Source organism: Thermobia domestica, chromosome 14, assembly GCF_964235325.1.
Source record: "Thermobia domestica chromosome 14, izTheDome1.hap1.1, whole genome shotgun sequence".
Taxonomy (NCBI): Eukaryota; Metazoa; Arthropoda; class Insecta; order Zygentoma; family Lepismatidae; genus Thermobia; species Thermobia domestica.
The window spans coordinates 144,249,226-144,362,366 of record NC_137467.1 but is presented as its reverse complement, the minus strand read 5'-3'; the positions used below and the strand labels follow the sequence as shown (position 1 = coordinate 144,362,366).

Below are 113,141 nucleotides of genomic sequence, written 5' to 3'. Positions count from 1 at the left end.
TAAGAAGTACCAGGCGAATTCGTTAGCAACTTACATTCCTAGAAAAACATAGACGTGCGACAATAATTTTGGACATGAGTGTACATCAGAACTGTAACAGTGCCAGATGGTCAACTTGACGAATAGAAATGTCTGTAGCTTGAGCATGAATCTGCTGGAAGTGAAATTACTTCACATATTGATAGTTACTGAGCTCTTTTTATGGGACTTAAGAAGGCGGATGGTTCACTAAAATTTCCTCTAGTTAGAAAAGTATTAAAAGCTGCACTCTGCCTGTCCCATGGTAATGCAGATATTGAAAGATTTTCAGTATCAAAAAATTCTCTGACAGAGGAAAAAACTCAGATGTCTTGTAGAACCTTAAACAGTATTTTGATTGTGAAAGATGCCTTAAAGTTTTATGACAACAATCCTCATCTCGTTCCAATTTCTAAAAAGATTTACCTTGGGTCCAAGTGCTCATAAGCATTACCAACAGTTTCTGGAGAACAGCGACTAGCCCAGGAAAGAAGTGCCACACTTGGAGAAGTTGAGAAAAGCAGAATAACAAAAACTGGAAAATGCAAGAGGTGCTAAGAAGAACGTAGAAGAAATTAAAAGCCAGCTTAGTGAAAGGAAGAGGAAATAGTGAGACCAAAGAATCTGCGAATTCTCTGCTTGGTGAAGCCACAAGTAGACTTCGGAAGGCTCTAAAAGAAGACCTGAAGGAGGCACAAATCGCTCAAGGGATATTTTAAGGTGTCATGTCATGGAAAGAAGAGGAATGCAAAGAGCACAAGGACATTCAAACTCTTCAGAATAATGTTGAAAAGAAGAGAAATGCTCTAATTACATCGTTTTTTAATGCACAGTCAAAGAAGAACTGAAATTTATCCAAATGCAAACTTTTTTTTTTAATCATTATTTTGTAATGCTCCTGAGATGTCAAATCATAACGATGTTATTGTATCTGAACAAAAAAAAAAAAAAAAAAAAAAAAAAAAAATCTCCATCCAGAACCAGAAATAAAAGCATTGTTCTGTTGGAAGTCTTTACAGCTGGGTTGTCCCTCAGCTTTCTTTATATATGTTCGAAAATTAAAAAATGTCTTGAATCATTTGTGAAGATTGGAAAATAGATAAATATATTTTTTTATTTCTCGTCTTAACCGGCATCTTGGAGGAAGTAAATTACTATTAAAAAAAAAAAAAAAGTTACATTTTCTAACTTACGACTAAAAGTTGATTTGTGAAGTTCCTTATCAGAGGCGAGTTGGTCTACAAAGTCTCCTTTTGTGCTTCATTTGGTCTACAAAGTAGCTATTTTCAATGCCATTAGACGCTCCGATGCCTGCAGGACCATGTGAAGGATATTACAGTATTCCCAGTTTCGTAATTAGTATACAAAGGTTGGGTTCTTCGAAAGGGCTAGTGAGTTATTTAATAAAACCTCAAGGGGCTTATGCAGAGTCGTTTTGACGAATGATTAGCGTCATACTAAAGGCCTAGCTACTGCAGGAGACATGTTAGTCGAACCCTTTAGTATGGCACTAATCACGCGTCACAATGACTCTGCATAACGCCTTTGGCTAGCTGGGGGCTCTGCCCCTAGTCCCTCGCGTTTTCTCCGCCTATGGCTTCACATCTCTTAGGTATCAGCCTTTGCATCAAGAGTGAATTTTCTGCATTTGCTCTTGAATTACATTTCCTGAATTTGGCACGGCTGGGGGCTTTGCCCCCTGACCCCTCACGTTTACTCGGCCTCGCACCTCTTAAATCCACAATTTACCAAATTTCAAGTTTTTTTTTCTTCCTATTTCAACTCCCCAAAAACGCCCACTAAATAACTTGGGAATTTCTTCATCCCCCTTTAGACCCTTAAAAACTAAAAATACTCACTTTTGGCAATTTTCCTGTAGGTTAGTCCTGGAAGGCTACAATCATGCAAAATTTCATCATTCTAATCCTGCCGAAAGTGCCTAAACATTTTGGGATGTACAGATGGTGATCAGAAAAATGGAAACACCTGAACGAAATTGCAACTACGAAATACGAACCTCGAAGAACGATACCACCACACCACTGTTAACTAATCTTCGGATTCGAATGGAAATGCTGTCTATGGATTTGATTTCGAAGAAAGGAAATAGAAAAAGTTTACGATTTACTGCTTCGTTGCATCCCACGCTCATTGTTGGACAAGCTTAATGTTTCATCATTCTGTATTTTTGAACTTCAGAAAGTTGAATTTACCACAGCAGCAAATTCAACAATCAGGCTCAGAGAAACAATGCAACGTTTTTCTTCTTCTTCTTTGCCAGAGATCTAGAACAAGCAGAGAGAGAGAAACACGTGCTGTTATAAAAATCCTTTCATCGGAATGTTCCTTGCATTAGGTCTGTGGCATCTCTGATGTACACGAAAAAAATCTTGCAAATACGGCTACTGGATGTTGGTTATTACAGGGGTCGTAAATGTGCATCCGGTACCCACTGTACGGAAAGAATATACAGGAAGATGAATATATTTATCTAGATTTTCATCGCTGAAGAATGTTTACTTATTTCCCACTTCAGTGACCTAGGAGCTTCTGAGTTTCACCAATCATCATTCCTGCTAGGTTTTATATATATATATATATATATATATATATATATATATATATATATATATATATATATATATATATATATATATATATAGATACGTAGTTTGCCCTACGTAGTTTGAACTTTTCAGGCAGCTTTGGCTGCTACAAATTCTTAACATTTTCACATAAGAAAAACTTATGTATTTTTTGTATTTTAAATTTCCATCACAAAAGCGATCTCAAACCTTCGAAAACTTTTACTTTCCTCACCAGAGCGATTATATACTTAAAAACAAAGACCATCCATTTTCTACCGTTTTTCCCCATCGTTGAGGCTACGAAATTATTTCTAAGTTTGAAATATATATATATATATATATATATATATATATATAAAATTGTTGACAAAAATTACTGCTGTATTTTATAAAATTAACTTATTAGTATAGAAAAGAATTATAAATAACCTGTTATATTTCCATATTTAATAAGTTATCTAATTATAAGCTTCCGTAATTAACTACCATTCAAACTGCAGTATTACTACTCCTTTTAAGCCAACAAAATTATTTACTTACAAGTAAACCTTACGTTTGGGTGAATCGAGTTGCTGACTGAGACACATATGAGAAAGTAGTACTAAATGTGGTCAGTATTTCAGTGAAGTTTTAGGTGCGAAGCTCCAGGGGTTTAGGAGATACAGCTACCAGAACATCACATGGAAGTACAGAATAGTCTTCATACAGTTTGAGGTAAAAGCTCTGTAAGATCTCTTGTAACGACAAAAGGTGAATAACAAATATATGGGTACATATTAGGACTAGGGGGAAGTCATATAGTAAGGGTATACTTGACGGCAGCCATCTTGAAATCCGCCATTTTGAATTAAGGTTAAGTTTTTAAAATAGGAATAGGGTCATGTGATACATGATTTAAGGCTCAAATTTAATCAGAAGAACAATGGTGGCATTAATTTTGATTTACGCGCAATTGGTAAAAAGTTACAGGGAAATTAAATGTTGTTGCAGCATATGTACCAGTATTAGTCCTTATTATTAAGGTGTCAATGTTATGCGTTTTGTTTAAAACTTTTGTCTGATTCAAAATGGCGGATTTGAACATGGCCGCCATCAAGGCAACTCTTACCATAGACCTAATATATATCCACCTACTTTTTATTTAATTATTATCATTAACACAAAATTTACAAGGTGGGGTAAAGAACTAATACATATGCTGCAACAATATTTAATTTCCCTGTAACTTTGTACTAATTGCGTGTAAATCAAAATTAATGTCACCATTGATCTTCTGATTAAATTTGCGCCTTAAATCATGTATCACATTACCCTATTCCTATTTTAAAAACTTAACCTTAATTCAAAATGGCGGATTTCAAGATGGCCGCCGTCAGGAATACCCTTACTATATGACTTCCCCCTAGTCCTAATATGTACCCATATATTTGTTATTCGCCTTTTGTCGTTACAAGAGGTCTTACAGAGCTTTTACCTCCAACTGTATGAAGACTATTCTGTACTTCCATGTGATGTTCTGGTAGCTGTATCTCCTAAACCCCTGGAGCTTCGCACCTAAAACTTAACTGAAATACTGACCACATTTAGTACTACTTTCTCATATGTGTCTCAGTCAGCAACTCGATTCACCCAAACGTAAGGTTTACTTGTTAGTATCATAAAATATGGATGATATAAACTTAGGAAAAAAAAAAAAAGAAAACAAGGAAATTATTATAATGAACAAATTATTGTAACAAAGCTGGTTAGTCTAGTAGGATTATAATATCACAGTTGGTAAGTGGCTAAAATAGGGGGCGGAAAATCCAAATGAACTCCTAGAAAGCTGTCACTTTTACCTTCATCGTTCCACGGATGGTGCTCAACTAATAACTGATATCAATTACAAACCTCAGTTTAGCCAGGAATGTATCGAGACATTAGAGCGGTTAAATACGTCATTCAGAAGGGTCAGTGAAAGTCGACTATGTTTATCGTGAGCAACTTTCTGTAGTTCACTAAATTGCAAAATACATTTTGCCTTAGTCAGTATCTGCCGGCAACGGACTACCATGTATTCAACTATTTAAAAAAATTATAGAAAAAGAGAAAGCAGCTGCTCTAAACTCCTTTGCAGAGTTCATTAGTTAAGATTGTCGAATTTTCTTTTCCGTTGATTTGCACATTCACAGATGTAATAAAAGTGAGAAAGACGGTAGGATGCACGAAAATGTGGACAACTTACGAACCGTCGTCAACATCACAGCTTCAAACACTGCTATTATATAAGATATTAATTTATACATAAGTATAATTTGGAAAACTGACTAGTAAGAAGTTCTGACACAGATTCAAATGTGCTGTCAATGCATCAATCCTCCAGGTTCTGTTTAACATCCCATGATTACGTACCGAGGTTAAGGGAGATAATTAAACGAGGTATGAAGTAATTCCAAATTTGGAGCGAAGAGTCTACTTTTATTGATTATTCATATAATTTTTAGTGTATCAATTGTTTTCATGAACGAACACACTAGCAGATAGTTGAATTTAGCATATCAACGAAAAGCACAATGGCTTTGAAAAACTGCGTTTGCGGAACAAAACGAAAAGGCCTTTGCCCTCTTTCTAATGCTGAGAATTCTATTTTTCATTGTTTACACTGAGAATTCGCGCTCCAAATGTTTTTCCAATGTTAAGTCTATGGGCATCCCATTTTTCGGTGATTATTCCTCAATAGTATGTAATCCCTTACGACACTTAGCGTGCGCTCTTGAATAACCATGTCAAATTTGGTTAAGAACGGTGCAGGCATCTCGGAGGAGTATCCGGACAAACGAGTATAGAGGAGCTTGCTCGAATAAGTGATAATGGCGGAATGAATGATGTGGGTAGAAACGGGAAACGCCATAGGAAATACAAGATATATGTCCTATAAAACAGCTTGGCGGGAGCCGGGAGTGAACCAGGAATCCCACACGTCAGAGGTGAGCACAGCTTTGTTTCACGATGCAGGATCAGAAAATGTACACTCACCCCTTGTTTTAACAAACTAAAAGAGAGCAATAGCAGTACAATGTTGCCAACTGTTCATAAGCTGTGATACTTAAAGTATACAATTACATTACGAAAGAAAGAAGAAAATACAGTCTTCCATCTATAATAAAGTACACTCATCTGATAATGTAAAATACCTGGTACATTGTAAATATATACTATATTATAGTAAATTCAGCATTTTTAATTTTAGATCAAGATTTTCAAACTGAATCAGCTCTCCAGATTTATCCATTGCTTCCGAATCCATCAAATCGAGCTCCGTAGAACCGAGGAATGGGTGTACGTATTATTAAAAGTGTGAACCTGAATAAGAATTATCATTCCTTGGACTATACGAAACGATCAAGTTGTTTATGATTATACGAGGGTGATTCAGAAAGTAATGCCTCCAAGCTCACTACTTGGCCAATAGTACTGCAAACATTCTGAACTGTTTATCATTAATGCACTGATGTTTAAGCTATACAATGTTAGTTCTTTCACCTTCTTATTCCAAAGTAATGGAGCAATTCATGGCATCCAATGGTGACGTCTGGTTGAAAGAGCGGGTTGTCATTGAATTTCTGACAGCGGATTGTTGTGCGGCCAGGAACATTCATCGCCGGCGACGAGTCGTGGATACACCATTACGACCTGGAAGCGAAGCGTCAATCGATGGAGTACCACCACACGTCCCCTCCTCCACGAAAAAAAAAAAAAAAAAAATCCAAAGTTGTCCCATCTACTGGCAAAGTTTTGTTGACATTCTGCCTCATCCTGCCTTTAGTCCGGATCTTGTGCCTTGGAACTTTGGCTCTTCCTCAAACTTAAGGACCACTTTAAGGGCCAACGCTACAGTTCTGACACAGAGGTGAAAGCAGCAGTTTGGCAATGGTGTCGCCAGCACCAACCACATTTCTTCGCCGATGGCATGAAAAACCTTGTTTCACGTTGACGTAAGTGTGTTACCTGTAAAGGGGACTATGTTGAAAAATAATGCCACCATTTGTAGCTGACATTTCAAGCTTTCCACTGATACCTGTATCGGTGCTATGTGTCAAACACAAGTAAAGCTATCACCTTGGAGGCACTTCTTTTTGGATTATCCCCGTAAATAGAATTCCTTCTTGGTAGCACATAGGTTTTTAAATCGTACAATAAAACTTCCAAGTATTTTGCCTTATACATTTATATTAAATAAAAAAAGAATATGTTACATATATACATAACTTGCCATTCAAAAATAACATCATGAACAGCTCGTAAATAACAGCATAGGAAAAGAAAAAAAAAACCATACTGTCGGGAATATGCTAATTATTGAAATTACATAATAATAATTTTCAATAACAAATATTATAAACATTATTAATCAATTTCTTTTCTCTGTCTACTAAAACTTTTTTTTTTTTTTTAAATTTATAATAAGTAAATATTATTAGCAACAGTTAGGAAATACAATGGTCTATAGGTTCCTTTTTATATTAAAAAAATGAAGCTTCGATGTCTGGTTGTATTATAACAACATATGTTGTGAAACGAGTGTGCAAAACCTTTTAACAAACTCATCATGTACATGTTACCAGAAAATAATTCGTTCATTATGTACACTTAATTCAGGGTTCCCACAGACTTGTAAACTGCTTTTCCTGACAAACGTTTGTTTAATTTTTCCACTTTTTCGCAACCCCATTAGTTTAGTGAAGATATACCTAACTAAAGATAGGAAACTGACTTCCTATAAAACAGATCGACCTAAAAAACATGCCTGACCATATATATATATATATATATATATATATATAATTATACATGAACATACTATCAACTGTTGAGTAGTTTCAGGTCTTAACTTCAAAGACTGTCATTGGATCCTAATAAAATTTATATGGAAACTGCCAGAAGGGTTATTATCTATGTCAAAGTTATGCGTGAGCATGCACACGATGAAGTCGGTTAATTACGATATTAAAAACTATAAACCTTGATGAGTTTCATGACACCTAGCTCCGACGACTACCATCTGATCCTAATTAAATTTATATGAAATCATCGCGAGAACATACTTTTTAAAACAAAAAGTAAATCAACAAAACAGGTCCACGTATGTCGAAATTATACGTAATCATATACACACTTGTAGTATGAACACTGTCAGCCATTGAAAAGTTTCATGGTCTAGCTCTGAAGACTGTGGTTAGATCCCTTTGAAATTTATGTGGAACAACCGGAAAAGAGTCTTTCAAACAAGCAAACAAAAAAATAAATACATAAAATAAAATCGATGCTCTTGTGTCGAATACTTATGCTTGAAAATATGCACAAAACAAACAAACAAAACACGCACACAACGTTTGGGAGGTGATTCCTGACACCAAGATAAGACAAAAAGTGTAGACCAACTTGGGTGCACCAATGCTTCCTTTCGGAGTTATAGGCTGCCGAAAATATGAACTTTAAAGGTCTATAGCTCCAACACTATGAGAATTACCGTAGTCGGTTCAAGACTTCACTTAGGAATTAATATGTCCCCTATCCAAAAACACATGTTTCAGAATCTTACGGTACTCACGAAGCAATTTTTATAAAGGGGGTTTAGCTACGGGCACATAGTTTGGAATACTCTCCAACTACCTCTATAAAAATTGTTGCAGAAGTACCACAGGATTCTGAAACTTGGATATTTGGAAAGGGCACATATTAGCACTGAAAAGCTTTTCAACGATTTCTCGTGATTTTCTCTTATTTTCCAAGTCTGTGGGAACCCTGTAATCTATATATGAGGTAATTATGCAAAATCCAACATTACGGAGGAAAAATTAATAATAATTACTAGTATAATTAAATAAATTGGTAGTTCACTTACTGTGGAAGTGTTATACTGTCTGACACACACACAAAAAAAATTTCGCCAACATTACCTACAGTTGTCAAAAAAAGGTTTTATCTCTAGTATCCCATACAGCTAGCCAACAAAGTGTACAACAGCTCTGCTATATATATATATATATATATATATATATATATATATAAAGCTGTACCAAATTGAGTCAGACGGCGTAAAAGAAATATATATTTGAAGGACAACGAGTTCACAGTTGGAAACTGATTATTTACCTTTTTTTCAAAAGCGCTTTACTAGAACCCGCAAGTAGTATGTTTTGATACCTAAACTTGCAAGACAACTCGTACATAGAAAGGTTAACGTACTTGGAAAACCTGGGTTCGATTCAAGATGGAATACATAATAATTCAGGTCTCTTGTTGAAATGAAGCTTCCTGTCTCACAATATTCACGTCTTCATAGCATGTGATGAGGAGAGACTAAACTCCAAATGAACTAAGCTGCAAAAGATGCCTCCTATGGATAAGGCTACAGAGATTCTTCCAGATGAGTGAATTTCCATCTTTTCAGGCATGGATTGTAAATGATATCTTTTATAATCTTTAAAGTTGGATTATTTTCTTGTATTACAGACGGTTTTACTAACTCTTGTTATTCTATTCCATTACATTTTACAATATTGTATGGCTAAAAATATAAGTAATATATTTTTATGATTTATTATAGCCGATATTTTCTTAGCATTTCGGAAACAACATTTATTAATGGTTATGTCACGACTAATCTAACCTTTTTTTTTTTTTTTTTTTTTTTATAAAATTTGAATCAGAAATAAAAGCAAGGACAGGATGGCAAAGGAAGCAGAGTTTACATGTTGCTAATCAAAGACAAACATTAAAAAAAAAAGAAAAAATGTGGAATTAAGAGTCTGCAAGGTAGAAAAGGAGAGCAACATCTGGAAGGCGAGAGGAAAGTGTTGAGAATGATTAAAACAAAAGAAAACGTTATAAAATACAATCTCGAACACTATTCGTGTATCAACAGGGAAAGACAAATCAACACTTATAAGATTTTTACCCGGAATGAATTATTACAACCCAGGCAAAATACCTAAATTTTTAGTTAAATTATCTTTGGAGTTTAAAAGGTAACCAATAATATGAAAGGAACCATCGCATGTACATGATGAGAACTCTGAACACTTAATATCCAATCAAAAACTATATCTGTAAACAACGACAATGGGCATATAAATCATTTATTTCAAACGGATGAATCAAAATTAGATTTACATTACAGCTTTCACTGAAGGGGAACTTAAAAAAAAGCAGTTTAATATTTCGATCTGGTTCATATAACATCATTGGGAACCACCAGACAAAGCTAATACATGGACAAATTTCCAAATAAGGGAAGAAAAGTTTCAGAGGCATTGAATTCTAGTAACAATGTACTTCTAGAGCCCTTCTACTGTTCGTTGTACCGTTAATGACTTTTTAAGCAGAGAAATGGGTTTCTTATAATGCGTACAACTAAATGGAATAAAAGCACACGCACATGAAACACACCTCTCCTGGGTTGAGGATTCTGTTAGTTAATGTGTGTAGTTTTAATGGATTAAATAGTGCGTTTTGGAAGAAATATTTATTTCTTTAAAAAAAATTCTACTTTGATCATTTTTTAATACAAGAAAACTGCGTAAAACATGACAGCAAGTTCTGAGTTTATTGATAGCAACGATAAGGTAAGAAGTCCGTCACAGATAATCCTGATGGTTATCTCTGTTCCACATACGACTCTGACTTGTTGGTTTTAGACCACTATTTTGAAATATTGCTATATTATCTTTGGTCAACTTCTTCCATGATATATATTGTTCTTCATAACCTTATTCTAACAAACAAAAAATTCCTATGTTTTAGCCACTTTCCGCTCTCTCACGATAAACCTCACATGGGGTTGAATAACCAACAATTAAAGGATATTTGGAACAGTGAGTAGAAACTAAATTATGTGATACAATTAAATAAGTAAAATACCATCAGAGATACTTTACAGAAGGTTGAAAAAAAAAAAAAAAAAAAAAAAAAAACTTAATCTTACTCAAACTATGCATTCCAAAATAATATATATCTTTCTTAAGAAAATGTAGGACTTTCGAAACAAATGAACGTTGTTTGGAGTTAGAGTTGGATTGGAGTTGAGAGTTTAGCGCCCCTTTCACCATCCAGGCTATATGAGACATTACCATCTTAACGTGGGATCCAAACCACATGAGACCCCATCGGGAATCGAACCGGGATGTCGAGCGCAGACGACGTGCACGCTAACCATATAGCCATGACAAACAAATTGAAGTTGAACGTTTCGCAGTGAAAATAACAGCACAGTGTGTAAGTAAGTACTACCAAATGGCTACTTAGTCCAATTTGCGTCTTTTTGGAATGTTACTATTTACCACTCAAGAGGTGAATTTTTCAGCGGAATTTTATGATTTCAGAATGATAAAATGTTACAAGGAAAGATTTTTTTTTTTTTTAATTTAAAGAGATAACCAATTTCTTATTGAAAGGAATTTGCAGGACAGTTTTAACCATAAATAGTGAACAGACCATACTTTACATCCCTTTGTTTCATTAACAAGTCTTATTAGTATGTTAACTCGATTTTTTTTTTTTTTTTTTAAATGCTGGCAACTTCGGGAATCTAATAATAATAATTGAATATCAAACTATTTACAAATACCTGATTACTTGCTATCTCTTCTTCAGTGTTCGAGTGAGTCATTAATGAAATTAAATTTTAAAAAAGCTGGTGAGTGAAATTTTGTGGCACAGTGTATAAGTACCAACTTCAAGAATGGAACAAGTAGCGTAGTGGTTAAATGAATGAAATCCTGGCTCTATTCTGTGTCCTGTCGTGCATTTTTCACTCTTTGAATATCACAGAATTCGCAATTATAATGGAATTAGTGTTAGAAGAAAAAAACATATTTTCTCCATTTAATACATAAAAACTACTACAAAATTCTGGGACTGCATGTCTACACTTAACGTCGTCTAGTATTCCCCAATGATGTCCTATGAAACACGACGAAATGGCAAGTATTTCGTAAATTCTTCTCGTTTTAATAACTACGAAATTATTCGGATTTTTATTTATCTACATAACTGGGATACAAGCCAAGACAACGAATTTTTCGCTAAGCATTATGATGCAGTCTGAATTTTGTCTCTCAAATACTGCTCTCTATTACACCCAATTCTACAAAAGAGCATTTAAAAAATGACTTTCAATTTTATACACTTGTTACATACAACACCAACACACGCACACGTATCACACAACTCTTGACTAAACAATATACCGTATATCTATGTACAGAATATGAAGTATTTAACAACATACCAAAAACTCAATCAATATACATACGACTCGTTTCTCTTAATTATTCCACAGCGCGGCAGTACAAATACCTATCCCTGAAGAAAGAAAGAAAAATCACATGACCAAGGATTATGCATAAAACTCTCCATTCAGAACATAAAATTCAGAACCACCTGCAAAGTGGGATTTGTTTTTAAATTGGTACCCTTCAGTTTTAAGTAGGAAAATATGCATTTTTTCTTTATTGCACAAATCGAGATTTCTTATTTATATATAAATGTTTCAAGTCGTTAGTGTGGTCAGTATTCGTTAACAGTTCATAGAGACATGTTTGTTTTTACTTTGTTTCAATGTGGTTTGAAATTAGTTACCGCTGTCATGAAGCTTCTTGAGTAGCATCAGTCTGTACTTCTTTATCCTCGGTGTCTGCACTGAGAAGTGATTTTCTCAAGGAACCATTGTTGCATGCTATTTCTAATAACTCCCGCAGTCCCTGTAATGGATATAAATAAATAATAAACACTGCGGAAACGAAACACAGTTACTTTAATAATATAAAAAACATTTATTTGCATTTTCAACACTCTTTTCCATCTTCCTTGAAGGCACATATTTGTGAATAATCTTTCACCTAAATACCGTATTTACGCGAATATACTGCGCACCTTTTCTACCCAGACATACAGTAGTATCCAAAATTTTGGTGATCTCTAGAATTAATGGTCCATTATATTCGAGTGCATCTTGGGTCCGTAGTTCACCGGTAATTTTACTCAAATTTATAGTTTCTTACACCAAAATGCATTGTTGCAATTCTAGACTTCGTAAAATTTATTGCTACTTTATTATTGTATAGAACATTTAGAATAGGCAGCCACGTAATGTATGGCAAACAGACAAGATCATTTTATGATGTTAATTTTAAGAGTAAAATTGTACGTAACTGTTCTCTTCAAATGGTTATTTTATGTAACAATGAGTATGTCATATAACAATAAACCAGGGCGCTAAATTTCAAAGTCAGACGCACTCGCCAATCAGAAAATGATAATCGCCAGTATCTCTTACATACAAATTATTAGAGATCCCTCCCCGCAACGACCTTTGGTTTGACACAGAAAAAGATTACACCAGAGCATAAAATTTCAAAACCAGACAATTAGATTCAGGATAATCAATTTTGAAACGGACAATTCATATACATGTTTAAAAAAAAATCTTACTTTCAGACTTCACTTCATTTTCCATGTCCGTTGTGAAGACTCCACATTCCGTGTTTTCTCTCACTTAATGATAATTACACAGCCACACACACAAAATAAATAAATTAAATAAAAGTTCTGTGAACCACACCTCAGGATATGGATTCGATGTACTTTGTTACACAGAATCCAAATTTCGAAACCCTATCACGATTGACCGTGTCAGTTTTTTGTTTTATGGGCGAAAAACTTATTTCCTCTCTATTCAAAATCACTCAAATTTTCGTCCATAAAACAAAACTGACACGGTCAATCGCCGTGGGGTTCCGAATTTTGGATTCACCGTAACAAAATATATCAAATCCGGTTGCACAGAACTTTTTTTTTTTTTTTTTTTAAGGCTGTCTTACGTGTATCCTCCCTATCCAAAATCGCTAAAATTTTTCGTCCATAAAAAAAATTGACACGAGCGATCATCCTGGAGTTTTGAAATTCGGATTTTGTATAACAAAATACATGGAATCCATGCCCTGGAATCCGGTGCACAGAACCTTTATTTATTTGTGTTTGTGGCTGTGTTATTTTCGTGCGAAACAGTAACTGCACAGCCCTGTAAGTTGTCATTTCAGAACTTGAAAATAACCCTCGTTACGAAAACATTCAGTTCACATGGCAACACGATGGTGAACCGTCTCTGGTGTTGCTCTGATAAATTTCTCAGATCAACACTACGATGAATGGATTGGTCGTCGTGATTCGGCAGATTGATCACCCCGTTCATGTAACTTCCCATCATACGACTTCTCCACGTGGGGTATAGTCAAAGATGAAGTGCCTTCCACGCAAACGGATTTGAATCATTTGAAACAGCTAATCGATTGTCAAGGATGAGGTGTTTTCCGGGCAATCGGATTTGGATCACTTAAAACAGCTAATCGAACAATCAATCATTTAAGAGATTGAACACCAATCCTCAGTTGTATCATGATGCATCAGACTCGCGCTAATCCGGCCATTTCTTGCAAAGAAGGGTGCTGGATTAGCGAAAGTGACGGATTACTGAAAGTGTCTGAAATTGAATTTAACACATATAGTACACAAATATAAGTACTATATTTTATTAAATATAAGGTTCACAGAAAAAATAGAGAAACTTAATGTTTAAGATTGTATGTAGATTACTCGCTATGAAACCTGTCCCAAATGTTCAGTTGAAGCTATGAAGATGCTTGACGGCGGCATGCATTATCACGCAACCGCTTTCCAAGCAACAATAAACCGAAGCCACAATAATACTTTATATATTTTTCCGCTGCTACGGTATAAACAAATACAACCGTTGATAGATTGTTCTAACGCTATGCGGCAAATGCCAGATGTGGGACCAGATTACTGGGAGCTGGATTAGCAAGAGTCTTGTATATTTGTAAATCAGTGCTGAGGAGATGCACCTTGTGCATTGACCATGGTGGAAGACAATTTAAACAGTATTTGGAAGTACAATAAAGATAGTCAAGTCACCTAGATTTTTTCTTCATATATTGGGGAAAGCAGCTTTGTGCCGTTCCCCAATGATATATATATATAATGATAAATGTGCTTTCTAGGAGGACGAGAGGAATAGTGCATGGAGTTAGTGTCAGAAACCACCAAAATATTTCACTTCCGGCTACCAGTCTGCAATTTTACACAGTTCTTATATGTATGCCAAAGGAAAAGAATCCGCCGGGAGACACTTGATCTGACGTTCGGAACTCATGTGATGACGTCATCAAAATGGCGGACAGCTTGATTCAAAAAATAAGTCATATCTCCGTTATTTATGGACCGATTTTCTTCAAACTTGGCTCATTTTAAAGGAAATTAAATTTGCAATAAAACATGTTACCAAAATCATCATCATCATCATAGGTATTCTGCCTTTATTGACAGGTCACTTGCCGCAGCTGAGAAGCTTCCATGCTCCACGGTCCTCCGCTAACCTTTTCGTCTTCGCGTATGATCTTTCTGTTTTAATATCATCCATTAATTGTAGTCTCTTTCGCCCCCTCCCTCTCTTTCCCGCCACCATACCCTCTAGGACGTCCCTCATAAAACAATCTCTTCTTAGGCAATGTCCCAACCAGTTTCTCTTCCTCTTCCTAATAATATCTAAAAGTGTTCTTTTCTCACCCACCATTTCTAACACTCTCGCATTCGTTTTCCGCTCGACCCAACTAATTCTTTCCATTCTTCTCCACACCCACATTTCGAAGGCTTCCAGTCGATTTTCGTCACCTTTACGTAATGTCCACGTTTCCGCCCCATACAGTACAACACTCCACACGAAGCATTTTATGAGTCTTTTTCTCAACTCTTTGTTCAAGGTCCCACAAAACAGACTTTTCTTTCTTTTAAAGGCTTCTTTCGCCATTCCTATCCTTGCTTTTATTTCACGTTCGCATTTCATGTCATTACTAAGAACACTACCCAGGTATCGAAAACTATTCACTTGTTCTATTTTCTCCCCTCCTACTTTTATATTTGACACAGACCCCTTCGTTCCAATCACCATGGCTTTTGTCTTTCTAACATTTATTTTCATCCCATATTCTTCAAAGCCCTTTCTCATTTTTTCTAACATTTTATTGATTTTCTTTTCAGATTCTGCAACAAGCGCCATATCGTCTGCAAATCTTATACATCTAATCATTCTACCTCCTACCGAAATGCCATCATCATCATGTAGGCTCTTTTTCACTATTTCTTCTAGATAGACATTAAATAGTGTTGGCGAGAGGCAGCATTCCAATTGCACTCTCTTCCGTCAGTTCTTCCCCTATCCTAACACTTACTGGTTGGTTCATGTATAAGTTTCTTTGTTACCAAAATATTTCCTCTAAAATTAACTGTTTCGGAGTTATTTAAGAATTTAATAAATTAATGAGTATTAATTTATTAAATTCTTAAATAACTCCGAAACAGTTAATTTTAAACTAAACACTTAGGTAACGTGTTATATTGTTAATTTCATTACCTTTAAAATGAGCTATTAATGAAGAAAATAGGTTCATAAATAACTGAGATATCACATATAACGTGTTAATTACATTATTAAAATGGCGGTCACAACTTCTAACAGATAGCGACAAATTCAGCCAAAATACTTCACTTCCATATCCCAGTTCCAAATTTTGCATACTGTTTATATACATAATATTTGGTCTAGGAATTAATTCGTGCGGTTTTTAATAAAAATTGAAGCTTTATTTCAAAAACAAAGTAAATGAATACGTTAACAAAAATATTGTCCATCGCTAGCCACTACTTTCTCCCATCTTTCAGGCAATTTACGGATTCCGTGTCGAAAGAATTCCTCATGTTTTGACGCAATCTAATCAAAGATCCATTTTTCGATATTTTCTGAAGAAGTGAACCGCTGTCCAATCAAATCGTTATTCATGTAATCGATCAAGTAGTAGTCAGACGGAGCAGTGTCTGGTGAATATCGCGGGTGGAGTAACACTTTCCATCCGACATTTTCCAAATAGGTTTTGACCGGTTTTGCGACATGTGGTCGAGCGTTATCATCTTGATAAATAAGTTTATTATGCCTGTTATTCCATTCTGGTCGTTTTTAGGCCAGAGCTTGCTTCAAACGCATTAATTGTTGTCGATAGCGGTGTCCATTAATAGTTTCACCAAGTTTCAGAAGTTCATAGTACACCACACGTTTCAAATCCCACCATATATACAGCATAACCTTTGCACAATGAATATCTCGTTTCGGTTGTGAAGGACCTGGTTCACCTTGCTTCACCCAGGCCTTTTTTCGTTTAGGATTCTCGTAATGAATCCACTTCTCATCACCAGTTAAAATTCGATGCAAAAATCCCTTCCTTTTCTGTCTTTGAAGCAGCAATTCGCAAACGGTTTTTCTTCTTTCAACGTCTTTCTTTTCAATTCATGTGAAACCCAATAAGACATCTTTTGAATCATTCCTATGGCTTTGAGACGTTTGGAAACTGTTGTTTGCTCAACTCCAAATGCTTCTGCAAGTTCGTCCTGCGTTTGACACAAATCCTGATCAAGCAATGCTCTCAATTCTTCATCTTCAAATTCTTTTGGCTGTCCAAATTGCTTTTGGTCTTCCAAGCTGAAATCACCACCTTTAAACCGTGCAAACCACTTCTGACACGTTCGCTCAGCTAGAGCATGGTCACCAAACACTTCCACTAAAATATGATGACTTGCGGTAGCACTTTTCTTCATGTTAAAGCAATGAAGAATAACTCCCCGCAAAAACACTTTATCAGGCACAAAATGCGCCATTTTCAGTTGAAGAAAAAATGTTGTTGTTTCCGCTTCAAGCAACTGACATATACTAAACAAGATGCTCAATGACTGTAGTTTTCAACGCATGTTTGGATCAACGAAACTATGGGACAATAAGCTAGTTACGCCATCTTTTGTAAAACCGCACGAATTAATTCCTAGACCAAATAAATAATTTTAAATTACCTGGAAGACACTTAATTTAACATGCTGAACTCCTATGTTGACGTCATCAAAATGGTCACCGGGATTAAAAACATAGATTTGCTTAAATACACTTAACTCCGTTACCAATCATTTTGTTGAGTCTTAAATACACTTAACTCCGTTACCAATCATTTTGTTGAGTCTTCCAATTGTTCCATTTGAAAGAGCATGAAATACGCTACAAAAATGTTATTCGATTTAGTTTATAGGTAAATGGTTTATGAACTATATATAGCGATGACAACTTGGAAGTGGATGAAAAGAAGATCCGTACATTTTCTTCTAGTAGATGGCAGAAGTTTCTACTTGAAGAAAACGCAAAAACATTTCTTTTGTTTTTGCTAGTGGTGACTTCTGTTACTTACCAAATTTTTAGAAAAGAAACAAATATTCTATCACACAATGTACTGGAAGACCACCATGGTTCTAGAATATCTCCTTTTAGATTAGGTCCGCAACATTCGACAGGGCAGTTTGATAGATTTTATTTCTACTCTGGGAAAAATTTGTCCATGGATGTTTCTTCTCGATCATACTATCTATGGGCGATGGCTGCCAGTGCTTTCGTACAACTTAAAGCAACTGCCAGAGATGCATCCAACAATTTTCCGTGAGTTTCAAAGCGGAAATATATCTGGCTGCAAAACTAAAAGAAAATTTTCCAGGATAGCACATGACCAGTTACATGAGCAGAACAACAAACTAATTAAAAATTCTTCAATTAACCTATCCCGTCTAAGTCAAGGGGAGGGGCTATTGCAATGGATGGTTGCAGGACCCGAAGTTGTCCGCGTGATTGGAGAGTTCGAAAAGGATCGGAACCTGAAATCTAACATCACTTCCGAGGAGCATCATGAAAATACTCCAATTTTTCATAAGAAATTTGAAAACAATGTTTCTGCCCTTGTTGAAGTGTTTGAATCATACGGCAACCCATTCGAAGATGACGAGTTAACTACAGTCAACAGCAGTAGAATCGTTCTCCCAGAAGAAAATGCGATGAGCGTCATGTCGGCAAATGATACAGGGAAAAGCCAATTTGATACTTTTGTCGAAGATCGGTTGATCCTTAGGAAAGTTTCCATCCATGAAGACATCAAAAGAAACAACCTTCCCTTGAGGATTGCTAAGAAAGTTACAGTTAAGTCTAAAGACAAGCAGAAAATAGTAGACCTGAGAAAAGACAATACTCTTTTTTCCAAGTTGTACCTTGCTAGTCGATCAAGGGAAATTGACGTCAAAAAGTTCTTTACCCATGAAAATAGCTCATGTCCACCTTCCATATCCGACCGCAGTAAGCTCGGAAAACCAATAAAAAAAATCCGACGTGGTGTCCTGTATCGTCGAGTCAAGTGGAGTTCGGGTGACCACTGCTCATGAGCCCGAAGTTTCTTCATAATCGATGCAGCAGCCTTGATCTAAATGCAGCCGGACATTTCAAGAGTACTGTAACCAGATTGTTAAACCATACATTCTAATGAGAATAAGATCTGTGGAAAGTGTTGACCTAGTTTTTGACCCCTACCTAGAAGGAAGCCTAGAAAATGCCGTAAGACAGTCGAGAGGGTTTGGGCTCAGAATAAATGTAAAATCTAATGTTGTCATCCCCAAATCTTTCAGTAAGTTCCTTGCTCACAGTAAAAACAAGGAAGAACACTTTGAATTTTTAGCTGAAAACCTGGTCAAAATGGATCTCCCCGCCGGGAAAAAAGTCATTTGCACCTACAGAGTCACGGTAATCGGATCGCAAATGGAGGCGACATTTGAAACCGATGCCGATGCCTGTCTTCCGAATTCCATGAAGAAGCCGATGCCTGTCTCCTACTTCATGTATGGCATGCCATGGAATACTCGGGTTGTTCTTAGGTCATGGTGAAAACTGTTGATAGTGACGTGGTAGTAATTGCTATATATGCCTTTTCTAGACTCAATACACTGAAAGAATTTTGGATTGAATATGGCAGTGGAAAGCACCTCCAATACCTTCCGATCCACGAGTTGCACAACAAAGTTCCACGAGGAGTTCCAGATCTTTTGCCTTTCTTCCATGCATTTACGGTGGCTGACACTGTGTCAAGTTTAGCAAGTATTGGTAAAACCACCGCATGGAAAACATGGATGACTTTCCGAGATGTAGACAAAGCTTTTTTGGCATATTCTCAAGTTCCGGACAACATCTCTGAAGATGACGACACGCTTTTACTCATTCAACGCTTTGTAGTTCTTATGTACCATTCATCAAGTTCTGCAGAGACCGTCAATGAGGCCAGGCGGATTCTCTTTACCCAGCAAAACAGACCCATTGAAAATATACCACCAATCAGCAACGCTCTGTTGCAACACTTGAAGAGGGCCATTCTACAATGTTCTTTGTGGACAAACTGTCTTCAACGGAACAGCCAACGCTTGGATCCTTGTGAGTGGGGATGGAAGAAGACCGCAGATGGCTACGAGCCCCTCTAGTCGACAAGCCCAAACTTCACCATGGAAAATCTAAATAACTTGATAGCATGCAAGTGCAAACAGATTTGCACGCGCTGTCGATGTGTAAAAATACACGAACTTTGCACTTTACTTTGTAGTTGTGAGGGGTCAATGCAGAAATTAAGTTTAATCTTACAAACTTGTCACTTTGTTTAAAGTTTACATTGTTTTCAATAGTTGTGGCTTCCGCGTTAATAATCCATATGGACTGTACATGTTTTCATTGTGAGAAACTGTTGTAAATATCTGTTACCGTTCGTAAAAAAGAAAAGTTTTTTTTTTTTTCATTTTTGCCAATCAGTAAAAAGAGGGCATTGGATCCACTAAAAGATGTAAATAACTATTTTTATTTTCATATTCACTCTTTTGTGGTATATTTTCTAATTAAAGATGAATCACTCTTTAAAAAATTATACAAGCATGCAACATTGCAATGGATGTAATGTGTTGAGTTAACGCCTCTTATAACAGAAATGTCATTGCAAAATATATTAAGCCTACAGCAACCATTTTAAAACATTGCTTTTTATCCCCTTCCACGTTGTCAGGGGGTAAAAATAAAATTTTTGTAGCTTATTTCATGCTCTTTCAAATGGAACAATTGGAAGACTCAATAAAATGATTGGTAACGAAGTTAAGTGTATTTAAGCAAACCTATGTTTTTAATCCCGGTGGCCATTTTGATGACGTCAACATAGGAGTTCAGCATGTTAAATTAAGTGTCTTCCAGGTAATTTAAAATTATTTATTATGTATATAAACAGTGTGCAAAATTTGGAACTGGGATATGGAAGTGAAGTATTTTGGCTGAATTTGTCGCTATCTGTTAGAAGTTGTGACCGCCATTTTAATAATGTAATTAACACGTTATATGTGATATCTCAGTTATTTATGAACCGATTTTCTTCATTAATAGCTCATTTTAAAGGTAATGAAATTAGCAATATAACACGTTACCTAAGTGTTTAGTCTAAAACTAAGGGTTTCGGAGTTATTATGTATTTTTCTTCAATAAATACTCATTATTTTATTAAATTCTTAAATAACTCCGAAACAGTTAATTTTAGAGGAAATATTTTGGTAACATGTTTTATTGCAAATTTAATTTCCTTTAAAATGAGCCAAGTTTGAAGAAAATCGGTCCATAAATAACGGAGATATGACTTATTTTTTGAATCAAGCTGTCCGCCATTTTGATGACGTCATCACATGAGTTCCGAACGTCAGATCAAGTGTCTCCCGGCGGATTCTTTTCCTTTGGCATACATATAAGAACTGTGTAAAATTGCAGACTGGTAGCCGGAAGTGAAATATTTTTACGCTAACTCCACTCACTAGAAGGAGATCCGTAGAATATTCTAATAAAAGTGATTCCTATTTGAAAAAACTTAAGGGTAGGGTAAATCAGGAAAAAACAACTTTTTTCATTCTTATCCAGTTAGACCTAGAGAACATAAGGTAACGGGTTGCTGTCAAGTTCTACTGTAGCGCAGAGTTATGAACATAACCACAAATACAAATTTACAAAAGAAATTCCCCAAGTAATTTTTAAGACATTACTTACCTTGTTTTCTGTCGTAAGTCTTGACAGAAGCTCCTCCTCTTTATGAATTGTCTTTTCATCTAACTGAATTGCCTTATTCATCACGGCTGCCATTTCACAGATTTTATCTGACTGCTCACGGATCAACTGTAAAACAATTCCTCTACTAAAAAAGGTTGTTATAATAAATGTTAACATCACAGATAATACAAAATATTCTTGAAGTTGTAATTTTTATTGTACTCACTCGTAATATATAAGTAAGGTACGCTGTAAAATTATAAGAACGATGCAAATATGTGTCATATCTTTACTAAACATTTAGAGCGCGACGAATACATGATATGCAGAGATGCACAGATGAGATGTGTGTATATATCACAGGTGTTTGACATATTTAGAAAGAAAATTACGGTGCAAAGAAGATATCATAAAAAGCAACACGTACTGTTGCAAAATAAGAACGCCTTAATAACCAATGACTGACCCATAGTGTAGCTTCATTTGAAACATCCGAATAAACATTCCATCCATCAGCATTTGCAATTGATTTCCGGGTGTTTAACCCCATGCAGCAAGGATCTTTCTTCAAATCACGAAACTGATGTACTGAATGCAGCTGCCGTACACCAAATGACCTAAAATATTCCTACAGTTTTTCCAACGGATTTATATCCAGGGTATTTTTCAGACCAGTCCAGAACATGTACATCTTTCTCCCGGAACAAGTTTTTAGTGGCTCCAACAGTGTGGATAATGCTGCGTGTCGCATGACTTCAGGATAATTAGACAACCTAACGATTATACTGTACAAGATTCACTGATTGCATCACTAATGCCAATACAACATCATTTTGGGAACTTTTTGACTGCCCGTCATATACATATTGGCCCAGACCATGCTTCACTTCTTATGTCGTGGCGTATGCTGTGGCTGTTATTTAAGCTTCCTATATCGGAGTCGATTGCGGCATCTAACACTTAACAGCGGTGATTTATGCAAACAAATAAAAGAACGCATGATAACGGTACAAGAGGTGTTTCACTAGCACTTAGGTTCCAAACAATTTCGCTTTCCTATCGCGGAATTAATTTACTATTAGTACCATACAGTCTCAGAATTTTTTTTTAGAACAGGTGCTCCGTCTAAGTCGACTTATTAATTCATTAGTACCAAGTCTTCTCCTTTATAATGCTAATATCCGTTCCTTTTTGCCCTCAGACATTTTTCAGAGAACCAATTATGCTCGTTGTTTGCACCAATGCAAAATACTTCCTTCACACAACACGTTACTTCAGCTCTATGTCTTGCCTTGTCTGGTACCCTCTGGATTCAATAGCAACAACTCACTTATGTTTCACATTCGGTTGGACACCGCCCGTTCTATCATTCTGCAATGATTTTGTTACATGGTTTCCTCATTTTCGAGTGTCACTAGCATCAAAAGAACTATATTCTATGGCCATATATCTCTGTTAACAATTTATATTATTTTCATTTCCGGGTCTTTATTCCTTTGTACAGTATGGCGAAAATTTTTAGCGTTCATACCATTTTGTAACACACTTGTTATGTATCATTTACCTTACTAGTACATTCTACTATTATATTATCTAAAATGTCATCGTCGAATGGTCCTATTGAACAAACTAAGGTATTTATTTTAAATATTTATAGACATCTAAATTTATCACTAGATTCAATATGGGGAATTCTCTAATATTACAAAACATAGGCAGATACGGGAATTGGCAACACTGATATCATCGAGAACTTTAATTTTAAAGACTGAAAATAGCGTTTTCGTGTTCACATATTTATCATTTTACTCATTAAACCAGCTCTTAAATTCCACAGATTAAAAACGAAACCTAGAAATCTTACGACTCTTCAGTCTAAGAATATTAAAGTATGCGATCACAAAAAGCATATCGAATTTTCTTGTAAGAAACAATCAGTCCAGACGAAAATCTTAGAGCCATTAAAGATAGAAATATTGGATAACAGAAGAATCATACGCAGTGAAAAGGCATATATATATATTTTATATTCATATATTACCAAATATTCTTGTTTGCGGAAACTTCTGTAACAAATAAACTTCCCCCGCAAGTATTCCCTTATGGGTCTCCTGTGTAAGATGATTTTTGAGATCGGTCTACAGATTTCCTATTATTTTGCTGTTCCATTTTAGAGTTAATTCTGATATTGAATGATGTAGTATATAAGGTAAGAAATGAAGAATGGAAGAATAAAGTTGCTGGTAACTAATACACGTACCTTCTTAAACAAATAGCAGATCCTAATAGCTAGTAGTATATATTCAACAAAAGCAATCCTCCATATTTACACCATATTTATTTGCAACTGTAATGTAAGCCATCAGTAAACTGCAATTCTCAACTCTAAATTACAAATACAACAGTAACAATGTAAAAGTATTAACAATTATATATATATATATATATATATATATATATATATATATATATATATATATAAAATAATAACTTTATTTAGACATAAATCCACCTCATAAAGGGGATGAAAATCTTATTCGAGTATGTTAAGCGTAGGTATTTGGTCATTTTTCTTCTTCTTGCATACTTTATTGGAGCAATAAAAGTAAGGCAAGAGGTAGGTTTAAGATTATTGCAGAGTTAGTATGGTAAAGGCATCTCTAGTGTCGGTTCTCAACCCATATTTCAACATAAGGAAATGACCGATCGAATAAGTATTCTCCCAACATACCTGATACCCTTCTGATGGAATATGCAACGGAAGACTATTTCAAAGGAAGAGGATGACGTCAAAATCGATCGTCTGAGAAAGGACGCCATCCGAATACAGAAACGAACATAGAAAAGTGGAAATGAGGTCAGTCGGCCTTAGTATCTATCATCGAACGGTTGACAGTAACCAACTATTGGAATTTTCGCTATCGCAAACTTAGCTTTGGCTTGAAGAAGTGATTTGTATCTTCAATATGGATTTGGTAGATGCAAACGCTTGTGAGCATTGAAGTTCAATGGATTGCATTATCACAGTAATAAACAGAACTTTCCGTGTCTTCCGAACAACGATCACAAGATCACCTGTGTAGAAGAAATCCACCAAAAATTACTGACAGCAATCTTCTGGCGTTTTGATGACTGTGAGTTAGCCCTACGGTTATAGAGATACAAATGGTGATCAGAAAAATGGATACACCTGAACGAAATTGCAACTTACCAGATTAATATGGTGTCGGGCCACCTTTCGCCTTCAGAACAGCCTTGATGCGACGTGGGATGGAGGCATAGAGGTCGTGAATGGTAGCAAGTGGAATTTTACACCATTCCTCGTGCAGGGTATCGGCCAGTTCTGTGAGAGAGGATGGAGGTGGAAATCGTCGCCGGAGTCGTGTTTCCAAGACGGACCACAGATGTTCAATTATGTTAAGATCTGGGGATTGGGCGGGCCAAGGGAGGTGTTGAACTTCATCCCGATGTTCCTCAAACCACGCCGCAACAACGCCAGCTGTGTGAATGGGTGCATTATCATCCTGGAAGATGGCGTCATTGTCCGGGAACAACATCCGGACCATAGGATGCAAGTGGTCTCCTAAAATTGCGACATAATCGTTGGCAGTGATTCGTCCGCTAAGTGTGACCACAGGACCCAATGAAAACCATGATATGGCGGCCCACAGCATCACCGAGCTGCCGCAATGTTTCACAGTTGGGCGGAGACACTGCAGATCATAAGCTTCTTTGGGCGTTCTCCACACATAAACACGGCCCGTGGTTGGGAATAGGGTGAAGGATGACTCATCCGACCATATCACACGTTTCCCATGGTCGCGGCACCATTTGCAGCGTGCGAAAGCGTTCTGGTCCCTGATGAGCGGTTTGGCCCTTGCAACACGACCCCGTAAGTTCATGTCATGTAATTCGCGGCGGACTGTGATTGTCGAAACAGGGTGGGGGAAGTGCTGATTGAGTTCCTCCATCACTTGCTCCGCAGTGGCACGACGGTACTGCGTGACAATGCGCTTTAATACCCGATGTGATCTGTCACTCATGATTTTCTTCCGCCCACTGTTCCGCTTCCCCGATGTGGTTTTCTCGTGTGTTTAGGCCGTCATCACCTTCGACACTGTCCCACGCGACACACCTAACACAGTAGCCACTGCCGTCACACTCACTCCACATAACCGCGCACCAACAATTTGCCCTCTTTGAAAATCTGAGAGGTCTCCCATTTTACACTACCTCCGTCTGCTGCAGCCACTGGACACTGCTGTTCCACTGCGCCTGACGTAGTATGGAGACCGACCTAACACACCACCACCAGCGGTCCGGCGCTGCGGGCGCCACGACACCACTGCCAACCCATACATCTGACGTGTTGCCAACTATAGGTGTTTCCATTTTTCTGATCACCATCTGTAGTTTGCAGTGATGATGTACAGCTTCAAAAGACAAGTGAGTATTGCCTAGTATAATCTAGCGGTCGTATGGAAGGGAAAACAAATAGTGATTTGATCAATGTGCGTCCATACTTGCCTTTCTTATAATATTTATAGACTGCTAAGAAGTCCCTCATATTTGGTTTCGCTAGTTATGTTTGAAAACTGTTGCACTATGTATATAGGGTAAACCTTCTAATACTACTTTCGCGCATGTTTGCCTTGCATAATATTTTTTTTTTTTTTTTTTAATGTATCTTAAGTTTATTTTATGCTCCCATCTCTACATTAATATTTCTGAAACCTCTCGCAATTTGAAAATAAATGCCTCATGATTATAATAGTTTTGACAATTTAAGAAGAAAATTGTGAATGGTATACTTTGCCAATATTGGACTATTGCAAGTATAACACAATATATTTACTTAATTCAGTGCAATTCATTTTATTATATATATTACTAAATATCAAAACATGTCTTACCGTAAAACATAACCCACTGTTTACTGACTGAAGTTATAGGGTATACATCACATTAGTACAGTAGTTCTAACTTACCTTTGTACCTAATGTACTTAATCATCATCTTTCAAAAATTCAATACCCTTAGAGATGATTTAGAATGCTGATTTTCAAATAGCAGGATTGTTTTGGCCTGCAACTAATCTGAATATTTACTTATTTATTTATACATATTTCTGGGCATTACTGGCATCTACAGCCTTAAGCTTGCCACGTATTAAGGATGATGTCCCTCGGCGAGCACACTATCCGAGGAAGGAAAAATGGAATGAGGAAGGAAGGAAATGACTATGGACCTATATGTTACATGCCATCCCGACATTTACCTAGCGAAAATGAGGAAAACAGGAAAAAAAAAAAAAAAACTCACTCAGGTTGACTGGTACGAAAAGTCTGTTACATATTTTCGACCGAATGTCCCACCGAGAATTGACCCCGGGAGCGCTTGCACCAAAGGCGAAAATGTTAGCCTGAATATTTACTAACCGAAGTATATCACTTATAAAACATGTTCTTGAGTGTACTATGTATTATTTGAAATATTCCTCGCCGTTTATCTCATCTACAAAAATTAATCAATTTCGATTCTTCTTCACAAAGACCATTTAGGTTATTTTGGAAAGTTGACGCACCTCTCAAACATATTATTAAAAACTCTAAAACAAGCTGTCTAAAAGAATGTATCACACATTCCTTTAATATACATATTACGACGTGACTTACCTGTGAGTAAGGATTATTTACAATGTGAGTATAATCGACTTTATTGGTCCGGATTAGTTGTGACACTTGCTGTCGGTATTTCGACATGATTAGTTCGAGAGCATTTTGATGTTCCTCCAAAGCCGATCGAAGTTCTCGGTTCTCCTGTTGCAATTCTCGTAGATGTCGGTTCTCTTGTTGGATACCAGCCACCAGAACAGTGTGCGGCCTCTGCCGGGCAGTTTCATTTAGCTCATTCACTTCTTCTTGGTACTAAAACAAACCATTATTAAATCATCATTAACACTTATTACAATATATAAGATATTAATGCAGGCGAACGTACATCAATCAAACTTGGGAGTGGGTGACAGCACATACCACGAACAAGATTTGAACTTAAGATCAAAAATCTTCAGCATTTTGGCTAAAATCAGATAAAAAGTACAAAGAAATTTCACATAAATTATACTACAATATTATCATTAACTAGTAGAAATACCCATTCTCCGCACGGGAAGTTAGTAAAAAGTATTTGGAAGGGTAGCTTTGAACCCCCTTCTTTCCTTAAAGTAAGCATTTTAATGAAATTAATATGATAACCCGGCTCAAGCCAAATGCTATGTTCGAAATTCATTTAAAACGGTGCAGCCATTTTCCTGTAATGATAGAAACAACCTCGATTTGAACGTGGAAAAAAAAAAAAAAGAAAAGAAAGAAACAGCAATTCCCCCTTACAAGCAGAATTTTCGAAAACATTGGGACATGTAACCGCTAAGAGGATGCGGTAACACGTAGTTGAGAACTCATCTCTGGTAAGTAAGGTCGTCTGCTCGACGCCAGCTCGCGCAAAGTGAGATTGTGGTGGACAAACACCGAGTGCGTGGGTTTTTTCGGAATTCTTCAGTTTCCTCTCATTTTCTTCGTTCCACCGCTTCGCTCATTATCATCACCGTCGATTAGCCTTCGAGCATAATCGTGGGACATTAAGCTTTAAAAAAAAGGCCAGTCTTTACTGAGGAGCACTGCATTTAATCTGTAATGCCCTTTCTTCCGCCGTTCTGGTACGGCGCAGGCAATCCTACAATAAGTATTACGGTTAACATTAAAGCACCAGACTTCCGAGTGCTGATTCGTTGCCAACGTAGGACAGGCTAACAAGGAAGGAAACAGGACATAAACATATCAGGAATAAATACACAATACATTTCATAAAATGACAATGGAATTAAATACAACTGTAGAATGTTGACCTGATTTAATCACCATTACAGCACATAGCCCACAAACAGTTGTCTTCTCATCACCTCGGTATAGTCAAGACGTTATGCCAATACAATTATATGTAAACATTCATATATCTCCAGTTATCCCCATTAACACCTAGGTTACTTAATAGCATTCCTGTTCTAGGTCTGACTCATCCCAATGCACATAATTAATATTTATTCATTGTACATCATCAATTAATTCTTCAAATTGTAGCATTTTCATCATATATACTGTATATATCAATAAACATTTGTATTATATTTATACTAACAGCAGAAGGATGATCACTTAATTACAGGAAGCAAACGATTCATTTGATATGGCAAAAACATACACATGTAATAAACGATTAAACAAGTATGAATGTGTATAGGCATCTGTTGTCAACTTTGTGATGAACTTAATAATATGTATATACCTTATTCTTCCTGATGCAAAAGGCGTTATTTATAAACAGGAGAGAGAAGATAATCCAGTTACGGAATCCTCATGGATTCCAGACTGTTAGATCTAGTACAGCATATTTATGTGTTCTTTCCTTCTGAACGACATCATTATATACACACTTATTTTTTATTTCAATCACTAATAATATATAAAACAGCAGAAAATATCAATTTAACAGAGGAAAAAGAAGATGACTGGCTATAATTTCTCGGCCATTAACGCCAATAAACCGATGGCGCAGATTAATTATAATCTAACATTAACTTATACAACATAATAAACAAAATAATAGCATAAATGCAATACTAACAATAACTAATACATTTTTGGTAATGGTAAAGATAAACAATAAGGGTGTATTAAAAGAAAATTAATCCTATTCTGTAATGGAGACAAAACGGGTCCATTACAGTTTGCCCCGTCTTCAAATAAAAATATATACATACAGTATATATTTTTTTATGTTTGTCTAGTGCAAGGCACTTAAATAACCGTCCACACTCAAATCACAACAAATAACAAAACACAATAAACGATAATGGGAACAAGGAACGTGTGAGCAAAATGTACATGGATTAGGCTTCATTCATTTCTCTTAACTTTCTTTCGAAATTTCCAATTCATTTCTTCTTTTCCTTTCTTCAGTTGCCGTTGGTCAATCTTCCGTTTCATCTTAAACCATACTCTCACAGTTACTGCCCTTGTTTTCTTTCGTTTCTTCTTTCTATGACGGTTCTTCGTTTCCGCTTTTCCAAGCTTCCGTTTCCATGCTTTAGGTTTCCTTTTGTATTTCCAAGTCAAGATATCTCTATTCAAGTTTCTCCTCAGTTTACGGATCCGTTTTCGAACTTCATATACTTTTCTTCTCTTCTTTCGATGCACTACTAGTTCCATTCTTGGCTTCTTCAGATACATCCATCCATCCTTTATTCGTTCAAGTCCACAAAATTTCATTTTCTTCTTCTTTCGGTGTTCTACTAGTTCCATTCTTTTTCTCCTTTCATTTGCTTTCTTATATACTTGTTGTACTTCTTTTGGTGATGTTGTTACAAGTATTTCATTTGCTTCTTTGCTGTCCAATTCAAGAACTTTAGGAGCTTCATATATTTTTTTCAAAATAACTTTGCTATCATCTGGTAATTTTTGAGGTAGCAATGTACTGCGTTTCCGAGTATCGTCTTGTTGATTAAACGCAGCACTATTACCAACGCTTTCATATTCATTCGCAATAGGGAGTACACCTTCCGACAACAGCATCACTCTATCTTTTGGCACTGCTTCATATGATCCTATTCGTACTTTGTGACACTGTAATAAAGTAAACTGACCTGGCGCCGATCCATCTCTAATCATTCTTTCCATATCCAATTCTCTTTCACTTCCTTTTACTTGCTGTCGCTCATATGTACAACTAGATTCATCACAGCTATCCATAATAATTTGCTCCTTTTCATTGATGTACACAGTCGCTGAGTGTTCCTTATCTAAAGAAGAATTACATTTCATTTCTGATTCACTGTTTTCATCTCTACTTGAGTTCTCTTGCTCTGAAGAAAGTGTTAAACAAACTGGTTCCTCAAGAGTTTTAATTTGAGTAGGTTTGTCTGGTTCTGAAGGGTTATTTTTTGTATTAGCCAACGCAGTTATCTCTTCACTTTCACTGGTATTTTCGTCCGTCCTATTAGGCATTTTATAACATTTATCTGATGATATTTCATCTTTCAAATTGACAACACTACCACAATTACTTTCAGAAATTATTTTCACTTTTTTAGGAAGATTTCTTTTACATTTCTGACAATGATTCAAATATGCTGAAGTATAACCACAAAAACAGCAAACAGCTAGTTTCCCAGGTATTACCTTAGGTTCTTCTTGAGAAACCTCCATTTGTACAATGTGCGAGGTGTCTGCAGCATTCTTCACCTCTTCTATATTTTCAGAATATTGTTTGCTCCTTACTTGATTCTTTGGAATAGTTTCACACAACTTCTTATTTTCATCATGAGTTTGATCCTTCGAATCACAAACCTCACTAGCATTTTTATTTGACTGTTCCATTAGAATTCCTAACATCCTCTTAATAGTTTCAAAAGTTGCATTAATGTCATCTAGGTTCATGTGCTTTTCTTCCTGTGGTACCTCTTTCAAAACTAATTGCGGAACACTTTCTTTTTCGCAATGAGCATTTATGTTTTCTTTCTTACAACGATCACATATCCAAACAACTTCTTTCAAAATCAATTGTTCCAACATTTCGTATGTCATGTTTATACACCTGCAGTGGTAACTACAATCACACTTAGCACATATTAGAGATGCCACTATTTTTCGTCCTTCCTTATCTGATACTTTTCTGTTTATGCAGCAGGCATATTGCCAGTCCTTGCCTAAGTCTTTCTTATCACTATTTGCTTCCATTATTTTCATATTGTCGAAAATCCAGTGATTCATCCGCATCTGGTCATCTTCTCATGTATGTAGCCTCTCATGTTTCTCTTCTTGTTACCTACTCACCACGTCGTGCTTCAGTAATACCAGACTTTACTGTGTCCTGGATAAACGGTCGCCAATTTTGTAATGCCCTTTCTTCCGCCGTTCTGGTACGGCGCAGGCAATCCTACAATAAGTATTACGGTTAACATTAAAGCACCAGACTTCCGAGTGCTGATTCGTTGCCAACGTAGGACAGGCTAACAAGGAAGGAAACAGGACATAAACATATCAGGAATAAATACACAATACATTTCATAAAATGACAATGGAATTAAATACAACTGTAGAATGTTGACCTGATTTAATCACCATTACAGCACATAGCCCACAAACAGTTGTCTTCTCATCACCTCGGTATAGTCAAGACGTTATGCCAATACAATTATATGTAAACATTCATATATCTCCAGTTATCCCCATTAACACCTAGGTTACTTAATAGCATTCCTGTTCTAGGTCTGACTCATCCCAATGCACATAATTAATATTTATTCATTGTACATCATCAATTAATTCTTCAAATTGTAGCATTTTCATCATATATACTGTATATATCAATAAACATTTGTATTATATTTATACTAACAGCAGAAGGATGATCACTTAATTACAGGAAGCAAACGATTCATTTGATATGGCAAAAACATACACATGTAATAAACGATTAAACAAGTATGAATGTGTATAGGCATCTGTTGTCAACTTTGTGATGAACTTAATAATATGTATATACCTTATTCTTCCTGATGCAAAAGGCGTTATTTATAAACAGGAGAGAGAAGATAATCCAGTTACGGAATCCTCATGGATTCCAGACTGTTAGATCTAGTACAGCATATTTATGTGTTCTTTCCTTCTGAACGACATCATTATATACACACTTATTTTTTATTTCAATCACTAATAATATATAAAACAGCAGAAAATATCAATTTAACAGAAGAAAAAGAAGATGACTGGCTATAATTTCTCGGCCATTAACGCCAATAAACCGATGGCGCAGATTAATTATAATCTAACATTAACTTATACAACATAATAAACAAAATAATAGCATAAATGCAATACTAACAATAACTAATACATTTTTGGTAATGGTAAAGATAAACAATAAGGGTGTATTAAAAGAAAATTAATCCTATTCTGTAATGGAGACAAAACGGGTCCATTACAAATCTTTTTTAACTTCAGGGGCCCCTGAGACATACTATTTTTGGCATGAATATTGAGCTTCGCTTTTCCTTTCGACACATATTTTAATCAAAGTGACATAAAACCCCAGTTCGAATTAGGTACTAACCATTTTCAAAAATTCATTTCAAATGGTTCAGTCGCTTTCCCGTGATGATACGACAGACAACGTCGATTTCATTTGTATATCACTAATAGACATAGATAATACTGTAATGGAATTAAGATAAATCTACAATAATAATAATAATAAATAAACTGCGCAGCTCGATCTTGACGTAGTAACACGTACTGAAACATTCGTCCGTTTATGTACAGCCAAGAGGATATAGGAGATAAATATAGCGAAATGTAATTTTACATTTGTGATTTTTTTTTTATTGTGCCTGTCATTATATAAATATGCCTATTTATTAAAATAGTTACATCAAATAGATTTATGTTAGGTATAATTTACCATAGCTGAATTTGGCGCGCAATTTTCCCATGGTGACAATATTTATAATATGTTTATTTTTCACATTACTTTTCTTTATTTGACGTTCGAATTGGTGTCCGTTCCTTGGAAAACCCATTAATTCAAAAAATCATTACAGTTTAAGTGTAAAGGCAGTTAAGAAGTATTAAGTCGGGAGGTATTACAGAATGACGAAAATTACATGCACGACTTCGTAAAATGAATGAAATCGTATTTGTTGTGTAAATTTTTCTTTTTTCCTTTTTCCCCAAGAGAAAGTAAATAAATAAATAGATAGCGAATTTTCACGGAGTATTTAGTAGAATTTCCCTGCCTTGACATCTTACGATGTCCACACTTACAACTTGAAAGTGTATTCGATGACGAAGAGAATCAAATATTAAATATTCTTGATGCAGAAATTACAGACGGAGTTACGGCTGGTTTAACTGATTCTTTGTACTATTCTTTAATTGGAAAGCCGAAAGGTAATGTCAACCAAAAACGCACCCATTAAAATAAAAAACACCTTCGGGTTGATACCTTTATCTCTGTATTTTTTAAAATTCTATTGGGGAACAATGGTTAGTTTTGATCTAATTAACATATACTGATGCAGTAAACACTATGCGCCCAATGATAAATAAAAATGCAACGTTGCCATTTACCGGGGGGTGGATAAATTTTGTAAGAGTATAGTGAATGGGGGCTGGTCATCGACACATTAGCGTAAAAGGCAGTAACTTCATTCACTTATTTTATGAGTCTCGGTAAATGGCAATGCTGCATTTTCATTTAACATTGGGCACATAAAGAGTGTACAGCCCAAACGGGTCGTCCGATTGAAAAAAAAATCTTCACTTTAGATTGAAAACATATTTGGAGACGGGTTTCCTCTTTTACATTTTGTTGTAACTCTGATAATAACAGAGTTACCCTATGTCAGGGGACTCTGAGACACCCTATACATATATATACACACCTTATATTTTATACTTCAACCACGTCTCAAAACACCTTATGTCATAGATATCATGGAGAAGTGTGTTGTATGTCAATAATAAAGGATAATGAAGGGCTCACCCTTAGATTTGGTTCTTTTTGAATTAATGTCCCTTTTCAGCACTGAGGCTATATAAAACGATAACCTACAGCTTAACGTGGAATCTAGAACACATGAGCTTCCATCTGGAATCGAACTCTGGTCTTCCACACCGAAAGTCCGTACGCTAACCATATAGCGACAAGGGAGATTAGGCCATCTTTAGATACTTTTGAACTATTTTCATTTCTTATCATATAACCCTATATAAACGTGTAAAGTAACGAGAAAACATTATTGGGTATCGTAAAATTAAGTATGTAAATCTCTGTGTACAAATAAAAAGGAAATTAAATTAAAAATAAATGCTAATTCAACTTTGTCAATAAAATATTGAAGTCAGAAGCCAACTGCCCTGTTTGAGAAATTACATTATTTTATTTTGTGTATTATAATAAATCTTTATTATTCGCTGGTGCCGTAGGTTAATCACATTAATACTCTCTTAAATTAGGAAACAAGACATATGCAAGTGTCTTCATATTCAGGGCATTATTTAACTATAAAACACGCCATGGTATGAGAACATTGCCCAAACGGAGAAATAAAGCTCTCTTTCTGTAAAATTCAAAGGAAATAAAAAATTGTGACAGAAGAAGAGAGGTAAAATAAGCAGTTTATGAAACGGAAACGAAATACTAATGGATGGAATTGTGAGAGACCAGGGAACAGTCGAAATAAGTGTGTAGTGTGAACATCATCGAGTTTTCAAATTCATCATCGTTTGGTTAAGAATAGTGATGAATACTGATTTCCTGTTGACTAAGTTACAATCCGTTAAAGCTTGATAAAGTCTGAGTCATATTTCATTGGCGCTTTCTATATCAATGTTGTTATATTCCCATATATTCGAACATGTGTTTTCTGAATTTCACAAAAGAACTGCATATCTTACGTATATTACATTAAACTAAGTATTGAATTTTCAACGATTTACAGCATATGTGATCTATCGTATTTACAACATCGAGATAATTAACCAAATTTGAGCTACGCGCTGACCACACACATGTAGCATTAATATTTTATCAGCCAATTAATTTATTTTATTTCTTTTATTAGTTTGTCAGGTAGCATTATGAAAAACAAAAAGAGAGTAGATTTATTCAGTCATTAACTTTATATTTAATGAAAAATATGCAGCTATCTTACCTGTTTCATGGCATCTATTTGCTTAAATACAGACTGAGCCTGTGACAAAAGAGCATCTGCAGCTGTATCATGCTCCTTGAGACGACTTGCTAAACGTTTAGCATCGGATATTATTTGTTGAATCGTAAGCGACATCTGGAACATAAGAACAATGTTCACTTAATAGCAAAGAGAATGATAAATATGAAATAAATACATAAAAGCTACTTCTCTACAATAAATTTGGGACTTTGAAAAAGAAAGAAAGAGTGATATCATCACGCAATAATCGTCCGGAAGTGTTTAGAGTAGAGTTTTGGAGTCGCTGCCGAACGCCTACTATCTCTGAAGCATTAAACAAAACAGGACTCTTTTACGTGTGAAACGCAAGTGTTGAAGATGATGAAAACATTCCGATTCTGAAGCACATACCCCTTGCAGAACGTTCTGGGGACTGCAAAACAGACTATCTCACAGCCTCAATATTCTAAGGTGTACCAGCAAGTTTAGATCGGTCAGGTGATTTTTTTTTTTAAACGTTGAACCCGCTTTTCGGAAACTCTCGACCCACAGCAAGATTAGTTTTCCGATCAGGAATATTTTAATTACGTGAAATGGACAAGTTAAGCACGACGTCAGCTCAACCAATCAAAAAGTGGAAGGCTTTATTGAGTATTATTTACAATAATTGTATTGTAAATTGTTGTGACATTTCAATAATTACAAATTGATTTCAATAATATTTTACATTTTTTAATAAATAAATTGTTACCTGTAATACTTCTTGTTCTATTAGCCTTTAAAATGTGAGGCATTTTATTGGATCACCTATATTATTATTAGAGATGAAAGGGATTCGGAAAAAACAATGGAAATTTTTAGTCGTTCTTGAACACTTCGATTTTAACTCTTTCCCTGCGAAAGTCGACTCCGTCGATCTGAGAATGTTTGACTTTTGCTGTGATAGTCTATTTCAGTCGCTCATTGTATACGGAACATGTGGTAGTGATAATGCGTTGCATTGTCCTGCCAACTGGCGGCGATTTCTTGGAATTCTGCAGTTAAGCGTGAAATAACTACGAAAGCTTTCCGTTATTCTATTATGGTGTGTTTGCAGGTTTGAGGCTAACTAAATACAGCTGGAAACAATGCCGAACAACAATAAGACGATCAGTGACAGTCAGATAGCTGCATTTTTGCTAGATTCAAATGTCACGAGATGAGGGACCACCCGTATTTCACAGAAATTTAAAAATTTCATTTTTTGGTTGCTTAATTGACCCTTTTCCTGAATATATATACAAAAAAAGCAATTAATTAGTATATTCTAAAGACAAAGCACAAAAACTTTAAGAATCAAAGAAAATCCGTCACTCGATACGACAGAAAAAAGGCGAATCAGTGGAGGGAGAGGGTTATAGTTCCAACGAATTGTTTGTAGATCTTTAACGAGTAATTTCCAACGGTTACCAACAACTCCTCTAAAAATGCTCCAACTAGATTTCATGGAATACTATTATCGTTGCCAATTTATACATTAACCAGACCTTCGGTTAGTAATGGTTTAGGAACTTAAAGACTTATTTTATGTAGAAGACTACACGAAACAAATACGTATATATATATAATGTAGCATTCGTTGAGTCTGTCAAAAATCGAGAGAGAAAACACAATAACGAAGTTCCGTATTTCAAACGCATTGACAGTGTAACAGTAGAGTAGTTCTGCGAACAATGAAATTTTAACTACCGTTAATTAATATCATATCCAAAACTATCATTAATAGTTTTAATTTGGTAAACTGACCTTAATAGAGTCTAATAGAATGCCTGAGGTTCACAATAATGTTTTCCAACGAAAAATGAAAAGGAAGCGAAATTTTACACTAAAACAAAAATAACTCTGGATTTGTTCCTTGGGTTACACTTTTTTCTTGCTCATCAGCTTGAATTCAGGCAACTAACTGAAACATAAGTTTAACAAAACGTATACCTTTGAAACACTTGATAAACAGCAACTAAATTGATACTTGAAATTCGATGGGCTACGTAACTTACACTTGCTGGCAATGGAAGAAATGCCATTTTAGGCAACCCCTAAAACACATATGTTTAACAAAATATATAACTATCACGCACTTGCTAAACTGTAACTAAATTGGTACCTGAAATATGATGGGCTACTTAATTTATACTTGCTGGCAATGGAAGAAATGCAAATTTTAAACCAATCTGCACAGCCAGCCCTGGACTGAAAATATGACCCACAAGTACTAAACATCATAAAGGTACTTTCTTAATTGTAGAATGCACTACAGGAAAACCAATGATTGTACTTGAATGAGGGTTCTAGAAACAAGTCAAACAAGCTAAAATTTCAGTTCACTCAAAATAATGATTATAAAAGAAACAAAGTAATACTTACTTCTGTATATACTATTCACAATGTTCTTGATCCCTGTTCCTATTATACCACTTCTGAAAAGAAAAATAATCAGAATTAGCCAAGTGCTGAAATTTTAATATTCCGAATAAACACAAATGATATATAGAATGCTATTTTACAATGTAGAAGTTATTCCAGTTATAGTCTAATTCTAATTAAGTAAACCGCCGAGAAGCGGGAAATTGAGGAGTTCCCGCTCGGCGATCATGTTTTTTTCTGTTGCTTGAGCATTATTGTTATTCATTCTTTATTACAATTACGTGTAGCTAATTTAAATAATTATAAAATATCGTTTTGAGTCAAAATACAATTTGTGAAACACACAGGAATTCTTATATTTCTTTATATGTACTCATAGCACATTTGCACCTTTTATTACATCTTGGTTCTTCTGTGCTCACCATTTTATTAGGATCACGCAAGTATCTCTAACAGTATCGTAACGTTAGCATCCGTTCGTTACTCCACACATAACTCGAACAAAAGTGTATTTGTGAATTGAGATTACTGCAACAGATAGCTAGAGCGATTATCTCGTCCACGTTTGCTGAGAGTTAATCCGTTAACTGCGGCTATGCATATCACATTTTCTACTATTGAAACAAAAATGTATAACTGGAGACTGCTACTAGTTACACAACGCGCCGTTAGATGGAAGAAAGCATCCTCAGCGGACTAGAGGACACTGGAACTTTGAGTGGTCCTCTTTACTGCCTTTAGCAGAGTTTCTTGCCATCTAAAACTAATAAGGAGACGGAGAGGGTGTTCTCTAACAATACGTCATTTATACAAAACCATGCCCATCATTATCACAGATATTCTACCATTATTGGCAAGTTACTTCCGCAAGGGGCAATCCAAATGAAATTGACCAATGATGATTGCTGACAAAATTTAGTTTTTTTTTCTTTTGATTAATATTTTTTTTATATCTGATGGTGAAAATACACGATTTTCGAAAATTCGCAAAATTTAAAAATTTCCAGAAAATCAAGTATAAGGTTCTCAGATCTGAAACTTGTTTGGAACGTTGTTTATTATCTAGTCTCTATGTAGACAAAGAAATGAAGCTGAGTTTCATTTATTTCGTTTCAAAATGTATATTCCAAAATGGCCATTTCTAGATTTCCAACCTCAATGTTCAGAGCTTCTTTTTTCCACGTTCTAAAGTACGTCTCAATGTGCATAGAACACGCAATGTTGTCCGTTCCATTATCTTTCATACGGTTTTCGTTTGGATTCATTATCTTTGAAACCTAAAAAGTTACAGCGTTTAACGGAACCCTCTGAAAAGTGCAAAATACGCTCAGGCGCCTATACAACATGGCCGCTACAAACAAACCTGCGCGGCTAAAATATAAATGAATACCCGTTTTCAACTCCCTAAATGTGGTACAATCTCAGATAAAAAAAAAAAAAAAAATTAAAAAAATAAATAAATTTTGTCAGCAACCTTTGACCTGGAAATTGGTCGATTTCATTTGAATTGACCCGCAATTGAGAAGCTTCCTTGCCCCAACGTCTTCGTCTTCATTCATAAATTGTAGCCTTAATCCTCCCCTCCCACTCTTTCCTGCCACAATACCCTCTAGCACATCCTTCATGATACAGTTCCTTCTTACCCAATGCCCCAGCCACTTTCCCTTCCTCTCCTCAACAATATCTAAAACTGTTCTTTTCACCCCCACCATTTCTCACCACCTTCTCATTCGATTTCCGCTTAACCTAATTCTCACCATTCTTCTTCACACCCACATTTCGAAAGCTTACAATCATTTATCATTCTTGCGTAATGTCCATGTTTCTGCCCCATATAGTTCATTACTCCACACGAAGTATTTCATTAGCTCCAAAATAAAACAAATATTATTTTCAATACTAAAAAGACTTATTTATTACACATACACATTCTTTCGTTGTAAGGTTCAAAGCACACATTAGCATGTGGCTATGGATAGGAGTAAACTACTCTTGTAGGCATGAAAAACAATGCTTCCTCTCTGACGGATCTTAAATAGCAAAAAGGTCTTCAAAACTGGACAGTTATTCAGAAAATAATTATTTGCAACCATATCGCCATGTTATCTAGCATACACTTTTTCAAATTTGTTTGATTTCCAAACTATCCAATGTGTAAGTGTACTTAATAACTTCAGTAAGCTTTTCGAGTTTGAGATGCCTATATCCTCCCGCCCGTCCATCTGTCGACAGATTTTATAGCAAATCTGTAAGAGATATCGAGAAGCGATTCTTTTGCAATCGATTCTGCGTCCCACGAACAAGTTTCATTTCCCTCGTTAACAATTTATTCAAACTGAAAGTGAAAGGAATTTAACGTTTCCAGTTTCAACATTGATTGTTATACAACAAAAACTTAAGGCCTACGTTTATCTGAAGGGGTCCAGCTCTTTTCTCTAAAAAATGTTACTATTTTGGTAATTTCTGTTCACATTCGGTTAGTTTAGGGTAGAGTTGGTTAGTTTAGGCTAGTTTAGGTTACGTTAGGTTAGTTTAGTTTATGTTATATTGGTGTAGGAGTCCCGCATAATTTTTAAAAAATGATAGAATTTCGCTTATTTCTACTAATATTACGTTAGTTTAGGTTAGTTCAGGTTAGCTTACGTTAGTTTATGTTAGGTTAGGTTTGATTTGGTTACGTTATGTTACATCTAATTACTTGCATCACTCATTTCTCTTGTAAATTTTGTGTTTTTTACGTGCTTCTGGACCCCTTGTACTAAACATACTCCAAACTTAAATAGCAATACGCAGTTTGGAATCGAATCAGCGTCTCAAAACAATATACCATCACCACCCGTAATATTCCATCAAAAACCCGGTGGAAGTGGTTCAAATTTATTAGTACTTTTATTTCCAGAATTGATTTCCACAGAGCGAAAACTTTAAGGCACATAGAGAGACGCGGCTTTTTGAAATTGATTCAGCCTCCCAAGAATATATTCTATGACTTCCATTATATCAATACAAGAAAAATGGTAACGGAAAGTGTCAAGGTATTTTTTGTAATTGACAACATACTATTACCTACAACACACTATCAAAATCGGAAGTAGTCCAAACTTACTAGAACTTTCGGTGTTAATACTGATTTCTTTAGACCAAAAAAGGTAAGAGATATAGAGAAGAGTTTTCTAGCAATAGATTCAACGCCACAAGAATAGGTTCCATTTCCTCCGTTAACCATCTATTCAAACCGGAAGAGATAGAATTCAATTATTTCGGTTTTCAACGTTGATCGTCACAGAACAAAAGTGGTAGTAGAAAGGACAAACAGTGCTTGAAATCGACTCACCATCTCGCGACAACGAAATACCACCAACCGCAAAGCTCTTTAATATGCCATAAAAACTACACAAACCACTAGAACCAAGAACCAACCAACCTAGTCAGAGTGGAGTGAAGCTGGTGGATCTGAGCGATAGTGCGACCAAAAGAAGGCGCTACAGTGACGGTGGGTATGAGTAGAAGTGATGATAGTGGGAACATAACTGTGTTCCTCATGTTACTACCGGTACATGTCTTACCTGTCGGACAGATGTATCGTTACATGTCATAGTTGACATACTACATAACATAAAAAAGAAAAGCTATTCATCATGGTTTCCTTGACTATTACGTAGTTGAAAGTATACAGTTTCGATCATGGCTTTTAATATTGTTAGGGATATCACTTTAATATTCTGATACATTTTGATTACTTAATTATATATTCTTTTGAAATAATGTTTTATATTTTTTTCTATAAATTTTTCAAATTTATGGTCCAATACAATAGGATTGCATCCAGATATATTCAACAGGAAGCATTGACTCAAGCTACTTACATCTTTTACACAAGTAAACATGAAAAATGAAACGTAAAAGGGATCTAGTTCGTTAATTGGTGTTCTCAAGCGGATTGTTATGAAAGTAGTTTAGTGACGTTGGAGTGTTACATTGTTATTTTAAAATTGTTAGAGTCAAATATTTATAATAATAGTAATGCTACTGTTATTTAATCTTTGATGAAGGGTTAGGGGGCCTTGTCCCCTTTCAATATCTAAACTCCTTACTATATAAGGCTATTAAGACTTGTCTTAAAATCGACTCAGCATCAATGTTTATATCTACCGTTTGTGTTTCACTTGCTCCTCGCATTTCGTGGGAATGTTTTGTTGTTCAGCGAATATACACTTCGCGAGAGTAATTTTTTACTAGTTTGCATTTTGTAAACATGTTCGTGTTGAAAGAAATTAAATATAAAAGTTAGTCTTGTGTTTATCCATTGTTTTGTATTATTTCCGTCACTGTGCAGAGAATATATTAAACCGAAATGAATACGTACCATACTTCGAAATGGTGTGCTCTGACTTGGTTGTGTGTTTTGTTAGCACACTTCTGTGATGATTCACGGTTTTCAGCATTGTGATCGGCTAGTGGTATATTGCTGTTGTACGATGTATATGAAATGTTGCCCATGAGGTTATTGTAAGAGCTACTCAGTCATGGGATACACTTAGTACGTAGCTTTTCTATTAGTGGCTGTAGGAAGGAGGAAGCCGTAATATTGTTATTAGCTATTTTTCGACGTATGTGTTGCTTCATTCGCAATGTGATTGAGTTGCAACTGGTTCTCTGAATTTTGAAATTAGAGTATTTTAATTGATTTTTTGGAAAGAGCTCGATGAAAATTAAAATAAGGATTCTGTCATTGCCGTATTACTTAATTTTGCCCTGAACTACTTGGAAATAATTCGTGTTTTTATTACGGTATTTCGTTCTTCTCTGCTTTTAATTCTAGAAATTTCGTTTAGAAACATAATTAAATTATCATTGTTTCATTACTCAGATAAACGTTTCAAAATTTTATTTATTTTAGCGGGATACAAAGTAACGAACTTTATCATCCCCCCCAAAAAATCCTTGTCTATTATAATGATCAAACTACACTAGAGTACAACAGTAATCTCCCCCCCCAAAAAAAAATCCTTGTCTATTATAATGATCAAACTATACTAGAGTACAACAGTAAAGTTAAATTGTACTTATAATCAGGAACATAAAAACAGTAGGGGTACAGCATCCCAAACTTGCCTGTTAGTCAAAGCTTAACACTAGTACTTCTTAGATATTTACCAAAGTCCCTTCACATCCTACGAACGTTTATCATGTTTCCTTTAAAGGCAACAATTTTCCAGACCTTGACAGCATACACTTGTTTCCTGTACATCATAGGCTATTTACCAACATATTTATCATGTCAAATTGGGAACATACCAGAGAACTAGTTAACTTAATATTTATCAGTGAATGAAAATAAATGAAAATTCATTGAACTTACGGCTCTCACAAATTCCTTGGCCTCCATTTACGGCATTCCATCTGCTATGTCTGGAATGTCAATTTAACAACACGTCTTTCCAGATATAATGACTGCTTTCTGAACAGAACAAATTATGATTGTTTTTGAGATGGTCACGAAGCTTCGAACTCACCTATTTCTTTAACGTTTCGTTTCTAATATGAATACAGTTTCTGTTTTAATCACTTTTAAGATCACATTACCTCATTCCACTACTTTCTCCGACATACTTCCTCATAGTCCTTAAGTTTAAGGTGTAAAAACTCATCCATATATTTTTAAACTAAAAAGATGCAAAGAAATGAATGACACTATATACTGTAAAAGTGTATATGAATAATACTGCTTAATTTACTCTCACGTAGCGTAATTATTGTTTATGCATTATATTGAAACATAACCAACAATGATAATAAAGGTAATAACAAAGAAACTTTAAAAAATCCAACTGCTACACTCCTAGCAGTTTACATCAACGCAACGCAAAATGTGAGATTTAGTTTATTGGTAATCAGCATAGTAGTTTAAAAAACTTTTTGCATTTTTTAAAACCTTGCGTTACTCTACGCAGAACTTTGCGAAGATTGGTACGGAATGTGGCCGCACGTAGGTAGGACAGATAGCCCCACACTAACACCATCAACCTCCTCTCAAGCTTTCATCTTTCTTGGTCTGTATACTGTACCCAGTTTCAAAAAGAATATACATATTTCGAATGCATATATTTATTAAACTTTAAGACATATGAATATGAAATTTTATACACATATCTACGAACCTCTCAAGTTCAAATTACAGTTCAAAATTCAAATTACAGATGTTCAATATGTCGTCCATCAGCGACACGAACAATATCACATCGATACTCAAATTCCTTCCATACTCGGGTAAGCATGTCCTGCGTCACTGATGTTATGGTAGTACGGATCCGGTTCTTCAATTCTTCCAAGTTCTGTGGGAGTGGTGGTACATAAACGTTGTCTTTAACGAAACCCCACAGGAAGAAGTCATAGGGTTCAAATCCAGTGACAGTTTAGGCCAGTTGAGACATGCTAAGTCGCCAGCTCCTTGATGACCAATCCAACGGTTCGGTAGAGTTTCATTCAGATATTCAAGCATTTGGCGACTCCAGTAAGGGGATGCTCCGTCTTGTTGAAAAATGAAGTTGACTTCGTGCAGCATCGGAAACAATCAGTTTTGTAACATAGCGAGATACTGCTGACTGTTAACCGTGTTTCCATTAAAGAACAATGAGCCATAAATAGGTGTTTGGAATATCGCACAAAACACGTTGGGCCTTATTCAGAGTCGCTTTGACGAATGATTAGTGCCATACTAAAGAGTTCGAGTAACATATATTTCCTGGAGTAGTCATGCCTTTAGTATGACGCTGGTCATACCTCAAAACGACTCTGCATAAGGCGGATTGGGTCTTATGTAGAGTCATTCTGAAGCGTGATTAGCGCCATACTAAAGGGTCAGACTAACATATGTTTCCTGCGGTAGTGAGGCCTTTAGTATGATGTTAATCATTCTTCAAAACGACTCTGCATAAGGCGGATTGACTTTGAGCGAATCTCGTACATGTTCAATGACTGCATGTGGGTTGTGTAGGCCCCAAATTCGAACATTTTGCTTGTTTACCGGAACGCTAACATGGAAAATCGCTTCATGACTGAACACGATGCGTTGTGCAAAAGTGTTTTCATTGTCAATTGCATTCAGAATCTCGTTACAAAATGCCACACATTTGCGTTTGTCATCAGGACACAGAGCTTGTAACAGCTGTAACTTGTACGGCTTCATAACTAACCGACGTCTCAAAACAAATTGTTGTTGTCGGCACTTGTATCTCCTGACTGTCACGACGAGTTGATTTTGAAGGACTACGTTGGAAAGCAGTTTGAATTCGTGCAACATTTTCTTCAGAAACACGAGTGCGGCCAGGACTCTTTCCTTTACATACACATCCTGTATCTACAAACTGTCGATACCGTCTGCGAATGTTCCACTCATTTGGAGGATCAATTTGGTACCTCAACCTTAAACGTCTTTGCACTGCAATCACGGAATTGCGCTTCGCAAACTCGAGAATACAAAATGATTTCTGCTGCGGAATAGCCATTTTAAACATATGACGATAACCAAGCAAAACAGAAGACAACTGATATCTAGCGGCTATTAATATAAACTAGACAAGGTATTCGTTTCTGCAATAGCCGAGCCGAGGCTCAGAGATTGATAGTTTGGACAAAAAATTCTTCGTAATACGTATATTCTTTTTGAAACAATATATAAATGTAATCAGTTGTCGAAATGAGACGGTATGTGGTGGTATACCATGCCGCCTCTGGTTTTAAAGTGATCAAGAGATACCGTCACTGGAGAGTAGATGCTAAATATCTTTAATAAATCCATTTTATACACAGTAATTGACAATTAGCTTTGCACGTAAAAAGATTTTATTTGTTATGTAGAAATGATTTCTATGTTGACAACACAGACATTTTTCTTGTCTTTTTCCTATATATCTTCAAAGAAGTTCATCTAGTTTATATTTTCATGTCTCATACTGAAGTGTTCCTTTATTATGTATGTGTGTGTCTTCTTGTCTTAATGTATATAAATATCGTGTTTTGAGCATGGGCGGATTGAGGGGTTTCTGCTGTGGGAGGTGGATCTTCCGGGGATTTGGAATATTCCTCAGTTGAGTGGGGGGTCCGGGAGTTTTCCTGTAGGAAATTGTTAAGATAAAAACTCGGTTTTGAGCATTTTCGTTTCTAAATTCTCTCTAATACAACACAAGGGGAAATATTTTTTCAGAAAGTTTCGGCTGGAAATCAAAGTCTCTCCATGTCTTCCTTCTCCATATCTACAGAGAAGCTCTTCAATGATTTTAAGTCATTATGTAAATAGAAATGCAATCTTTTAGGCAACATACCCTCACTGTATTTCAACATTTAGATAACTGGTATGTCGAGTCAAAATCGTAATAAAACAATCGTCTCTCTTCTTTTTTCCACTTCAAACACTGAATGTAAGATAAACTTAAGTTAGCCCTCTCCAAATTCGTCTTACTTCTTTTCAACTATAGACCTGGACTCAGTATGTGAACCTGAATTATTGAAACTATATGCATTACTTACAGTAGACAATGCATGTAAAGTTCGGCGACATTTAAATCATCGATCAAAGCCTCATATTATTTTTATTGGTACGTACACATACGTGTACTGTTATGTTTTTTTTTTAAATATAAATCAGGGGTGCAAATACCCAGTAGCCCGGGACGAGTGGTTCATCAGTGCGGGCGAGTTTTTAAATAGTAAAGACTATAGAAGTCACGATTAGGATGGGCTAGTAGTTTTTGGTTGCGCTAGTTACAATTTTTGTTGCTTACTTGCATCCTTGATATAAATATTCGATTGCTGTACACTTTTTTAATGAGCACATACTCTCTGTGAATAGTGCTGTTGTATTAGATTTTCAAGTGATATGCTAGTCCTATTATTGTGTATTTTTAGAGCGACGGGCACGTAGGCCCTCTGTGAAACACTGGGCCTCATGCAGAGTCGTTTTGAAGCGCGATTAGTGCCACACTAAAGAGTTCGACTAACATAAGTCTACAACAGTAGTCAGGTTTTTTAGTATGATGCTAATCATACGTCGAAACGACTCTGCATAAGGCGGACTATGTTTACACGTTCCATTAATCCCCAATGGGAAATTCATCATAAAGTAAATTTGCATCCAATAATTTAACTCCTCCCTAAGGAATGCTTGATAAAATTGTAAGAATGAAATCTCGATGAAAGAATTGAATAGTGGCGGCTTGTACTGTCATTAACAAAGCGTGCTATAATATATATATAATTACTTACCCACTAAAATCGGAAGTTGATATCCTTCTATTCTCTATCACCCTGGAATTGAAATCTAGCATGTTGTTGATCTAACTTTTTTCTATCGAGAGCATGGCAAGGGCAGTTAACTTTATTGACCTATGGATATTCCTCACGAATATCTTAATTATCTTTAGAGATGAAAAGTATCTCTCAGGCTCTGCTGTGGACATTGGTATGGTCACTATTATTTGCAAAAGGGTTGTTACTTCGCTAAAATTGTCCTGTAAGTTGTTTTTAAAGATAAGCTGGCAGAACCAAAAGCTCAGCGTGAGGTCCTGCTTTAACATTGAGTTGCTTTCAATCGCAATGTCCAGAATGTGTTCCGGAAATTTTTTCGAAAAATCACAAAAATTTGCAGAATACAGAAGTTTGGCGAGATCCAAATGGCTTGTTTTCTCAAATCGATTTCGCGCCTCCGCAAAAACGCGATCACATACTTATTTGGCATCTGGTGCTCTGCAAGATTCAATTGGCCTTATGCAGAGTCGTTTTGACGTATGATTAGCGTCATACTAAAGGCCTGACTACTGCAGGAAACCTATTCTAATCGAACTCTTTAGTATGACACTAAACATTCATCAGAACGACTCTGCATAAGGCCCAATACGTCCACATTTGTTTTCACCAACTGTTGGAAGAACTATATCACTTGTCATAATAGTGTCTGTGTCATTTCGAATTTTCTCAATGACTCCAATGAAATATTTAACTGCTACTTGTATTTTGATGGTAGGCTTGCACTGAATTTGATTATAGAAAATATTCACATGCGGCAATATTTTGTGAAATAATTCTAACCAAAACATGGAATTCTCTGTCTTTCAGAATACGACGGAGAACTCAAGATTCTTGTATTGTGATTTTTGATACGGACTTGTCTAGTTCTGAAAAGCACACTTTCAAAACATTTACATTTTCATAGATGAAACTGACTACTCGTGACTTGAAATTCCATGAAGTATCTGAACCATTTGGAATACGTCGTAGAGTAAAAACAGATACACGCTTGGGGAGCGGGAGGAAAAATGTGGAAAATCCAGAAAGACTACAGAAAAAACCCTGTCGATTGATTTTGAGATGCAGTTCTTTCCATTATCAAATTTAGTTGGTTAACATTGGACGTACTCGTAATGTACCAAAGGAAAGTGCCCTTTAATTTTATATTGTACGCCATTAATTGATCCCCTTATTACCCATTAAATGTCTGTGCTATAATTTTGTTACGATCTGAATCTGTGTCAAAAACGTTCAATTCATTTAATATACAATTCGACAATTCTGTGGCTCCCTGACCTTTAGGATTAAAAAAACAAAAAAAAAACAGAACCGAGCGCCGTCAGCAAACAGAAAATTAGTGCGAAAAAAGAGGAATAGTTGGCGCTTGCGCAGAATGTCTTCAGGACTAGCTCGGGAGAGTAATGCTCCCGGAAGTAGAAACGAGAAACATAGTTCTTATTGGTTGGCGTTATCCACTTCTTGCCACGTTGCCTTAAAATAGCAGAAATCAAATACTTGCTACTGTCGGCCTTCGTGGCCGCGTTGGCTAGCGCTATATGCTAGTAATAAGAGTCTATTTTGGCGCGAGTTCAAACCCGGCCCGAGGAAAGTTTTGTTACATTTTTTTTTACATTTTTATAACACATTAAATTAACAATGTGAAAGTAATACTTAAAAATGTGATTTATTTACTTTTTTGCAAATAAGTAGTTGTAGTACTTATGCCCTTGTACTCCATGATATAGGGCTCGTTTTGTTCCCCTTGTACTTCATGATATAAATTTTGTGACCAACTTAAAACAACTGGCTAGGATAGCGCGTAAAACAGCTGGCTAGAGTAGCGCGCGGAAAAACGTACTTCCGGGAGTATTTCTCTCCCGAGTAGGTTGTAATGTCTTCGGGCTCAACCCAGCTCAGCAAGGACTAGCTCAGGAGAGTAATGCTCCCGGAAGTAGGAACGAAAAACACAGTTCTGATTGCATATTTTCGAAATACACTCAGCCCTAGCCAGAAGGCATTAGGTTTGGCAACATCGCACGGAAACAAATGCTCAATTGCATTCTAACCAGTTCCTACTACTATTATTATTTTTATTACTACTACTACTACTACTACTACTTTTACTATGGATCTGTATAAGTACAAGGGCAAACTTATTTTAAGGAAAGAAGTTTAATGAAAATTTTAAAAAATAATCGTTACATCACTTTTTCAATATTATTTTAATCTTATTTTAACGAAAGAAGTATTATAAAAAAAAATTTAAAGTAGTAAAAAAAAACTTTCCTAAAGCAGGAAAAACCCACGCCAACAACGATTTTCCTTACTATTACCTGACCAGGATAGCTGTGCGGTTTTGGGAGGGTGGCGCTGCTGTTGTGTTTACATCAGTTTCTTGGCAAGCGCGGTGGGACAGGGGAGCGGAGAGTTTCACTTTGCAGTGTATCCAACGGTTTTTTAAAGTTACAGTTTAGATGTTATGCATAGTCTAATCTCTTTACGCTTAATAAAAAACGCCGTAACTTATCTATGTATTGTAGTGAACCATTCCTGAAGTAATGCAGATGTATTGTGAATAGTGATATATGAATGGAAATTACCAATTTAAGAACAACATAGCACAGTTGACAATTCAGTGAGCTTCTACCGTGTATTAAGCAGAATGTATAAAAATTGATTACGTTTTATTCGATTTCATTATAAAACAGTAGAAGCCTGTAAAACGCAGGAATGACAATGTCCAGTGGCGTATTTAGGGGCCTTCCGGGCTTAAGCCCCCCCCGAAATCTTACTTACTATAGTAAAGTATACCAAATATCTTGCAGAATATTCACATTTTCAGGCATAGCCCCCCCGAAAGTTAGCAAAGCCCTCCCCGAAATAAAATCGTAAATACGCCACTGACAATGTCAGTGACTAAATTTTAATTTTGGGTTGATAGCTTAGAGTTTTGCGCAATATCTTGTAACTGTAAGTTTAAATCAAGTTAAGGTTAAGGCTCATGATGCTGCTGTTTAAGTGTATGTTTATCGATTGACAAATAAATTATTTTTTCGAGTTTTAGCCAGGGAGGAATCTCGAAACGTTTCCTCTCGAGAACTGAAAGTCCTTTCCACTGGTCTATTGGCCAGCGCATGTGCTTTTATTCTATGTGGTTCTGGGTTTGATTCCCATTGAGAGAACAAAACTTAATTTTACAATCTTTCACTTTCATTAATCATCTGGCTCCTCTAGCATAATCAACATAATCATGGGACGTTAAAATAAAGAAATTTCATTTTTTTGTTCGAGAAATGTGAACCCTTTGGGGGAAAAGGAGATGAAGAAATTTTTCCTTCATTTTTTAAAGATTTATGGGATTGGATAGCTTGCCTTTAGGGATTGATTTGTACAATTTGGTTCAGTTCACCCTTCTTTTAGGATCATTATAGAAATCCAACCCTTTGGTAGAGTTCGAATAAAAAGTATTGATAAAACATCAGCGTATGGGTAGTGTAAGAGTAAGTATCATTGCTTCAGCACACAATAAATTTTATTTATGAGAAAAGAAATTACATCTGGACTAACTGTGAATTTCTCTCAGGTTTTAGCTATCAGGTCACAAAGAATTAAATCTACTAACTCTTTTCACACAATATAATTTTGAAACTTGGGAGCCTAGTGTTATATTTGTGTCTGTAGTATATAATAATGCTGATACGTTATTCTGTTGAACATCTTAAAGGTATTTGTCGATTGACTTCAGAGGACTGAGTTTAGCCCGTAAACACAAGTTGCCTATAGTTCAAACATATCAGATGTACGGTCTTGTTTAATAAAACCTGCTCCTCCCTGTCCTCTATCTGAAAAGTCCTATATTGTTATTCACATATGAAATTCAAAGGCAAAGTCAGTCGTCTTTATTCAGTTGTATTTTTATTTCAAGTGTAAGTATTAAAATGCGCTACGCATGGTTGCAAGAGGTTGGGTGGCTTTTTTAAAATACTGAACTGACATATCTAACATTGGCACTCATCTTCTTTATAAATTGATGTAAGAAACGGCCGATTGATTTCCAGCCAATTACTTCATCACCGGTATCTTTGAGCAATGAGATAACAATGGAAGACAAACTTCGTTCTTTTCAAACTTGATGCTTTGAAAAACTTATGAAAGTGGTTTTGTTATTCAAATACATATTCGCTCTAATCAATTTCAGAAGTAACATTAATCTTAGAATAACGTAATGGCTGTAAGAGTTACCCTGAAAATGTATTTTGTATATTTTCTTTTTTACGTAATTCAGAGATTTTGTCTGAATTTTACTGGAGTTATAAGGAACCTTCAATTATCAGGCACCCCATTTTAATCTCTCCCCCTCCGCCGTCAATGCAACACTTCTAACCGTCTCCCCAGGGGTCCTGGGTCCACCCCTGATTGAGATGGTACATAAAAATAACTTTGTCTAATCTCTGTCACTATTTAGCATGGTTTAGTAATTTTAAAAAAATATATTTCTGCCACATTTTGAAAACTTCATTTGAAAGTTTTCAAAATGTGGCAGAAATATATTTTTTTTAAATTACTAAACCATGCTAAATAATGACAGAGATAAGACAAAATTATCTTTATGTACCATCTCAATTAGGGGGTGGACCCAGGATCCCTGGGGAGACGGTTAGGAGTGTGGCGGTGAAAGATTATCAGTTCTCTCTCTCACCAAACTTTTGAAGTACATCCGAATATGATGTCAAGGCAAAAGAATTTTCTTACTCAAGACCCCGATCGCTCCGCCTCTGACTTGAGCATATGCGTGAAGTGGTTTATTACGAACAAGACAGAAAGTACTGTGATAAATTGGTTACAGAACTGTGATAGATTGATTACAGAACTGAGATAGATTGATTACAAGTAGTCCGGTTAGAAACACTGCTGTTTGCATTTTAGTTCCAAAACCGGCCGCCCGCACTCGTTCGCTGGTTGTGTTATAGTATGTTGCGCTAACCCACTCGACTACCAGGACCGACACCAGCTGGCGTTTACTTTCTGGTATATGTAGGTCATGACTCGTGATCGCGATATAAACGTCATTCATTTTTCCTACATTGTTGCCAAGCGTAACCCCGTTCACAATGCCTTCTGGCTAGAGTTCAGTGTATTTCGAAAATATGCGTTCTGATTGGTTGGAGTTATCTATGTCTTGCTTTCAAATAGCAGAATTCAGACGATTGTTGTTGTCCATCCTCGTGGCCGAGTGTGCTAGCGCTATATGCTAGTAACGAAAATCTCCTTTGGCGTGAGTTCAAACCCGGCCCGAGGAAAGTTTTTGTTTTTACATTTTTATAACACTTTTTAAATTAAAATAATATGAAAATAATACTCAAAAATGTGATTTACCTACTTTTGTGCAGATAAGTAGTAGTAGTAGTAGGAACGGGTTAGAAGCCCCGCAGGGCTCGTTTTGTTGCCCTTGTACTCCATGATATAAGGCTCGTTTTGTTCCCCTTGTACTAAATGATACAGATTTTGTGCAACTTAAAACAACTGACTAGGATAGCGCGTAAAACAGCTGGCTAGAGTAGCGCGCGGAAAACGTACTTCCGGGAGTATTACTCTCCCGAGCGGGTCGTGCTCAGCACGGTGGAAGCCATTCTGGGCGAAAAAAAAGGAAAGTCGACAATGCATATTGAGATCTTTGCTCCATGCTAGGGATATATTTTTGGGTAGGCTTGTATACTTCAAGCGGGCTCCATTCAGTACAGCCCGCTCGGTTCGTTAGTACAACTTTCACACTGCGGAAGGCGCTAATAATCGCGCTCCACGCTCGAAAAACAAGATCGTCATAGGAAAGTTCTGTATTTTGTTAATTGAGGAACAGTTTAAACAAATGAATGGATGAATGTTTTTTGAACTAAAATTAATCTAACACAAATACACAAATATAGGAAGCGTGCTGTAGCGCGGTAGCCCTACGTCAGAAACCGCTACTGGAATTGAATATATAATGAATGTAAGTATCTTTACCTAAGCTGGAAAAAGGGTGTCATTTGGGGAAAGTAGGGAGCAATTTCCTCCTCGACTTTAATAAAAAAAAAAACACATTCTTTTTAATAAATTATATACTAGTATACTCTCTTATGAAAGCGGACGTTCACTGTTAATCACTTGAACTTCATTTTAAGCAGGGGGCAAATAATTCACGTTGATTTTTATGATATACAAGCCTTTAAAAATGTATATTATATACAGGGTGGCCTACAAGTAGATATACGTCCCATACTGATCAGCTTACTGTATTGCACATCATTTATTGTTATCAAACAGGTACACCTAGTTCCTTTATTATTTGTTCTTAATGTCTTCTTACTTATACATTAAGCTCAGAACATCTGAAGCAAATAAACCCATACACTAGAACGTTGTGCTTGATCAATGAAGATATGTATACTTACTTTTGGACCATCCTATCCTAATTAAAACGTTAAACCAGGGATGCAAATAAGCAACGAAATTTTACTCACCCAAGGGCAGGCCGGTAGGAAGCCCACAAATTTAGGAGGGGCCCAACACAATCATATTATACTTCATCACCATATTATAGTTCATTTGCAAGCCTACTGTGAAACCTTTAGGGGGGAGCCAAAGTTTAGGGCGGCCGGGACCCCTAGCCCCCCGAGGATACGGGCCTGCCAAGGAATAAGCTACTAGCCCACATCATTTACTTACCTTCGGTATGATGTTACATACTCGCCCGCACCGATGAACCACTCGCCCCGGGCGAGTGTTTATTTGCATCCCTGGGTTAAACTTTTGTGTCAGTCGACAATCCTGCCGCCACTTGTCAAAATTTGAAATGACACTACTAACTGGAACTATACAATTTCTTTAACATATTTTGATAACAATTAAGAAGTGTTTAGAAAATAATTATTCTACTGCGTGGGCCCTTCGCTTTTGTTTTTAAATGGCTTCCAAAGTAATTTATCTATTGGAGGAAGACAAACAAGCAAAGAAAGAATCCGAAAGAGACATATGAGATAAAGAACTATGAAAAACAATGTATGATAGTGGGTTCATATCGTGCATTTATTACCCTGCTCATACTGGCATTATGCATATCATAAACTAGCATAAACGAGTCTGTGGTTCATGCATGACGTAAAATAACAGACCCTTTGTCTACTTGTTGGCATTAGAAGGGAATAAAGTCCACTAGCGAAGTCAATACAGGAAGAAGGGCAACGTATTATAAAGCGTCGAGTGACCTCAAGGCGGAAGTAGAATCTAGAGAAAGTCAGCAGGTGACAAACTTAAAAACGGATGTGAGTCATCTTCTCACCTGACATGTGATTGTGAATTTGCAGAATTACTTCTGCTTCAGATCAGGGGTTGATAGAAGAGTTTATTGAGGAAGAGTTTGTACTTGATTTCGTGTTGAGATCTTGGAGGCAGCTAGTAAACACAGTATTAAGGTAAAGTAATTTATAATATATGAATACAGTGTGTTGACATTATAGTATTAGTGTAGAATCGTAAATAAATTGCTGCAATCCGTAGTTTGACAATTATCTCAAGTATAGTATGACCTAAACAGCAAACAGTGAGGGTGGTTTTCCATTGTTTGTTTAATTTTATCAAATAGTTTCATTCCGTTTTTAAATTTCCCTTTGCGTTAAGTACTCGATATCAGTGTTTATCTAACACTATTATATCTGTAATGGAAAGTTATATTTCGTTCAATGTTTGTTCCTCAATGTCAAGCTGGTCCCTAGACATCAAGTGAGAGAATTCAGTTTCTGTGCTTCTAGTGTGATTGTTAAATAATGGAATCTACCTTTTGTCTGAATAATAAATTTCATTAAATCGTCGATGTCAGGTTAGATAGACAATATTTTTTCCTTCCTTTAGTTTAACCACAGAAATAACAAGATAATAAGTCTTGTATTTTCTCGGAGGTTTGACGTTTATTGTTTAATTTAGTGGATCATTGTCTTCGGATATTTAAAAAAACTAAGGTTATAGTTAAGGAGCCGTACTTCCCATTTAGGGAAGGACGAGAAACGCCATACTTTCAGGAATTATTCATTGACTATCTAGGATGTTAAAAAGTAGGTAATAGACTGAGTTCTTGCCCTTGTACTTAGGGTGTTTTGGTAGTGCAACAGTAAGATGTATCCTCGTGCACGGGAGATGAGAAGTAGCTGTTCTTAACTATTACCAAAACTAATCCCAAATTGACGTCTCACACGATTTATTTTAATATTACTGAATGTTTAATTTACTCCTGTGAATTAATCTCAAAGTGCGGGTTAGTTCTGTATCGCCGGACCAGACGAAAAACGATTTAAAAAAGGAATATTATTTAGTTTCCGTAACAGTTTCGAGATAGGGGCCAAAATTAATCTCAAACAGGATGATTTACAGAAGAAGTTAGTTGATAGTAGTGACTGGCAATCGTACACAATTTTTGGGTTAAGTTCCAAAGTTGGGCGTCCGTTTCCAGCAAAATTTTTAAAATTTACAGGAAAGATATGGATAATTTGATCGTTTTATGTGCTTGATAATATATAAGGGTCTCCAAAAATCTGTTTATGTGTTATATATAAGCGGTTATAAACATGGGACTATACGGCGAGCGGAGGGAACTACTTGGCGCAAGGTAACCAAACAGTTGCATTGTGGGAAAATAACGAGCATTTATGTTATCAACATGGCGAATGTACAAGGGCAATGAACTAACAGTTTTAACATTTGTGAACCAATATGTTGATAACGAGCAAAATCTTTTAAAAGTTTGTGAAGAGCACGGATTAATGAACCTAATAACAAATTGCAGAAAGTGTGGAAAGGAGATAACAGCGAAAAAACGTGACGAAAGCGGACGCCCAACTTCGGAATAAATGCCCAATTTTTTGAAGGCAGTAAGGAACCTGTGCAAACCGTAACGGTAAGTAAAAGTGACTTATGTTGGAAAAGAAGGTGAACTATTTGTAACGAAGACAGAAGACATTTGGACGTGCCCTGCGGGGCTCTAACCTGCCTTCACTCGCTGACGCTCGCTCGGCAGTACTGTCTAGATTAAATATTGGTAACCTAATATAACGTATGGAACCATAAAGCGACCGAATATCGCAAAAAAAAAAAAAGTAGGTGAAAAAGCTGGCCCCCATCGGTAAACAAAAGCCTTAGTTTCTTCCCCAAAATACCAGGTTGTGTTGTGTCTCACTTGGTACGGTAGTGATTATTATTCGAAATAAAGTGTCGACATACGGCATAAAAACTAGTGCATGAAACACGAATCAACTTGTGCTAAGTGGCCACTAGAGTGCGAATGCTATCTGAGGATCTGCTATCCTTAGTTTGCAACACTACATGCCAAGTGTGACATTGTTTGTTTTGATTCGTTTCGTTGCTACAAAAGTGCCACAACTCAAAAAAAGATAGTTTTGAGCAAATCACATTTGAAAGTGTTGGTAATACATTCACTTTAATGTTATTCACTAGTGAAACTAAAGTTCTCAAGCAGTTTCTAGAGCCATTATTCTTATATTGCCGGAGAGAGGGCAGGCTCACAAATCCGAATATATACATAACTTAAAACTGCGAATAAAATGTTCACCCCAAGCACGTCATTTCCAAAGACCAAAAAGAAAGAAAACCTCAATGCGAAAAAAATCTTCAACTGCACGTTGCAGCGCCCAATCATCACGCGGTGATCTTCTTTCCGCAGAAATGTTCGAGATCCCTGGGGCCGCGGTGGCTCAGTGGTAGAGCGTTCACCTCTGGTGCTTGGGGTCCCGGGTTCGATCCCAGCCCCCGCCAAGTGAACTTTGTGGTGGACAAACACCGAGTGCGTGGGTTTTCTCGGGGTTCTCCCGTTTCCTCCCACTTTCTTCATTCCACCATTTCATTCATCACTCATCATCACCGTCTCCTTTAGCCTAACCGGCATAAGCGTGGGACGTAAAACTCAGAGATTTCATTTCATTTCATGTTCGAGATCCCGGAACAGATGATTTTAACTTAAAAAAAAAATAAATAACTTAAATAAAATAAATAAATGAATTAATTGAACGTTGTAATTGACTATTTGTGTTTTTGTACGATGTTCCCTTTCCTTGAGATTACATGCTATGTTGAATGTATCACTGACTAGTGACACCGAACCTACTGGGCCCGTATGGGCTCGTCATCAACAGCCACTGATACACTCACCAAGCCAATCATCTACGGAAAATAGAACTCAAATCTGGCCCGAAATATAAAGCTTCCAAACTCTCTTCCATCACGACTCACAGTCCGATATCCATGCCTGCAGTTCATCATCCACGTCCCATCCGGGAATAGGCTGTGAACCACGACTACAGACACAGGACATCGACCTACGAGTGGAGCTGGCAATGAGCACAATGAAGATCTTAGTGTTGTCTGTGAAAGCCCTATCTGAATTAAAAAAAAAAATCTTGAAACAGAATTTTGTAATTAAAAAAAAAAAAGTCCAAACTGAGATTTTGATAGAAACTGATAAAATGAGAAATTTTCTACAGATTCGGTTGTTTTCAACTCGGTCACACTAAGGAAAAGTCTCTTCCCTGAATTTCACAGCTATTTCATTTCCCCAGTAAACTTATTCTGTACGTACTGCTCTTTGTTTTGATCATGCTTCGCATGCATCCCAAAAACGTCAACTTCATATTTCTATCACTTCTTAAAATTACAAGATAATTAGATTTTGTATTCGAAAAGAAAGATGTTTTCACGGCTAGTAAGTTTTATTCTTTAAAATATTCATGAATATAGTGTTGGACAAAATATTTGAAAACAGAAGCAAATCTTTACATTAAACTGACATACCCATCTACGAAAATTAATACGATCGATTTCTATATCTTTCAGAGCCAAAAACATTGTTTACTTTGTACATATATTCCCAAAATATTCATTTAATATTCATTTAATATTCTTAGCTTTCAAGACATTTACACTGAATCGACACGCAAAACAAATGAAAAGACACAATATAAATACATTACACAAAATGATACTTCACTGCCTACCGTTGTGGTTAGCTATTTTTACTTTGTTTTATTTCTTTGGTGCTTAAACTTCTCTGTGCATGGAGATTGTGGCCGGCATCGAGGATTTACGCTCTTCGCTACCTCTCTTACAGCTCGGACTCACTGGGCGATCTAGCACAGGTAAACATTCACTTACATATTGACATAACTTAAACCTAAATCCCTATCCTAACTACACTAACTTAACCTAAACAAGAATATATATATATATATATAAAAAAAAATCACATATTTTTCATGAAGCACCATCCTTATTTTGTATTTTCTATTTGTTTCGCTACCACATTCAAACCGAAGACGCAGTGGTTACTTGCATTCGTGTCGCTCTGAAACTTTTAAGTTTCTTAAAGAAGAAGAAAAGGTATTTACTAGTAATTATTAAAAAACTGCAATTTCTAAACTTGATGGGTATCAGATTTAAAATATTACGAAGGTTTAGCCTATTGCCGAAAGTTTTCAGTTACCGGTACGCAAAATTCATGTACCCTTGCACTTAACTGTAGCCGTGAAACCGACACTTATTTACAAGAAAATCAACGTTTAGAATCATTTTGTTTCAAAACCAAAGAAAACATGCCAAAATAAATAAAACTTAATTTCGAGCAGTGTTACCGATAATGAATACTTTCAAGATTTTTGGGGAATCTAAAACATCTTTTCTTCACTGGGGGAAAATGTGTGTGTGGTACACACATTTTCTTGAGGTTACGACAATCGCACTGTGCTGAGATTCTAGCTTTCTTTTCCCCCCCATCGAATGAAATCACGATATCACATTGCCCGAATCTGCATGTGTGCGGCGTTGAGGGAAACTTTACGCACTTAACACTTCATGATATGAATTTCACACATGCACCAGAAAATATAATCACACATGTTTGTTTGTCGAGACAAGGAAATTTTGAAGCCAAATACCTGGAGTGAGTTTTCACTTGCACTGGTTCCTACTTACGTGATTTCATCTCTTGAACAGAGACTAAACGGATATATTAAAAAAAAAAGTTTACTGACGAACAAATCCACTCGAGTCTTCTGGGAGACTCTTCAACTGTGGTCCCAAAATAATTTGTTGATACCACCTACTGCAGCACCTATCCGGAAGAAGCCATCGAGCGTCGCTTGACTTCTTCTTCTTCGATGCCTGCACAACGACTCGATGTTTGCTCTCCGTCACCGTCTCCTCTAGTTTCTCTTACGTTCTCTCGTTGACCGAGAACGTAAAATTTGCCGATGGGCTCAATCCGTAACGATAGACAACTTCCATGCTAGTATCCCTTATGCAATACGAAATCACTTCACAATTTTGAATATTATTGGTTTAATAATTTTGTTAAAACACCAAGCACAGCACGTTTATCTCTGCTGACAATTTCTAATACTCGCCAAAACGAAGAATTTATCACAGTTTTAACGTAACCACAAATTATTCCACAATTTCTGCAGACGCTGAACACTGTACGTCTGTCTCCTGAAATGGCTGACGCCGTAAGACCAAGAATTACATGAAGATGATCCCTAATTGGAAGATAATCGTGACGTAACTATCGGATGATAGGCTTCTGTGCGAAGATCAAAGAAAACCGAAATCTCAGCCGCAGCTGTGATTGTGGATTATCCAATCAAATAATTTACTTCGAAACAAAGAGATGCACCAAAAAGAAATTATGGCTGACTTTCTTAATTTGGAATTTTGAAGAAGATTTTACGAAATAAAATTTTCAGCTTTCTTGTGAAGATTCCCTATGCCGAAATATGAATAGAAATAAACTGGAAACCATTGAAAAAGCTGGAATATACACTCATTTGTCTAAAATAATGATATATACTTGGATAAATGCGTAAAATATAAAATATAATTAATAATCATGTAATCTTCATATAATATCCATTGAAACGATTTGTTTTACAAAAATTACACAAAATTTTCGACTTACGGTTTTCCTACTATAAAATAAAAAAATTCTCTTACATTCTAAATAAAATTTTAAAATTTCCCTGCCAATATACAAGGTGCTCAAAAGCACCGGGCCATGTTACGTTATGCTGAGCATAAGGTAACATCCTCCGGGAGCTTCGGAGAAAAAAAAAAAATCTCAACTTATGAGTTCTTCTTAAGTTGTTTTTTTTTTCTTTGTTACTACTAAATTACTGGAGACTATACAAGACAAAACATCCTTTTTTTTTCTCAATTCTAATTACAACTATACATTCTAATCAATCCTAACCTAACCTTAACCTATAAACTAAGCTTTTCTCCTTTTTTTTTTCATCCTTCTAATAATTCCTTTCTTTTCTCTTCGGAACAGCGAAACAATTTCAGATTATCAAAACTCTGAACTCCTATGTTTTCTCCCTTCAGAGTTTGCAATCTCGCTGAATTTCGAGTTAGAGATACCACTTTGTAAGGTCCGACGTAGGTATGCATAAACTTAGCGAATACCTTTTTTGGTATCGACGACACATGGTGAGTTTTCACCATCACCAAAGAACCTTCTGTGACGATGTCTTGCTGTTTCCGCAGCTTTCTCTCTTTCTTCGGTTCTGCTGCCGGAATAGAAACTACAAATTTCTTGTCTTCATTTACTTGCACCGTCTCTTTGGGCCAAATGAAGTTTTCTTTGAAGCTCTTGGATGCTGAATACGATAAGAAACGCTCCGCTGGAGTACATCCGAGAGCATCACACCAAGAGTGATTGCACAAATCTTGGGCTGCTTTTAGAAAATTACTCCATTTGGACTGGTTCTCACTACAATTGAGAATCCTTCCAGATGGCATGTAGTTTTCTACAATCCCCGAATTTCGGAAGCTGCCAAAACATTGAATTTTGAATTTGGAAGGTTGGTATCAAAATCGAACGAGGTTGTTACCAAATTGGAATTTTGACTACCCGCTAACCGATCTTGTTCTTTCTGGGGAGTTGAGGAATCCACATCGCAGTCCACACTCTCCCCTAATGAGGGCTGCGGTATGCATTTCCCAAACTATTCCCGTTCGTTTCCGGTGGCAGAGCCATCGTAGGCACGAATGTCGTATATTGTGGAGGCCATCCAGTGGACATCGCCATGTTCACTCCTGGGGAAGAAGTGGACGTGGGAGCCGCCACTCCCCCTCCAGGAAGTAAATTCGGCGCGTATCCCGGATAGGCTTGCGCTCCTGCTGAGGTCATCGCGTTTGGCGCGCATGTCTGAGATGTACCCCGCGGATACCCGTAACTCATCGCTGCTGGATAGTAGCGTTGGTTGTACCCATACGGGGCATTCCGATTTCCATTACCATCTCTTACCCAATTCGGTCTTCCTTGATTGGGCCAAGGTCTTCGAGACTGAAAGTTCCTTCTTCGACCCCTGCTTCCGGAAAATCGGTCATCTCCTTTGCCATTGGAATTTCCTTCCTTCCTCTTGCCTTCGTCTTCCTCCGTCTGAGACGAAGTATATTTGGTGGTTTGTTTTCCTGACTTTTCGGTTTTTTTGACGACTTTCGCCTGACGCACCTGAAAGCGTCTAAACTTCTTGTCCGTGACCGGTTCACTCGGCTCCGGATGTCCCTCTATCTCGGCTATTTTGACCATAAGGTGTTGAATGTTCTTCGGCTCAACAGCCCTCAACAACTTGGCATCACCAGCTGGTAAACAATCCAAGACTATCTCAATAAGTTCGGTTTCATCCGGGTGTTGTGCCACCGCATAATATTCCGCTACAATTTTCCATGCAAAGTCCGTCAATCGGTTGTACTTCGCTCGATCATACTTCATTCCCTGAATGAACTTCTTTTGCAACCTTTCCATCCTCGCCGAAAAATAGTGTTCCCGGAACAGACGCACAAAATCCGCATAACTATTAATGTCTTGACATACAGTCTGAAACCATGTCTTGGCCCCAGCTGTTAAGCAACAAGGTACCAAGGTTAGACGTTCGTGTTCTGATGCCGAAATTACCTTAAAAGTTTGTTCCAAATTTTCGAAAAATGATCTCGCCAAACCATATTCACCAGAAAATGTAGGTAAGTGATTTAATTCAGAAAGTCTTAAATTTAGAGTTCGCTTACCAAAGCCTTCCTCGCTTTTACTGGGGTTCACGGGAGAATTGTGGCCAACGACGGGGCTCTTTGCACCCGAGTGATTTTGACCGAAAATAGAATAGTGTTGGTAATTTTGTCCAGAAGTTAAGTTGTCTGGCATTGATACCACCGCGTGACCACAGATTCCCTCCTGAACTCCAGCGCACGAAGGAGTCATGTCTGCTGCATTACTAGAGGACACCACATGGTTCAAACGACAACTAGTATTGGAAGATCCTGACACCTGAGGTGAAACTAACAATGGATTCGACCTCCTGGACGACGCCTGATAACCTATTGTCTCAACACAGAATGCATGTGACTTGTTTAAGTTCAACGTACGTGGGGATAATTCGAAGGGAAGGACATTTGTGCCGTGAATGTTGGTCGGCTGACAGACAGAGACAGTCACCGTGGGAATAGTACGAGTCTCCCCAACTGAAGAGACCGGTACCTCCACTTGGATGTCTGACTCGGTCCCGTCAGACTCGATTCCATCACCGACAACAAAGTCTCGCGCTCGTTTACGTCCACACCGTTTATCTTTTCTTTGGTTTTGTTTCTCCTCCAACGTCTGAATCCTGGCTTCAAGTGCCTGACACGACCTTTGGGTACTTAGTTCGAGATGTGAGAACTCCTTAGTCAAGTCATCACATCGTCGATTCTGCGCCTCAACCGATAACCGGAGACCTTCCTCAACGGCATCTACCCGCGCGTCTATTTTATTCTGATAGTTCCCAACAGAGGTATATAAATCGCGAACTTCCGACCTAACAGCCTCTACGTCTTCGTTTACACGAGCCACTTTCTCATTAATCGTTTGCAACAATTCAAATTTGACATTGTCCAATTTCTGATTCACTGCCTGAAAGTTACTATTAATATCCTGGAATTTACTATCTACCTTTTCGAATTTTTCATTTAACGTCAAAGTTAAAGTTTGACTGAATCGTTCCATCATGGCTGCAAAGTCAGTTAATTGCACATTTGAACCGGAAGCTACGTTTCCTCGACTTCCTTCCTTCTTGTCAGAATCGTTCGGGCTATCCCGCGTTACACGTTCACCTTCCTCACTCTCGGTTTCCGATGATTTCGGAAGTGGCAACACTGTCACCTGTTTCGCCAGGCAAGGCTTACATAACCACGGCTCACTACTCTTGTCTAACTCCTGCACTTGTTCCTCTGACAAACCATAACATTGGGCATGTACCCATCTAAAGCAACTGTCACAATAAACACTGAACCCTGCAATTTCGTCAGAACAGCATATATATTCGCTCGGATGACGAGATTCGTTACTCGATCTGCTACCCACAGACATTCTCACTTTCATTAAGTTTGTTTCCCACAACATCACGCACATACAGATCCAGAAGTGACCATGATTCATTCAATGCAGCGATTGTCATAATGATCCCCATTACAAATACTCTGCTGTGATTGTTTGTTTTCCTTAGCGCTCGCGTAGGATTGAAACAACAGAAATCCTGGATAATGGGTCGCCATTTTAACTTTAAAAAAAAAATAAATAACTTAAATAAAATAAATAAATGAATTAATTGAACGTTGTAATTGACTATTTGTGTTTTTGTACGATGTTCCCTTTCCTTGAGATTACATGCTATGTTGAATGTATCACTGACTAGTGACACCGAACCTACTGGGCCCGTATGGGCTCGTCATCAACAGCCACTGATACACTCACCAAGCCAATCATCTACGGAAAATAGAACTCAAATCTGGCCCGAAATATAAAGCTTCCAAACTCTCTTCCATCACGACTCACAGTCCGATATCCATGCCTGCAGTTCATCATCCACGTCCCATCCGGGAATAGGCTGTGAACCACGACTACAGACACAGGACATCGACCTACGAGTGGAGCTGGCAATGAGCACAATGAAGATCTTAGTGTTGTCTGTGAAAGCCCTATCTGAATTAAAAAAAAAAAAAATCTTGAAACAGAATTTTGTAATTAAAAAAAAAAAAGTCCAAACTGAGATTTTGATAGAAACTGATAAAATGAGAAATTTTCTACAGATTCGGTTGTTTTCAACTCGGTCACACTAAGGAAAAGTCTCTTCCCTGAATTTCACAGCTATTTCATTTCCCCAGTAAACTTATTCTGTACGTACTGCTCTTTGTTTTGATCATGCTTCGCATGCATCCCAAAAACATCAACTTCATATTTCTATCACTTCTTAAAATTACAAGATAATTAGATTTTGTATTCGAAAAGAAAGATGTTTTCACGGCTAGTAAGTTTTATTCTTTAAAATATTCATGAATATAGTGTTGGACAAAATATTTGAAAACAGAAGCAAATCTTTACATTAAACTGACATACCCATCTACGAAAATTAATACGATCGATTTCTATATCTTTCAGAGCCAAAAACATTGTTTACTTTGTACATATATTCCCAAAATATTCATTTAATATTCTTAGCTTTCAAGACATTTACACTGAATCGACACGCAAAACAAATGAAAAGACACAATATAAATACATTACACAAAATGATACTTCACTGCCTACCGTTGTGGTTAGCTATTTTTACTTTGTTTTATTTCTTTGGTGCTTAAACTTCTCTGTGCATGGAGATTGTGGCCGGCATCGAGGATTTACGCTCTTCGCTACCTCTCTTACAGCTCGGACTCACTGGGCGATCTAGCACAGGTAAACATTCACTTACATATTGACATAACTTAAACCTAAATCCCTATCCTAACTACACTAACTTAACCTAAACAAGAATATATATATATATAAAAAAAAAAATCACATATTTTTCATGAAGCACCATCCTTATTTTGTATTTTCTATTTGTTTCGCTACCACATTCAAACCGAAGACGCAGTGGTTACTTGCATTCGTGTCGCTCTGAAACTTTTAAGTTTCTTAAAGAAGAAGAAAAGGTATTTACTAGTAATTATTAAAAAACTGCAATTTCTAAACTTGATGGGTATCAGATTTAAAATATTACGAAGGTTTAGCCTATTGCCGAAAGTTTTCAGTTACCGGTACGCAAAATTCATGTACCCTTGCACTTAACTGTAGCCGTGAAACCGACACTTATTTACAAGAAAATCAACGTTTAGAATCATTTTGTTTCAAAACCAAAGAAAACATGCCAAAATAAATAAAACTTAATTTCGAGCAGTGTTACCGATAATGAATACTTTCAAGATTTTTGGGGAATCTAAAACATCTTTTCTTCACTGGGGGAAAATGTGTGTGTGGTACACACATTTTCTTGAGGTTACGACAATCGCACTGTGCTGAGATTCTAGCTTTCTTTTCCCCCCCATCGAATGAAATCACGATATCACATTGCCCGAATCTGCATGTGTGCGGCGTTGAGGGAAACTTTACGCACTTAACACTTCATGATATGAATTTCACACATGCACCAGAAAATATAATCACACATGTTTGTTTGTCGAGACAAGGAAATTTTGAAGCCAAATACCTGGAGTGAGTTTTCACTTGCACTGGTTCCTACTTACGTGATTTCATCTCTTGAACAGAGACTAAACGGATATATTAAAAAAAAAAGTTTACTGACGAACAAATCCACTCGAGTCTTCTGGGAGACTCTTCAACTGTGGTCCCAAAATAATTTGTTGATACCACCTACTGCAGCACCTATCCGGAAGAAGCCATCGAGCGTCGCTTGACTTCTTCTTCTTCGATGCCTGCACAACGACTCGATGTTTGCTCTCCGTCACCGTCTCCTCTAGCTTCTCTTACGTTCTCTCGTTGACCGAGAACGTAAAATTTGCCGATGGGCTCAATCCGTAACGATAGACAACTTCCATGCTAGTATCCCTTATGCAATACGAAATCACTTCACAATTTTGAATATTATTGGTTTAATAATTTTGTTAAAACACCAAGCACAGCACGTTTATCTCTGCTGACAATTTCTAATACTCGCCAAAACGAAGAATTTATCACAGTTTTAACGTAACCACAAATTATTCCACAATTTCTGCAGACGCTGAACACTGTACGTCTGTCTCCTGAAATGGCTGACGCCGTAAGACCAAGAATTACATGAAGATGATCCCTAATTGGAAGATAATCGTGACGTAACTATCGGATGATAGGCTTCTGTGCGAAGATCAAAGAAAACCGAAATCTCAGCCGCAGCTGTGATTGTGGATTATCCAATCAAATAATTTACTTCGAAACAAAGAGATGCACCAAAAAGAAATTATGGCTGACTTTCTTAATTTGGAATTTTGAAGAAGATTTTACGAAATAAAATTTTCAGCTTTCTTGTGAAGATTCCCTATGCCGAAATATGAATAGAAATAAACTGGAAACCATTGAAAAAGCTGGAATATACACTCATTTGTCTAAAATAATGATATATACTTGGATAAATGCGTAAAATATAAAATATAATTAATAATCATGTAATCTTCATATAATATCCATTGAAACGATTTGTTTTACAAAAATTACACAAAATTTTCGACTTACGGTTTTCCTACTATAAAATAAAAAATTTCTCTTACATTCTAAATAAAATTTTAAAATTTCCCTGCCAATATACAAGGTGCTCAAAAGCACCGGGCCATGTTACGTTATGCTGAGCATAAGGTAACATGATAGTCAATGGGAAAGATATCAACGGAATATGGTGGGTGAGAATGGGTTTTATAAAGCTACTAGCAGAATACTCGTTCTTCATACGGGGAGAATACGTTTCATTTTGGACATAAAAGACTAACTGAATCGAAAGGGTCACTGTTCGTTTCAGTGATCCCGAAAACTATGGATTCGACACCAATGTCGGTCATTTTTTATCATTTGTATATATATATATATATTCATCCATCCTGTCCCGCTTCCTTAAGTTCTGCAGTCAAAGTGAAATGATAAGAACCATCCCAGGCCTGGACCCCATCTATAGAATATTTGATCGAGATCGGTCAGGTGGTTCAAGGAGTGTAAAGTCAAGTCACAAAGATAGTCATCCATTTATATATATATATATAAATAAGGTTTGAGGACAGGTTTGCGGTGCATTTAATGAAATTCATCACAGTGTGATGATTCACAGTGATGGTGTCACCTTGACGAAGAGAGACATGGTGAATCAATCGCACCATAGACCGCCAAACAAACAACAAAACATTCTGTGGTGTTTGGAAACCGCCCTGGACGTTGTCCACAATCAATCCCCTATCTTCACAGTCTGCAATTTGTTGTAGCAGATTCATTGTTTATCAGAACTGACAATCCAATAGAGGAAACCTATCTGGTTACTCTGTATAGAGAACTGCACACCTTCAGACAGCAAGCTTTGTTGGCTAGTATCGACTCAGGTAACACACAAAAGTCCAACTTTTCTCCTTGCCGATTGCACGCCGTCAAAGGACAATAGTATGGTGTATGCCTAACTCGCAGCGGCACGAGAACTTCTCTGAGGGACTGCTTTCACGGTGTTTCTCAGGAACACATCCAAACATAATGGTTGGTGCACACGGGCTCATTTTGCCACGCTGTATTACTGAATGAAATTTGACAAACCAATCGTGAGTGGTAAGTTCATTGGCCATTCCTGTTTTTTTTTTCCTTCTTTTTTTTGTGCAGAATGTCCCAGTTTGAAGTCTTAAAATAGTCATTTGCAGTTATGTGTTATTGATGGTCTGTATTCTACATCATACTGTCTCTTGTTTGGGTACCCCCAACCTTTTTCCTGGATGCATACAGGGTTTTTGACGTTTGATGCGTGATCCTAATCCATCTCTCTGTTGTGTTGCTAAGAAGAGTTTTCTAGCAGACGTCAAAGTGTTCAGTTCATTCGCACCAGCCTCATATTTTTGGTTTGTAGTTAAATTTAAAGTTCTCTTTCTTTTTTCAGAGAAATGACAGAAGCGGTTCTCAGTCAGTGGAGCGAAGTGTTCGTGCTTCTGAAGAAAAAGCATGACGAAGCTTATCATTTGATTGACAAAGGAATTAAATTGGAAGAAGAAGGGAAGAACGAAGAGGTAAGGATCATCAATGAATTCAGAACTGATCGGAGCAGATCAAGGTTACTCGCTAGTTTTATATGTATCATGATGTAGTGAGTATAGTTTGGTAAGTGGGAGTTCATTGGATAAAATTTACAGGTAGCGTTAGGCATTTCGGACACTTCATTAGAAGTGTGTTCATAATATTTGGCTTTAAATTTACTCGAAAGAATTCCACTGTAGTTACTAACAATAAAATATAATTCCGTCTGGCTGATTACAATTTTTTAAAATATAATTACGAAGTACCCAAATTTAGATCTGAGCACGGAGAATTGTTTAATGATGTAATAGGATGCTTATCAATTCACCATGAAGAATATTTACCAAAGCACCCATATAATAATTCGACGCATACGTTTCAGCAAGCAGTTGTTATCGTCCTCGGTGCACGTTCCTTAGAACATCACGCTGCACAGTGGTCGGAAACTGAGATAAAGCGGTCAAAAATCGATTTTTTCAACTTCGCCTCCTATGAAATCGGTATTGATATTTGATTATAAGAATATCTCCTGCTTCCAAATCCGGAGTTTCAGGACATAGGAATATTTTCGCTGTTTATAAAATGCATCTAAACATGAACAAATAAAAGTGCTGAAAAATCAGTAAAATATTAGCCAAATAATATGATATGTTTTAATCATTCATATCGTTTCTGAGATCGATGAAAGCGGTTGGATAGTACATTTGACTCAAATACTTGTGTTTAGTGAAGAGTTTTAGTTGTTATCTATTGTCATGTCATTAATATGATAGATTTGTTAGTGTTACCTGCAAGTTACATATACACTGATGTTACTAGCTCTGCAGTCTAAGCTTATCCTTGCTTATCTGTAAAATAGGGTTTATTGAGTAGTACAAAGGTTGAGCATTGGAAATAACTGCACCCAAGTGCACCTGGAGGACTCAACCCTATCTAACTGCAAATGCATTGAGTAAAGTTGTTGCGGTCACAATCGAGATCCGCTATCTGAGCCTTACAAAGCGGAAAGGGCATAGTGTCTTGTACGTAATTTGGATTGCCCATCTTCCCTGAATCAAAGTTGTAGTGAAAGCTTCACATATTGCAGTGATAAACTATTAGCCATGTGGATCTGCTGTACATTACACATCAGTGCAGTAGTATATACGAAGATCCTGTATTGAATCTTTTAATCTGACCAAAACAACGTAATCCTAAACTAAATTACATTCCAGTAAGTATAAGTGTTTCTTCGAAGAAGTACGAGTACAAAACCGCGAACTTTAATTTTGTATCCTAAGGCCAAACACACATTTGTTTTACACCGTCTTTTTATTAGCTGCACATATAATTAAAGGGAGAGCACATTGAACCTGTAGCCGCTTCTTGGGTACATATTAACATCTGTCATAACACCGTACTGGCTAGCGATGTCCAATTCACATAAGGCGTCAACATGTTTTCAATTTATAAACTATATGTATGATTCACGATAATGGATTTCAAGATGGCGGCTTTCATTGTTCTGTGTCCCCAATTTCTCCTTACTTTTATTACTCCCCTACATTGTTCCTTTGGTTATATTTTGCAGTATTTAACATTTATGCGAGGGGTTTCCACACTTTTGGACCACCCTGTATATATATAACTGCACGTATTGCACCAGGGGTTCTTCGAATCACTTTCGAAGTAGTTGCAATCGGTTTAGAAAGGACAATTACGCATAGAACGATAGGGAGACGTCCGTCAACTTCCATTGTTTCGGAATAAACTATTTGGCCGCTTTTTCCAAGTTTCCGACCACTGTGAGTTGCTTGTGGTCGTGGAACTACATGTTCTGGTCATTTACTCCATTGTAGGAGTAGTGTTTATGGAACTTGAATTACTGCTGCTAAATTACCTTGCCCGGTAAAACATGCCTGTAAGTTATATATATTTGTTTAACGATACTTTTTTTTTTCATACCACTTCACTTGATATGAAGATACGGTACGGATATCCTACCAAATGACTTGTGATTACTTTCAAAACCTGTGTTGCTTTTCAATCTTACCTGAGTTCAAGATTCCTACTCAGTTTAATGGAGTGATTGCCAAATCGTCGATCGCGCGCTACTGGTAGCTCGCAGGGACATTTTTCGGTACATCACATTAACGTTCCGGTTCATACTTACTAGAAATTGTAAGTTTATGTAACATGTAATAGATGTAAGATTTCTTTAAATATATATAAAGAAACGCTGGTGGTGGTGTGTTAGGTCGGTCTCCATACTACGTCAGGCGCAGTGGAACAGCAGTGTCCTGTGGCTGCAGCAGACGGAGGTAGTGTCAAATGGGAGACCTCAGAGTTTCAAAGAGGGCAAATTGTTGGTGCGCGGTTATGTGGACTGAGTGTGACGGCAGTGGCTACTGTGCTAGGTGTGTCGCGTGGGACAGTGTCGAAGGTGATGACGGCCTACACAACACACGGGAAAACCACATCGGGGAAGCGGAACAGTGGGAGGAAGAAAATCATGAGTGACAGGTCACGCCGGGTATTAAAGCGCATTGTCACGCAGAACCGTCGGGCCACTGCGGAGCAAGTGACGGAGGAACTCAATCAGCACCTCTCCCACCCTGTTTCGACAATCACAGTCCGCCGCGAATTACATGACACGAACTTACGGGGTCGTGTTGCACGGGCCAAACCGCTCATCAGGGACCATAACGCTTTCGCACGCCGCAAATGGTGCCGCGACCATGTAACTTAGACCGTTGAGGACTGGAAACGTATGATATGGTCGGATGAGTCATCTTTCACCCTATTCCCGACCACGGGCCGTGTTTGTGTGGAGAACGCCGAAAGAAGCTTATGATCTGCAGTGTCTCCGCCCAACTGTGAAACATGGCGGCGGCTCGGTGATGCTGTGGGCCGCCATATCATGGTTTTCATTGGGTCCTGTGGTCACACTTAGCGGACGAATCACTGCCAACGATTATGTCGCAATTTTAGGAGACCACTTGCATCCTATGGTCCAGATGTTGTTCCCGGACAATGACGCCATCTTCCAGGATAATGCACCCATTCACACAGCTGGCGTTGTTGCAGCGTGGTTTGAGGAACATCGGGATGAAGTTCAACACCTCCCCTGGCCCGCCCAATCCCCAGATCTCAACATAATTGAACATCTGTGGTCCGTCTTGGAAACACGACTCCGGCGACGATTTCCACCTCTATCCTCTCTCACAGAACTGGCCGATGCCCTGCACGAGGAATTGTGTAAAATTCCACTTGCTACCATTCACGATCTCTATGCCTCCATCCCACGTCGCATCAAGGCTGTTCTGAAGGCGAAAGGTGGCCCGACACCATATTAATCTGGTAAGTTGCAATTTCGTTCAGGTGTTTCCATTTTTCTGATCACCATCTATATATATATATATATATATATATATATATATATATATATATATATATATATCTCGGTAGCTCACAGTAGGATTTAAAAACGATACGATAGCTCAGAAGCTTCATAAGTTTGTCGACCACTGGTTTAATGGAATCCTTTAACTTATATAACTGTGCTCAGCACACTTGTAAATTCACTTAGTTTGCTATCAAGATACGGTACGAATATTCCACCCAATCGCCTTGACGAAACTACTATGGTCCGTATTGTTTACTATTTTACGGGTACTGAACTAAAGATTGTGGCAGTGCCGACAAGATTATTGGACAAGAAAAGCTTGGATAGATAATGAGTTTTCATTGTTAGCAGGGTTGGCTGGTTTAAACCAAAAAACGAAAAATGTTCGTAAAAGTGTAACTATTGGTAAAATCTTGATGAACACATATTTGTGGGTTATCGCGTTTCACTCCCATATATTATTCATACTATATTCAGACCTAAATTCCCCATTCTTTACTCAAAGAGATTATATTACAAAAGCAACTTTTTTTTTATGTAACTTTGTTTCTTTTGTGATTTTTTTATAGTTTGTTATTATTGTTATGCAACAAAAGGAAAATTCTAAACATTGTTTCGTTTTAATAATGTTTACTATTGATAAAATACATCGAAATGCCGTACTTTTTTGGGGACGGGGGTCATACAAACCCCACTGGAGGCAATTATTGAAATAACAAGAAACTTTGGTAACTATTTATGCATAAATGGATCAGAGCCAAAGTGGACTCAAATAATTGGTATCTTTATTCACTTTTCTTATTGATATGCAAAGTAAGTCGTTATATTTCTTTAACTTAGACTAATAAAAGTCGTAGTGAACTGACTTGGACTAAATTAGTTCTTCTGTACTCTGTAGTACTTGTCCATATGAAATTGTCCATATGTAATTCTGTATAATGGTTCCACTTGTGCGATTGTTTATCTTTTTCTCCTAATGACTCTTGACGATTATATTAACAAATATGTAAAGATCAGTCAACGTATTTTTATCAGGAGTCCTTCGTGAGTGAGTAGGCAGACGTATCGCATTTGTGGCCAATTAGTTCCGGTTTCGAGTTCAAATGGAGGACAATTTCTCTTGGATGTAAGCCGAGAAGCGGTTTGGATTCCGCTTTAAGCTTATGTGACCCCTTCCAGCATAACCCGGTTGTTGCATACTAACACCAAGGCGAAACGAGTTTATTTCTGTCCATATGTGATATAAATACATACAGCAAATTATTTAAACCAAAAAAACCTGGTTTAAACAAAAAAAAAAAAAAAAAAAAAAAAACTGGTTTAAACCAAGAAACCTGGTTTTTAATTTTTTCAATAAAAACCATGGTTTTTGCCAACCCTGATTGTTAGTAAGAACAATTTTTAATATTCAAATAAGACTCTTTTATTAACTTAACATGTTTCATAAAAGTTACATACGTTAAAACAAGAACCAAAATTATTTCTGTTGGTCGAGCACACTCTTCACTATCCGGAAGGAGATTTAGGATCAAAATCACAAACCTGATGAAAAATATATAATATTTGATATAGCCTGTTCTTGAATCGAAAAATGAAAGTAACTTTTACTAAAGATCAAAAGCACGAGACGATCTTGCAGACTCATAGTATCATCGCAACCATACCATCTTCAGGAATATAGAAATGATATTGTTGAACAATTCTATGTGGGTAACGCACATTTTTGAATGTTTTATACAATTTCAAAATCTAGTGATCCGAGTTCTTTTCAAACAATAACAATATACTTAAAGATATTAAGCTACACTACTTTCTTTAAGAAGTCATTTAAGGGGGGGGGGGGGAGTATCAACCAATATCTAGAGAAATATATCCGCAGAAGGAAGGATACAGAATGCCAAGTCTAAATTATCATCTGGAATAATTAATATTATGCATTAAGATAAGATATAGAGTATTCCATTTTTTAATTAAAATTGATGTAGGCACAGTACAGAGATTTCCTGCGTAATTAGTTTTGGCAAGGAAGAACACTTGCAAGTATGTGCAAAAAAAAAAAAAAAAAAATCCAACTCGGCTAGTCGCCAGTGAAGCGCGTGACGCGGCTAAGTATAAACATGTCACTGTTTCAACAATGAAACAGAGTGAATATCAAGTTCTCTATGAACTTAGGGAAAACTCCAACGGATGAGCAAAAGGTTTATGAAGACAATTGTCTTCCTCGTTTCCGTGTTTTTGAACGGAGCAAGAGGTTTAATAAATTTGTGAAAAATAAGGAGCACCCAGGTCCAAGCAGGTCTGTCACAACAAGTAAAATGATTGGCAAAGGTCGGGATATAATTTTGAATGACTGAAATGCACGTCTTAGGGTAACATTAGACTTTGTAAAGATGAATAAGGAAACCGTTCACCAAGTTGAAACGGTCATTTCTCTCATTACAGAAAGAAGAAAGCCCGGAATGAGTAAAATCTCAAAACGAATCGAAATCCCGAGTGTTATAAACAATTTTGTAAAATTTACTTTCACGTCATAAAAAAAATTACCGGTTATAAAACTATTTTTTTTTTTTTTTTTTTTTTTTTTTTTTTTTATGGTTTGTATTCAACGCATTCTGACTCGTCTTCCAGAGTCCTTTCTAAGATAGCAACCGCTCGTAAGAACCTATAAAGCATTACTTGCTTACTTATGCTCCACTGTCATGAGTTTTTATTTCATTTGTTTATAAGGCTAAATTAGATAGTTCCACTTTATGTCAGCGATTTCGTTTATTATTTTCAAGTAACAGCATACAAGAGAAAAAAAGAAATTTTGACATTATTAGCAATATAGTTTACATAAAATGTCATCTGATTGGAAAAAAAATGTGTATATATATTCAACAACATATTTATACGATTTCAAAAAAAAAAAAATCTGTATTCTTTTGACAGTAAAATAAAATTGTACAGTTCACGTTGTTTGTCTCCATAAGTACCTCATTGTAGTATCACATGAAACGAACTTTGATGCTATTCTAGACTGATCTACAATCATCTAAACGTAGGCTAAATATGGCACATTTCAATGTAAAAATAAAGTATGGTACATTGTAATTCTCCTTCTTCAACAAGATCCTTATTTCATGACTCCTCATGAACATGCTATTAACATTTAAGCTGTCTTTATCAAAAAAAAAAAAAAAAAATAATAATATGGGTTTATATGAGTAATTATTTATCCTCTATTGTGTTCCACAATTTATATTCTTTCTCAAACTCATTATAGAAGAAAGTAGTGGCAGAAATGAGGCATCACTCTATATATGGCCATAACGTTGAATTTCTCAACTCAGCCTCAAAACCCAAAATGATGAAATAATGGAAACATGAACTATATACAAATGAACATGCATGCACTAAAAAAAAAAATCTACCAGACAGCACCTTAAGTTAATTAGTGACACATATCTTTTGTTGGGAGAATTACAAAACAAAGTTTCAACCTAAATGCAGTGCCAAGAAAAAAAAAATTCAACATAACAGATCAGTCTATCATCAATAGATAAGTAAGTGCAACAAGCTGATGCTGTAAGTACATCTACAAGTGAGGTAATTATTTTGTCATTAGATGTCATCAACCTGATCTTAATAGAATACAAAACAAAAATTATGATTAAGTTCCGTACTTGGATTTTCTTTCTGTATTTCATTTGCTTATCTCTACGGTTCAGATTATTTAAATAGTAAGAAACCTAACATTTGGCGTTATGCATCGTTACCATGACAACAGAAATTATTTATGATCACTATCATGGTTCTCGAGAATTCTGAGAGACTACATTAGTGGAGAGACAGCTACGGAATGTTTAAGATGTGTGAAGCCGCACACAGATTAACTTGGCATTGTCATATTCGCCATCATTAACACACAAACACAAATATTAGAACACTGTTATTCAAAAGTTACTTTGATAGAAATATTATGATGATGGTAGCGTGGAAGTCGCCATCTTGGTTTTTAATAGCTGCGTATTCCTGACTGTCTATAAATTTTAAGAAAATTCAGGTTACCTGAGTTCCACAAAGTTAAACGTCGTTAGCAATCTCCTGACACCACCAAACTCCACTCCTCTGCAAGGGGTGATTCCCGGTCGGGTCACGATGCTGCTCACGACAATACAGGTTCGCCATTCAGTTCCATGATTAACAAGGCGAACATCTAAAAGTGACGACCAATATCCACATGAGGTTGCATATAATTTAGAAGTGGAGCTTATCTTTTTATCTAAACACACTTCAGGTTAGTCCGAGAATGCCGATTTTTTTAAAGGTTAGCCAAAAGTTGTGCGATTTTGCATAATAAATTTCTAAAGATAAAAGCTCTACGTCGTCACATTATTCTTTCTTAAAATGGCTGAATTCTTCTTTTTCTTTTTGCACACGGCATGTCTATTCGCACATTCTACATGATAATTTACATCACGAATAATAATAAAAGTAAACATCTTTCCCCGCTCAAAATTAAGATTTGCAATATTACTATTATCTATATATGTCTAAATCCTAAACTAAATTCTGCAACATATATTTAATTTACGTGTTATTATCACTTACTCCCGCCATGTGACGCTTCGTTATACGCTTCGCAAACAAAAACGCAGCGTAATACTTGTAGTAATGTAAACAAATGAAAAGAAGTGAATTATATAATGTATAATGTAGAGAAGAACTTCGTTTTTTATATAAATTTCATTTAAGGTAGGCCTAAAATATTTATACATATGTATTTACATTTACATATAATGGCAAAATTTGTTCGTGAAGCTGCAGTTATTATTATAGGTTATATTTGAGAGTAAAAGGGTCATACACAATTTTTATTACAATGAGTAGTGATGTTAAAATTTCAACTTCAACATAATAATTACTTAATAAGATTTCTCTCCACTAACGAAGTCCTGCAGATATATTATGCGCGGGTCAATAATATTTACCAAGAATTTTTAAACGTGTGTTCCTGTATAAATATTGAATTTTAATTAAGATCAATGCCCAACTAGTTTATGGATACAATCACATAGCCTACCGCGCAGGTAGAGAATACACACACCCAGGCTATGGTGCATGTCCACATTACGTAGGCCATGTATGGTATCAATATAAAATAATAACTATAACGAACAAATCATGGATAACAACAGACTAAACACAACTTAGTGCTTTTAGGAATAAAGTACAACCTAACGCAAACTGAAATAAAGAAAATTCAAACACTCTACAACAATAAGAAAAATAGAATGTGACGTTACCCGTGTACGTTACAAAGTAATGTCGAAAGATAAGTAACGAAGTTGCGTGCTTATTTTGTTTTCAGTTCTTAATGGAAGAGCAGAAATGAGTGTATTATTCGAAGCGTGAATTTTTGGCCGAAAGAAAATTGTTTGTGTATTACTAGAACCAGCATATTTGCTCGAGCTGTGATCACTTCCTCTTTCCCTAGTTAAAAGCACCATTGAAGGGTTACTTTTTTGACGATGTTCTCACCATCCAGAAAGCAATGAAGAGGATCTTGAACACATTACAGCGCAAGAACTTGCAGAAGGCGTTCCATGACCTTCCGAATCGTGCAAACTGTTTATTGACAAACGAGCCTTTTACATGGAATAAACCGAGCTAAGTTTGATTCCATTTGGTTTTTCCAGACACTATCTCATTTCTCAATTTTCGCACTGTGTATGTTGCATGGGACTTGTTTTTCGTGTCTCATTTTGTACGTGTAGGACATAATTTTAAGAAGAGGCTTGTGCATTTTCTGGGTTTCTATTCTACTCAAGTTCTTGTCTATCTTCAGGCCGTAACAAAATACGAAGAAGGTCTTGTTGCCATTGACAAAGCATTGGAAATTCCTTTGGAATGTCCTCCAAATCCAGACGACACGTGGGAGAAGGCATCTGTAATGGTTCAAAAAATGAAGAAAACAAGGTAAGATCATACATTAAGTTTTACGTCTTAACGCACATGTATTAAATGATAAAATAGTTATTGCCTTATAATGTATCAGTGCATGCATATTAACACATTAATTTGTATAAAAGAGCAAATATTGTTACCTATGTCAAGGGGAAATCAGAGTTCCCACTCGTCCTAAAAATCCTGGAAAACCTGGAAATGTCCTTGAATATGCATTTCTGTCCTTGAAATTTACAGAAATACTAAATGTCAGAGTTTTAATTATGCAAATTTTGATTGCTGTTTTTGTGCTGAATAATTTGTCATGATCCTGCATGTGTAGGTGTTTTTTTTTTTTTTTTTTTCTTTCTTTCTCTTCCCAGCATGGTGGTTGGCTGGGTGTATGCCAAAACTTTTGATGTTTCAAACATGGGTTTAGCAACTGTTCGAAGCCACATAAAAGGCAAAATTCACATTCGAAAAATGAAGTTTTTCTTAGTATCTCTTTCCCAAAGCTCGTCTGTGGCTTCATATTTTAAGTCCTTCAGTCACTATTGGAGAAGAAATGGGTTATACCCAAAGAATGATTCTTTTGTGTGGAAAATTTACTGAGCAGTTTGAAGGTGCACTTGCTGGTTGGACCCTGAGAGGCTGGATTGTTTTTATTCAAAACTGTTGGATGGTTCAGAAGAATTTAAAGATTAGTTGTTAATCATAAAGAAGCTTCTGGTTTCGTCTCATGGACAGGCTGCTGTTAACGAGGCTACAGCACAAATAAAGATCTGCTTGCTGAAAATATGAAACAGAAATCATTGGTCGGTTTGGGATTGGTGTATGATAACATTTCCCATAAAGACCTTACTTCAATCAACATCATAAAAGAAACGCTGCATCATGCCTTTCATGCAAGGCAGCGGTATATGGTAGAGCTGGAGAAAATGTGGACTGTTGAAAGAGAAAGTCAAGTGCAGAGCACGAAGAAAGAGATAAGTGAAAATGCACAGAAACTGCAGAGAAAGAAAAGGAAATTGATGGAAACAATTGATGCTTTGGAGACCGAAGCAAACCTGTTTGCACATGAAGCAGAGCAGAAGTCTTACTTTACTTTATTGACAAAGTCAAATGCTATCGGCAGGGCAGCTTCGCTAAAGAAGGAAAAGATCATGTCTATAAATGAGGAAATTACACAACTCCATACCCAGTTTAAAAAACTTGTAATATAATTTTTTTTCTTCCTAATTGTATCTGTCACGCAATGAAGATGCCATGTATGAAAAATAAATTTTTGTTGTTCGTAAATTTGTTCGGTTCACAATTAAAATATCATATAGAAAGAATGAAAATATATGTGCTGGATGTGAGTGGATCGAAAGAGAAGTTGCGAGGCCACCAAAAATAAACAAATAAATAAAAAGCAGCACATTACGTTCTGCTTTGTTTATTTAATTATTGTGTATTAATACTGTACTTGCATTATTAATATTCACTGCATAAGCTGCTGTACTTTTCATATACAGGGTGTCCGAGAAGTCCTTCCCTGATTACAGAAATTGATAACTCAGGCTAGAAATAAGATAGAAATATGAAACTGGTGTTGAATTGTTTACAAACTATAAAAGTTTTTGTCTGTGTTAGGTTTGTTCTGTTTTACCAAGTCTCAATTTTTTTTTTTTTTTTTTTTTTTGTTTTTGTTTTTGTTTTAGGTTTGTAGTACGTAAGTAAGAAGCCCAAGAAGCCATGCCAACCAACCAGGAGAAGGCACAGTGTGTCCTGTGGTACCATGAGACACGATCACCAACCACGGTGCAGAGACAGTTCCAGACAACATTTGGGAGGACTCCACCTGATGTCAAGAGCATTAAAGCCTGATATGAGAAGTTCAAGAACACAGGGTCGGTTGCTGACCTTCCGAGGTCTGGTCGACCAAGAACCTCAGCAGACACGGTGGAGGCTGTGCGGCAGTCCTAAGAAATCGGTGCGCAGGGCCTCACGTGAATTACAGATGCCAAAAAGCTCTATCCATGACATTTTACACAAACGTTTGTTTCGTGCTTACAAAGTGCAACTCGTTCAGGCCTTGTTGCCCGACGACGGTACACGTCGATATGACTTTGCGGTCGAAATGCTATCACGTATTGAGGACGATAATGGTTATCTCAGACGAATTGCCTTTTCCGACGAAGCGACATTCTTTGTCAGTGGAGTAGTGAATCGCCATAATGTACGCATTTGGGGTTCAGAACCCCCCAGGGAGGTCAGGGAGGTCGTTGCATCGATCCCTCCAGTGATGTTGGATAATGTGTGGATGGAAATTGAATATCGCCTAGATGTGCTACGTGCTACCAAGGGTGCTCATGTGGAAGTGTACTGATGTGACCAAAACTTTTATAGTTTGTAAACAATTCAACACCAGTTTCATATTTCTATCTTATTTCTAGCCTGAGTTATCAATTTCTGTAATCAGGGAAGGACTTCTCGGACACCCTGTATATTAATGAAAGGAGGATACAACTGATTTATTTTACATACCACAATCGTCTGTAAATGCGAATTAAACAACTTACAAACAGTGAAAAAGTGGCTTGACTGGACCGGGACTCGAATCCGGGATCTCCGGCATACCGTGCCGATGCGTTAACCACTACGCCACCCAGAACAGCCAAACACTCTCCCACTCCTGCATTCGGTGATCTCTACTCAGACCACATGACTTGTACCACAGCCTAAGCTGCTGAGCTTGGACAATCCAGTGTCAGTATATTGAGAATATCTTTAACGGTTGTGATTTCATATATATTAATGAAAGGAGGAAACAACCGATTTATTTAGAGAGCACCGACTGCAGGAGTGGGAGAGTGTGTTTGGCTGTTCTGGGTGGCGTAGTGGTTAACGCATCGGCACGGTATGCCAGAGATCCCGGGTTGAAGTCTCGGTCCAGTCAAGCCACTTTTCACTGTTTGTAAGTTGTTTAATTCGCACCTACAGAGAATTGTGGTGTGTAAATTAATCGGTTGTTTCCTCCTTTCATTAATATATATGAAATCACAACCGTTAAAGGTGTTCTCAATATATGGACACTGGATTGTCCAAGCACAGCAGCTCAGGTTGTGGTACAATTCACGTGATCTGAGTGGAGAGCACCGACTGCAGGAGTGAGAGAGTGTTTGGCTGTTCTGGGAAAAGGACTGGGTGGCATAGTGGTTAACGCATCGGCACGGTATGCCGGAGATCCCGGGTTAGAGTCCGGGTCCAGTCAAGCAACTTTTTCACTCTTTGTAAGTTGTTACTGTACTTTTCGTTTCACTGTTGTGAGTTTTGAACCTATAGTTGCAATCCTGTCACACCTTCCTATGTCGAAGTCCTGGAAAATTGGCGATTTATCCTGGAAACGTCCTGGAAAGTTTTTTTTGGAAAACAGATTGGGAACCCTGGGTAATATTTTTCCTACTATATTTCTCAAATTGCACTGTTTGCTGATTCGTGTAGTTCTATTCTCCATATTATTTCTTGAACCTCTTATACAATTCAAAATTTTCTTCTTGCTTTCTTACGTAGACGCAAAACTAAACTCTGCCATTTACGAGGTGATATTTGTTTGTGACCAAATCTACATATGTATAGCTAAGAGAAACATGGAAACTAAAATAAAGGAACATATTAAGAGTCTCGAAGGGAAAGCACTAACTGATTTTGACTACTAAAACACCTAAGTAAATCTACGCATTACGTTAACCGAACCACCATCTTGCGCAAAACATTTTCGCCTGTAGAAAGATAAATACACGAATTTTTCTTCAAGGCCAAGGATCCTAAATCAGGACAAGCCTAGATAAAGATTGCGTAGGCAAACAGTGGTACTTACATCATAAATTACAGTAAAATCGTATCCTTTCTGTTATTACACCAAAATTTCCAAATTATTTGAGACAGTGCATTTCACAAAACATCAATCTAAGATACTTAAGATTCGATAACCCCTTAAAACACTAAAAAATGGCGCATCTTCGAAAACAGATATGGCTACCACTTGAAACCTCAAGTTACTAAATTTATGGTAAGGTAACTGCACATCAAATATTAGATTTTTCAAAAATTGTCAAGCAACGTTTTATCCCTTCCCTAGACCACTTGACATGGATTCACCCTAAATTCAGTGTTAATGGATGTGGAAACAGTTTTTTCAAAACAGAAGGATTGCGTATACCATATGCTTATTGTAAAATGTTCTGTATACAGTTTACCAATTCTCAGAAGGGGTAAAAAGGCTTACTAATACAGTTATTTTCGACCTTAAGTGCTGAAGTTGTCCTTTTCTCGGATCACAAAAAAGAAAAAATCCTGAATTAAGCGGTTGAAGAAGTAATCCGAAGAATAGAACTACACGAGTAAGCAAACAGTAAAGTTGCGAAATATAGTAGAAATATAATATCCCTTGACGTAACACATTGATAATTATAATAATTACTCTTTCACATAATAATTGCCTGTTGATATGTTATTAATTTTTAATACGTTTAGGTTTGGATATTTACGTCAGGCTAAATGAATCTAAACATACTATCAAAGAAGTAAACATATTATGTAAGACGCCCCTTTTTAATGAAAAGCTTGGTCTATGAGTTAGATCGTTAATAATAGTAATAATAACATTATGGTATACGACATTTTGAAATGTAATTTGGTTCCAAAATTTTGTGATTCAAGCTAAAAAAATTGTTGTTCTACTATCTACAAGATCCAGCGATAGTTCTGTATATGGCAACATTGAAATTTGAAAAATTGCAAATGGCATCCACCTTAGATAATTTCTAGTTCTTTATAATTTTTGGTTCTTAAGTATCTAAATGTTTTACAGCTTCAAGTTGTTCTACTTTTAGTAGGAAATGTAATTCGTATTTTTCAATCAAATATAAATATATGTAAGTAATATTTTTATGGTGTTCATGGTGGATCTATTTATTGAAACGCGATAGTTGACCTTCATTCCAGCTGCTGAAAGAATTATAACTCACTGGCTAGGAAAAAAAGAAAGTAAGATTAGGACAAAATCATTGATACAAGTGGATACTTGGATGCTGAAGAGTTTAAAGGTTCTTCTTTTAGAAATCAGCCAATTGCATTTTCTAGTACATGCATCATTTACCATTTGAGAAATTTTTAAGGCTATTTCAGAAAGAAGATCCACTAATTCATGTATTTCATTTAGGAGCTTGCATCCTTGTCAAGAATTTGTTAGATTGCTTCGCAAACTTCATTGAGTTTAGTTCGAAGTTTGTGGAAGAATTTATTCAGACAAAATTTTTTAAGTTCATGTCAAGAACTGGAGGAGGAAAGTTCTAGAAGACAGGAACGATTTGTTTTCTTGCATGTGATAACAAGGTTTAATCAGAAAGCTAAAGAAAACACGCTTTTTAAAACATTATTGATCAATCCCAGTTTAAGCTATCATAATTTACGTGAAACACTGTCTTCTATTGCCAGCTTCATTGAAAAGATACTAAATAGTGAGCAAATATATGCTAGGGTTAGATTTTTTGGGTTCATTATGTTAGATATCCTTCCAAATAGACTGTGCTACTATCAAAGGAACAACAATGTAACGGATAGTGAAGGTGAATCACGCAATTGAGTTTATAAAAACATTATGCAACAAACGAACTGTGCATCAAATAACTTTACAACTTCCTTTTCAGTGCAGTGAACAAAAAAAGAGAAGGCTACCATCAAAAGAACTACGATGTAGCGAACAATGAACGTAAATATTCTCTAGAATAATTTTTATGAAACATTTATTCATTTCTTAATCTACAGTGGCGGAGTTGACTCTCTACAACTACGAGCACTTCTCCAATTCAATTGCAAGACACAGGGTGCGAGAAAAATAACCACACAAGTCCAATACTATAACAAGTAATTGACAATGCAGCAACGTCAGTGGCAACGCTGTTCAACGACAAGTACACATACATATACCGACCAACGAAGACCTAAAACAGAATGATAAAGGCAAACTGTTTTTATAAAACGACCCCTCTTTTTTTTTTTTTTTTTTTTTTTTTTTTTTTTTTTTTTTTTTTCGAATATGCAAATCATAGGTCGTTAGTTCTTAGTTACACAGATTTATTTAGTAGGGGATTCGTCATAATAGTTGCGATGGTGAAACTATAAAATGGTCTTTACATCATAGGAATAACTTTGTATTTACTGAGTAACTAAATAAAAAACTCCTCTTGTATTTCAGGAAAGAGATTCTTGGCAGAATAGCTGATGCACAGACTAATGATATGACACCAGAAGTTGTTCCACCTCCTTCATACGAAGAGGCTATAAGAACAGGCGAACCAATGAGTCAGTATGGCGAACTAAACCGAGCGCTTAACGAGATGAAAGTTCAAGAAGGCTCTACGGCGTCTGAAGTCCTCTTTATTCAGGATGGCGTAAGAATCTATTTCATTTCGCCTGACGGTCGAGTTAGTGCTCCCTCGCTCCCTGCGCCATTAAGGATAATACAATTTCCAGGTATGTGTATTAGGCGTTAGAAAATAAATAAACTAAAGCAATTGTTCTTTCAAATGTAATGTTTAAGCACTTATTCCGCATACAGAGTATAATAAAAGAATGTTGAAGGGTGCGTGAATGTAATTCTAAGTGTAACAACGTAATAATAATAATAATAATAGTAAAAATCCAACACTCATCTAAGATATCCGACCGAGAACCATTCTTACACAGTTCCAGCGATTAACTTTCTCCGTCAATGTCATGTATATAGAACTCAAGAAAACCACATCTTTGACAAATCTTCTGCCCCGTAGAAATAATGGTTGTAAATTGGTAAGTAAAATTTCTTATGTTTCTTTGCTTTATATAACCTGAGTTGTCTTTCCACTTCCACTATCTAGATTTGAAGTGATATTTGATGTGCATCGTATTGTTTCATTTTCAAGTAATTAAATCTAACAATTTAATTTAACGTAAGATATATTGGCACTTATTTTCTTCATAAGGTATGCGACCTTATTTTCGTCAAAAGGTATGGTACAAAATTTAACATAGAAAATCAGAATGAAATTTTTATATATATCATTTCATTTCATTTCACTTTGACGGTGAAACTTAGGGGGGAGGGTGTATATATATATATATATATATATATATATATATATATATATATATATATATATATATATATATATATAATATTAACTTAATATATCCGTTCTTCGCATGGGGGCTGTATTTGGAAGTCAACGCCTGTTGGAGTATCACCATTCAGTTTAGCGACCGCGGAAACTATGGATTTGACACTAATATCGGTCATTTTGGTATATTTTTACATGTCTCGGCCCCCCTCCCCCCGTCCCGCATACAGTGGTAGCTGAATTTGCAAGTCATCACTAATGGAAGTGTCACCATTAATGTCAGCGACCGCGAAAACTATGGATTTGACCTTAATATCGGTCATTTTGGATTACTTTTACATGTCTCGGTATCCCCCCCTTCCTTCCGGTGACCTCCGGTCCGCAGCCGAATGGAGTAAATTTGGAAGTTAACGGGATCGGAGTTTCACCATTGATCTCAGCGACCGCGAAAACTATGAATTTCACACTAATATCGGTCATTTTCTACTAAATGCCCCCTCTGAAACCCCTGGTTCGAAATTTAAAAAAAAAAAAAAAAAAATCTTCGTCTAGATCTGCGGCCTGGACCAAGGTACCGGTGACCAAAATTTGGTAAATCTCGGTCTACTCGTCTGGTCCCCAGGTCACGCACACACAGACAGACAAACACACAAACAAACTCTTTATTTTATTTATATTAGATTAGATAAATGATCGAAAATGACCGATATTAGTGTCGAATCCATAGTTTTCGGGGTCGCTGAGACGAAGTGACACTTCCGATGCTGTTTAAGTCCAAAATCGGTCCTTTAAGCCCAAAACGAAACGTATTTTTCTCATGCGAAAAACTGGTATTCTGGTAGTAAATAAATAAGTGTAAAGATAAAAGAATCTCTAAGATGAATTATTAAAAAATAACGAAAACATAATAATAAATATTATTATAATTATAATTTTTTATTGGTATCAGGAAATTATAGACTAATAGTCCATTTACGATTCCCAAGAATAGTACATAAATACAGGATGATTTTTTTTAAAACTCACGGATTTCATTTGGGTCTAGAATTTCTAACAGAAGTCCGATTTTCATGCGGTTTGTGGCAAATGATCAAGGAAGGATGGGAGGTGTATGGGATCATGTTTACTGGTTTAAATTCATTCGAGGTAATATCTGCCACGCCTCAAGAAAAAACGCAAATATTTGCCAGTGCACCTTACAATTGGAATTAAGTGTAGTGCGGTGTGAAAATTTGAGTTTTCTTCGTACATGGAAACCTCACCCAAGATCAACAAGAATAAGAAATAGGAAACTGGGCTGTTGTATTGGGAATTGCGCTATACAATTCTGTGCTACTGTGTGAGTATAATCAGGACACAGTGAGAATAGTGTACTCTTTGGAGCAACATGAGTTTATCGTTAAAAGTTTTTGGTAAACGGAATCTGTTGTTGCTTTCCGAAGGACATTTAGAAACAAATTTGCCTCACGTTCTGCGCCAGATAGTAACATAATATACCTATGGTCGTTAGTGAATAAATTGGAAGAAACAGGATCGCTTCTGTGTGAGACAGGGAAGCATCGGACCCTGTAGGCAGTTCTTGTGGAAAATGTCATTTATCGACTCCTTAGGTCGCCCAAGAAATCTCTTCGTCGTTTGTCGCAAGAAATCGGCTGTAGCTATTCAACATGGGATTTTTGGGTGTTACCACTAACACAATATGTATTCTGCAATTTCGCTTCAAAAATCCAAAACCTCATTTCAATTGCAAGGTACACTGGCGAATATTTGCTGTTTTTCTTGAGGCGTGGCTGATATTACATCGGATGAATTTAAACCAGTACACATAGTCCCATAAATTTCCCATTCTTACTTGAACATTTGCCACAAACCGCATGAAAATCGGACTTCAGTTAGAAATTCTAGACCCAAATGAAATCTGTGAATTTTTAAAGAATCACTCTGTAATAAAACAATCATGCATACAATAGTATTTTAAAAAACATACAAAAGTAGCATAATAATACATATCAAATAAAACATAACTAAAATTACAATCGGGTATAAAAGAATTAACATGCACGGACAATAATGAGATAAATAGAAATAGTGTAATTAATTGAAACATGCAAAAAAAAAAAAATAAATAAAATAAAATAAAATAAAATAAAATAAAATAAAATAAAATAAAATAAAAAAATAAAAAGTTATAAGTTATAAGTTGTAAGTTATAAACTTTCTTTCATTAGAAGGAAAATCAGGAGTAAAGACATCAATTATATATAAATAGTTGTTGGCATTAGACAAACATTTATATATCGGTGCATCACTAAAATTATAAATATATTTTAAAATTTTAAAATTTCTTCGTGCCATGTTAGGGACACCAAGACTAACAGCCGATTAACGGTCATTTGCCAGTCAAAATATTATGGAGTAGTGTGATGTCGAATAAAGTTCTTCGTTCAGATAGTTTAATTAGACCAAAAAATGAAATGAAATATTTCAGTTTTACGTCCCACGCTTATGCCGGTGAGGCTAAAGGAGACGGTGATGATGAGAGATGAATGAAATGGTGGAATGAAGAAAGTGGGAGGAAACGGGAGAACCCCGATAAAACCCACGAGCACGGTGTTTTTCCACCACACTCCTCACGGCGCGAGCTGGGATCGAACCAGTGACCCCAAGAACCGGAGGTAAACGCTCTACCACTGAGCCACCGCGCCCCCCCCCCCTTAATTAGACCAAGAAGGTGCCTAATTTCATCATGAGTTTTCTCTGATAAAAGTTTAAATTTTAATTTTAACCATGAGAGAAACAGATTTTGAACTACTTCCATATCCTTTTGAAAATACTGGGCTTCTTTATTCCAAATACTAGTACAATATTCAAGATGACTTCTTACGTTAGCATAGTACAAAAGTAAGCAGGTTTTTAAAGAGGAAAAATCTTTAGAAATCCATTTTATGATTCCTAAGTTTCTTCTAGCTTCAGAAACTATGCATTCTAGATGTTTATTAAATAACAACTTGGCATCAAATGTAACACTTAGATCCTTAATAAAGACAAGCTTTTTGACCAATACATTATCAACAAGATAGTTATAATAGACAGGGTTAGTTTTTGAAGTAAAAGATACCGTGCATAATAATAATAACAATAATAATAATAATAATAATAATATAAATCACTAAACTCTGCGTCAGATAGGGAGGAAAGAAAGTTGATAGAACCAAAATTAAGAACAGAAAAGTAACTATAAAGTGTTCGTAGGGTCATTTTGGAATGAGTTCACGTAATAGTGTTGCAATGTTTGAAACTATTGTATGTTTGTGCGTGTGTGTGTTTCAAATTGAGAAAAATGAGACTGCTGGAACGAGTTGAGGTAAAGATTGGAGTTTGGCGTCCCTTTCGGTAACGAGGCTATATGAAACTTGAACCTACAGCTTAACGTGGGATTCGATTTACATGAGTTCCCGCCGGGAATCGAACCCGGGTCTCCCATGTCCAAAGCGCATACGCAAGCTATATAGCCACAAAGAAGCTCTTGAGTGCAGAAGAGCGAAGAAATAATAAATAAAGGGAAACATTTATTTAAATGTGATTGAGAGGAAAACGATGATAAAAGAAATACATATAAAATTTTAAAATAATGAGAAAGAGAGCGAAAAGTCTTCACGGAAAATAAAAAGAAGAAAACTGTGTGGAAAACAGAGTGATTATAATGAGAGATATAGACGGTTAGGACCGGAGGGAGACGTTCACGGATAGGATGGTATGAACATCAGTGGATCATGATTAATTGCCGCTAGAGAGAGGTTAGAGAAATTGATATTACTCATAGTACATGCATGTTCTTCGCACGGAGAGAATAAGTTTACAGAAAGTATTTGGAACTTCTTCCCTTCTTTAAGATATATATAGGGGATGAGTTTGGGTTTGAACTGCATCTGGAATATCACTATTCATTTCAGCGACCCCAAAAACTATGGACTGGGCACTAATATCGGTCGTTTTCGATTATTTTTAGATAACACTTACTTCCCACCTTCCTCTACCGATTCCATACGTGTAACTACGAGAATTGAATTTTCAATAGTGATAAATATTTATTTACAAGTGTATAGAAAGAATATAAGTATTACTTTCTCTCGACGTTGCCTCCAGCTTGTTGTAGCGAACTGTTGTTAGAAATATGAAGATCGTAGTACACTCACAGTAGTGCCTGTTCCGTTGATTGTTCAAATGAAGCATCTATTACCTGGGAATCCACCGCAATACGTGAAACGTTTGGGAATCCACCAATTCGGAATAAAGAATGGCAGGAAGTGGATCTTTCATTTTGAAAAATGAAATTAGTTACAAAGTCCAGAGAGTGTAGTAGAACACTTCCTGATCTCCCCTCAAGCAAACAAATCAGTCAAAGGTTTCCGTCGATTATGTTTCGCGCGGGCACATTCAATCACCGTCATGCGCAATTGTACACTTTTAGACATTTGCATGCCGGTGGAAAATAGACTTCATATGCTGAGAGGAAGGTTAGGTATTGATCTAAAATATGGTAGGAGCGAAAACTGCCCTTTCTGCTTTATCGCGTATATACAGGAGTGTTGTCACAATCTTCCAGCCATCGTATATACATTAACACATGTAACTAGTAACCACTCTTAAGGCTTCTAATGAGAAGGTTCACAGTATACAGATGTTAAGTCTTTTTACGTCTTCTTTTGTGCCTAGTAATATCAAAGAATATGTCATTGATTTTCGTAATGGAGCCAGTTATTTTGTTCGAATTCTTCCTTTTTCAGATGTGGGTGGAGAAGGAGGCCAACGACAGGTTAAGGCATATTTAGAAGTTGGAGAGTGGATATACCCTCTTGTTCCAGATTTATCACCTGTCCTACGAAGTGACTATGGGGCTTACATATTGCCAGATATTCAGTCTCAAATAGAAGGTACGTAAGGTCTCGGTAAGCCACTATTTAGTGTGTATTAACAGGTTATTTATTTTCTTACGTGTTGACATAATAATAATCTATATATTAAAATGCTAGGTTCATATGTTTGTAGTCAATTCTTTTGAGAATGATGTCTCGGAAACCACAAGCTCTAGAAAGATGCCGTTTTAACTGGTCGGTTGCAAATTTTGTATATATTATTCAGTTCTAATGGAATATTTTAAAAAGTGGCCGTTATTTCTTTATTACTTTTTTTTTAAGGGGTACACTGGAAGTATTGAAATTTTAAAAAGTAAAGCATCATATCCTGCAAGTTATACATCCCAATACCACACATTTGTATATACGGGGTTAGTGTATCCCTCCGGCGTTTGTTTCATGGCCAAATGATAATGAAAAACAAAGGATAACAATTTCTTCAGTCTAAGATAAATCTTTATTGTTTGGAGTGTTGTCCAATTAACATATAAAGGAAGTCGAAGTGGCTAACAAGTGAACATTGCCGTGGTTTTGATTCTAACTCGGATTACCTTGTTCTTCGGGTACAAATCTGAGTAATGATTGGATTTCATTTTGAGCAGAAGTTCCAATATCATTCATCTTACTTGTTAAAAAGTGGTATTAAAATTCATTCAACCAAATAAGTTGCTTCTTGGAGCCGCGGTGGCTCAGTGGTGCGTGAGGTCTCTCTGATTCGATCCCATTTGTCGCCAGGTGGTCTTTGTGATAGAGAAACACCGTGAGCATAGACTCTTTCGTTCCTCGTTCATCATCATCACCGTTCTCTTAGCCTCAGAGCATAATTCTGGAATGTTGAACTAAAAGATTTATATTATTATTAATGATAAATAACTACTATTCATCCGAGTACGAATAATAGTGAACTTTTTGAGAACTTCAATCGCTATCAAAGAAAAAAATTAAATACTTTATTCAAATGGTATTGGATAATAAATATAATAGCGATTACTGCTTGGAAAGTATAGGAATAAGACTGCCGAGTTGTAATGTAAGAAGTCAATCGACATTGGTGTAACTAAATTCAAAACGCAAAATATTGAGAAGAGTGGCAAAGTCTTATAACATTTAAAAATGAACGTATGTTGGGAGAAATAATAGAGCTCCCTTTTTTTTAACAAAGATGAAACTGTTTTAACTTTATGATAAGGGACTTGATTTTATTGTTGTTATGTATCTTCAGAATATCTTTAGTTATAACATTTTATTCAAAGAACCAATCTTGTGTGTGGAAATATGGCAATAAGTAACAAGGATCTTTTACATAGCGGATATGAAATTTTAAGCAAAGTTAATTCATTCTTTAAACGATAGTTAAATGTAGCTTTAATTTCCATAGTTCTATAAATGGTATATTATGATATTGATTGTTTCTATTTTAATCTTGTTTTATAATCAGCTTAAATCTTGTAATTTGAATATTAATCTTCTGACAAGGGCCTTAACCAGCCAATATTCATTCTATGCTACAAATTTTGTGGTCTGTTTTAAATGATTGTATAATGGTTTTACGTAGTGTTATATTTTTGCCAATGAGCTGTTCACAGCATTGAAAATATAATAATAATAATAATAATAATAATAATAATAATAATAATAATAGTAATAAGTTTTAAAAGTAAACTTTATAAAATATATTGAAAAATGCAAATATATGAAAATGTACCATGCGTGTATGTAAAGGTTAATAAATACGATCTTACGGTCGATTGAAGGAGACTTCAAACTTGTTGCGGGATTTAAGCTCTGACTAAAATGGCGTCACGACTTTATTGCTGTTGGTTACTTCCTGCAAATCCAAAAGTTACTTTACTCTAGGATCTCTGTTAGCCGTTAGCCTTCTTGTTCCTGTTCATAAATGCGACATGTTGTATAGTTTAAGTAACATTTAAAGAAATGAAAAACAGAGTAACCTGTAAAATTTGTTTCAGGTGCTGCAGTTGGTCTCATGTTGCCTCAAGAAGCGGATGCGTCTGTGTATGAGTTGCTGGATGACATTCTACATGGTTTTGTCCAACGCCCTGCTGATACTGATACTGTTCCCATTAGCAGACGCGTGTCTGAAGGTATTGTAAAAGGTAGTATTTCGCTTGGTAGCACTTCTTCGTAGCAAAGGCTTAAGTTTCTGTGATTGTGACTTTCTGCTCATTTCTAGGTGAAGTATTCTATTTAAGTGAATACTGGAGGTGCGGGTGTTTGAAGAGCTGTGCATTTCCTTTTTCAGCATGAATGATATTGTGATCTTGGTAGCGGATGTTATTTTTCTTTTATAATTTTATATTTCTTTTGTTGGAATGATGCTTCTTTTCTTTCACATTTGTAGTGTGAATTTGTTCTGAAGCACGAAAAAAAAAATTCTCTATAAATAAACATAATATAACCTGTATGTAGAATCGTGGTAAACTTAGCTGTCCATGTGGATATAATCACTCTAGATGTGCGTTTTATTGATAGCTTCGGAACGAGTCAACTAAGTTTAACTGATAAACTAAAATGGTATTTACATAGTTCTTTTTTTATCCTATTGATACAAGAAATCATGATGGTAGAATTTTCACTGACTAGGCTGTGAGCACCGTTGAGAGTTTTTTGGGTCACGGCACAGTCTTCATTGTTCTATGTACCTTCAGCACATTAACGTGCGAATGACAACAATGCGGCAGACAATCTCGCGTGTAGGTTTACGTTTCTTATTACTAGCTTTAATTTTTGATTTTTTTTTTTGGGGGGGGGGGGATAGCAGTGAGAACCGCTAGTTTAGATTAGTTATACAGGTGATGATTATATACACTAAAATATACAGAAGATTGTTCGGTTTATATTTGACCTATTTTGGAACGCTGCTGTCACCTGTACAGGGAATTTCTCGACTGTCGGGTCATGGAGTGTACCACCCCAACGTGATGTGGCCAATCATTATATCTGGCGCAGTTGTTTGTCCGCGATTTTACAACCCCTTCTCGCACTACATTCCTAAGTTTAAGATACACTCCACAAACTGTACTGTTCGATGTAAAACTAGGAAATACATTGGGCGAAGTTAAAATGAAACGCACACTCTTCACATTGAATGAAAGCTGTTTATTTCATGCATATAATAACATCTGAGCAATTACGTACTGCGACACCAATCACAAAGTACGTCACGAGTTTTCTTGCTAGTGCAGAGTCCTCCCCCCCCCAAGGAAATCGTTACTGTCGCCTAGTACGGATACAAGGGTAAGTTTTTGAAGGCGAGTGTTACCTAAAGAATGAGTCAGGAAAAACCTGGCCATTTTCCTCCCTCCATGTTTTCTAGTATATAAGATGAACATTGGCAGCACTGTGCATAAGCAAGGGCAGACTGTCGATCTTACTCACGAATAGATTGTCAGTTGTGAAGTGTGCATACTGTGGTAAAGAACGATGAGTCAGTTAGAAAAACGAAAACTAATTGTGAACAAATACCTCGAAAATCCAGGTATGTCCTTAAATAAATTAAGCAAACTCGTAAAATACCCTCGGTCTACTGTGCAAAATGTAATTAAAAAGTACGCACAAGATTTAACTGTTGAAAGAAAACCTGGCTCAGGTAGAAAACCGGGGACTAGCCAACCGAAGCTGGAGAAAAGGGTTACTGCATTGCTGCGTCAAAATCCTTATTTATCGGAAAGAGCAGTTGCTGGTGTGGTCAAAGCGTCCCAATCTACAGTGCACAGATTTAAGCAAGGAAAAGTTTACGATCTTTCAAAGTCCAAAAGGTACCTAACCGAGACGAAAAGCAAAAAGTGACGGCAAAATCCAGAGCAAGAAAACTCTATGATCAGTACCTTACTCAATATGGATGTTGCATTATGGACGACGAAACATATTGTGTCGCTGATTTCAGTCAAATTCCCGGAAAGGAGTAGTATGTGGCACTGAAGAGGGGAGATTTGCAGGATAAATTTAAACAACGGAAGGCATCCAAATATCCCAAACAATATTTGATTTGGCAAGCTATTTGTTCATGCGGTAAAAAAAGCAAAGCGTTCATCACAACAGGGACAATTAACGGCGAAATTTATACGAAGGAGTGTTTACAAAAACGCTTGTATCCATTTGTGATGTCATACAGTAACTCTGTTTTCTTTTGGCCAGATCTTGCTACCTCTCACTACTCTAAAGCAGCCACTGATTGTTATAAAGAAAAGGGTATCGTCGCAGTTCGAAGAGAGGCAAATTCACCAAATTGCCCTGAACTTAGGCCAATTGAAAAATATTGGGCCCACATTAAAAGAACATTGAAAACATCAAAAGGGAAGGCGGCTGACTTGAAAACTTTTCGTCGCAAGTGGACTGCAGCTGCCAATCAAATAACAGAAGAAGATGTGCGAACTCTTATGAAGCGGATTAAGAGTAATGTACGAGCATTTTTCCATAATTAGTTCTTTATAATATATTTTGTGTGTTTATTTTTTTAAACTTTATAGTCAACTAAAATATGCAAACGACCTTTCTTCTTTTCATTTCTTTACCTACTTTTTTGGTCAAAGTTACTGGCCAAGTTTTTTCTGACTCATTCTTTATTTCCGGAAACCTATGCTCCCAATCTATCGGAAAGACAACCCTCATTTGTACCCTAAGCGCCCACCCATTCTTCTTCGGGTTTTATCACAACACGAAGCAAGAAACAAAGGAAATCAATATTTCCTTTCATGACAATCCTGTCGAAAGCACTGATTCCAGCCAAGTGGATTTCTGGCCTATGGAAAACGTACAGGGATGGATTTCTTATGCCTGCCCTCCAACATAGCTTGTTGCAGTCGAAATTGCGATGTAGGGCGATAGTTTATAATATGGTGGTATAATTAAACAAAGCTGGCGTTAGTACACTTTGAAACTCGGTCTGATATTGAACAACCTTTAATATAATTAATGCTTATCAATCCTGTTTATCCATCTCTTATTTTGTTACCTAATCTTAACAATGCAGACAACATAGTCGATGAAAAATTTATCGATTAAACATTTTAGAATGAATCTGTAATAAGATAAAGAGGACGAAGGGGAATACATTTTATGTAGTAATCGTCATGTTAATCACTTTATGTTGGCAAATTTAAATCATTTTTGTCTGATGCAGAGAGAACGTGTTTCTTGCTACCAGCGTTTCCCAAACTTTCTTTTTTTTTAGGTGGGGACCACTTATTGGTCAGGGTGTTCTACAATAGACCCTACTTTTTTGTCTCCATAGAAAACAAATTAGTCATATTATTATTATTATTATTATTATTATTATTATTATTATTATTATTATTATTATTATTATTAGGATTACCTAAGTGGGACTTATAAGATTGTAATATTAGTACGTCTGTCCGTTGCTCTACAGATGACTCTTGAACGAAAGTGTATTTTTGAATTATGATTAGTGCAATTGTTAGCTAGGGCGATTATTTCGGACGAGTTTATCAGTGGAGTTAATCCGTTAACATGTTCACGAGTAATGGTGGCTATGCATATCCGATTTTCTACAATTGAAACAATGATGTATAATTGTGGAATGCCAGAATTTACACATCTCGCCGTTAGATGGAAGCAGACATTCTCCAAGGTTGACATCTGCCGGACGAAACTTCCCGTGATTTTCGTTAATGTCTTCAGGAGAGTTTTGAATTATTTTGATATTAAAATTAGTTTTTAATTAAATGTGTTGTTCCTAGCGCATAAGAACAACAGATGACAGGACTGCTACTCATGTAACTGTTGTCAGACAATTCATAGGTTTACAAAATTATTTTTGTGACCGATTACAGAAAACATATACCAAGTATACTGCATGAAGCTTTGCTCATAGCAAACAATAAAAACTAATGCAAATTCTCACTAATAGTTACTAGTTTTTCCTGATATGCCCGAAAGGTGAAAGGTGATTATTTTAACACCTAATTTTTGCTGTGTGCAGAACGACTATCTTGGAGCATCTGTTAATCCAAATTTTTGTAGTGTTAAACTGTGTAAAAAGTTATTGAACAGTCCTGATGAACAATAGACGGTAAGTTATCTCTGCAAGGAGAGATCACACACATGAAGTTACTATAAGATTAATCTAAAATTCACTGGAAGAATGCAGTTGTGCCCAAACTCTAAAGGAAATATACGTATGTCCGAGACTTTATTTTCGTGAAGAAGCTGACGGAAACTACGAATTGCTTCTCTTGCCTTTAGGCGGAGTTTTAGTGGCAACATCAAAGTCTAAAACAAGTGGAAGAATTTAGCAGGTGATCGTATTACCTCTTATATGCATACATATGGTATACTGTCGTTAATGTTTTCTAGTAGAATTAAATTGATAGATTCATTTCATAGAAACAACATGAAAAGAAGCAACAAACCGTACTTTTTTCTAAACTTTAGGAAAAAAGGCCCTTTACTGTATATCGTTGGGTATTGCCAAAAAAAAAAAAAAAAAAAAAGCGATGAATATGTGTAGTCAGGCCCGTATTTAGGTAAGTTCTATTCTGTGCCCGTGCACAGGGTGGCAAAATTTTAGATCTTTTTTTTAAAGATTTACAATAAAGTAATATTTAAAACTAGCAACCCGCAGAATCTGTGCAAACGCGAGAAAATATGTTAATGTGTTTAGTTCGCTGTAATTACAATAGTTACTAACTAATTAGCTAGCTATCTGATTATTTTTAGAAAGGCGTCCTCTCCCACTCCCACCCAAAGGGGTGAAGATAAACTTGAACATCATGAAAACTGATGCCGTTAAACTCAGCGACCTCGAAAACTATGAATTCAACACTAATATTTGTCGTTTTCAGTTACTTTTAATATCTCGCTCCCTCCCTGGGGAGTGGAGTATGACCTTGAAGTTAAATTAAATTAAAACTATTACTATTCATCTCAGTGACCCCATAAACTATGAACTCAACTCTAATATTGGTCATTTTCGATTTTTAAAATGCCCCCATGTTATTCTTATGGGGACTTTGCACCCCTATGTCTCGACTCAAGTGTGACCTAGGGATTTGGAACAGGTTATTTGAATCATTTCTCTGAGAGCTTTAAAACATTAAAATTTCATATTTATATCTAGTATGGTTTATCTATCACCATACCATAATCATCATTGAGAGAAGTAGGCTCTTTAAAATTACGTTGTAACTTTTGTAACATGTAATACCTAAACTACTACTCAACAAGAGCTAATATGTTTGCAAAATCAAGACTTGTTTCCTTGTTTGAGACATAAGTTTGTGCGGGGAGGGAGGGGGCGGCAAATTATTTAGAGCACAGGGGTGCACAATATATATAAATAGAGCCTGTGTGTAGTTATCGGCGTATGAGAAGGAATCTCAGATGAGAGTTAAAATCTTACTTTTAAAAATAGAACTAATACACACTAGCATTTGGAAATTCTCTACTAGCATTTACTTTGATATATAGCTTTGCAAAAAGCCCTTAGAGAGACAGAGGGTATGTCTTTGTTTCCTTTAATCCCAATTACCTGGAAGATTAAAGGAGCTTTGCCTTTTTGTGTTCGTTCTTCTTTTTTCTTTGTGACGTAGAATGTGAAGAAACGATGGATAGAAAATTAGAAACGAAAGTAGTGTTCTTTCCAAAATAAAAAGTAACGTTAGTAAATGTAGGCTCGAAATAGCTGCACATCGGAGATATTTCCGTCTGAGAAATGTTAAAAATTAATTTCATAGCAAGATAATTCGACACGGCAGTTGGTATTGCAGTCAGTCAACTTGCTTTCTCCAAAATTTAATTCTTTGAGATCGCCTAGGATATTTCTATACGATTTGTGAAATCCTTATCAGTTTATCCTTTGCAAACAGTTTATTTTTTGCGTCTCTCTCTGTAATAATATTACTTGTAGTATTTTGATAAAGCAGTATAGCTTTCACCTTGATATATGGCACGGGTAGCCAACTGATACACTAAAACCCTGTCAATTTAACGACCTGCTCATCTTGGCCTGGTTCGTCTTGAACCTGCATTTTCCCATAAAACATTCGTTATTTATTGCTGTGTAAGTTGGCCACCTGTGTATCTTGGAAGTTGGCCGCGTTGAAGCAATGTTTACCCTATGATGGTAATGATAAATTTACCAGCGTATCTTGGGCACGCAAATACCGTTTTGTTAATTTTCTTAACTCTCTTATTCTCATATGAAAGGCAGATGTTCTGTATTTGTGACTGGAAACAAAAAATCATGGATTCCTACGATTTGTTCTTGGAGGTCAATAGCCAGAACACTACCCTGACAAAGGGAGGTGAAGGAATATGTGAATAAGAAAAAGCACGTACAGGAATTCAGGAAATGGTTGTACGTATTTGTTTACCTTGTCTGTTTTGGTAAACCACTAGTTATATCGGCTCCTTTCATCAGTATGGAGCTTTAGTAATTCCAGAAAATTCTCAAGGTTAAAGCTAACCAACCATATCAGTTGTAAACTATTGGCACCTGACGCCGTGTCGAAAGGTAGCGGAGGTTTTGAGATGTGAATTCCCTTAAGATTTTCTCAAAACATCTTTAGCTGCGAGGGAATGATTTGTAGCTCATTAATAAGGGGCAGTTAATTACTAAATTAGAATGTACATATGTGCCAAAAAGTGTAAGAGAAATACGTTTAGAATGAACCACTGTGAATAAATTGGTTATTAATGACTAATTCGCTATTTTTCGTAAAGTATCTACAGAAAATATTTCACTGTTTAATCAGTTCAGTTTAAAAGTAGCTGTCGTGCCATTGCTTATAAAAATTTTACAATCAAGTAATACTAGAAATCCTATTCTAAAAATGCACCAATCATGCTTATTTTCTGTAAGTTGGCCACTTTTCAATGGAACCGACGGTGGCCAACACAAACAGATTTCACTGTATGTAGCAACTGAGAAATGTCATACTGTTTGTATCGATCATTGTTGTTTAATGGGATTCTGAACAGATATTAGATAGCCGGTTATTTCTGAAATGAAAAGTAGTCTTCAAATCTAACAAGGTTAGCTACCCGTGATATACAGTTTTGTATTGAGTTAACCTAGCGTCAGTAGTACTCGAGATATTTTGCGACAAAGTACAATCGTGTTAAAAGAGAATAAAAATTGCTGCGTTGTATTATACCTTCGAGTATTAGCGTAAGGGAGTTTGTATGAACAAAGTACAATAAGAAGTAAAACATGTTTGGTTATCTAAGACCTAAAAAATCATTGATCTAAAATCTAAAAGGTCACAATTAGATCGTATAAATATTTTAACTTGTTATGCAAATAATAACAAAAGTGGAAACTAGTCTCATAAGACGGATATTGCAGAGATCGAAAGACATCAGTAATTTTTTTTAATCTATTGGAAATATTAGCACTTTTCGAGAACCACTTTTTTGAACTTCGAGAGCCATATTTTGAACTTCGCCTTTTAAATTGCTGAATTGTTTGAGCTTCGTACCTAAATATGTAAACATCAAAAGAGCTTTCATACTAGGTGTCACTCAACACGTTAGTATATCCTAGTTATTTATTTATTTATATAATTTAATTCATTAATTTGTTTGTGTGTCTGTTCTTGTTTATTTTTAATTCTTTTCTAGTCTTTGGACCATTCCCAAGGTTTTCGACTTCTTAGTATATATTCCGTTTAAATAATCTGTAAAAATGGTGGAAGTTTTCTTCCAGAATTTAACAGATGTGCCTTATGTATGTAACATTTGCTTGACAGCATGCAGTATTATTTTTATATTTCGTATTGTTGGAATAATTTTTACTTTGTATAAACACAGGATTACTGTTTAAATAAGAGTTATATTTAAAGGTTCTTCTAATTGAAAACATACCATTTTCCTATATTCTTTAGACCGTAATCAATATATATATTATTCTGTTCTGTAGGAGCTGAAAAAATATCTCGGGGTTTGGTAAAAGGAGCTGAGAAAGCAAGTGAATTTATGAACTATAACACACCAAAATTAATGAATAAGTTAACGCCTGAGTCTAATCCACGTCCTGTACCAACGAACGTGCAGAAAAGTATGCAGGTAGCAAGGAATGTTTCCGGCAAAGCTGTGCAAGTTACCAGCTTTCTTGGTAAGTAAATATCTAGTATTTTTATTCACTTTGAAAGTTCCAGAAGGATGTGCCCAACCATAATCGGAATTCGTCTCTGTACACCTAACTTTTTCTCTGCTACGATTGAAAGGCCTTTCAAATACTGAAGTATATAGTTTCGGTACATTTTGGTAAATCAACACTTTATTATTCCTTAGAATAGATACTTTTTTTTCACAGAATGTTATTTTACTTCTGTTGTGAACGTTTTAGAATTTACAGGTAAATATTTGTTGTATTTTTAAAACTTTTCCGTGTTTCCTGAGGTCAGATATTTCTGAATAATCACCAGCAATAGTTCAAAAGGTAATCGGTCATAATCTTCTGGCAGCAACTGAATTGCGTATTTTACATTTCTACTATTTTTTTCTTTTTTTTCTTTTCCTTTTCTTTTTCTTTTTTTCTTTTTTTTTTTTTTTTAATATTCATTGAACGAAGTGAGTAAATTGTCAGACACTTATACGGATTGTGATAAACTTTGTTTTCTCATTAACAAAAAATTGACTACTTACCAATGACTCCTCCCTTGAACAATTTAAAGATTTTGACGTTTTGGAACTCTCAGCTGGTTCCTTCCTCAGTGGCAAGGTAAAAAGGATTAAAACGGAAAGGAGATAAAATGAGTAAAACCAGGAATACATACCACTATATAAAAGTAACGTACAAAAAAGATCCTGAGATGAACAGAGCAGAGTGAATAAAAGAATGAACTGAATAAAAAGAATGCGGTGTCTATATTAGGCCACTATTGCCAGATCCAAAGTATGCATCAAAGGTAGGTACCCAAGTTCGATCAATGTTGCCAGTATTAAGGTTCAATGCAGGTTTGTATTTATGAATAAAGAACGATTCTTTAATTTCCCTTATATATATATATATATATATATATATATATATATATATATATATATATATATATATATATTGCTGCACCTATTACCTTAACCTGTTTTATATTATGTGAATGTTGTTTTAGATGAAGCTCTAAACCCGACATGCCTTCTTGTGACTTTTTTGATTGTCTAACATGTTCCTTCACACGCGTGTTAATATTACGTTTAGTTTGGCCAATGTATGAGGAATCACATTTGCAATGGACGCGATGAATACCTGCCTTATTTAATGGATCGACAAAATAGCTTTTAAATCGAGTGATATGTTTTTGTAAACTTTTGGGGGGAATACTTGAAGCAGATATGTTATGCTTTGCAAGAATACGTTGAATTTTTGTTGAAAGTTGTGGAAAATAAGGAATTTCAATTAAGTTTTTGCTTCTTTGGAAGTTACCAGTTTGGGGACTTGCAGCGATCTACGTGTTTGATTAAACCATTTTTGTAAAATACACAGCTTACAACCGTTTTCTTGTCCTATTTTATATAAAAACTGTATTTCTTCATTGAGATCTTTTTGACGGTCACAAATTAATAATGCTCTGCGAAAGAAGTTCTTCCAAATATTGACCTTGTACATTGTCGGATGAGCTGACTGTTGATGTATGTAAGTAGTGCCTGCCAAGACTCGCTGTAGAAAACATTGTAAGTGTCACCTTGAAATTGTTTCACGTTTTTTATTTTTTCAATACGTTTATGCCTTAGTTAGATTTTCATACATAGCTTCACTTCGTTATATGCTAGGTTGCATTTGTAAGCAATAGTATTTTCTATTTTGTGACGCTTGAGCACAATTTACTGTCTTTTTGTCTCTAGTGTTACAATAACTATTGTTTTTTGCACTTACACAGTGTTTTCTGCAGTGAGTCTTCAATTATTGATTCTATTAATTTTATTCGTGTTACACAAAAAGTGGTTTTACTTATGCTATAAGTTTGCTCTGGTCTTAGTCACTTTCCTGTGAAAATAGTTTCACTGTCAGTTAGCGTATAAGAAAATTGGATATTTTTATTCGTTGATATAATATATGATTGTTTTTATTGCATCTTCTTTCTTAGCATCAAAAATTGGTGCAGCAACATTGTCTCTAGGCCGATATGTTGCGCCACATATTCAGAAACAAGGCACTCGACTTCTAACGAAAACTTGTAAGATAAGTGAGCAAGAAGCTTCGGAGAAGATGAGCGGTGTATTGGAGGTGGCAGCTGGCGCTTTTCAAGGCTTTGGAACAGTCTACACTGGATTAGAAAAATCTGCAGCTATCTTAGCTAAAAATTTAGCAGACAATACAGTTCAAGTTGTTGAATACAAGTAAGTACAACTGCATTCCAAGTTTTATTTTATTTTTTATTTTATTTATTTATTTTTGTGGTATCCCTCATCTCATATATAGAAATAATTTATTTTTACTCTTCAAATTAATGTGAGCGTATACTGGAAGTATAGTAAATTCGAGTTTTCGTCAAATTACACAGGCCTGCATTATTTCGGTTATGTCATGTTTTTCAACATTGGATGATGAATTTCTATGTAGTTTGGTGCGCTGAATCCAAAAATGACACTAGTTTCAGTCCATCACGTCAGAATTGTTTGCAAATCGCAATGTGTCAGAATGAGTTATATGTCTGAGAACATCACAGATATGAGACGTACAGACAGATCTCAGGACATAGGAAATGCTGCCACGTTTGCGTGAAAACAAAACGTTGGCAGCATCAACCGACAGGTGGCAACACTCGCGTCATTAAACGTGGTGTGCACTGCAACTGTTAGTGCTGGTGCAACCGTTCGTACGTATCCTCCGCGAACCACAGTATGTGTGTGTGTCATCGGAACAGCAAACATACAGTGTTCGACATGGTGTAAAGATGCTGTAAAACGTCTGCAGATTCCTTTTGTTATATTTGTGGCGAGTTCATGCTGGCAAGGAAAAAGGACAAATAACAACATTCGTGTGACAAGTGTATCCCGTGTGTTTTGGTTGCAGAAAAAGAAACCTGGGTCCACTTTAAAGACGAAGTAACCAAGTTATTGAGCAACAAGAAGTATCCGAATTTCAAGTCTATCATTGATACTATGCTGCTGAAATACGAAAAGTTAGGCTTCCATGAGTTTGAAGATTCATTTCCTAATTCCCATTTGGACTGCTTCCACGAGAATCTGGATGCTGTTAGTGAAGAGATGGATGAGAGTTTCCATTAGGACATCCAAGAAATGGAAAAGCGTTACCAAGGACGACGGAATACAACAATGATGGCTGACTATTGCTGGATGTTACACCGAAATGAACCCAGAAAAGAACACGCGCGGAAAAGCCAGAAAAACAGCATTACTGGTCTAAAGAGACCAATACAATGACTAAACTCGTAAGTATTTCTTTTCTATTATATTTTCTTCTATTTCTAAGCCACACAATACCACGTGTTTTATATAAGAAACTGACTGTGTCATTATGTCCCATTTCTGATATTTTTCGACATATATTACATTTGCATATTGTGTATTTCGACATATATTATATATGTCATTTGCAAACAAGTGTGACGTGATGGAAACAAACTAAGGTCCTTTTTGGATTAAGCGCACCAAGATACATAGGAATTTATCATCAAATGTTGAAAAACAGAACCATCGCAGGCTAGTGTTATTGCTTAATTGTAAATGACAGTTCAAGTTTCTATTGAAATTATTTTTAGAGTACGAATTGATTTTGATATTTTGTGATATTAGTTTCCGATTATTTTCTTATATAAAAACCAAAATAGAATATTTCTGGCGATTTTGTAGAACGTCGATTTTGGCCATACTCTTTGTAATCATGTAACCGTTATTTCAAATTGAGTAGGTATTTGGTCTAGGAATTAATTCGTGCGGGTGGACAAGAGATGGCGGAATGAACGGAGCGTCCCACAGTTCCGTGTATCCACACATGTGTTGCAAACCCCTGTCATCGCGTATCGTTCGTAGTATAGGGCAGTGGATTAAAGCGTCAACAACACCAGTTTGTAGTTAAGTGAACATGGTGCAATTTGTGCCTGATAAAGTGTTTTTGCGGGGTGTCCTGCTCCATTACTTTAACATGCAGAAAAGTGCGACTGAAAGTCATCGTATTTTGGTGGAAGTGTATGGTGACCATGCTCTAGCTGAGCGAACGTGTCAGAAGTGGTTTGCACGGTTTAGAAGTGGTGATTTCGGCTTGGCAGACCAAGAGCGAGCTGGACAGCCAAAAAAATTTCAAGACGAAGAATTGACAGCATTGCTCGAGCAGGATTCGTGTCAAACGCAGGAACAACTTGCAGCAGCATTAGGCGTTGATCAAACAACAGTCTCCAAACGCTTGAAAGCCATGGGAATGATTCAAAAGATGTCACATTGGGTTCCACATGAATTGAAAGACAGAGACGTTGAAAGACGAAAAACCATTTGCGAATTGCTGCTTCAACGACAGAGCAGAAAGGGGTTTCTGCATCGAATTATTACGGGTGATGAGAAGTGGATCCATTACGAGAACCCTAAACGAAAAAAGGCCTGGGTGAAACCAGGTGAACCAGGTCCATCACAACCAAAACGAGATATTCACTGTGCAAAGGTTATGCTGTGCATATGGTGGGATATGAAAGGTGTGGTGTACTATGAGCTGCTGCAACCGGGTGAAACTATGAATGGAGAACGTTATCGACGACAATTAATGCGTTTGAAGCAAGCTCTGGCCAGAACACGACCAGAATGGGAGAACAGACATGATAAACTTATTGTTCAACATGATAACGCTCGCCCACATGTCGCAAAACCGGTCAAAACCTATTTAGAAAATGTCGGATGGGAAGTTTTACCCCACCCGCCGTATTCACCAGACGTTGCTCCTTCGGACTACTACTTGTTCGATTGCATGAACAACGATTTGATTGGACAGCGGTTTACTTCTTCAGAAGATATCGAAACATGGGTCTCTGACTGGATCGCTTCCAAGGATGAGGACTTCTTTCGCCACGGAATCCGTACATTGCCTGACAGATGGGCGAAAGTGGTGGCTAGCGATGGACAATATTTTTCTTAAGGTATTTATGTATTTTGTGTTTGTACTACAGCTTCAATGTGTGCGTACCAACCGCATGAATTAATTCCTAGACCAAATAGATATAAGAGTTGTTACAGAAATAACATTCTCACTTTGGAAAAAGAAAACAGCATAACTCCCCTCCTTCCTCCAGCTTGCAGTATTTAAAATTATTATCGTTACCAAATGAGAAACAACTTCTGTGCTATTACAGCAGTGACTAATTTTTCGAACACATGCTGGTAAATTAGTGAATTATTGCAGTCATTAGATATACATTGATTCTGTCATAATTATTACAGGATACATGTTCGAAATTACTTAAATTACCTTGTCAGGCATTATGATTCAAAGTTGCTGTTTGCTTCGACTTCTTAATTTTCATGGTCGGAACTACCACGTTCTTCGGACTATGTATCTATGAGTGGGTTAGATCTAAGTTTGTAAATAGCTCTGATAGTATTGAACTTACAGAAGTGTAATATTGTTTGTTCATGCTCTTCTCAGCCATAAGAAAGGATCGTTGATAAGATCCACCATCAAATTGCATAAAGTCTCTATAGATCCAGGCATTTATATTTCAGATATGTAGTCCTTTATATTATAAACTTAAACCCAATGAGAGAAATTTCCCACTTTTAGGTCGAAAACTCGGAATAAGGTGGTAAATCTTGACCACCAGAAATTACCACGGTAATCAACTTACAACTAAGATACCAAACACCAAACAATACCAATACCAAACAATCTCATGTATGATATATTTTAAAAAAGTGAAATGAAAATCTCTGTGTGAGACGCGATTTTGGATTATAGACGTCATATTGAATTCACCTTCTTTTGGGTGATGTCTCCGCATCTTAATAAGATTGTATACTTATAAGCTGCATTCCTACCAAAGAGGATATTATCACATTTCTCCTTTCCCCCTCTCTCTCTTTTTATATATTAAATACCGAATACCTTCTTGTAGTGCTGCCGTGTCGTGACAAAACGATGTAACTTTGGCGAAAAAGTTTTGCGAAAATGAGCCTTAAAGTTTTCATCCGAAAATGTGATCTGTATCGTGTAGAACCAGTGTAACTAGGCAATAATGGTCAACCAATCAATTTTCACCAAAGTTAATCACACAACATGCATTTACGTAACATTACATGTGACCACGTGTTTCCAAAGTCATGATACACTGGTTCTATACGATACAAATCACATTTTCGGATGAAAACTTTAAGGCTCATTTTCGCAAAACTTCTTCGCCAAAGTTACAGCGTTTTGTCACGACACGGCAGAGTGGGTGTTTAGTCATAAAATAAATAATTTACGCTTACTTAAGAAACGCAGACAATACTTTACAGCTATGCAGGATTTAAATTAATTAAAAGTGGACTAGCTTTTTAAATTATAATGGTACGAGGTTTAACTGTTACTTTAACATATCAAAGGTAATATAAGGTATTTTTACGATAACCTGTAGTTTGAGGCGTGGTGGCTCAGCGATAGAGCTCTCACCTTTGGCGCATGAGGTCCCAGGTTCGATCCCAGCTCCCGCCAAGTGGGTTTTGTGGTGGACAAACACCATGTGCGTGGGCTTTCTCGGGCCACTATTATCATTCATCGTATCACGGTATCCATTAACCTCGGTGCATAATACTGTGATGTTTACGAAAAAACTTTTAGTTCAAGTTGTATTTTTTTCGACTTCACTCTCATATCTTAACTTACTAATGTTTAATATTTACTAAGCTTTCTTAAGTGTTTTGTTACTACGTATGTTTAATTAAGGTTTTTTGTTTATTGAAGGGGGCCGCGGTGGCTCAGTGGTAGAACATTCACCTCTGGTGCATAGGGTCCCTGGCTCGATCCCAGCTCGCACCAAGTAAACTTTGTGGTGGACAAACATCATGTGCGTGGGTTTCTTCGGGGTTCTCCCGTTTCCTCCCACTTTTTCATTCCACTATTTTCATTCATTTCTCATCACCGTCTCCGTTAGCATAGCCGGCATAAGCGTGTCACGTAGAACTCAAAGATTTCATTTGAGTTTTGTTTATTGAAACTTATACGTTGTAACTATTTTTGAGTAGTAATACTTCCTACACAGCGAGTAGAAGAGAAAGTGAGATCACTCTAGGTAGTACATGTGTTCTACCGCACAGATGGCAGTGCGAGCAGTTGTGACGGACAAGATTACAAGAGAGAATTAGTTTTGTCACCCCGTTTACGTTTTTAACAGCTGGATTGCAGCAATCTTACGAAACAAATCAATGTTATATTTTCTCTGTTACCGTTTAGAAATTCAATACTAATTGTAGAGTCTTAAACAAAAAGTTTATTAATTTATCCTGGAAAAGTAATTCGTAAACTTTAGTGTGATAAATTCATTACCCGTGTTCTTTGAAACGTCGACCTTTTCCCTTCTCGCTTCTTTCCGAGTAAAAACGAAATTATCGAAATTTTTGTCGATAACAATACCGTTTAACATAAATATAAAAATTATCGAATACAATATTAGTAATGTACTATTTAAATTACTGTAGCATAAAATGAAATGTACTCACCAACAGTGATTAACTTAGTAGTCAGCCAGTTTTGCGATTTTTCGGGTTGACTTCACTGTCTTGGAGGATAACATTTCTTTTCTGATTTCCTTTGTGCGGAAAAAAAATCGACATTTCATGTAATGCACAATTAGTTTCGGTACAATATCCAATATGTGTTCCTTACAACACCCAATTTCAGGATCCACATTCAATTCACTTACACTGTCTAAGCTGTCAAAAAACAGGTCACTCCAAAAGCTTTTCTCACTTGATAACTTTTCTCCAATAACTTTTTCCACTTGAGATAGCACTCTATGCACAGCTTTAGATGGATAGGCTAGACAAACTTTGTCCTTGATGGAACCGTAATCTTTAATTGACGTTAACTTTGAAATCAGCGAATAATCTGAGGAAGTCCCACGAAGTAATGAGGAGCATGATTCACAATTTGTTATCTTCTCAGTATTACGCACGATATATCCACCCAAGTGATAAGTCAAACACTCTTTGGCGACATCTTTCTCACTCATATCGGGCACATTCTTTTCCCAATCAGGTATGAATGGTTCACCAATGACCATTGTGTCCCTAATTTTATTTTGCACGCTTTCTTTAAGATTTCTGTTGTGTGTCGCAGATGCCCTTGCTAATGAGCGCATTTGATTGACGAGTGATGTTAGTGGAGACTCTGATTTATATTCACAATTTCCTCCGGACGACAGGGCAATTTTGGAGGGCACATATATTGATTGCAACATGTGTAAATGGAGAAAGTCTATTGTAGATGGGTGGTCATCGCAACTCAAAGAGCGTAGGATACCAAAATGTCTTTCTAAAGGGTCTTGATTGAACTTTACTGTCAATATGTACTTGAGACCAATACTCCATAGATATTCTGCCACTTCCAAAGTGCTCTGCACAGTAACTCTTAAAGACTGCAAAGTTCTTTCAGATGCAAAAGTGTTGTCATAATTGTTGAGGATGGTCTTCCAGTTCTTCAGTGTCTCATGTCTGTCCGATTCTTTGTATAGTGCCGTTAAAGGTGTCGATGAATTTAAAGCATCTATAAGGGAATTCATATCTCTGGTAAAATTTTCGGTTCTCTCACTGTCTTCAAACCCTTCGAAGTGTAAGTCCCTGAAGAATTTCATTCCGTCAGCAACTGATTTACTAAAGAGTTGAAAGGCGAGCTTAACGTTCATTTTCTGGAAACAATTTGGGTTTATATGGGTCTGGGTAAGATTTGGACAAACTCTCATACCATGAAATCCAGAGGACGTGTCGACTTCATATAACCGTCGATAAAATTGGTAGCTAACTATACTATCCTTGTAAGAAACTTCATTCTTGGCGTGAAAATTATTTCTTATACATTTTACTATATGCACGGCGTCTGAAAATGCCCACAGACGCCTACTTGGGTCCGTTGGATGAAGTACCGAGTTCCGAATATTTTTTCGAACTCCACTTATTCCAAGGCACTTCCATACTTTTTTGTTGGATTGGCTGCCATCTGATGTAAATGCAATGACCCTGGCGCCCTTTTGCTCTAATTGAATTATAACTTGTATCAAAATTTTAGTTAAAATTTCCCCAGGTGTGGCGTTGCGGCTTGCGTAAATAGCGACAGGTTGTACCCAATTATACAGTAAAGGAACATACATAAACACTAACGCATGATTTGCCAATTGATTTTTACACTGATCAGGTGTGAAACCCCCCATATCTACAAAACCATCAACTTTCAACGAATTTGAGTTAAATTGAACTTCTTCTCTCAGTTTTACCTCATCAAATATTAGAACACCAGTACGTTCAACGTCGTTTTTTTGTGTTAAAAATTGGGAAATGGCATTTACAGCATGGTTATTAACACCATAAGGGCATTTAAGACCTTTAACTAGTTTTCTTAAGTGCGTCTCTGATGGAAGTGGCAGAAGATCGTGATTTTTACAATGTCTGTATCCCTTGGGGGATTTAATGTGTAAAAGTAGGCTGTTTAAAAGAAAGTCCTCATTGTATCTCATTCCTTTTTTTGATTGTAACTGACATTTTTTAAGAATTGTGTCAATGACCATTTTCTGCTTTTTACTAAGAAAACTAAAGCTGTCAGATATTTTTGTGTTAGATTTCATTTCAGTAAGCTTCCTCTCAAGACCAATAACTCTTGTGTTAGATGCACGTAATTTATTCTGCAATCTAAGTATGTTGCGTTGCTGATGCTTTATCTTTTTCTTTAAAAAAGAGATTGTTTTAGAGGCATTCTCGTAATTGTTGTGTTCATTATTGACAATATTTACGTCAATAACAGGACCTTGAATATGACGTAATTTTGAAGAGTCTGCATGAGAATCTGAGCTTTGAATTTTAGATTTAGGATTGGTTTTAGTCCGTTTGGTTGGAGATTTACGGGAGCGATTTGATTTTGTGAAATATTTTGGAAGATTAGGAAATAAATGTGGAATTGAACCTGTCCTTAATTTCCATCTCTGCCTAGGGATCTCAACCTTTTCACCATTTACCACGAAAGTGTCAACTTTCACCAGAAGTTCCTCTGAAAAATGTGTGTCACACACAAAGCTATTGTGTGATAAGTTTCTGTCTTTTCTAGGTATAGCCCTCTCCCATTTAGAAAAAAACAAGGGGTCTTTTGGTGGTCTAAAAAAGTGCTTACCCACAGACTTGTCGTAGCCAGATCTGCACCCGGGAACGAAACACGTAGGCATTTTAATTTTTACGGCCGAGCCAACAGTATGCACAACACACTCTAATTACATTAAAACACTTCACTAAACAATATTGTCACAGAAAATCACCAGACACAGTCATAAATAAACAAGCACAACAAAACACTTCTCCGGCGGACTTCCAGCACGTACAAGATACCGCTCAAACTACAACGCTGCCCTCTGCTGCAGGGCGCGCAAACTAACAATACTAATCTTATGGGAAATAGACGAAGAGTTCGCACTTTCTCTTCTACTCGCTATGCTTCCTATATTCAGAGCATGATGTTTACATTTCTATTATATTTTCTAATCAAACCAAGTTGTTTACAGCTTGGCTCATTATACATTGTCAAAAGAAACTAAATAAATTTGCAGATTTATTTTTAGACACTTTATAATATGTTTCAAGAAAATACTGCAAAATACAACAAAGAGCGAGATCCGGAAAAAAGAAAGCACGTAAAGCACGAAGTTTATGCTACCATAAAACGGAAAAGATTACCTCGGAATCTCAAAAATATGTCTTGTGGTGTTGGTTTTTAATTACTGAATATTACAGCAATGCGTCAATGTACCTCTCTTAAAGAGCGTAACTTCTGTGTATACGATCTCAGCATGATCATTTTCTGTGTAAGGATAATACTGAAAAGAGGATTATTTACAAAGTACCTGTTTCTCTTAGGTACGGGACACCAGTTGGCCAGGTAACAGGCGATGCTATGTACACCGTAGGAAACCTTGTAGCCACAGGCCATAATATTAAATCTTTAGGACCGAAAGGAATTGCGAAAAAGGCTGCTAAGGGCACAGGACTCGCTCTTGTGGAGGAGTATCAAAACAAAAAGCACGACGAAAACAAACGAAGTGGTGGAAGCGGAGAGGGCGACGCTGGTCCGTCTGTGCCCCAATAATAATTTATTACATGTAGGACGATGTGCATATGTATGTAAAGTGATTTTTAATTGTATGGTATGATTGCGTGTGGCAACGGAAGTTACAGCTATATATCAGTGAATCTCTTTTTCTACATTGTGTATATTTATTATTCTTTTGTTTGGTAATAATTCTTTTTTTTTTCTGCGTATGTAACGGAAGCATCTACTCAACCTTGCTTTCAGCTCCTGTACAGTCATATCAAAAAAAGACTGAATGCAATCTATATTACGTAGCAGTAAATATTTTTTTTTACAAGTGTAGTTTGAAATGGTACATCGATCACGTGTACTGGAGGTCTGGGTTGTATTTTATACGTTTTGAGTGAAAGAAAGTAACTTTAACTCTTTAAAGTATTGAATAATTGAATATATAAAAATGTTATTTTTTGAAGATTTGTTTTTCTGAGTGGTCTTTTGTGTGAATACTGTGAAAATATGAGTTCATAAGCATGATGATAACTGAGGATTTCTTATTCGTGATGGACATTCGTCTCAAAAATAAGACGCAAGATTTATTTCGGTTTAGAAGTGTAGCACATGAAATTTCCCGACATCAATTTAGCAACAAAAGCACAAATCTGATTAGATTCACATAATTCAGAATTAACATTTCATTGGGTACCGTATTGTATAATTTGTGTTCTTATTTATGACCAGCAAGATACTTCTGCTTACAGTGAAAAATTTCAGTCTTGTGCTGCGTTAACACTTCTGGTCGTGAATTTGATCAAAAGTATTGGACTCTGACGTAATGACATAACGAGTTTTCTCACTTTGGTGAATATCTAGTCTCCGTTAGTAGACAGTAGTGCTTCTCAACCGGTGATTCGCGAAACTATTTTGCCATCCGAGATCCATTTGTTTGTATCTAATGTTTATGATATACATGCATTATATTTTTTCAGTATATGCTGGTTTTTGTGGAAAATAATTTAAAGTGTAAAAGGATAACTAATCACAAGAAGACAGCTGTTTTATTTACTTTCATGTTCACAAAAATTTCCAAATCTTGTGCTGATCCGCAAATACCAAAAGGTTGAAAACCAGTAGTGTAAGGTTAAAACATGGAACATAAACTAATTGATAAATAATACATTTGAATAGTGCATAAAATACACATTAGTTTTGCATTGCTGAGATGATAAAAATTATATATAGCAGCTCCTTATAGAAACCAACTTAGGATTTTTTTTTTTTTTTTTTTTTTTTTTTTTTTTTTTTTTATGGAGATTGACTTCAAAATGCAAGGATACTACAAATTATGAAAGAAACTTTGTAGTAGCAAATTAAAGAAAATAGGTTTATATTTATTTGCTGCTGTTTCTTGATCGATGTGTTTGTTGCAATAGTGTGTGTAATATTAACTCATATATTGTATATTTTTAGTTGGTTGATTCAGGATTTGTTTTCAATAATTTGTTCAGCTAAAATTAAAATGCTTGTTATAACAAGAAGATAAAATTGTGGATAATAATTTGTTACATATATTTTTATGAGCTTTACTATATACATGATATCTGTGGTTAGGTATAAGCAGCGTGTATAAAGTATTTTCAGTGAGGTTTTTTGACAATAAGAGTGATGAAAATTGAATTCGAATGTATGTCAATTTCAGTTGTGGAATCAATAAGTAGGAGTCAACTACGTAGTATGCTTTCCAGAATAACATATTTTCATATAAATTTTTCTACTGACTGGTAGACAAATAGGAATCGCGAAGCATGTTCATTCACCAAAGATAGCACTCTTTTTTGTAAATGTTGAGCCAAGACCCAAAAAAACATTGAGCCAAGAGACTTCATTTATACATTTATATAGCATTTTTTTCTGAAATACATAAACAATGTTGTATCTTGTAGGATTATATTAGAATTCTACGTAAGGAGAAAATAATTTTCAAATAAGGTTTTTCGTCTGACCTTTCTTTAATTTTTGAGCTCACAGAACTTATATATGTCTATATTAGAATGGCAAAACATATGTACATTTGTACACGCAAGCAAGTTACAAATTTACGAATTAAATCTATACTAGGATGGTAAATACGTGATATCACTATTTGGTCTTTTTCTGATTCTTTTCATTCCGGTAGTTTGTCATACTGAGATCTATATACTGGCAAAAGTTATTAATTACTTAAAAAAATTCTGTTTAACCTATATATATATATATATATATATATATATATAATATATATATAATATATATAATGTTCACACCACAGTTCGATTTTGTCAAAACTTGTAATAAACTCATATATAATTAGCTGTTGCCAACTACTAAACTTAT

The 113,141-nt window shown here is 36.2% G+C and overlaps 2 protein-coding genes across 5 annotated transcripts; one reads left to right on the top strand and one right to left on the bottom strand.

Annotated features, from left to right (window-relative positions):
- Window positions 1–6,797: 6,797 nt before the first annotated feature.
- Fgop2 (Fibroblast growth factor receptor 1 oncogene partner 2) lies at window positions 6,798–43,453 on the bottom strand. 3 transcript variants are annotated; one of them, XM_081738995.1, is made up of 6 exons: window positions 43,164–43,453; window positions 37,802–37,854; window positions 35,399–35,533; window positions 27,303–27,554; window positions 21,628–21,753; window positions 6,798–12,349 (listed from the first exon to the last, which is right to left on the bottom strand). In XM_081738995.1, the coding sequence occupies exons 3-6, from the start codon at window positions 35,531–35,533 to the stop codon at window positions 12,233–12,235; spliced, it is 630 nt and encodes a 209-aa protein (XP_081595121.1). In that variant the 5' UTR covers window positions 37,802–37,854; window positions 43,164–43,453; the 3' UTR covers window positions 6,798–12,232. The 3 variants fall into 3 exon arrangements, with proteins under 3 accessions (XP_081595121.1, XP_081595122.1, XP_081595123.1); XM_081738996.1 differs by lacking the exon at window positions 43,164–43,453 and adding an exon at window positions 42,959–43,049; XM_081738997.1 differs by lacking the exon at window positions 43,164–43,453 and adding an exon at window positions 42,917–42,935.
- Window positions 43,454–54,147: 10,694 nt separating this feature from the next.
- Window positions 54,148–111,093, top strand: spartin. Of its 2 annotated transcripts, none has more exons than XM_081738994.1 (9): window positions 54,148–54,537; window positions 68,080–68,206; window positions 77,429–77,559; window positions 83,768–84,045; window positions 89,456–89,602; window positions 91,555–91,689; window positions 99,489–99,683; window positions 101,653–101,905; window positions 110,600–111,093. In XM_081738994.1, the coding sequence occupies exons 2-9, from the start codon at window positions 68,084–68,086 to the stop codon at window positions 110,826–110,828; spliced, it is 1,491 nt and encodes a 496-aa protein (XP_081595120.1). In that variant the 5' UTR covers window positions 54,148–54,537; window positions 68,080–68,083; the 3' UTR covers window positions 110,829–111,093. The 2 variants fall into 2 exon arrangements, with proteins under 2 accessions (XP_081595120.1, XP_081595119.1); XM_081738993.1 differs by having other exon boundaries at window positions 54,151–54,537; window positions 91,555–91,701.
- Window positions 111,094–113,141: the final 2,048 nt, after the last annotated feature.

Excerpts from the sequence above, each read along its gene's own strand:
- Fgop2 (XM_081738995.1), bottom strand. The coding sequence starts at position 35,533 with ATGTCGCTTACGATTCAACAAATAATATCCGATGCTAAACGTTTAGCA. Across the intron at positions 21,754-27,302 it reads TAAATAATCCTTACTCACAG|TTGATCCGTGAGCAGTCAGA; the intron begins GTAAGTCACGTC and ends ATTGTTTTACAG. Across the intron at positions 12,350-21,627 it reads GACTTACGACAGAAAACAAG|GGACTGCGGGAGTTATTAGA; the intron begins GTAAGTAATGTC and ends TATCCATTACAG.
- spartin (XM_081738993.1), top strand. The coding sequence starts at position 68,084 with ATGACAGAAGCGGTTCTCAGTCAGTGGAGCGAAGTGTTCGTGCTTCTG. Across the intron at positions 68,207-77,428 it reads AAGAAGGGAAGAACGAAGAG|GCCGTAACAAAATACGAAGA; the intron begins GTAAGGATCATC and ends GTCTATCTTCAG. Across the intron at positions 77,560-83,767 it reads CAAAAAATGAAGAAAACAAG|GAAAGAGATTCTTGGCAGAA; the intron begins GTAAGATCATAC and ends CTTGTATTTCAG.